The sequence below is a fragment of the Myripristis murdjan genome, chromosome 9 (genome assembly GCF_902150065.1).
Source record: "Myripristis murdjan chromosome 9, fMyrMur1.1, whole genome shotgun sequence".
NCBI lineage: Eukaryota > Metazoa > Chordata > Actinopteri > Holocentriformes > Holocentridae > Myripristis > Myripristis murdjan.
Window position 1 is genome coordinate 29060807 of NC_043988.1, and position 121896 is coordinate 29182702.

Sequence of the window (121896 nt, forward strand, 5' to 3'; positions counted from 1 at the left end):
TGATGCAGGCAAATACTGGCAAACACATGCACATTATCTATCTACCTATCTGTCTACCCTGCAAATATACACACACAGCAAGCATGCACACACACACACACACACACACAGCCCCCTCTCCCAGTAACGCTCAGTTAGAGCCAAGAACACTTTCGGCAAACCTTCAGCAAATGTCACGCTCAAATGTCCCTGAATGAAACAAACAGCACAGAGGAAAAAAATCATTTCCACGTTGATCGGTTCAATTGGGCTGTTCCAACATGAGAGAGGTGGAAACGCTCACAGCCACAAGGCAGCTGCAGCCTTGGCAATCAAACCTTTAGAAACCGGCTGTCAACGGTCTAAATATCCCACGCTAACATGTGTCGTGTCATGATGTTGTCGTGATCAAGACATGGGACGCGGCAAATGAGACTGGATCTTTAAGAAAACAATCATTCTTCATTTGGGACACACTTGTGTTCGATATATACAGCACACTCCTGTCCATGTAATTAATGAGAACGCCGGGTGCCAGAAGAGGAGAATATGAATTTACTTTCAGCCTGACAAATAAAAAAAATCCAACTTATGCACTCAACAGATGGAGCCTTTGCATCTTCATTGTTCATCATTGGCAAGCTGTCCACCCTCTTGGCACGCTCGCTGCCCACGCATTTCCTCTCCTCTCCTCCCACCCTTACAGCCCAGATAATCACACATATGATTATACTATGTATAGGCAGATTATGCATGTTAGCGTTTCATAGCTCCCCTGCGGTGGTGGTTATGAGAGCACTGCTGGACTAATGCGCAGCTTCAAGCCATGCATATAGTGTCGAGTGAATGCTCATTATAAGCCCTGAAGTCCCGTCACCACCTGCTTGCACGGACAGCGACATGACAAGCCTGTGAGCGCGTTAAAAGAGTTAACTGGCTGCAAATGTGCCGTGACGTTTTATCACACATAAGCACGGATTTGGCTAATTGGACAATGAGGTAAATTCTTTTTTTCATAAATTGAGATGGATATTATTCCATTTGGGCAGATGTGTTTATCCAACAATTTAGTGGCTAATTATTCATCAAAAGATTCCACCAAAGAGATTTGCATGTCTGGTGCGTGAGAGGATTTGCCTTTGTAAATAAAGTAAAACGCATCAAAAAAAAAACCCAAAAAAAACAATAAAACCGAAGTCTTTGAAATGTGTGTGTGATTAATTTTCTCCGCCCGTAAATTTTTAAACACTCAGCTGGCAAATGAACTCTGCAGTAGGTGATGGGGTTTGCTGTGAAATTTGTAAATTAAACATATCAGTAATTAGGTTTGGTGTAGATGTACTAACGACGTAAAGCTTTCCGACTTTCCTTTCCATGTAAGACTTACTGCGGATACCAATTTGTAAGTATTTTCATGTAGTTCTTGTACATTATTGTACATGTTTATGCAGTAAATATTGTATAAATACACCACCTTTGCACCACTGAAATTGAGGATCAGTCTTCAGTGTTTCTTGGGATTAAAGTTTTAATTTAATTTAATTTTTGACTTAAATAATGGCTAAAATGTGACACTAATACAGGACTGCCATATATCCCCAAATTGTAGCATATGATTTAATGATGAAAGGGAATGCCAAGACCACAAATGATGGATGGCCACAAGAGACATTGGGAACTGTTCGGTTTACGATGGACAATAAAGAGCTGATTGAATGGCAATGTAATGAATACTTGAGTGTGAGAGGCTGCTGCAGGGCGTAACTGATGAATGTGGAAGCTAAGGGCGGAGACACCGGGACGCTTTATCTTTGGAGTTTCACCGTAAGTCAAACTTTTTGCTTGCTCAACTACTGCTGCAACCCATCCCCAAGCAGCTGTTTGGAAAAAAAAAAAAAAAATCTTCTGCTGTCTGTTCAGCTGTTTGACATTACAAAACACCTTGGTAGTTCCTTTACTATGGTAATAAAACATTGCAATTCCATTTTAAAGCACAGTAACGCAGCTCTACTGTTTAATGTTTGAGAAAATACTAAATAATTAATATTATTCATATAATCACCTATCTGGAGACAGAGTTTACAAAGTGCATCTCGTAAAAAAATATAGTGAATGCAAATACAGTAATATAAAAGCAAATACAATGAGGGGATAAAAGAAGAGGGAAGAAGTTGTTTCATAACAGAGTGCAGGCTGGAAAGGGAGTTTTGTTGAAACCAGAAATATCAGCACCTGGTGAAGTAATGGTTGAGTCACTGATATCGATCATAAAACCCACACAGATATCCGGTCATCTCGTATTTTGGGACAGCAGAAATCTCACCAATTGCGTGTTTAAGCTGAAATTCCGCCAACCTGAGGTCGCCCCGCTACCTCGGAGGCCCGACGAAACACCTTGATCTCAAACCATCAGAGGAGTCCTGCCGGCGGCTCTGAAGCCATGTTCGCATACACCAAGATTTTTTTTTTTTTTTTTTTTTTTTTTTATCAGCTGCCACTTCTATTTTTACATGGATACAGTAGTGGCGGTTAAAAGCTCAGAAAATGTCCACTTTCAAAAAAGTTCTGGGGTTTTATTTATTTATTTATTTATTTTTAGTTGAAGCAGTTTTTAGATAAATGGTGACGTTACCTCCTTTTTTTTAAACGACTGACCAATCATGAAAATAACAAGGGATATGGAACTCTTTTGTTTGTATGTTACTATTATTATTTCTTTTTTAATATCAGCCCAAAATGAACTTAGACCTTTTACATTCAGAAAGATGGTGGCCACTGAGAAAACAAGGCAGATTACGAACACGGCTTTAGTCTGCGCTTAAGAGGTTTAACCGTCTGCAGCGTAGCTATGAGCCAAATCTAGCTGAGTTATAAAATTAGAATAGAAATTATTAATCCTAAAACAGATGCCAACCATAAAGATACTTGAACTGATGTGAAATCTGAAGGCTCACTCACGCTGGTCTTCCATGTGCAGTGTGGACTGCACATCCTGGCCTGTCCTCTGGTGTTTTCCAGAGGAAGGCTGATAATTTAATTTCCACAATCCCTGGGCTTGACCTGCATTATGTATTCAACCCAAAATGACTAAAGTAACAGTATAAATAGCCATGCTCAACCCTGCCTGTTATATTTACTGACAATTTAATTCTGCTAAGGAGTTATTTTTGAGAAAATGAGGCTGACAGGGTTATGTTCTTGTTTATTGTACGCTACATTTATTAACAAAAAAGCAGTCGGTGCAGAGCTCCGACCTCTGCCATGGTCTCAGCCCTGTTTGTGCTAAGCCCCGCCCCCATTTGGCAATACTGTTATAACAGGATATGGCTCTTTTCAGCCAATCAGCAGTGAATGTTGATCCATGCCAAGCATGCAAATGACCGCTCCAGTTTTCATGATCTTGCATGGATGGATTTGTAAACTTATATTCAGCTCTGTTTGTGCTAAGCCATGCCACTTTTCTGTAATGGTGTTGTCATAAGACACGCCCCTTTTGGCCAAACAGCAGGAAAGTTGGTCAGCGCCATCTTGACCTATGACCACCTGGTTTTAGAATATGTGGATGCGTTTAGAAACTACAGACTTTTTGTGCTAATCCCCGCCCTTTGCCACATCCCCTTGAGGCCAATTGACCCGAAAAGTAAATCACTGTTTTGCTGGCCCTTGAAAAAACTTCCCACCTAGTTGTATGCAAATCTGCCAGGTAATTTATGCTGCTGTCGGACGGACAGACAGGGGTGATCACATAACTCCCTGACGGAGGCTTCAGTATCAACAAACAGGTAGAGAGGCTTCACAGTTTTGTCACATCTCCATGCAACAACAGGTGACATGATGATGGTCAAGCCACTGATGATATTAGAAAAAGTGAATAGTCTGGTAAGATCGGTGTGTTTCCAAATTTAGGTTATGTCTGCTAAATGCATGATAATAAAAATAATAAACTTGATTTATATAGCCCTTTTGTTAGCAAAGTTGCAAGGTCCATTAAAATATAAGTAATAAAACCAGGCAAGGCAAATAAAATGAGAATAAAGCCAAAGGACATGAGCACAGAGAGAGTAAAAAACATAATAAAATGACACTATGGATGAATAAAATCAACCAAGTACGGGTAAAATCACGAATAAAAAGTCATAGTAATGATAATAAATAGAAGAATAAATGACAAAAATAACAAGTGTAATTAAACAGCTAGCCTGTAAATCCAACATGCTAAAAGCAGGACACACAGTGATAGGAAGCAGACTTGATATGAGGGTGCGAGTAGCTCACTAACGGGCTGGCGCTCCGAGAAACTGATCAGACGTATCAGCGCCAGAATGAACAGATGAAAGTCCAAACATCACAGAAATGAACCGTGTGTGCTCAGCTCTGTTAAGATAGCCATATGTTTAGAGCGAACAAGCAGCTGCTCACAGCTGTTGTGAGGCGATGGACCTCCACTAACGCTGACAGCGGCGTGTTCGTTACCTGAGAGGTTGTGCTGTTTTTTGTTTTTTTTTTCAAAGCTCTTATTGCCTCTTTGTACCTTAGTTGCCATAGAAATAAAGGCTGTATTCTGCTGAACACACACACACAGTGCCATTCAGATCAGTCCGCAAGCTTTCAGACTCAAAAATGTGGACAGTAGCGGATGTGTTACACAAGTGTAAATAAGCCGCATTGTTCTGCAGAGGCTGACATTGACTTTTGACCGAGAACCGAGGCGGTGTGGATTTACACAGGTCTAAATGGGATGATAGGAAAGCATGAACCATGACGGACCTATTTGGCTGAGGATGAAAACACGATGATTTTTTAAATATGTTTTTCAAGTGAAAGAAAGAGATCTGTATTACCTTCTTAACATCATCCTCAAAAGTCAGATGCAGAAGAGGGACCTGTGCTACGGCTATTACTGCATCTCACTCAGATGATCCTAGTGTTTTTTTTTTTTTTTTTTTCTGTGTTGACTGTAGATACACAACAAGAAACAGAAAGAGGAAGGAGTGGTGCACAAGTGCAGATAAAAGGGAGGCAAGGCGTGCATTTTTCATTCTTATTATGCAACACGCCAGTCGCTGATTGGAGGTATGAGGCACGGTTAATTTGTTGACTTTGCATCAATTCCTCATTAAGGGCTTGGCGCATTCTAAATGCAATAAAAATCTAAAATTCAATAATAAATGATACAATCGTATTTTATTAATATGATTTCAGATGTCACCTATGTTACACAATTTGTGTTTTCCACATAAAGTCGGAACTGCGGGGTCATAACAATGGTGGACAAAAATGTGCAAAAAAAAAATCAATGAAGAAGGTTTGTTCGAAAACACTTTAAAATGTCACTCACGTTCGATGCCTGACTGCGGCCTGTTGGGGGTGGAGGGTGGGAGGGATAGTAGGCGCGGTTGGATCGACATCCATTAAGTCCTGTGTATGTGTGCGGCTGTTTTTCTATCGCCATTTCATTTGTCAATCAGACTCTGTCTTGGGTGGGATGGCCACTGGTGGTGGCTGGACGTGGGTGGGTGGTACGGGTGTATGAGGTGCAGTGTGAGTGAATCAGTCAGAGATGCATGATTTACTGCTCCCAGGCTTTCTCCACTGTCTGCCACTGTCCCCCGGACCCCAGGAGCCTTTCTGCCTTGTCGCGCTCACTCTCATTAGAGAGAGAGAGAGAGGGAAAGCGGGTGTTTGTTTGAGGAAGGGAGGGAGGGAGAGGATGGAGGAGTGGGGAGAGTCGTGCACTGAAGGGGATCAAGGGAAGGAAGGGAGGGACGGGGAGACATCGAGGAGGGAGAGGAAAACACAGAGAGAGAAATGGGGGAAGAGGGATGATTATTATAATGAGGCTGGGATGATGAAAGGAAGGAAAGCAAGGAATGACCACAGGGTGAAGTCAAAGTTTTGACAGAGCACGGAAATATTGCAGTAGTGGCCAGACGCAAGCCAGTGCACGCTGATGCAAGTCTGATGGTGGTGAAGCACAAATTAGTGAGAAAAATGGCTGCGGTTTTAAAATATATAATATAATAATATATCGATTGGATTATTTCTGAGGTTTCTATATTTCACTGTCTCAATTAAAATGGCATTAGGTAGGTTTTTACTGCCCCATGGCACAAAGGGAGCAATGACTCGACAATTTCTCAGCCAGGTGCCGAGATTTCTGCCTTTCAAAACTCGCTTTGCGGCTTAGGCCCTGTTTTCTAACAAAAGCTCTTACCTACTGACATTTCAAGACAATTTCAAATGCGAGAGTGCTATGAGAGAGCAACTAGTGTCACACATTCTCTGCCTTTTTCTAAGAGATCCCATTCTCGAGGCAAATGAGGACACGCCGTCATAGCTGCAGAGCACCTTACATGGATCAGAAGTACTTTTCCTGGTTCAGTGTGTCATCTGTAAACACTGCTCTGCCTCCTAACAGCCACATTGCCAGTGGATGAGGGGTAAATTTGAAAATTTGAAACCACTGAAAGAGGATTTTTCTAACACGGCAGTCTAGCATTGCAGTGTGGACAGGTAAAATGGAGAATTTTGAAAACTCTTAGGTATGATTCTCATGTGATCACATGTTTATAGGAGTCTGGCTTGAATTTGTTGAATTTTATTTGCTGATTTTGACATCCTCCTGCTGCTTCATTCAGCTAAGTTAACGCTGCTATCCAAGAACTTTGCTTACATGGGCTAACAGGCGAACGCAGCTGACAGTGCTGCAAGTAAATGTCACTGATATGTGATATCTGATACCTTCAATGTGGACAGGAGACTTTTTAAAAAATGACCTGTGGATTGAAAGCAAAAATCCAAAATATGCAGTTTCCAGATTTTCCTGGCTCAGTGTGAACATAACCTAGAAAACAACAGTGGAGTGTTACTTACTACAATGTTTTGCATTGTTACATTACCTCTTCGGTGGACATGTTACCCATCAGGGACAATACAATAAACTTGAAGCTGAACTTTTGCTGTAACTAGATAGCTTAAAAGAAAACATGACCGAATCTCTCTGAAAAGAAAACACGACTTTATTGTTCGTATCCACTCCAGGCTTCCATAATTCAGGGGTCTGGGCTGCGCCAGAGACGTGCGTAGGAGGAGACAGCGATGGTTCAGAAACAAGATGACGCAACTCTGAGTCTTCTCCTGCATTTATGTCACACAGGTGCTACGCTTCCTTTACCTGAGTTTGGACTATGAAGAATTCCTGTGTCCCTTAGTCACTGAAGTAAATATTGGCAGGGGCGCTGTATATGGGGGACAAGTTGGGACAATTCCAAGGGCCCTTGTCTGACAGGGGCCCCAAAAAATAGGTAAAAACTAATATAAAATTATTAAACCATCATCAAGTAAATAGATATATTTTTTTTTTCATGGGACCCAAAATTCCTGGCGGCACCCCTGCATATTGGACCTGTTTTTTCATAAGCTACAGATCTTCAGAACATTCTTGTACTAAAGTGGTATTTTTTAAAGAACAAATCTGGACAAAAAAAAACCCTGCTCTGTTTCTGCTACGCATTATCTGTCGGGACTCCCTGCTGCAGGAGAATCGCTATAGGCAAGAAAAACCTTGCCGCTCCCATCTAGGGGACAGGAAGTGTAGACCACTTTCCAAACCATTAGTGCAGCTTGTAATGGGTCATCTTCCTTTATTGGAGCATCTTTGGAGGAGACACGTTCTATTGATGTTGCTGGAAGTCATGCTGGTCACCAAAGAGGTTGACAAAGTTTTTAATGCAGCATGAAATAATCTGGTGCTCAGACAAGGCTTCTGAGAGGCAGAAATGACTGCAGGCTTGACAGGAGTGCATCATCACTCCTGGCTGGCTCTTGGCCCTTGACAAACTGAAAATGCCACTAATGTGTCAAGAGCAGGCCACAGTCGAGTGGTTCGACATGAAAGTAAGGACGAAATTTGGCTCCAGGCTGCCCTGTAGGAATGGACACCAGAGGCTGCATGTTTTTTCGTATTTGTATCAGGATAACCAGAATCGATTAAGACTAGAAGGAAGGGTGGGCTGGTGTTGGGAGAAATGAGTCGGACGCTTCTCTTGGATCAACAATGATTGACTAGCTCATATGTGGCTGATTGCCTGGATGGTTAATTCATGAGCAAATTGAATAATTGATCTGTGGAGTAATTGGTTCATGCATTTATTAACGATATCTTTTTTTTTTTTTTTTTTTTTCTTTGATCAAAAGGAGTCAAGGATGTTAACCGACACTAAATGGAAACATTTGTAATGCTCACTATTCGTTCACTGCAAAAATTAGTCTTAAAAAAGTAATTTATTCTTATATTAAGTTTTAAAATCTTGTTTTTTCTTAAAGGTGCAGAAGGTGAAATCGCCAAAGGTCAGTTTAAGTGAGGACCATTTAGATTCAATTGACAAAAAGCATGTGATGACCATGGTATTTATTTAGTGAGTCGGGCAGGCAACTGAGACCATTAAAGTTTGTCCTTACTACAATTCTGCATAATGCACCTTTAAAATAAGTGGAGAAAAAATCTCTCAGGTTGCTAATGAACTTGTTTCCTGACTTTTTTTGAAATTCTGCCTTATTTCAACATATTTATACCTGTTACCCCATCAAAAAAAATCCTGAGATAAGTGAAACTGCATTGGAAACAAGTGCGATTATCTCATCCCACTGGCGTTTTTTTTTTTTTTTTTTTTTTTTAATTTCCACTTGATTTTTATGACTAAAATTGAGACTAAGTGTCAGGTTGAGGCGGATATATTTTTTTTTTGCAGTGTTGCTAACAAGGCTGAGGGAGCTGTGTGTGATGGTGGTCATTTGAAGTGCGAAGGAAAGCGGTGGTGCCTCAGGTGCAAACGCCTCTCATAGAATTTGTTAAAAGATCATCTTACCAGTTCTGTGACACGCTAACCTTTGCCACCGTGCGCCCGACCATCCACTCTGCCGAGTTGTGTGTTACATCAGAAGCGCGCCGGTTATGCGGCATACATACGAATGCTCACATTTTAGCCTCGGGCCGATAATGAGCTAGCATGCAGTGGAATTCTCAATGGGGAGAGAGAGACAGAGATGAATCCCTGAACTTCCACACGGCTGCTGGATAAACCTGGCCTTGCTGAGATTGAGAACACCCACTCACATCTGCACCATCTGCTTTGTGGCTCGGCGGAGATCAGTGGAAACCCCCCCCGCCCCATCCCACCGCCCACCCACCCACCTACCATCACCACCACCCACCCTCCTCCTCCTCCTCCTCCTCCTCCTCCTCCCACCACACTGCTCCCCTCTTCCAAGCTTGCACACCCACAAGCACGTACGCATAGATACTGTGAAATACTAAAATGTCATTCCACCTTCCACCTACCGACCGCATCCCGCTTACACAGAGGAAGTGGGTGGAATACAGATTTGCAAACACACACACACACACACACACACACTTGGAGAAACATACAGTTCCCTGCAGTGTTGGAGGATAGGGTTAATCCTTTTCTTTCTCCGTCTCCTTCAATTACGCGGCTCCCAGTTCACCCGAGTAGTGTCAATGGGTGACCTTTTAATCACGGTAACCTTTTGGCAGGTCACCCCGACATGCCACAGCCTCGGTATCCATTTCAGCCTCATTGTTATCATGTCACCAAGGCGTGACTTCAACACTGCTCCTGGCATTTTCTGTGTTTGCCGGGGATTATGGCTTTTAAACGAGCACCTGATACACGGGACTCTGTGCAATGCACTCGTAAAATCAACAATCTCGGTCTCATTCCATCACTTCAAACACATTATCGCGAGGCCTTCTTCAGTTTGCTGCAGTTTTAAATTGATTTATGTCGCTGCAGGCGGTGTCATCGTAAATTCATATTTGATCTTATGTGTGAAAAATTTGTCTGCACGCCTGTATGTATGCAGGTATGTATGGGATATGTAAGTGTACTGATACATGAATGTTTTTGTTCACTCGATGTCATTGAAAATGAAAAGCAACCCCCAGCTGATTTTGTCGACTTCAAGTGAAGGTTGAATGAATGAAAAATATTGTGCTGCATTATTAGGTCGCTTAGATGGTTCAGAAAACTTCAAGACATCTGGTATCCAAGTTATCTGCTGTATGAAGCTGTGACAGTTTGTCATGATTCTTTTTTTTTTTTTTTTTTAAAGATTTGCTTTACTGGGATTATTGCGTTTGAATAATGAGCTATACTTTTTCCCTGATATGACAGCTCTGCCCCAAATGCTCATCTATGTGAGGAAATGCAGTGCTTTCCCTACTAATTAGCAGAGGTGGTCACCTTCCTTACTGTATATGGAAGGGTTTTTTTTAGGTTTGTGATGCACCGAAAGCCATTTTTAGAAGCAATCTTCACGCATTTATCATCTGTACATCTGCACCATATACCGCTTAAATACCAGATCATTCCTTGCAACTTTCAAAAGGTGAGAAGAAAGTAAAACTTTACTGAACAAAACTTGAAAAATGTTCTCTTGGGGGTGCAACAAAGGCACTTCTGTAGTCCCTCTAGCATGCCATAAAACTGGCTACATCCATAAGATAAAGATAAGATGCAACTTTAATGAGGAAAATGGGGCATTGCATTAATCGGATACAGCGAAGAAAAAACTGAATATAAATATGAATAGAGCAAAAAAAAGACTTCTGTAAACACAAGCAGCTGACAGTTATAGCACTAAAATATGCAAAATAGGATGTATGACTGAAAACTGTGAGAAAACCATGGAGGGGTCAAAGCAAAATAGAAGCCTCATTATGAAACGGCAGCAAATATATCAAATACTGTATGAAATGAATGCAAAAGAGAAAGGCAGAAAGATATGAAAATATCAAAAGAGCAAATATGTGAATTAAATCCCACGAATTACAGCCCATTGTGTGCAGGATGTGTGAGTGTCTGTCTCACATTAACAGGGGCTGATTTCAAACATTAAAGCCACCTGTTTGTGTTTAGTAAGTAAATGGAGCTCAAATTATAATGATTTCATCACATTATAATCATTTCTCTCGTTTTTCCTCTTACCTCGTTCCCCGATTCTGTGCACACAACATCCATTGCATGTCTGTCCGTCCAAGACCCCTCCTCTGTTGCTCCCCCTGAGGTTTCCTCCTATTTTTTCTCCACAATAAAGACTTTTTTTTTTTCTTTAAGGGGGTTGGTCCTTATCTGATGCGAGGGTCTGAAGACGGAGGATGTTGTATCGCTGTAAAGCCCCTTGAGCTCCATTTGGGCTATATAAATAATAGTATAATACTGCAAAAGAGGTTGCACTCTCTGAGGTTGGAACAGTCCTGGTTGGTTAAACGTATGACGCAAATGGTGTGAAAGTATCACCCCCGCTGTTTTCTTAAATAAAGGAGCGAACGACCACAAACACAAATTATTAAAAGATCATTCAAACGAGAGATTGTTCTGCTAGCGACAGGGAGAAAAACCACACCGATCATCTCCATTTGCGCCTGCACGCCATCTCACCGTTCATCTCCATTCTTCTTTGTAAAAGCTGTTTCTTCTTTGCAGCGCTTGCTTTTCTGTTGTCTTTCTTTTTTTTTTTTTTTTTTTTTTTTATTTTGACCTCAGTGTGTCTCTTCCAAAACCAAACACACCATCACAGAAGCACAGAATAGGCCTTAATCATGAACATAATGACCTCAGCGTTTTCCATGTTTACTGTTTGCCTGTTGTCCGTCACATGCAGAATGACTAGCCTCCTTCTTTTTTGCAGAAGTTTGCTGTTTTAAAGTGCGGTGGAAATGCAAACACACAAGCGCTTATGGCACTCACTTTGACTCCAAAAATTGTTTTTCCAAGAACCAGATCCAGAAACTTTTTGGTGGCAGAGGGTCACCTGCCTGTCATGCTAATGCCCTCATTCCTCTTTTCTGTATTTTGTCTTCATGAGCGGGTCAGAAGGTGGTGTTTCCAACGTGTACAGTCATATTTACCAAATCTTTGTGTTCAGGTGCTTGGCTAACTTGCTAGGTAATAGTTTGCCTATCTATATTGTTATTTGTGCAATATTTTTGCCATTGTAAAAATCCACATAATGCAAACAATAGTGACAGAAAACAAAAACAAACGTCAATGGCCAAATCGTTAGCCAGAAGTAGTCGTGTTTAGAAAAATAAAGAGCTGCCTACCGTCGACCAATGAGATCGTCTTTTCCTCTGTCAGTATGAAATATAAGTCTTCTCAAGTCTCAAATCGCCTGAAGCTCCGACTTATTTTGAGATTATTTATGTGCTACTTTTAAGTCGGAAACTAACATTTACGCTAATACCAGTCAGAGTTAAAAAAAAAAAAAAAAAAAAAAAAAAAAAAGGCAAAATGTGCAATTATTTATAATGAGGAAAATGTCACAAATGATCGCCTCGGGGGAAATCACACACAGGTGGAGCCGGTTTGCGAGATATACCGGATGCTTTGTCTTTATTATGGTATATGTAGAGGTAAAGGTAATGTGTGTGTGTGTGTGTGTGTGTGTGTGTGTGTGTGCGGGGTGGTGGGGGGCTGAATGACAGAGAAAGCGAGACAGAGAGACACAGAGAGTGAGAGGTGGGTGGATTAGAGAGACGTGTATATGAGAGAGTGAAAGAAGGAGGTGAGAAAGATGTGCGTGTATGTGTCTGTGTGTGAGCGTGTGCATGTGTGTGTGAGAGAGAGAGAGACACAGAGGGAGAGAGAGAGAGAGAGGGTGCTGCTGCTGCTGAGGCAGACAGGCAGACAGGTCCCTGTATCTCCCTCTGAAACCATCTCAAGGTCAGGCGAGGTTGGGGCTGCTGGGACCGGAATCTGCACCCACTACATCCCCGGCAGAAGCTGCTCCGTTCCATCAGCGCTGTGTACCGCGACGCTGCGCAGTGATTAAACAACTGAAAGGAGGCGTGAATTGCAATGATGGGATAGAGAGCGAAATGAATTTATGTGAGCGTGCGTGTCAGTGAATATTTTGGGGTATGTGTGAAAAACACTGAGGCACATCCACAGACAGACAGACAGAGAGAAAGAGAAAGAGAGAGAGAGAGAGATGCGATCCGATGAACATGAACGCCTGTGTTTACATTTAGAAATAGTCTTGTTCGTCTCAGGCTCACCTCATTGCGCCTTCTCTCTGGAGCTGAGCCAGCGTCAGGAGAAATTTCTAGCATAGGTTCTCTGTCAAGGATGACTCAAAGGGGTGGGGGGGTGGGGGGTGAAAGCAGGCAGAAAACTGCTTAAACCTAATCCGTGTAGGATTGTCGCTATATGTCATTGTCAAGTGAACTGGGATAATGACCATTGCTGCTGCTTTCTGTGGACCCTTTGGGCTGCTTTCTAGTCTTCTATGTCCCTTAACACAGCATAGCAGCATTTAAAGACCCAGTTCCTGTGCTTTTTTTTTTTTTTTTTGCATTTCAAAGGAGCGTGAAATCTGATCTAAGAAATTGCCTTGCCTCACTTTTATGTCACAACATAAACAGCTTGTCGCCCTCTGGGATCGATTCCGGGATTCTGCTAAAATTCACCACAAACATCGTTCAGCCAATAAAATTAATAGTATAGCAGCAGTTAGGGTCGGCTATCCAGATGTTTTTGAGTCGACCAGTTTTTGTGACAAACTAGCATCCAAGTTGTATTTTCACATTCCATATGTGGACAAATAATTGAGCTTGCAGCAACTCAAAGCAGATACTGTTTTCAAGTTTCTGTCTTATCACTGATATACATTTAAATATATCAATGTATGTTTTGTTTAAGGGATATTTAGGTAGACAACAAGAAACATAAAGCATAAAGGTTTAAATTACTGTGGTCAAATTGACTCCAATTGATTAAAAAAATGTTAGTTAATTTGTAGGTGACAGGTGGGTCAAGATTATTTTTCGGGCATTTCTGCATTATTAGACAGGCACAGTGGAGAGAGACAGGAATGACAGGGCAGAGAGAGGGGATGACATGCAGCCCTCAACCCCCATTAAGCCCCATGACGCACAGCGGTGTTTAAACTATGACGTAAAAGTGAAGCAGGGTCATCCTGCAGTGCAGTTTGTGATTCTGTGTTGATGTTATTTAATGGATGACTGAGGGTCCATTCATGAGAACCAGTGCACTGCAGCATAAAAAAGATCATAGTTTCAAAACAGTGGACAATAGACCCATTTAAGTTCCCATGTTAAAACATACTGGCAATACATATAAACAGTCATAGTAGTTCGGTGTCATTTTTGTAAGGGTTTGCAGATCTATTGTTCTCTGGGCGTGCTGCAGATAATCAAAGTAAATGCTGTTTCAAATGCCATGATTTGCAAACCATCACTGTTTATCACTCAACATTAAAATGGAAAGGTAAGAGAACATCCCCGAATTGTAATTTCATGTCACTCATGAATAATAATATGGTTGTATTTTTAAAGACTGCATTCCAACTTGCAGTAAGAACTAGATGACAGTTTTCAGCTCTCCAAGATTGCTTTTTGACAAATAGTGAAAAAAAAATGTGAAAAGGGCTCTCATTGAAAATGGGTTGGTGCGACAAAAGCCTCGGCTTGCCACTTTGTGGCATATATTTCATGATTTCATATTTCTCCTCTCCCGTGCTTTTGATGTGTAACTTGCCAGTGTAAAATCTAATGGAAGGGATTTTTTTGGCATGGAATTGAACCCAAGAACTCTTAAACTGGACCAAATGAAAACAGGAACCAGATCACGGCTGTCACATTATTCTTGGTCATACTCAAAATTAGAGGCAGTTATGTGAGGTGCTGCCTTGCGCTGTGATCACGGTTAATCCATAATGCATTTGTTCTGCTGCAAACTATGTGCAAACTGACTCTTACACAAAACCGCTATGGCATCTGACATTTTGAGATTCAGCTGATTAGGCTCGGTTATTGATTGCACTATTGCAACATTAATGCACGTTTCAACTTTGACTCCCTGATTGAATGTTTTCATCGCAGAAACTTTCCGAGGGCAGAAATGAGATAATTCAGGTTTTACAAATGCATAAGCGAAATAGACCCAGCATCTTCACAATAATAATAACGATATAATCCAAATACAATGCAGCTTCTCTCAGAGGACAGTGCAGGAAGTGTGAACAAGGGTTAACTCTCTGGTTCTGCCCACATGAGACACAGAGAGCCGGAAAAGGAGGGTGGATCGGGGAAAAAACACAATAAACGAAATAAAAAAAAAATAATAATAATGGCACTTGTTCAAGAGACAGATGTGGAAACGTCTCTAGCAGCTTGTAAGCCCTCTCCAGTCGGACAAAACAAAAACAATAGTAGTAAATGTTTCTCTGCTCTCGAGATGTGTGCTCTCAATGGATGGATGTGTTTCAGTTACAACTAATATCTTGTAGTGCATTTCTCCTGATGCTAGCCAGCCTGCTTTATGTATCTCCCCTTCACTCTTATAGCTGCAGCCTGTGTCTCAAAGCAGTGTGGGTATTAGCGGTGAGTTACTGAGTTACCTGAGGGAGGCTGCGGGGCCGGGAAAGCTATAATGATCATCTTCACTATGAGTGATAATGAGTTCTGAGGTAATCCTAGCCTAGGACCATGCGCACACATGAGCTACCATATACAGCTAACTAACGCACACACCCAGTCAAACACGTGAAGAAAATACCAACAAGATACGCCACCTCAGAGAGGAGACACACACCCAAACGGGACAGACTCAAACCCAGGACGCTTTGTTAAGGACTTAGTGTTGATGCGAGGTACGCACTCTACCAAGAAGAGCTACCGGAGCGACCACGTAGCCATTTTTTCCTTCAAAGAAGTGAAATAAATCCCAGAAAATTCCAGAGTTTTCCAGTATTAAGTGTCATTATCCTGATTCTAAAAGGCTGCTCTGCTTTATTCTGCCTTGTTTCAACATATTTCTCCTCATTCACAGAGAGATTCTTGGAAACAAGTGGGATTATCTCTTCCCATTGGCATTTATTTTCCACTTGTTTTAAGAAAAACAAGATGTTGAGACGGAATATGAGACTAAAGGACTTGGTAGAGATTTTCTGAAGTGAAGACACAAATAAGGGGGTACCATAAATAAAAAAAATTAAAAAAAAAACACGATGAGGCTCACACATCAGACTTCACCTTATGTGCACCTTAAGCCCATCCTTCCAGCTGCACGTTTTAACATCAAGTCTTCATCAGAGCCTGGCTAAACCAATGCAGGCCAGTCTTTTTATACATGTGCAATGTTAACTAATAATCCTCTTCACCTGGAAGGCAACAAAGTACAAATAGCCAAAATACAACACTACAAAAATGAAAAAAAAAAAAAAAAAAAAAAAAACTCCATATTAACCAGTCATATAGCCTCAAATTCAATGTTAACATCTTGTTTATCTTTGAGAGAAAAATTCTGCCAGTGGGATGAGATAATCCTACTTTTTCCCACTTTCAAAACAAGGTAGAATCAGGCAGATCAGCCCACGAGTATCAAGAAAATGACACTTGATTCAAAAAAATTCGAAAATTCTGGAGACAAGTTGATCACCACTGAAAAACGAGATTATCTCATCCCACTGGCAGAATTTTTTTTCCACTTGCTTTAAGAAAAAAACAAGATTTTAAGACTGAATATGAGACCAAATGACTTACGGAGAGGGAGATTTCTGCAGTGCAGAGGAACCCCGCACTTCTCATATCATCAGCCTGTGCACGGAGCATGCAGGAGAATCAGAGGCGCTCGGTCTTACCCCCCCGGGAGCAGAGCCTGTGACCCCCAGAGGCTGTTATGATGATGCCCGCCCATGCCCTCCTCCTCTTCCCCTCCCAAACAGCTTTGCTCTTTTATCACAGAGGCAATCAGATAGATAGTGGTGCGCTTCAGCTCAGCAATGGTGACTGTAGGCCAATTGGACCTCTCTAATGCAACCCCGCAACCCCCGGGCTTGTTAGCTGGAGCCACCGCTGGAAAAGAGAAGGGAAGATAGAGGAAAAAGTCGGGGAGATGAACTGAGGCAGGGGTGGAGGGAGCTGGGGAGTGAAAGAGGAACGGAATGAGCAAAAGTGTGTAAGTGTGTGTGTGTGTGTGTGTCTGGAGGGGAGGGAGATATTACAGCATGTGGTGTGTTTTTACAACTTTGTGCCAGTGTGTGTGCTGCGTGTGTGCACTGGATCGTACGTTTGCACATAAAAAGAAGGAAAAGCGAATCTCTCGCCAATGTGTCATAAGACTGTCCCTCTGAATGAGACTTAAATCCATCAAGTCAAAGTGGAAGAGCCCTCTAACTCTCTCTCTCACTCTCTCTCTCTCTATCTCTCTCTCTCTCACACACACAGTCCCCCCTCTTCCTCTTCCGCTCTCTCTCTCTCTCTCTCTCTTTCTCACTCTCTCTCTTTCATCTGATTGTTTCTCACTCTCGCTGGACCAAATCAATCTGCCACCCACAGATAATGTCATCACGGAAAGAGGACATGGACACGTGTGTTTGAGCCGGGCCGCATGACACCAGCAAACGGCGGTTTATATATGTGTGTGTGAGTGTGTGCAAGTGTCCCTCCGCAAGCGCGACAGCAGTCTTCCTGCCATGCTTATGAATAAAGATGATATTAATCCTTAAAACATGGAGGAGGGGATTACTGTGTTTACTACAGTGCATGTCTCTGGAAATGGAGTGCTCTCACCCGGCGATGATGGCATGTTTGGACTTTCAAGAAGCATTATGACATGGCATGAAAGAAAAAAAGAGAGAGAGAGAGACACTAAGAGAGGAAAGACAGAGAGACAACAAGGGAAAATGGGTTAAATAGGGAGAAAGAGAGCAAGAGGCACTAATATCTCTGTATCCGTGTTTGCTTTAGCGGATGTGTGTGTGTGTGTGTGTGTGTGTGTGTATCTGTATCTGTATGCTGTCTGCGTGTGGCTGCTGTATGTTCTGTAGGTAATTCATGAGAGATAAAAGCAAAGCAGATACAGATGATATGAGATATTACAGCTCTATTTTTGGCGCTGGTGTTCTCGCCCAAGCCCTGGTGCCTCTGCCCCGGCATAACTGCGCTTCCTCCCCAATATTTCTAGTGTCTTCTTGAAATCCTGATCACGATAAGAGAGAATATGGTAGGGAAAAAAAAAAAAAAAAATTCAGAGAAGCCAAGCAACCCAATCTCCCAAAATAGGTCAGTTTGAAAGCACGATGAATTTTCATACAGCCTTCTAAAAGGGCTTTTTAGGACTGAGGATTGAGGAGGAGAAGATGCGGGTGGGGATCTTTCTCTCTCTCACACACACACACACACACATTGACACACACACACACACACACACACACGCACACATCTGGGTCCAGGTTCATGCATGGTGCCTGAAGATTACTACTGCCCCCTGGTGTGTGATGTCAGAAAAAACATCCTGTGTTTTCCAGTTGGGCTTGCATCCAGAGGCTCACCTCTACTGTACATCTGCCAAAGCATGAAAACGTGTGGGTTCGGTTTCCTCGTATAGGAATCGTGATCGCGGCTTGGGTGAAGATGTAGGTGCCTTTGGATGCCTTGAACGAGAGCGGATGAGGATGTCCATTCTTTTTTTTTTTTCTTCTTCTTCTTCTTCTTCATCTTCGTCTTTCCTCTCTCCCCTTCACACGCCCTCTTTTTGTATCCGAGCCCACACAGACACAAGGGAGAGCGAGAGAGAAATCAATGAAGATGTGCCAGACTTGGCTCTCTTATCCAGAAAATCAGCGCTCTTAAAGGCTTCCTCCTCATGTTCAGCCTGAGGTTGTGTAGGAACAGGGAGGCGCTCTCTGACTCATCATCCCGAAATAAAACAAGCAATTATTCATATCCTGTTTGGAGAAAGATCAAATAATTTAATACTGCTGATGTGGCCCTCTGTTCACCTCCAATTGCTCTCCTTTTCAACGTCTATGTTTTCATATCTGTTCATATCTGTTATAATACCATAATCTGTTCACAATGGGAATGCTGATCTGTGGGTAAGCTGTGCTGTGTGAGATTAATACAACTTATTGTGTCCTGGGGAGCACAGCAAATTTCTTTCATTTGGTGCTGAATGATATGGTAGAAAAGTCATATTGCAATCACAGCCACAGATATTCTGATATGATTTGCCATTTTAGTGATAAAGATATCTTTTCATTATAAGTTTAATTATCTTATTTAAAAAAAAAAAAAAAAAAAAAAAATACACAATTGAAATGACTGTGATTTTTTTTTTTTTTTTTTTTTTTTTGCCTGGGCCTGAACCAAACAAACAACTTTTCTCACATCTGTAAAATATTATTTGTAGGCCAGAGCAGCAACTTTGTGACAACACACTACTTTTATTTATACTGTTGTCATAGCTTGCCGCAGATTTTATTTTAATCCAAAAATCACAGCTCCTGCAATATGTATATTGCACTTGGCCATATTGTGATTTCAAGATATTTTCAATTATGTGTTCAGCCCTGGTTTTAATGCATTTATTTGATTTTATTTAAAGTTGCACACTGCAAAACAGTCGGTTGAAGTGTGGACACTGACAAAGAAACCACATGGAATAAGCACAAAATTTGATTGTTGACTCTACAAGGTTCTTTGATAAATTCACTGATAAATTACATGCTTATTCCACTTCTTTTTTTTTCCAGCAGAGTTTAAACAGTCCTCACTTCAATCAACCCTCAGTTTTGCAGAGTGCACCTTTAAACAAGTCTGTCCCGCTAGGCTTCATCCCAGACCAGACAGAAAGACAGCTGCACACGTCAAGATTCAGACGATGTTTGCATTCTGAAACACAGCTTAAAAAAAAAAAAAAAAAACAAGCAGCGTTGGACGGGCCCTCGCCCCCCCGTGCACGTCGGGGACGGCGCGCGTGTCGAAGCGTAGACAATTCTTCCGTTTGTGCCAGTTTTAAGGGTATTTTTCGGTGCTTTTATTTTGAAAGAGTTTTGGGCTTTTATTTTGAAAGGCCGCGGAAGTCCTACTGTGTGACCGACAGGACTACTGGCAGCTGCTGCATGATCACACCAAAATGCAGGCACACACACTCACTCACACAAACACACACACACACACACACACACACATACGCACGTGCACACACACACACACACACACACACACACACACGACGCCAACAAAAACCCACTGGTAGTACATTCGCTGCTGGTGCCCCTCTGGCCACTAGCAGCGCCCCTCCAGCAGATGGCGCCCTTAGCATGTCCTAGTGTGTGGCTGACTTGAGTACTGGCAGCTGTGGCATGATCACACCAAAATGCAGGCAGACAGAGAAATCCTCATTCAATCTAATGGAGAAATCCAGAAAACCCACCCCTGTTTGAGGTGTCACAGCTCGGTCACCGTTTGAGTGACAGACTTGATTCAAAGCTTAAACGAGTCATGAGACTCGCATCTATAAATCTCCCATTTACATGATTTTGCTATCTTTTACCGTTTTGGAGTTATGGCAGTTTTAGTTTGAGAGTGTTTTCTGCTCCCTCTGAGCTCTTACAATGGGTGTGTATTGCGCATTCCTGAGGCAGCTAGAGTGAGTCACATGTCCAGGCAGAGTGCAGAGCAGAGCACACCAGAGTCCAAAATGTTTTAAAACTCTTCAAAGCTCCCACAAACTTGGTCCAATCCACATCAAAACTACATATTTTTGTAGGAATTTTCGTCCTCTTTCCATCTGCATAGTTTTCAAAGCCGTCAGACTTTTACTTTAGACTCCAGGGGCCTAATTAGTGTCAAGTGTCAGCCTGTGTACACCAAACTCCATGGGAAAAAATGAGGTTTTGGCTCTGGCCCCTCCGACTTGGAGGTGTTATCACATCCAAACTAAACGAGTATTGACGAAATCCTTCAGAACTTTTGTTCAGCACTCTGTCCTCTGTCATCTGTGAAATTTTCAAGCCGCTGACATTTACGGCCTGGGAGGAGATAGATTTTGTTCAAAGCGGAATTTTGGGCGAGAACGTGATGTTCAAACGCAAATTGCGGACTTCCTGTTGGTTTTAGGTCGGGGGTGTCAGCGCGTGAATTGTAGGGCTCGATGAGACCTACATTTCGGCAGTGGTTTGGTCTTTCTATCACATTCCTGTGGGCCACAGCGGCTGCCTTTGTGTGCCTAGGTGGCGCTACCGAGCCCATTTTTGCACTTAGGGGGTCCGTTTGTCCATTTTATCAAATTTTTCACCAGACCTGGCCTGCGTGCCGAATTTGGTGAGTTTTGGAGCATGTTTAGGGGGTCAAATTAAGGCCTAATGACACGTAATAATAATAAGAAGAAAGAATCACTACAATAACAATAGGGCTTCGCGCTGTTCCAGCGCTCGGGCCCTAAAAAAAAAAAAAAAATGCCAAGGACATAGAGACGGATGGTGCAGTTCAGCAAGGCTTGGTTTGATTCGGCACTGTGAAACCGGGTTTGCTGGCTTCACACACACACACAAACACACACACACACACACACAAAATAAAAAAAAGAGAAATATTATTGACAAATCCACACACAGTTCTAGTCGATCCGTGTTTGTCTGCTCGCTTCAGAGCAACAAGAAAACCAACCCGGCAGCTTCTGACTCTCTCCTTTTATCTCAGCATCCCTGGTTGGGTAAATGTCCCTCCTACTGTTCTGGCATGACAATTGGATACCCATATGAAGGAGCACCACGCCGTGTTTGCCTGCTAGCATGCTGTCTTCCATAGGCAGACACACACAGAGCTTGTGCTCAATACACACACACACACACAGAACAAATGCATGGAAAGCCTCTGGTGTACATGCAAGTATAAGGAAACCAACTACAGTGCATGCATCAGTGCATGTGTATATAGATATAGATATAGATATACACACACAAACATGGACCTTTAAAGCCAACCAGGACTCAAAATACACACATGCAGACACAAACAAAGTAATCAACCAGCAACACACACCATCACAGTTTTCTTCCCCCAGCATCAGGTAGCCAATCCATCCAGCGGTGGGAATTGTTCTTTCTCTTATTAAAAGAACAGGTGGCCATGAGATAGCAGACTCATTTTTCACCGCTGCCGCACTCCATGAGTCCAAACTAATGATCAAAACATTGAGCCGCTCCAAATCATCTCTCACCCCAGACTGATAGATATGGGAACTGATGGGAGGTGGAGTGTGTGTGTGTGTGTGTATTTGTGTGTGCCCTTGCTCTCAATGCATGAGTGCAAGTGTCTGTGTGTGTGCCTGTGTGCTTCCACATCTGCGTATGCATTTTCTGTGCGTCTTCGTCTGTGTATATGGGCATACGTGTGGTCATGCTTGAGTGCTTCTTGCGTATGTGTGTGTGTTTGTGTGTGTTTGCATGCTCCTGCGTTCGTGTGGGCGCGCCGATTGTGTATTCAGTGCGAGCGGAGGGCGGAGGTGGGAAAACTAGGCCTTCAGGATAAGTGTTGGAGCGAGGTTGTTTGGCTAACGGCTGTGACGGATCACCTGCTCTGCTCTTTTTCCACACTGGTGGTATTCTCTAAGCAGTTCCCACTACAGCAACCTCACATGCACGCACACACACACACACACACACACACACACACACACACACACACACACACGTGCACACACACACACACACGCCTCGTCTTTTCTATCCAGCCGCGGCTCATTCGTGCTGCACCGTGCTTATCACTTTCAAAGGGATAACTGTGTGCATCTCAAAGAGAGGAGATGAAAGCGGTTTAATGATCTATAATACATGGGCACCATTCATTGGCACAGAACAAAAGGTTTGGGTGCGGGGGAATAAGGCTGATTGAAAGGAATTGAGACAAGATTCATTTTTATCATTCACCTTCACTTTACTAGTGACTTTTGAGGGAAAGGAGATTCGGGGAGGCCGCCTTTACGGCCATTGTGCTTCATTCTTCGTGGACGACTTCACTCGCCTCCGAATGAGATTAGCAAAAAAACACAAACCAGTCAGTAATGACAAGCTGAGTGGAAAAAAAAAAAAAAAAGACAATTAATTCCAGGGATGTGTGATGCATGTGATACGCTATTTGCATTTTATTCAGCCCTTCCTGTCAGAAGCCCCGTGATAAGTGACACGCTCTGCCACACACATCCACACTGGAGATTTGGCAGATGATTTCGCTGATTTGTGTTTGATAGCAGAGTGAGGACACTGGTGGAGGCGGCTCGCTGTGACACCCTGGCGTGTGAAATAAAAGCGTTCCCTCTCATGCCACCGCGCGCGCCGTCAAAGAGGCGCTCGCGGGCGCCGCGCACGCAGGTGAACACGCGCTCGCCGAACTTTCTCTCTGCCCTCTCCTCGCTCCCTTTCTGCCGATCCATCTCCTTCTCCCCTCAGCCTTTGATCATTTGAGTTGTGTTCTGCCTCTCTCTTCGGACCAATGGGATTAGTCATCGCCTGTCCCATCTGTTGTGTTTACGACTCATTTGATTACTCACTGGTTCACATCAGAGCGTGCTGCGGCCGGGGGAATTCCTTCGGCACAGGACTGGATCCAGGCTTTGAGGTCAACCGAACAGAGTGATTCATCACGTTGCTCACTAAGTAGCCGTGATGAACACCATAGATTTCCTGTGTTGCTAACCATGTTGTTGACTGGCACTGTAATGGATGGCACCGTGTGATCGAGTGCAAGCTGACAAATGGCAAACTGTAGACAGACTTCGGTCTTCGAGGAGTGGGGCTGCCCGGGTTAAAGAGTCGATCTATGTGCGAGGAAAAGGCGGTACCTTGTTAAAACCTGGTCTAACAAATGGGGACCAGCTTGTTGTACATGTTGAACAACAGACACAGTTTCACAAGCGGGAAGCAGATTGCTTCCATTCACCACTGATACAAGGAGATTAACGTGGTATTACCTGTTGGGTGCACTGAGGAGGCTTTAACCTGCGAAATGTTATGCAAATGAGCGCCGCGGTCGTGTAACAAGAGCCAATCACACTGAGGGAAGATGCAACTTTCAAAATAGAGTAGGAAAATGGGGACACAACTACCATAACTCAACGTTACAAGAGTGTAATCGCTCCTGAATTAGCCCATGTGATGTGTCAATATGGATTCATGAAACAGTTTTGGAAATGCATATGTTTTAAGATTTGTAATCCCAGTTGTAGTCCCTTCTCACAAAATACATATTTCTTTGAGCATCTCAAGGGTTGCTCAGATGAATCAGATGCCATGCACTCATCATGCATTTTGAGCTGTGGAAGTGGGTTTGGAGATAGCGATTAAAAAATGTTAAGACCGCTAAAAATTATCATTTAAGACAGATCATAAGAACAATATTCATTTTAATATTGCATTACAGTTGAGCCTATAATCCAGGAGTTAATGGCAAAGCACGTTCCTCCAGAAACATTTTCAAAATGAGTTTAAAAGCATGCAAATGGGTAACACGACCAGGAACATTTGCTTCTGAAATCGGTTCGATGCACACAGCTTTCCACCATATTCTCTAAACATTTAGCCTTCTTATGCAACATTATATGCAAATAGATGTAGCCATTTATTAGACATCTTGCAGAACGAAAGCATACAAAATGCAAAAAAAAAAAAAAAAAGGTCTACATGAGCTAAATTTGATGCTTAACCTCCAAAAAGTCCAAATGAAACACCCACTGGTGATGAATTTCGATTGAGCAAAGGTAAAGCAAATCGGTCCCACTTTTACATGTATGAGGCATGCACTCCTAAAAAGCAATCTCACCTCAAGCTTGATTATGCTGTAATGTTTCCATTTATCCCTGCACTGACATATAATGTGCTCTTCATTCTGGCTGTTCAAATACAGCAGCAATGATGCAATTACACGGTGATGTCAGGAATTACAGTGATAGCTGCTGTACAAGTCCCCCTTCATGCATTTATGCTGCATTTGGACCGCATCGCAGTGCTTCCCTGTATATAATAAAATAGAGGAGGATTATTATATTACAGAAAGAAGTGTCTCCCACCCAACTGGCTGACAGCTGAACAGGAACAAAACTAGATTTTCCTCTTGTGGAAGAAGTGAAAATGCAGCAATAGTTAGTTCAGCGAGCATTCAGTAAAAGGTGAAACTAGAGATAGGAAATCCAATGGTTTCTTGCTTATTCCTTATCTGTGGTTCCGAATAAAATGCTGATGGAGGGGGAAAGAACAAGCACCGGATTGGTTAAATGATGGCTGTTTGGCATTTCTCAGCAAAACGCTGTTCTGGCTGGTGAAAACTTCTGCTGCACTCTTTACAGCCGTCTGCAAGAGGAAGCCTTCTGCAAAGTCAGTCTTTGCTCTCATTATAGCCATTGGAAGTTATTAGGGGCAGTCAGTCTGCTAACCAGCTGGTTCAAAGGCACCATCTTCCTTTGACCATTTACTAATTTGCGCCTACTGTGTAATAATCAAGAAAGGATTGTCTCCATGTTAATACAGGATGGGTGCAGGACAAATGCATAAAGCCAGTATTCCACAATCAAACGCAGTAAAAGCCCCTCCAGCCCTCCTGGGGTGAAATCAAGTTTAAATATCATCTCATTACTGCGGGTGTGATTATAGCCATTGATGAAGCTCGAATGATACTGCTGAAAAATGCATGTGTTTGGGCCTGTTTTCTCTCCTTTGTGCATTGCGTGCCAGTAATCTGTTTGCTGTGGAAGAAAAAAAAAAAAAAAAATGCAATACTCCTAGGCAGTTCAAAGGCACATCTCCCCTTATTGTCACTTCATCTGTTGGCACACAAAGCCTGATTACAGATTAAGCATCTTCTGCAATCCAAGCCGTGAGCCGATCCTTCCTTTGTGTCACTGAAATCTTCTCCAAATCTAGACCGAAAAAAAAAAAAAATGCCGAGGAATTCTCTGTGTGCGTTCGCTACAGCAGCAGCTTGGCCCGGGCCTGTCTTTAGCCCCAGCAGCATCTGCTTGGAGCGGCACCGGACCGCTGTGTGGTCCCAGTGAAACCACAAACCCAAGAGCACAGCCATGCAAACAATCCAAGACATCAGACCATGTGGGACCCACCGCTGAGAAGCCTGCAGAAAGCGGTTACGTATGCCATCCTTCATGTCTTGCATAACGCAATGTCAACATTCATTACGTAAAGTAAATTAGCCCCAGCTGAATCTATTACATGCCTGTGTGCTTTAATATAGGAAAGGCGCGTGGATAAGTCCCAAGGAATATGCTGAGGCCGTGCGGATTCCGACCGGCTCGAAACTTCAGTGGAGTTTTTCAATAATGTGTCCTCTGAATTATCTTTGTAACCGAACAGCTAACCAGGAAAAATCTAACACCCTGTGAGAAAGGATTTGTTGGCAAATTGATACCCAAAGGCACATCTCCTATGAAAAGTAGACTTGACTCTTAATTAAACCAATAGAATACGGCAGAGATGACAGCGCTGCAGCGTTTTGCCTCAGTAAAAGTTAACAGCCACTAAACTTTCTTCTGAGTAATGATTAATGCATCCAATTTCTGTGATCTGTATTGAGTGCAGCATCATGGGTAATTAAATGATGGTCTATGGAGCGCTAGCTGCTCCCGCAAAATGACAAGGCCATAATTATCATGAAGCTTGATTACTTTCTGACTAAAACACTAATTGTGTATCAATAACAAGGCAAAACGTGGCCCAGAATAAGAGCCCAAAGCAACCCAAGCTGTACAAATAGCTCATGGCGACGATCTTGTAAACAATAACATTTCTCAGGCTTTCCTTCAGCGAGATGACACACTGTGTGACACAATTACGCTGTGCATACATTTTTATTTAATGAGAATTCCATGAGATCATAAAGAATCATGACAATTTTAATCACAAACTTAATTCAAAAGCAACCACAAAACTGTGACAACCCCCAGGAGAAAAAACTTCTAACATATTTACATGGATTCAAAGAGAAGACAAGACAAAACTCTTAATGTTAATCCTTCAAAAAACACTACAAATTAAAAAGCAAAAGACTCCCCTCTCATTAAATTTTCCCTTTAGCTTTATTTTGCACCATGACACTACAACCTGCCACCCTCGCAGGTGACTGTATTAACGGCAGATTCACTCACTGAGCACTGAATACTTTATGTTCTCTTGAAACAGCTCAGTGAGCAAGAACATTGTTTTCCCAAGTAAACACAATAACAGCCATAACACTCTTATAAGAAGAGGGATGTGCTGTGAGCAGCCATATATACTTTCTCATTGATTCGCAAATGGTGTCATTTGCAAACCAGCAACACAGCCTCTAAAACGCAGCACGGAAATATACAGTACAAGCCTCCTCGGGGTACAGTACAGCCGTCTTTGAGTCAAAATCATAATATAGGGAGAGGAATATCGATGCATCCTTTACTACCATTTAAATCAAGCCTGTTATTTGTGTTATTGTTGCCCCTCTCCAAGATAAATAGAGCAATAAAAAGAGACACCCGCCTCAGTCTCGTTGACATTTTAGGGAGTCCTTTTGGAGTAGTAAAGATGCCCACGTGATGGATACTGGGGCTTTCTGGATGCTGAGAGGACACGATGAGGAATGCTTATAGAGGCAGAGGCAGAGGAGGGAGGAAATACAGAGAAACATGGAGGAAAGGCAAAGGAAATGGGGGTGGTGGTGGGGGGAAAACAGAGAATATCAAAGAAGAGAAGGGGAATGAGCAATGGAGAAAAAAAGCAATAGCGAGAGTAGATAAAAAGTCAGAGAATGAGAGACAGAAATAGTCCATCAGCAAAAAAAACAAACAAACAAAAACAAAAAAAAACAACAACTACAGGACAGGGTAGAACAGGAGATGTACATCCAGGGAGAGCTGTACAAAGAGAGAGACAGACAGCAGCAGTAGGGCCAGCAGTCAACCAGAGAAGATGAAAATCTCGACACATTGACACATTCTCCTCTCTGTCTCTCCTCCATGCTCTCAGTACACCGGTCTGTAGAAAAGCTCCCCGGAGGCGAGTCTGCGTTTCAGCTCCCTCCACAGCAGCTCTCTCTCCTTTTGTGCGCCCTTCATGAAGCCGCGGTTCTCCTGCACTCGCCGAGACAGGTAAGGCATCACCTCGCTCACTGGCCCGTAGGGAACGTACTTATAGACGGGGTAGCCTGCCTGGCCTGGGGTTGAAAGGGGTCGGATTGGGGAAACACAAGAGAGGGCTTTTTGTAGTGTTGTTAAAGACTTTCAGGCAGCCTTTACAACAGAGAATTCAGTGTGGATCAAAGATGTTTCATGAAGGCCTTTTAAAAATTTGATTTGGTTTGAGTGCTTAAATTCAGAGTTGTTTTGTTTTCCATGGTGCATCTTTTTTTTTTTTTTTTTTTTTTTTTTTTTTTTTTTTATAGGCCATTTTGGACTAATTCCAGTGAAAACCTCTCAAATGGGCTACAGCTTGACAAGCCGTTAAAAAACCAGTTTTGCAGCTTACATATAGCTTTGCTTTTGTCTAACTCTTCATTACCATCATGGTTTTTGACAAGAAACATGCCTCAAGGCTAACTTCAGGAGGGCAGCTCGTACCAGTGTTTGTTAATTCATTCAAAACATGTGATTTGGTCAGCTGAGATGCCGTAGGCTGGTAGTGCCTCCTGTTGGGAGGCGTGCTACAAATAACATTTAGTGAAAACACCCACTGAAAAAAAAGCATGGATTTAAAGACTAATCTCAGGATTTTATGAATACTACATTGCTCATATAAAAACTGTGATTAATTGGAAAATGGATATCTTAAGGCATCTCTACTCACTAAACTGTTGCAAAAATCCTTGCACTGAGGCACATCTGCAGCGGTATATTTGCAGCATTTGAACTGGCACACCATATGGAAAGCCTCAACTCAGCAGGTTTACTTCAGTCAAGTTAGAAGAGTTTTTTTTTTTGTTGTTGTTGTTGCCTGCCAGTCAGGGATCAGTGCTGTGACTGTTCCTGTGACTTTATTATTAATTATTAAAATTCACCAGCCCTTCCGCGAAGAATCAGCATGAAAATGAACACAGTCACAACTTCCCTGAGGAACATATGGCTGGCGCAACGTAAACACCTGTTTTGCAGTCCATCTTTCTGTCAGGAAACAGCATCGCATCACCAACAAAGGAACATCAGAGAAAACACGAGTTCACAGCAGCAGAATTGGTTTTGCTTGAGGAAACTAATAAACACGTTCATATACTGCAAAATCGAAATGTGTTGCGCTCACAAAGAAAACACTGTGTGGATTAGCACTTTGGACAGAGTTAACGCAGTGGAAAGAACAAAACGTCAGATCACTGACATAAAGGAGAAATGACATGTCAGGCTTTTCAAAGATAATAAATAGGTGTTAAATTCAATCACTGAGTCTGTGATTAGTCCTGCTGTCAGCCTCGGTAAATCAAAATAGGTGGTTGATTACCATAATTACCTCCCATATCTGCACACTTTGAGAGGAAAACACCGATTAATTCTTGTGTGATGAGACAAAAGTGCAAAAAACGAGCTAATACCCCTTTGGTTATTATCGCACACTGAAAAAAAAATACTGACCTTAACAGTTTGTTTAATCTCACATTCAGTTTTAAAAACAAGTGGAAAAGAGTCAAGTGTCAATTTATTGATAACACTGGGCTGATCTGCCTTCTTCTGTCGAGTTTCAAAATATTTATAACTGTTGCGTGAAAAATTCCTGAAACAAGTGAATCTGAATTGGAAGCAAGTGGGATTATCTAATCCTACTGCCAGATTTGTCATTTTTTTTAATACATAGAGAAAAATCAAACAAGATTTTAAGACTTAAAACAAGACTAAAAGATGTGTTAAAATTGAGATATTTTTTCAGTGTAAGCCCAATTGAGCCATTTTGGTAAATTGTCTCTTTTTAGTGCCAAAAGAGTGTTTATGACCCGTAGTCTTCAAATGAATCCAACCAAATATTAAACCATAGCTACCTATAGCTACAGGCAGATAGAAATCATAAAGAACAGCTGCCCTGAACTTTGGCATGTACTGAAAATAAAGTAGGAAAACCTTCACTGAACTTTTAATCATGACTAGATAGATGGAGGCGAAGAGATAAACACACACTGGACCTCCACTCTGTTGTATTTTATAATAGAAATTCACTTTGTGACACGACTCAAAGGCTCCCTGCTTTGTCAGTGGAGAAAACGGCAAAGAAACACTGATGACATGTCGGTCTGCCCGTATCAATGGCGATCAACTCCATCTCAACTCGGTCAATTGAACCCTGCATTGACAGACAACTGCCTGCTGCCTCGGCGTCCGTAGCTTTGTCTGACAAACAAGCGGTGGGAGCCGGCAGCGGGGGCTTCGCTTAAGACAGCTCGTCAATACAGAGTGTCTCGGTTCATATGTCACATGCCATGGGCCGCACACTGACTTCCACATGTGCGCTCCATGCGGTCCACATGGTCGGCAGAGTACGTGTTTATAATTGTGAGGTCAGCAGAGTCGCAGCTCAGAGCAATTTGGCGAGGATGGCTGGTACTAATCCTACAGAGACCAGAGTGAAGCTGTCAAATCAACGCCCTTATGAAGGATAAAAAAGGTCAGTACAAGAGGTTGGTGGTTGTGTGTGTGTGTGTGTGTGTGTGTGTGTGTGAGTGTGTTTGTCCATGTCTGTGCTTTTCTCACCCAGTGGGAAGCTAATCTGGTCGCACATGCCCAGAAGTTGACCAAAGTACACCTTGTTCTCGGTTGGAACAAGACCCAGCTTGTTCATCCTAGATCATGGATTATGAAAGAGAGAGAGAGAGAGAGAGTGTGAGGAAGAGAGGAGGTGTGAAAGACAAGGACAGAGAAAGTAGCAATGCATGCATGAAAGAGAAAGTAGGAAGGGAGAAAAAAAAAATGTGAAAAATATTTTATCACGGTCATCTCTGTCATTTGGGAAGACCATGAAAACACGCTCGGCAACACAGAAAATAAGAAAAAGGCCAAAGTGATGCCACGGTGAATAAAGACACCAAAAAGGCATATGCAGATAACTGGACTTAAGATATGTGCAGGGCTGAATATGAAATCAATTGCCAGTGTGGAATTGAGACCCTACCTCCTCAGGGTGTATTTCACCGTGTCCTCATTATGGGAAGCCACCATAACGTTGGCATTTCTGTTGAGCGCAATCTCATCCAGCACATAGTCCAAACACCTGACACACACACACACACACAGAGACACAGAGAGAGAGAGAGAGAGAGAGAGAGAGAGAGAGAGAGAGAGCACAGGAAATTAAACTGTGCTGAGTTTTCCTGTGCATTGCCGGTGAAATAGGAATCACCAGAACAATGTTTTTTTTTTTTTTTTTTACATATTGTGTGCAAACTGATTTGTTGCTTGCGATGCTGCATAATTTACCCAAGTAAAATGCCTCAGAATAAGCAAATTCTTTTCATCAACACACAGTATATGATTCATAATGTGAAACAAGCCTATCCTTACACATCAAAACAGTAAAACTGCCCTAAAACAATGAATGTACTAAACAAAGCCAGGCAGGCAGGGAGGACATCTGCTCTGCGGCTTCCTGCTGGCTCCGTACATTAATGCGCACTTCCTGTCCCATAAATGAATGGGCTTGACTCCCACCTCATACTAAGCTGTGGCCTCCATTCATAGCCAGTTTCCTGTCTCGTTTTGCCATCTACCTCAAAAGTCTAATAAAATAACATGCCTTGCGACGGGTGGCCTGTCCACTCTCTCAAAACCCATAGGGAGACTGTCTCTGTACTCGTCCTTCTGTAAGGATGTCAGATGACTTGGCTACAAGACAGCAGCCCCGGAGCCTGTGGAGGTTCAGTGACGCGAGGACACCTCAGCAGGGTAGACGCCGTTCTGCTGCAGGGTCTTGAACCCAGGCACACCAGCTGAAGAATAACATCTTCAACCGACACGACATTTCCCTTTTAAAGCTGAAATGAGTAACTTTTCAAACACTTTCGCTCCATGTCAGTGAACTACAGCAAAGATGAGGGAGGGAGCATCTCACGTCTGGCAGAGTGAAAATGTCATCCACCTTTAAGATAATGCCAACATGAATACCGGTATGTTATTTACTGAAGGGATGAAATTTGAAAGTGAAATAGCATGGCATGATGTAAATACTCTGATGTGACATTAGGTTCACATTAACGTAAAGGCACTGCGTATTTCAGTCAAGATGTCTGAAGATTATTCTCTGTGTACTGCTGGCTAAATGTATCTGTATCTGTCTTATATTGCAACTGGAGCATCTGTGGATGATTGATCTGATTCATGGTGCAGCGGCTCTGTTTTGAACAGACTTTAATGGCACTGTCAGCAGGGACAGGTGCAGCTCGACAAGCCAATTCATACTTGTGACATTTCTCAATAGCAGAAGCAGTGCATGGAGCATAGATATTATAACAATATACCATTAAAAAAGTTGGGGAAATCTCCTTGGCGTAAATGAAGAAGATTTTCCTCTCCCTTCTCAACAAGTAACACTGGGGTGTTTTTGACCAACCTAATAAATGAACAAATAAGTTGTTCAAGAGGAGCAAAGCTAATAATGAGAAGCCAGAGAGAGGCAGAAAAAAAGAAACAAAGAAAGACAGATCAATAAGCTGCCTCATTTCCTACCTGTGGTACATCCTGTTGGTGGATTCGTAGTCGGGGTTGATTGGGTCCTCATAGCCAATCTCCTGGGCCCTCTCTCGCTCCTGGTACATGTAAGCTCCACGCACCAACTTAGCAGCAAAGCACCAACCTTCACGCCGAGACAGTTCTACATCCATGCTTACATTGTCATAGGCCTCCTGCAAAGCAATGGAGACAGTGAGCTGGACAGAGGACCCATCGAATGTGTCCTCCAGGTTGAACACTTTCCTTTCAAAAAGCCACTTTAATGGCACGGCTGCTTTCTCAGATACTTCACAGAGTAAAGAGACTGAAAAGAGGAGAGACAAATATGAACCTAGGAGATTGCGGTTACCGGGCTGGCCTCTACACACCCTGAGGTGAACATCTCTCTAAATCTTTTATGTGTTAAGGAGGTAGGAACAGCAAGTTTGAAATGAAGAGTAAATATCTGAATGTGATGCTAGACGTGCAGGCTCCACATTTTAAAATCGGTGAATGCACCAAATTTGAATCATGCATGCGCAGTAATCAGTTTTACGAAACCCTGCTTACATGGTGATTCGTTTGTTCTGTTCTGTCATAAATGCCAGTCATTATGGAGCTATGCACATATGCATGAGCCTCATGCTCAGCCATGAGTCATAAATGGATGTTGACATACCTCTCTTTAACCTGAGTGATAAATGTCAATCATCAAACTGCGCCAGAAAACATTTACAGTCTCTAAAGAGTCTGGATTAGAAATGCCTTCTGGCGGTGGAAAAGCAGCCATTATGTGCTGATGTACTTACACTGTGAGCTATCCGAGCTTATTAATTGATACCACACACTTATTGAATTTATTTTTCCTCCAGTGTGTGTTAGAGTTATTTCACAATACTCAATGATCTAGACAGCAATACGCAAACCTGAAAAAGCTTAAATAATCAATAAGGGAAAAACAATGCATAGAAAAGACTGCAGCTCCAAATGAAACGTTGTCATAATTCTTCCTTTGATATTATCCTTCAAAATGTTTGTTTATGTGTGCTTTTTTCTGTGTTGCATATGAATCATTTATACATGTGATCTCTGGTGTCTTTGCCAGCGGTTCTGACCTTGAGGTAGCACTGGTAAGTGTTGAAGATGATGGCCTTCTTTCTGTTGTAGATCCTCTGCATCTCCAGGGTCAGTCTGCTGATAGCCGGCTGGAAGTAGGTTTGCTCTGCATCCACCATCAAGCGAACGCCGTTCTCCTCGGCATGCTGGGACACAGAAGATACCATGCATTTGGTGTGCTATCACCCTATAGAGTTTATTATGCAAGGGTATACTGCAAAAAATTTCATTAATATAAGTTACATGAGCTGAAGGCATGAGTTTGCTGTTTCGGTCTACAAAACTTTAAATTTAATCTCAAATAGCCTCAATTTTTACCCATATTTTTCACGATTCACAATGATAATCTAGCTTTCTTCTTGTTTTTCTCTGACTACTCTCTACCTGCCATTACTAACTCATGGGAATCTTTAATCATGTGACAGTGACAGTCCATAACCTGGGCTGTAAAGTTATTAATAACTTTGTTTTGCTGACCCACAACTGCAAGAATCTACAGTTAGCCATGGGATCTGTGAGTTTCAGTTCAATCTGTGCATTACTAGTGCATGATGACCAAACTTTTTTCGTCATTCTGCCTCTTAGGTGAAGTGAATCTAACATTGCTCAGGTTGGAGTTACGGACAAGAAAGGCACATGATTGCTATTTTCCTGTCTTTTTTTGTTTTTGTTTCTGTTGTTGATGTTGATTGATGGTCCTGGGGGCAGGGAGGGGGGTTGGGTTATTTATTTCTATTCTTATATTGTGTTTTTTCTTTATTTTTTATTTTATCTTATTAATGCACTCTCGATCACATGACAGATGAAGATTTTTTTTTTCTTTTTTTTGGACTCATGGAACACCGTCTCTTTTTAGTTTGCTTTTTCTTTCATTTTACTTCATGTGTACATGCTTAGATATGTGTGGCGGATATGTGTTTGTGCATATGTGCATGTGTATGTATATATTTATGTGCACATGCACATATAGTAGGAGTGATAATGATGGTGGTGAGGTTAATGACAATTACTGTTACCGTTGCGACTGCATGTGTGTAGTCATGTATGTACGTATGTGTGCGTATGCATTTACATATGTGTGATTGTGAAGGTGTTCATATGTGTATGTATATATGCAAAATCTCTTTTTTTGTCTTTTCTTGTCTTTTTTGGAGAAGCAAATGTTACTGGTGTTTTATGTTGTAATTGTCTTAAAAAAGAAGAAATAAAATAAAATATTTGATCACAAAAAAAAGAAAGGGACATAATGAGATATAACATTTAAAATGCTTGTGACACATGTGAGCTTACTTTAGCCAGGACGTCCATGCGTTGTAGCATCCTCTTCATCTGCTTCTCTTCCTCTATAGTGAACTTCTCCAGCAAAGGCTCCAGCACACCTTCCTGAGCAAACAACCCCGGGAAATCACCCACTGTGAGATGCTAATGAGGCCGATATGACACAGCAAGACTCTCACTATTTTTTTTTGTTTTTTTTTTTTTTAACATTGTCCACCCTTAGGCTAAGGCTATCTTCAACAACACATGGCTCTAGCTTGACTTACAACCTTTCACACACAGACAGGGTCAAGGGATACTGCACTCTGGTTAGCCCAGGGTACAGTCATTTTTCAAGGAACAACCTGATACTTGGTGTTTTCTGTGCTCTTGAAATGGACCAAGTTACTTCAGGGTAAAAGTGGGCATAACCCACTTAAGAATTGGCCAATAACATCAAGGGGTGCTTCAGATCACATTGACAAGTTCTGCAGTGTCATCAGAGAGACAGAAACAATCCATTTTTGTGGGGTTTTTCGAGCTAATGACCTACATCAAGGTGTGGCCGAGCCAAAGGTGCTGCAAACTAAGCAAGTAATTTAAGCATTTAGCAACATGAAACTTTGCAGGCGTATGGGCAAACCACTTTGGGCTCTAGTTTCCCGGCGCAGCGCGGGGTGGCGCAGTGAGGCGAACCCCGCGCAGAGCTAGTTTCGACCGGCGAAGCGGCAGAGGCGGACAGTGTCCAAGTTTCGCAGGTGGCGCAGCGGGGGGAGGTGCCGACAGATTCGGCTTGGCGCAGTGACAGTTTCGTGCCAAAAGGCTTTGCCGAGGTGCGCCAAAAGCTCGCCATCTGAAACCACGTCTACTTTCAGCGCAAGGCGGAGCGGAGCCGGCGCAGTGGAAGTTTGGCTGCCAGGCGCACATCACCAAAACCTCATAATCAGCACAAACGGTGCCAATCTCCTTTGATCTGACATCAGCTGTGACGGGACAGTTGATATGGAGATATATGTATGTGCTGATTGTGATCGTAGCATTGAATAGTGTTTTTTTCGGTATTTATTGCATCGTTCATGTGCCTGACAATTCCGGAAGCCTGCCTGTGAGGTTTTGGTGACGTGTCCGCACTGCTCGCCGGTCTCCGCTCCGCGCCTGTCTCCTGAGCTCCGCTCCGCCTGCAGCAATAGACCTCCATGTCAGTTGTGTAAACGTTCATTACGCCTTCACGCAGCGCATTTTAAAGGCAAGGACAGGGGCTCATTTGATTGGTTACATGTGAATCGGCTGTGTCAAACCCACTCCACGCCTTCTCTCCTCCCTTGCGCCGGTAGGAGGGATGGCGGAGTACTTGCGCCACCGAGAACGGCGTGCCAAACTTGGAAAATCCGCCTGGCCGCACCCAGTTGGCGAAGCGCATCTGCGCTACGCCCCCGCCTCGCCTGGTCTGCGAAACTAGAGCCCCTAATGTCACGAACAAGTAACCGTGACCAGCTAAACAAAACTCCAGCTGATTTCACAGCTTCAACCAAAACTAATTAGTGAAATAATTAGTGAGTGAAAACCTGCAGACTTTTGGGCATTCACGACACACGGCTGCCCTCCCTAGCTGGTCTCCATATGCACAGAGGAGACTGTAGTGCAGACCATGGGACATCTTAAATGCCATTCTATAAAAATTTCCAGTGCATTGGGGCTAAGTTTTATTTGAAAATTTTAGAGTGTTCTGCTAACTGTGTTTCAGTCAGGTTTTTTCTTTCTTTGCTTTATGATACTGACCTCTACATTTGGGACGACCAACAGGTCTGATATCTTTGTTCTTTCATCAATCAGGCTGTTCCAGTCCAGCATGTCAATGGTGCTGGCGGGGCAGAGAAGAGCAAGGTTTTGTGGTAAGAAAGTGTTAATCAGACTACTGACAGTATTCGGCACAATTATCCTTGCTTGTACTGTGTAGAGATCTATTGCTTCACAGCTATGCAAAACTAGTCATGTTTGTTAATGTTGGATTCAAAATCATAACAAGGAAAATGCTGATGAAAAAAGTGTAGCCTTTCACCGATTCATGTAAAAATGCCTCAAGATAGTTTATTTGCATAAAGGAGCGCCACACATTCAAAAAGAAAAACGACTGCTCTTTGTTTGTGACAGATGCAATCATCCTGCAGTTATTTAGTAACAGGAATAATAATATATATATCCAGCAATTTTGTTATAATGCCTATGCATAAAGTTGCAAGTTTTTTGTTTCTCAAAAACAGTCCATCCATATGTCCTTATGAACATCTGAGTTCCTGCAAAGTAAATGTCAGCAGTGAAATTACAGCAAAAGCTACTATAAGTCCTTCACAAATTTGTCTTTGAACAATCATTTAAAAAATGAAAAATGACTAGGCAGGTATTTGTGTAGGAAATGCATAAATCAACAACAAAACAAAAAAAAAATCTTACAAACATGATATATTGGTATATCAGCAGCATGTCCATGTCTTAAACAAAAATAATCGTTTTCAAACTTTAATTTCAGTCCAATTTCAAGCATCTGTCGAGAGCTGATTCATCTTTCTGTAAGTGATAGCACTGATTCAGGCTGCAAAACACTGACAAACAAATGATACAATTCGTCAATTATTGCTATGGAGGAAAAAAATACAATCCACAGGGGCACTATTTATGCACAATAATTTTCAGAGACCATCATTTTCTTCCATTTGTTTAAAATAAAATTATATGTTTTCCTAATGTGCAATATAATTTATTTGCCTGGGATTCTGCACAGCAACAGACACTGTTTAGGAATCTATATGAAATGTTTTCCATTTATAAAACATGGCAACTTCTTGTAAATTGTAATATCAGTATTCATCAGTTAATGCTAATACAAAGACAGATTGATGATTGATCTGAGGCTGGCACAGTGTTAAGACGTGCAGTTTTCATCTCCCAGTGCCACGCATGCATATACAGAATTTACATTTATCCCTGCAACTGAATGGATAAATACAATAATGGATTTAAGCCAGTGTGTATACTCACCCTGAGGATTCCTGCTTCCTCTCAGTAAACCAGCCATAAAAGTCACCTTTTGCACCCAGTCTGGTCAAGAATTCCTAGATGGATAAAGAGCTAATTTGTTAGAGTGCACATAACAACATGCTCATTATCCTTGCGTGTCATATGGAGTGTGCAGATGGCCAATAATATCAACTGTAACACTGCACAAAGTGCAGTAATGAGCTAATGTTCTGTCGATAACCAAACATCCTCAAAACCACACCAGAGAGGGAAACAGTCTGACCTGAAGTTGTTCGAGCTCCAGCTTCTGCTCTAAGGCCTCCATACCATGTTTCCCCTGATGTTCTGCCAGGAAGGTGAAAAAACGCCGCCATTTCACCAGGACCTCTGAGAACTGGAGCTTTAGAGAGAGAGAAGACCAGGTGGGGGGGTAGAGGGGGAAAGGACAAACATGACATCCCACCAAAAACTCCATCAGCCAAATTGGTGCACTGACCCTTTAATCACCCCTGCGTGCCTACCAGAAACTGAGGTCGTCCCAGAGCAGTCATTTTGATGGCAGAAAAGCCGTCCATTGAACTCCCACCTAGGGGTCAGACAGACTTAGCATTTAAGTAAAACCAGAGACATTAACATGATAGTAAATGCATGCTTTACGATAGCGTAATAGGCGGAGAAAAACATTACAAATGGGTGGATTATAGAAACAGACCACAGCATGCATGAGCTGAGAGATAATATATACTGTAATATGATTTGAGCCCCAGCACTCAACTGTAAGTCAATGACAACGATTACGGGTAAAGTTACATTGAGAAATACATGTGTTGACACATTAGTTTATCAGCTTATCAGTAACGTATCAACATCAATGCAGTTAATGCACTGCGCCTGGCTTCACTATCTGCAAGAAAGCACCATATAAACAAGAAGAACAGGAGCCAGCATAGTGCAGATATATCTTGACCATAAAGTGCCACAAGGAAATAGCTTGTTTTGGCTCACCAGATGCTTTGATGCACTTGAGGAAGGTCTCCATATGCTGGTCACACTTGGCCTCATCGGCGTAGAAATACGTGCGGGCTCCGGTCACTCCCCCACGACGGTCCCCGAAACGTTTGTGCGCTTTGTACTTTTTTTCTCTGTGATCCACGCCTGGGGATCCAAACAAATTTGCATCTCTATTACTTCTAATTACATCATGAGCTACGCACACAAATGAGAGCAAAACAAGGCGACTTACCTACGCTCTCTTTCTCTGCGGCAGATACACATGAACTAAATTAGAGGGAATACAAAAGGACAAAATAAGTCAATTTGCAATGGATTTAGGTGACACTGCAATTTTAAGTTGCATCAGAATTACAGCAAATCCCTGGTATTATAGACCTCGATTTGCAAACTAGCTCTCTTCCTGTGAACATTCTTGTTTTGACAGAACGCCTAGCCAGAGGTTGTCATCGTTTTAACCCTTGGGTGACCCCAAATAAGCTGAGCTGGCCCCCTGTCAGCCATCTGACCTTTTTAAGAGAACGATTTTAACGTCACAGCACACTGTAGCAATGCCCACCTCATCAAAGGGCACCGGGGAGCTTATGTAACTGAACAGATGACAGATTTTTAAACTAAGCTTGCTGGACACTGGGAACGTCAGTAGGGCACAAAACAGTGAAGCAGGGGCCATACAGGACATACATCAAGCCATACAAGACATTCTCCATTCTCCAGCTCCCTCTATCTCCGCTCTGCTGTCAAACACTGATTAATGTTTTTGGTATCCTGACAGATCACTGGAGTGCCTTGTCAAATCTAACTGTCTAGGATCAAGCAGGCTTAAGCTGCCTTGTCCACTTGCCTTGTGGTTTGAAGGTCTGTGTTTGCAAAACAAAAGCCTTCTAGACAGAGGTTCCATATATCTTTTGATGGCTGAAAGTGGACCTCCCCGAGACAAACTAAGCTCACGCTGTGCAGCAAGATCATGGTACTACAGTGAGACAGCGTATAAAAGCGTACACCGAGGCAAAACTACAAAAGCAAAGGGTCAAAAAAGTCATTCAAAATGTCTCGCCTGGGAGCTTTATCGTCTCATGAGACCTGATAAGAAGATAAATAATAATACAGCATGTTCTGCCCGACATGAGATGACATTTCAGTCGGTTATCATTCTGAGTCAACAGACTTAAAGGCCTGAAATATATCTGCTAACAGCCTTGTCATTTCACCATGTCTGACCTCTATGTAACTAGAGACAGTGTGTGTGTGAGTGAGACAGAACAATCTGACTCTAGTTTTGCTGATTAAACCAGAGTAAACCTAGCCGACCGTTTGCAGTCGAGAAAGATTCACTTTAAGAATTTATAACCCTGGCTTGTGTTGACAGAGAACCAATCCCTAAATGGGGCAATGTGTCCGAATTTTAATTCAGACCCAATGGGATGTCCTAATTACACAAAATGTGTGGATGCCCAGAGATTAAGTAACACTGATGCTGCCCATAGAGACTGATTGCGTAAGGTTTTTCCTGTCATCTCAGTTCACATCAGCTGATGGATCAGAAGGCCTCTGTCTCATGTTACTCATGTGACAGGATGCTTTTACAGTGACAGCTCCTCCCCAGACAGCCAATCAGAGAGGGGCCTCAGAGGGGCCTTGACAAACCCAGCCAATCGGTTTTGGAGTTAGTGTTGATTTCCTGGTTGTGAGGCATATTAATATGCACCTATTTTTGGAATCAAACGAGAGGAAAGTACTCTGCATTGTAATGTACTCTGACAGTGTATCAGTTTACAAGAGGGAATAAGGAAGAGGAAGAGGTCTAGGCTGCTCAGTGGTTCATTTTTATTGTTGCTTGATTTGATAAGAACTGATTTTAAAATTATGCTGCTGGTTTACAAGGCATTCAGTGGTTTATGGCCACAATACATCTATGATATGCTCTTACAACATGACCCTTCCAGACGTCTCAGTTCATCCGAGTCTGATGTTGTAACTGTTGCCAGAGTCAGAACAAGATGTGGAGAAAAGGCATTTAGTTACTATGCAGCATATAGTCGAAACAAACTTACAGAGAATCTTAGAACGGCCCCAACTCTGTCTCTTTTTAAATCCAGACTTTTATGTATTCCACTTCATTTGTTTCAGTATGTTTTCATTTTTTTAGTTACTTTATTTTCATGCTCCTATTTCTTTGCTAAAATGCATTTGTATTTATATCCATATTTTCATTATCTGCTTTGTATAGCTATTGTATGTATTTCCTATTTGCTTTTACATATGTATTTATTACTTTGTATGTATGTGTATATATATTACTGGCAGCTGGTGACTCATAGAACTGGGGAGAACAGGAAGAAAACTAACCCACTGTTTCATATTATTTTACACTAGTTGGCTATTTCTCTCTCCTGCCTTGTATTCCCAGTGAATGATTTACTAAAATAATGGTCTGGACACAGATTTTCAAAATAAACTGAAATTACTTTTATATGTACATGAGCATAAACAATATCTGAAGCACCTGGCAATGCCATTATATGCTATATAAATTAACTTGCCTTGCCCTGCCATGGGGTAATTGATTTTACATTATTTGCACAAAGCAAATAACCCATAGCTCCTTTAAGCTTTCGAAGCAAATGTGGCTTCTGAACACATAATGTGTTGCGCAACACATCCTTACAGTGACATTATAGACTAAAAAACATTATGCACTCTAAATTTTGAGGACTATATTATTTTACAGGTAACATCTGTTGAGTTATATGGTAATAGCAGAGCTTTCTTACTCCATCTCTTTCTGCTCAGCCTCCTCCTGGCTAATGTCCTCCTCAACGCTGTAGTCCAGGACAGAGCCGACGCCGAAGGCCTGGTTCTTCTGGAGCAGCGGCCTGATGGTTCTGTGGTCCTCCCCAGCCACAAACTGGCCATAAAACGTCATCTTCATCAACTGGTCAAACGCCTTCTGGCCAATGACTTTCTTACCTAGATCCATTATCTGAAAGCACATAATGGAGGAAAACATAATTAAGTTTCTGATGAAATGCCTTGGTAGATTACAAAATCTGTCATTTTGTCCAGTTCTTTTCAACCTGTTTGGAATGCAGTGCTTCCTAAAAAATAAAGCCCTTCTTAGTCATCATAACTCACTGACGCATGTAAACAAATTTTAAAAAAGGAGCTTCTAGACCATATATTGAACTTTGCTTTCACTTTTTGTAAGTCGTTCCACTTGATTGATTATTGGGAAAAGTCAAGAGGCTGCAAGTTGTTGTTATTTCTTGAGCAAAAGCACTTTATCACCTCCAAAATCATGTTGCCATGCCCCAAGGCTGAGAACAACCATCTTGGCCTACATACAGCATACAAGGATGAAAAAGGGGACGAAAGATGAAACTCCGTAGCACCACCCAAGGCCAGGGTGATGATGAATTAGACTATTACTTCACATTTGGCATAGCAACTTATTTTCACAACCACAAACTTTCCATTGATTTTTCTGATTCTGTTAAAGGTTGTCAGTGGAGGCAGGACTTCACCAAGTGCTCCACACCAAACGTAATCCTGCGCATGAAAGAAAGGCTATAAAATAAGATTCATGAATTAAAAACGTGACTGTTTGCCTATGCATGTATGTACTTTCCGTTACACTGCTGCGTAAACAAAGTGTGGTATCGGTCTGTGAGTTCAGGAACGGTCAAACGAGAGAGGCCAGCTTGCTACATTGTGAGAAGTATTTGCATACTTGACATAACAGGTTGTAATACGAGAAGTGTGTTAGGTGAGTGCTTAGGGCGGGACTGGTGTTGTGACTGAGTACCGCACTGTCTACTGTGTGTTTACAAAGTGTTTACCTCTTTAAAAAACTCAGAGTACCTCCACCTTTCACCATGTATCTCAATAGAGCTATTTCTCCAAAGTGTTAACAGGGTTATCACTTGCAGAAGACACAGTATTACCTGTACATTAGTGGTCCTACATGGTAGTTTAATAACTAAAGTCATGGCCTCCTCAAGCAGGTCTGGGAACCACATTTCTCCTTTTGTATCAGGATTTAGACATTAGCATTGCATCGTTATTTATGAAGTTTACACATTCCTAACAATTCCTCTGGAGAGTCAGTCAGCACAGGATTTGTCTGTATCCTGTTTGCATAATACACTGTGATAATGATCATTTTGTAACAGCAGAAGTCATGACCTCCCCCCAAGCCAGTATCGAGACCATTTGTTTTGTTCTGGTCTTATGGCTATTTGGATTTGGACTGCATCTTTTCGTGTCTAGAAAAAAATAGATAAGCAACTTTTGTCTCCACCTGGGTCACCTTCACTTATTTGGACAGTACCGCAGACAGTTTCCAGCGTTACACCTTGAGTTAGGATCTATTATTCCAATAACAACACAAGTAAGAGTGATGCACACAAACAAATGGCACTCCTCCACCTCCCATGTCCAGACGGTAGCTAGTTACCTCCTTGTTCTTATCAACCAGGAAGTCATAGGAGCAGAGTTTGAAAACCACCAAACTCCTGAGCAGCTCTAGTGAGTCTTTGCTCTTGTAAGCCTCCTGGGTCTGGTCAAAATCTACGGAGCTCTCATTAGCGGCGGCGGTGCCCCCTCTGCCCGGGTCGGAGGACTCTTCCCACCGCGCCGAGTCATGCCTGGCGCCGCTGCTGCCAGCATCGTCCCGGTCCGTCTGGGGCGAGGCGGAGGCGGAGGTGGAGGTGGAGGTGGAGGTGACGGTGGAGCGGGGTCTCCGGCTGGAAAACACGCTTAGCCGACTAAAAGGGGTGTCCACCCCCGCCCGTGTCAGGGCTGGCACGGCTCTGACTGAAAACATAAGCCCGGAGCTGTGTTTCATCCGAATAGCGGTGAAGTTAAACAAACACTGACTCGACGGATGTAGCGAGTTGCGTAAGAAACACTACGTTATGTAAATGAGCCAAGTGCGCTGCATAAATAGGCAAATTAGCATCGTTTGGTTGGTGAACAGACTGTGACGCAGGTGCTCTGTTTATTTCCGTAGCCGACACAACATAGTCAGGGATTCCCAAACTTTTTTCACGTCAAGGGCGCATCAGTAGGTTGCGCAGAACTTTTTAATTCAATAGTATGGATTTATCCCACACTATCTGTTATATGTGAAGATTCTCAGTGTTCCCGTGTTTTTGGCTTCGTTTTGTTTAATTGGTCAGGCTATACATAACCAAATGTAACAGCTGATACAGTAAAATACATTATCTTAATATATTCCTCATTTTGCTGGGGGCCCACTGGAACCCCACTGATTGATGGTGGACGTCCCCTTGAGGTCCCCGGACCCTAGGCTACCTTGTTGATTGCCACTGTATTACATATCTTTCAACTGACTCTCTAAACAGGGTTAAAAAAAAAAAAAAAAAAAAAAAAAAAAAAGTCAAGGTGCAGCCATTTGAAGAGCATTACCATACTCCTAGCACACTGTGTGACTATATCGGATCAATTAAAAATCTCCCGCTGCAGGCTCCATTCTCACAACTTACTCAGTGGTTATGAAAATGGTTTGCATCACATGTCCAGTGTAATGAGTGTGCCAGTACAGAGCCGTGAGCCAGCGCCAGTTCAGTCTAGTCAACAGATGGGGGAGCTGTTGTCCCGCATCAGGTTATTTCTCCAGTCTGCTGCTGCGACCCCTTCCCACCCCCAAACCAACTCAAGTTCCAAAGTTAATGAAATTATTCTGACTTTCTAAATCAAACCTAATACAAGACAGTACCTTAGAAATAAGGATCTTGGGTTGTAATGGTGCATAGTCGACACTTCAGGCGCTACTAGGGATGATGGTGATAATGATAATGATAATGATAATGATGATGATAACTTCAATATTTTTTTTTTTTTTTTTTTTAAATGAAATAACATTTTGTCCTTAGGCTACAATAGTCACTTTTGACAGAGCGACTTAAGTGAGAATGTAATAGTTATTTTACCAGGGTCATTAAACCGGACCCCTGTTGCATACAGGCTTATGTAAATTTGGTGGCGCAGGCATGGCGCACAAAGCCAAAGATAGAGTAACAAATCAGGAATTTCCTTCTGCCACTCCTGAGGAGCGGAAGAGACCAGGCCTGCAAAGGTTACGGGTAAAGCTCTTCTCCTCAGAGAGCAAAAAGAGGAAAATCAATATTTTTAACTTTTTTTTTTTTTTTTTACCCCAACCAATCCATACCTTTCCCTGCGCGGTGAGGAGATTATTGGCAAAAAAGTTGTTCCTATTTCATCATGGACTGCTTGGAGCCATCAGCTTTGTATGATGTAGGCCTGCTCTTTCTTATTTTAGAGTTTACCATGTAATTAATGGCGTGCTAAGGCCAGTGCATCCATCGAGAATACTCTGATTTGCAAGTTGTAGTTTGGGTTTAATACCCCCCCACCCCCCTCCCTTTTTTTTTTTTTTTTTTTTTTTTTTTGGGAACCCTGCTCCTCTCGTATTGCTGTCGCTACACTTTTTCAGCTGCTGGATTCGTCGTGGCGTAGGTGGTGGCAAGACTTTTAAAATCACTTTTTTTCCGACCAGGATTTAATTTTTCATCAGAAAACCAATAGAGTTCATCTGTAACAGCAACTTCAGTCTTGGATTATATGCGTCAAACAAACCGGAGTGGCCAAAACACAGCGAAAAGTAGCACTTTTTTGAAGAGGAGAAATGCGGAGCAAAAAAGGCGTCTAGAAGGATGCTGTTGCTTGTACAATGGAATTGAAGAACTCTTTTGCTGTTGTTGCGGTGGTTTTTCTATTTATTTGCTCCAGTGTCAGCCAAGAACTCAATCCTAAAGGCCGGAATGTGTGCAAAGCGTCAGGGTAAGCAGTTTTGAGTCTCAAAAAGTATTTTTCTTAACGGAAAAACACAAGTAAAACTAATCTACCAGCTGAGAGAGATATTTGCACTGTTTTCTATGCAATTCAGTTTGTTTTGATTGTTTTTTAAAATGACGTTCGTTCGTTTATCGTCTACAGAGTGCTTGTTTTCTTATTCTTCATTCTTAAGATTGGAGAGTCACTTGTTTTTAAATAATCCTGTTAGTGAAACTGCAAAGAAAACAAGTGGGATTATCTCATTCCACTGGCAGAATGTTTTCTCTCGTTTTCACTAAAATGGGATTAATCTGAATTTGAGAATAATAGCTTGTTAAAATGGACATTTTCGCAGTGCTGGCCCGCTTCAGAGTGAGTGAATAGCGGATCTCACAAGAAAGAAGAGCCATCCATCGCGCATATAACCTCTGCTTTGAACCACCAAATTTACTCACAAAACTATTAATATGCTTTTACGTCAGGATGCCTCAGTATCACTGCTATTTTTAAAACATCTTTTTATTTTACTTTGACCACTTTCTGTCTATCCGAGGGTAACTTGTTCACAGTCCACCGTAGTGGGAGGAGGAGTCCATTGAAGAAAGCAGCCATCCAGATGTGTACATCTGGAACCTGCTGTATTTACATTGCTCTGTAGGGGGCGCTCTCATTGACCTTCAAAGCACTCGTGGCAACTGCTGATAACCCCAACCGCATTGTTCCAGGTCGAAGTGCACTTTTAAACATGCGGTAGGGCTGTTTGAGGAAGCTATTGGGTGGTTAAAGCCTGAGAAATAAAAGAAAGCATGCATTTCCAGTGTGAAATCAGAGCATTGAACTGGTTTTCCTGTACACAAATAAACCACATTTAGAAAGAAGTGGCAGATAGTTCCTGTGACCTTGAATAGACAAGGCAGCACTCAGCTGTGACAGGTTGATGTTATTGTTTTCCCACATGAGCATGAGTTTTTAATATATAAAGCTCAATTAAATGAAAAACTGTAAACAAAAAGTATATTCTAGAAATCCTCAAATCCATTCTATTCTTGTTGCCAGCAAATCAGGTCCAAAAAGACTTTCTCGATGACTTCAGAGATTATAGCCTTGTTTCTCTGGTTACGAGTGCTCAAAGACAAACCTTTGTATCCACAATTACTGATTGTGGCGTCCAAAATGTTTGAATAACGTGTTTGGATTTGCAGCGGGGCAAAACTAAACCATATATGAAGCCTAGCACTCACTCTTTTGACACGTTAAAACGCTCTCTGTTCATCGGGCCGACATGCCGTGGTAGAGTTCATGATAGAAATCATGTGTTGATTGTATGTGAAAGTATCTCTTGTTTCTTGGAGCCCACTTGACCTCACTTCCAGACTGTGGAGCAGATGTGAATGGAGGCTAAACCAGTGGAATTTGTTGTGCGGTTATTGTCCTGGAGAAAAAGTGAAAAGAGCTCGTCTTAAGAGCCGTGCGGTCAGACTGACATGTAAAACAATCGAGAGCTGCTCTTCCAAATTGAAGCTTTGCTCTCATCTCTCACACTGCAGACCCGGAGTCTTTGCTTTATTGTGCAATGCAGCATTCATCATGTACTAGAGATTTATAACCTCTATTTTAGTGCTTTGTGTAGTTTTCTCTGTGAGAAACTACCCTCTCTAAGTTTGATTTCCTCCCTCTCTTCAATATTCAGTATTCATTGCAGCAAGCCCTCTGTCAGCACTCTTTTTTTTTTCCATTGGACCACTATATTGTATCGTTTTCTCTCCTGATTCAGATGATGAATTGAAGGAAGTAGTTCAGCATCTATCATCACTAGTCAGCATTTCCCTTTTTGTGTCCTCACATTTCTAAATCAGCTACTGGTTCGAAGGCGGCTGACAATATACCCAAATTCGACTATTTTAAGAGGCCCTCAGCACCCATTGTTTGTCAGCATTCAGTGCTCCAAAAAGAGTGTCTGGGAAAGTGAGAAGCTGTTAGCCATATGATGTTTTCAGTGCTGATGTGGAAAAATGTGTTTTTGAAACACGGCACCACGAGCCGTTGAAGAATTTTGCAAAGGCAGTTGATAAAGCAGTTGTATGCAATAATGGGAGACAAATGGGAATGCAGCTTTGATTCAAAACACCAAATTAGTTGCACACAACACGAGGCGTACAATCTTTCTTCCCCGGTGCTGACAGGGATTGGCTGTGTGTTATAGGTCAAGCAGGGTCAACCCCATACATGTTCACTGGAGTTTGTCAAGATTAGAGGCAGCACTCTTGCATCCACAGAGAGAAAGAATTTCCATGTGGTTGCTATACACATGTAAATATGTGGTAATATAGTGGTAAAAGCCTTATTATCATTACAAAATCTCTCTTTCTTGTACACTGCAAAAAATATTTGAGTCAGCTCTCATATTCAGCTTTAAGAATATTGTTTGTCTTAAAGCATGTGAAAAAATCTGCCTGTGGGATGAGATAATGTGACTTGTTTTCAGGATTTTGTCAAATAAAGTGTTATTTTTCATGATACTAGTGGGCTAATATGCCTTACTCTGCCTTGTATCAACATGTTTATCCCTGAATCAAGTGAAGCTACGTGAGAAAAAAGTGGAATTGTCTCATTTTACCTGTTTTAAGGAACTTAAGATTTGAATTTGAGGCTAAATCACTTGTTCAGATGGATGTTTTCGCAGTGCATCAGGTCTTCCACCAAAGCATAACAGAGGATAGACGTGCGAGCCCCACCATGCGCCCTGCTTGGCAGGATAAAAAATGGCGTTTTGCACGCTGCTCATTGACAGAAGGCAGGCTGCCATCTTCAAACACTCCAGGGGAAGTTAACGTGTTGCAGGGGCCCGCCAGAGGTCACAGGCGTGGGAGGAAGGGGAGACGCATCCGTCCTTCCCTGACCGACTTGAAACTTGGCTGCAAAAATGTCCACTCTGAATTCTCGCTCTCCTCCTCCATTCCTCAGCGCTCATTTTCACCAGCAATACTAATCACGCCCGAAACAACTGTCTGCATGTGCCTGTTGTTCAGCCAGGCTTAATCTCTTAGGGTTAACATTTCAAAGGCTGGCCGGTCCTGGAGCTGCTGTCTGCTGACAAACTCAGCAAGGTTAGGGGGTTAAAGGGCTTTGAGTGTGTGTGAGTGGGTGGATATGGATTACCTTTACTCATATAATTATACCCGCATGTGCTAAGCATATGGGTCATGTACGGTGCCCTGCATACTTACTGTATGGAGTATGCAACATGGGTCACATCGGTGAGACCTGACATCAGAGGAGCTGTGCGTGAGTGGGGCTGGTGCTGTGAACAGTGTGTTAAGCTTTGCTGTGTGCATGTTAAGCCAGCAGCCTTACCTTTTTTCTCACAACTTGTCTTCCAGGTCATCAGGATTTGTGTGCTGCAGTGGGTGGGGGCAGCTAGGGGATGAATGCCTGACACGTATGTATCCCTGCAGAACACTGGCATTTATAAATATGTGTCATATTTCTATCCCAGTATGCAAGCGAGTTCAATAATGTGGCATGTGCTTGTTCACTCTAGCTCTCTGTGAAGGAAACTTTACCTGCAAGGAGAACGAGGTGTGTGTCAGGCCCAATGAATGCCGCTGTCGTCATGGATATTTTGGAGCTAGCTGTGACACCAGTAAGGGATTATTTTCTGTCATTTCTAACCTTTTGTAAGGACAGTCTCTTGACTATTGTTTTCTAAAGGTCAGATGAAGTAAAGAATTCAATTGCACTAAGTAAATAGCACTTTTGGAAATTTAAAGAAAAGTGACAGTCCTCTATTAAGGGTGCAATGATTTACTTATTCCGTCAATACATTCATTATAAATTCTGCCAATTCAACTGGATCCGCGAAAGACAAACAGAATGAATCACTCTGACTTCAGCTAGAATTGAAATGTCTGACATTTGTTTTGTCAGTGTTGTCAGAAAAAATAATGTTAAAGTAATTCTGTTTTATTTTCTCTCCCACATTTTAGAAGAAGAAGGATTGTTCTACAATATTGCATGCATTCATTTAATGGGTGTAAAATTTTGGCTGACAGCACCAAATTGAATCATGGATTCAAATTATGTTTTAAAAACTCAAAGCAAATTGAGTCATTCCAAAACAAAGAAACTGTTCTTAAAACAAATTGCCAACAAGTGAATCGCAAATTAAACTGAATCTTTGTTAAGACAAAGATTCACATGCTTACTAGGGATGTTTTAGGAGATGTTAGAGGCTGGAAAAAGGAATGCTTTTTTTTGCTGATCGCAGCACTGTCTTTTCTACAGAGTGCCCTGCCCAGTTCTGGGGCCCTGACTGCAAAGGGAAATGTACATGTTACCCCAATGGCCAGTGCGATGACTTGACAGGCGAGTGTACTTGCAACCACAATCGTTGGGGACCTAACTGCGAGAATGCTTGCTTGTGCCAAAAGGGCAAGTGCGACCAGGAGACCGGCAAATGCACATGCCACCCTGGGGTCTGGGGTCCTCAGTGTAACAACAACTGCTACTGCAGCATCAACTCGGTGTGCGATGCAATGACAGGGCGCTGCCTGTGCAACCCTGGTTGGACCGGGCGGAACTGTGCAATCCAATGTAACTGTAATAATTCACCATGCGATCAGTTCACGGGACGTTGCCAGTGCCGGGAGAGGCTGTGGGGCCAGCGGTGTGAACGATACTGCCAGTGCGTCCATGGCAAGTGCAACCAGGCGGATGGCTCGTGTACATGCACACCAGGGTACCGTGGAAAGTTCTGCAGGGAACCCTGTCCCGCCGGGTTCTACGGACAAAACTGCAGGAACAGGTGAGAGAAAAAAACTGTACCGAGAGCAAATGTACCATTTCAAAAACACAGGAAACTTACAGTTTTACACACGCCTGATGTTAAGTTCCCTTGTCTGATCCATATTATACTGCGGTTTTGTGGTTTTGATAGGAAATAAGATTCAATATATGCTTCAGCTGATAACCCTTAAAATATCTGAACATGTTACTCAGTGGAGCAATATTAAAGTGAGATTTGGGAATTGGTATTCACATTATCCCACAATCAGCAGCCAGCATGTTAAAGCAATTCAGGTTAAGTGCTTTTCCACAGACAACGCCTTTCTCACATGACACAGTGTTACTGGAGACTAAAGCGAACAAGGTTACATTCTGAAGTTTATCTCTATCTGTGACTATGAAAGCGGCAAACGGAGACGGAAAGTTGCTTAACTGTGTGAAAATACATACAAACATTTGTCTCATGTTTCCTGTGGTTGATCCCCAGGTGTGGGCACTGCAAGGGCCAGCAACCCTGCAAGGTGACAGAGGGACGCTGCATTACCTGCGACAGAGGCTGGAATGGGACGCGGTGCGACCAGCTTTGCTCCAAGGGCTTCTTTGGCGAAAACTGCCAGGAAGTGTGTCCCACCTGTAAGGACGGTCACCACTGCGACCCCATTCACGGCAAGTGCTCTCACTGCAACCCCGGCTGGATCGGGGACAGGTCAGTAAACACACACAGTAGCACGTAACATGTTGTTCATGTTTACCCATTCCGTCAGCCCTTTTCACACATGCTGCTTTATGATTTTCCAAAGTTAAAAAAACATAATTGAAGTGTCTTTAACTAGTAGCTGCTGTAATGCTATTCTGCACACTGGGATAATGCCCATGACTCATACTAATGACTGTAATCACCGCATTCCATCTGTGTGTGGTAGGTGCGAGGTGCGCTGCCCCAACGGCACGTATGGCGAAAACTGCGAGAATGACTGCAGTCACTGTTTTAACGGCGTCTGTCACGTTGTCACCGGAGAGTGCCTGTGCGACTCGGGGTTTTATGGGACCTAGTAAGTCACCAGACGCTTTTGCACCCAAACAGTCCATGTTTATGCCCTTGCATCAGCTCCACAATATACAGAGATAAGGCCCAGCGGCTTTCGCGTTATGTTTGCTGTTCACTCATATCTCTGGAGAATTTGCAGAGCATGTTTATGATTTGAGGTGTTTTTCGCACACACTGATAAAGAAAACTCCTAGAATAGCAAAGTCAAATTCCTACAAACAAAAAAAGGAAGAGGCTTTGATCACAGGAAATAGTTTACTTGGCTCAGCTACATTTATCCCCCCTATCCCTGTCTTTTTGTTTTTCTGTGGCCCGTTTTATGTACCCCTCACTTGGAATGAGCAGTCAACAGATGTTGTTTTTGTCTCCTCTCTCTACACAAGCTGCAATATGTCCTGTCAGCCTGGTCAGTACGGAGTCAACTGTAACCAGACCTGCTCCTGCCATGACAAGAACTGCGATCCCGTGTCCGGTGCCTGCAACCTCCGTGAGAAAAGTTTTATTCTTGAAAAACGTGCCGCTTTTTTTTTTATTACAGCTTAGCAGTTCTGTGTTTGGCCCAACAATTTAAGGGCTACCGCAATCCTTGTAGCTTTAGTGCTTCAAGGTGGTTTATCTGATGTTTCATCAGCTGTACAGCTGGCAGAAAGAGTTAGTTTTTCATAAATTATGCAAAAATAAATTTGAGACTGCACGTGTTTTCATTAGGTATGTGCCAGGCTGGTGGATTACAGGTCCTGTTAGTTAGGCTTCAGAAATACTAGCTGTTTAATCAATCAAGGGAAAGAAATAATACATCAGTGCTTTTGTTGACTCATTTTATCAATTGCACAAGACGGAACATCAGGTTCCATTTGACATTTTGAATATAAAACCAATTGGCCCACTAAAGTGCCACCAACGATGCTCAACCTTCATGCTCAATATCTCAGATACCCAGTCAAATTTAACAAAACTTAGGGACTGATGTGTTCTTACATTGATATCCCGTTCCAGTATCTACAAAATGTTAACTTATTGCCTGACCACAGCGCCACCAGTGAGCCAACAAGTCCCCAAGCTTCAGGCAGCGATGTCTCAAACACTACACATCAGGGCGCTTTGCCCCGATCATGTTGGACATCACAGTCACTGTTGACTCATTCCTCCTTTTCACATAATAAAACTTGACATTGATATAGTATAAGCCTACATTTTTCCTGACTGTCACTGTGGGGCTCCGCAATGATATTGCATCCACATCTAAAACGGCTCCACTTTTCAGTGGCGTTTCAAACAGATTTGCTTGTCGCCATGTTGGAGCAAGCCTTTCAAGTGACTAATACCGCACATAGAAGAACTTTTTTTTTTTTTTTTCCAACCACGTTAAACCATATCGGCTCAAAGATGCAGTATACAAAGTTCTTAAGGGCTGACTGAGTAGAGAACCGTTTAGACTGTCACTGCCAAAAAAAAAACGAATAAGCACAATATTATATTCATCTCATCATCACCCTGTCTCATTGCTAAATCACATGTTTATTCCACATTTTTTGTCCTCTGAACTGTCTTCACTTCCTCACAGGCACACTGCTAGTTTTCATATTACAAATATAGCAAAAAAGTAAGCGCTCATAACTGTTTGTCTCCCCAAATACCCGGTTGTCAGTGGTGATGCATGAATATCGCACAAAAAATTGTTAGTAGTTGGCTGGAGACAACCAACGCTAACAAACATACATCTATTCAGGTCAGCGTGTGTAGCTGGAGAGTCAACATAGCGGGGCCTTGATAGTGTTTCCAGACTCAGACCGGTGTCCTTTTTATGGCTGTGTTTGTTGGCTCTGTTCCTGTCCAGCCGGAGAGAGGCAGGAAGGGGAGGTTGGGAGGGGAGGTACGAGAGAGAGAGAGAGAGGGAGAGAGAGAGAGAGGAAGGAAGAAGAAAGAAAGGGACCGAAAGAGAGTAGGGAGTGGAGAAAAGGAAGGAGGAAAAGAACGTATAATGAAAAGAGACAGAAAGAGAGAGAAAAGACATGTGCTTAGAGAAAACGTGGAGGAGCAGAAAAGAGGAGGCGATAAGGGGAAACGGCTCCGTGTAGGAAACAGAGGTCACCGTGGATCTCGGCCAGTGAACCTGTTTGGCGGCAGCAGGTTGCCGGTGATATCACATCACAGGGACTCATCACATGAACCTGTGCTCGCCGTAAAATCTCTGCTCGGCCGTGAACGGAGAGCGCTGAAACCGCGCCACGCCCAGGTCGCTCAGGCATCCATCTCACTCTTAAGTGACAGCGCAAGAACCCCAAGGCCCGCTAGTATTTACCCCCCTAACTAATGGCTCGTCTCACTGATGGTGTCATCGCTCTGCACAGGCGCCAACACGCCGTATGGCTCCAATGGTGTCCATACTTTTGCAACAGAGCACTCATTTTCTTTTTGGGTGTATCCCGCTTAAAGAGGGAGGGTTAGCAATAAATCATCAATGAGTTATGGTGAGGGGAGAGTGCCAAAGAGGGGATCAGGGACGGAAGTTGCTCTCAGGAAATCACCAATGAGGGAAATAAGATTCATGGTCAATGTATAGATAATGAATTTCATACTGGTGCAGTCACATGCTTCAAATGTCAAGCACAGATCGCAGAAGCAGTTGTCCGTGCTCGGAAATTGTTCTGGAGAGTCATGGAAGTTTTAAAACTCCATTCCAGGCAGGGAAAATCAAGGAATTCAATGTTTTTTTGGGACAAGTTTTGCCAGTTTTGTCACTAATTATTCACCAAATGTAATATTTATTCTTCTTTGTGCTCTTGTTGCTTTCACTCATCCCACAGAATAAAACAGGAGTGAAAAGAAGTGAATCTTAAGTGCGTTGGTCAAGGGAAAAAAAAAAAAATAATAATAAAAAAAAAAAAAATTCAACACTGAGTCATGGAAAGTCATGGAAAAGCCAAACATTTGACATAGAGTTGTATCCCCGGGTTAAGCTGTGCCACATCTTTGTCATATGAGCTAAATAGCATAAAGATCACTATCATATACATCATATACAGACAGTATGACAGTGATTTAATATATACAGCATCTAACCCCCATATGTGACTGATTTGAGTGTAGTAATGCCGTATATTACCCTAAGAATCAATGCCAGGCCTTTAGTGTTAGCGTCCTGAAGAGAGAGAGAGAGAGAGAGAGGGCTTTGTTGAAACTGGCATTCGGAGCTTCGCTGCGCCAGTGTGGCACACCCAGAATTCTCTGCTTCTCGTCTTTCAGAGCCCAACCAGCGGATGGGTGTGATCGCAGCGGGAACCCTGGTCTCCTTTTTGCTGATTGTCCTCCTCTCGCTGCTGTGCTGCTGCTGCCTCTGTCGACATAAAGACGACCACAAGTGAGTGACAGACAGGTGACTGGCCTGCCACAGTGGCGCATGAGTGGGCTTTGCGTTCTCGGTTGGCCGCTTGCCCCGGCCGTGGAAATAGATTATGCATACGACTCCACGTTAAATGAGGGAAAATACTTTTATTTATTTTTTTCAATCTCAGAGGTACCAGGGTGCTAAAAGAATAAATGCATACAAATTGTATTTTAAGTACGCTATATATTGACATTACTGTGTGAGTGGCAATGTGAGTAGCCCCAAAGCCCACTGGATGAGGCACAGCGCCACGTTTAATATGCCTCCTCTGAATGATTCAGTTGGATTTCCATGGCGTCATCCCTTTTTCAGTCCTGACCAAGACAACTCTCCCAACAGTAAAAAAGCCAAGCGGATCCTGTGTGGACGATTCAGCCGAATCAGCACCAAACTCCCTCGTATTCCACTGAGGCGACAGAAACTGCCCAAAGTAGTCGGTAAGCCCCAAAACTCTTCTTCACATCCCGCGGCAAGCGCTGCCAGAAACTGCTGCTTTTTATGTAATCTCTCTGTCTGGTGCTTGTACGACACTTATCTGCCGCAGTTCAGCCTTCCCTAGCTTTATTGACAGGCATAGAAATGTAATTGTTTTGAAATGTTGCCATTCAACGCACGTATACATGCTACACAAAACACATACGGTGCTCAGTGCCTGTCAGTGCTTTTGAAGCGTGTTTCACTGTCACACTGTCAGCAATGAGTGTCAATTAGAAAGAGTCTTTTGCTTTGGTGCTACCTTGGTCTGCCTCTTAGATGATGAATAGGGTTGAAAAGTGTATGGTGGCTGCCAGGCGGGTATGGGGTTTCATTTGAAAGGAATGCACTGGTTTTAGAGCCCCTTATTATTCTTGGCACCCTCAAATGCCATGTGTTCATATTATTACAACCCTAAACTGGAGCTTTTTTCTTCCCCCTCTTCTTTACTCGTTTCCATCTCTTCTTCCCCAAGAAAATTTTTCTTGGGCTGAGTAGGAGGCTGTGTTATTAAAAGAAGGCCAGTGGTTGTCGGGGGCCCGGGCGGTGGTGAGTGATGCGCTATCAAAGGCCGCACTGTTTGGGTGGACGCTGAGCTCCCGCTCCACGCGGAGGTCTCGTGGTCTGTGATAGGTCTGTCTGTGACCCCAGTTTATTCATAGTAGAGGATGCGGATACCCTGAGGGCGTATTTTAAAACACCAACACACTGTAAACATGGTGGTTTTTGTGCTCGGTTCCTACAGCTACAATTTCAAAATAAGGGTCTTCATTTTTTTTTTTTTTTTTTTTTTTTTTTTTGAAAGATTTTGGTGTTCAGTATGATTTACACAGATAGTCATCAAGACAACAGACAATGTGTAGTCATAAAGTCATGTGTAAATGGGCTGTACAACAGTGTTTTTCTGTCATTTTTGTGCAATTTCCACCTTTATTATCAGACCTGTAGACATTACCAGGCTTTACTGACCACAGCAAGAATGTTGTTGCATTAGTTTGTTGCAAATACTAGTTGACAAAGAAAGCCAAAAATGTCAAATGTCAAGCTAAGCTCCATTTGTCTGAATACAGGGATGATTTCAGTCCAAATTGCAGCAGAGCCCTCAAACTGTTGTGGGGCTGAAGCATTGTGGTGTAGCATTGTAATTTGATGCTTTAAAAGCAGTTGGATGAAGTCCGTGTGGTGTGGAAAGGGTTAAAGCACGATGACCTGGTTTCGTTTCCATGTCTGAGCAGCATGTGCTTCCTCAGTTATCCAGCTGATTATTTAAGCTAGCATTTGTCTCCATTATGCTCCACAACATGGGAACAGAGTTGTCTTTGTCATCAGTTTGCGGGACATACGCTATACGCCATACTTGTGAACAGCTTGGGAGTGCCATGTAGGTCATGAACAGCATGCCGGGGGCAGACAAAGTGACATTTTTCCAGTTTCTTTCATATATTTGCAAAAAGACGCAGGCAAATGTGTGCTCTGCAAGCTAAGCATGGCGATCCAGTTTTAGGTTTTTGAAGTCATTTCTGTCTAAAGACTTCCAAAATTCACAGGCAACAGACAAGACCACCACATACCAATCAAATTTAAAAGCAGACTGCTTGACTGCTTACAATTGGTCAGTCCCTCTCTCTTCTTCCCGCTCTGTCCTCCTATCCAGATTCTAGTTACTCTGCTTTCCTCGTTGGCCTACCCACAGAAGCGTGGCCTGCCAACGTTTTGAAACTTTAACTCTGACTGGGGGCTATACACTCCTGCACACACACATTCCAGAGGGGGCCCGATGGGGCTGGAAACAGGAAGTGGTCAAATTTACCCCAGCCCGTGTCAGAGCTGTGATTTATCCACACCAGGGTCAGTGGCAACAGATGTGGCAGACAAAAGGGAAAAAAAAGAAAGAGCGAGAAAGGGAAGGATGACAACATTTAAACTTCTGTTTGCATAGCTAGTTTCAGAATGACTACACCGCCACTCGCTCCCTTCTTGGCAAAACCGAGGCTGTGCTTGCAGTTTGTCGTTTTATTCTAAGCTTAATTATTCCACACCCCCACAGTTTTATGTATGTGCTGCGTCTCGCTCGCTCCCATGAGTGCTGAAAGCGGGGCACCTGCTTTTTCAAACCTTTATTTGTCCGGGGAGACTGAGATGAACTGAGACTGCAAACTTACTCGCTACAAAACCCTGCTTCACATTTAACAGGGAGCTGTCCATTAAAGTCACAATGAAGTGAAAGATCACTTTTCTTGTTGATTTTCCATAGTAGAATATTATGGTATTTACCAAGAAATGGCAAACATTTACTGAACTGTGATTGTTGTTTCATACATTTATATCAGAAACCTTTACATGTCATGCTGAATTTCAGGCAAACGGCCTGGGGTGGTCTTGTTAGGTGTCATTAAATGTATTTATTGTATATGCATGCAGTCCTATAAAACCGAAGGCTTTGTCAGCAGTTCTCCAAAACCACACTGATACCAGGCAAGCAGGTTTTACCTTTTTTTTTCTAATCCAACTACCTAAAGGCGACTGGCGCTGTATACATTAGATTCACAAACTGAGATTTCACCCGCAGGTTAACTGGTGTTCCATCCAATTTTCCAACACAACTGAAACTCAAAAGATGGTGATTTATTTGTAATTTATCATAGGACATAGGTTAAAGCTACACTGAAGTTAGGATTGCTTACCTAAAATGTAGAGCTCTATCACCATGCTCACATGGGTTACAAATTAGCAGGGGACCCATTAACACCTCTGCTGTTTGGAGCCAAAGAAGGTAATTATCCAGGACTGCTGCAGGGTTCAGACTGAAATGGCAGGTTATCCTGTTTATACTGAGCTCACTACCGGATGGTAGTGGGATTTTAGGTCAGTGTAAAAGGGGTACAAGTGCAGCTGATGCTTTTTTCATTTGTATAAACATCCAGCACCGCTGAAGCCCCCTACTGCTGATGACTAAATAAATCCACTAGAGCATCTTGGTGTTGAGTGCCTTGCTCAAGGCACCTTGGAAGTGGGGTCAGAGGATTTGTCATTCCTTTTCCGTGCCCAGAATTTCCCAGCCAAACCAGGCATTTGAATTGGCAACCTTCTGGCCACAGCCCACCTCTCTAACCTCAAGGCTACCTCTGCCCCAGTTTTGGCAAGGCGTGTCCTCTCTGAGCAACTGTGGTGCAGCTCTGCAGCTGGGATGTGTCAATAATGTGCTGTTGTGCATTTGCCTCCATAGGGTAGGGTGAGATCTCAGTGGCATCCCGCCTGCAGAACAATCTGCTCCGCTAGACTCACAGTCTGGAGGGAGCAGCATTCAAGGGCAGCAGTTGTTCACTGTTGCACACAAGTAATGTCGCAAATTGCCCATGTGTTGGCTTGTTGACTAACTTGACTGAAGTCTTTGCATAGGTTAGCTGTTCTGCATTCCTCGGTCCCTCAGACTATGTGCCTGTTAGGCCTCTGCTGCACAGTGAGGACAAAGTACAGACAAAGCATGCACTCTGCCTTATTCATTTATTTTTCCTCTTATTGAATTTGAACACAATATTTTCATATTGAAGAAGCACACATAAAATTATTTTCTTGCACTTTTCTCATCTGCGCCTCTAGACAAATATTTGACCGGGCTGTGTGTACAGTATATTGTTTCTAGCAGTTTACACAGCCATAATCAAACTCAACCACACCAAGCTGATTTCCTCCATATAGATATTCCAACCAAAATAGCTGTACCAAATGTTTATTTTTCATACATTATTATCGGGAAATGACAAATGATTTTTCGTGGAAAAATGTAACCTTGTGGCATAATTAGATAAGATTGTGTTCTTACACTAATTTAATAACTGTATATAACTGTCTCTTGGCATAAGTAGTGCAGTCATAACGGTCCAAAACAATTACGTAAGCAGAAAATTACCGCACTCGGACATTAAATGTGAGTGTACAGGATATCCTGTGATAATCAACTTGCTTGAGATATACATGGGTGGAAGTCCCCTCCACGTAGTGCCAGCTTATCAGAACTCTTGCTGGTATTATATACAAGTTAACTTTGGTCTCCTGGACACACATCTGAAACCGCTTATTGTTGACAAACCGCATCTGTGTTGACGTTATCCACTATAACAGTGGCACACACACAATGACATACATCCCCAAACCCAAAGTCCCCATGCATTTCACTTGTTTAGATTTGCTCAACATGTGCTGGATAAATGTGTGGAGGTAATTTCAGCTTTCAGCGTATCAACAAAAGAGTAAAAAAGATCTGAGCTAAAGATTCAGTAGATAGCCTCTGTTATTTTTTACTACAAGCTGAAATTCAGCGGCATAAAGAAGGGGGGAAGGGGTGCTTGAAAATTGCTTTGTACAAACATGTCAGTACACGCAAGATTTATGGAGCACACACACCATCCCTGGCCTATTTCTGATTTCTGTGTGAGAAGATGCAAAGAAAAGCAAATGAGACGGGTGTGATATGAGGTAGACTGATGGATAAAGGAAGCAAACATGTAAACATAAGAGAGGTTCTTGTGAAGAGAAAACACAGACAAGTTATGCTTCTGTTTCAAAGTGACAGAACCCTTTGAGCTGAAAGAAGTGTTGTTTATATTTATTTCGATTATGATTATCTTGTCGAGCATTTTTAAAGTACATGTGCCATCAAGCACTAGTGTCAGTAGGTGCAGAGTGAGAATGTAAACAAAGTTGTGTGAAATTTGAGAGCTTCAGGCTTCCTTGAAATTAAATATAGCACGGCTTAAATGCGAAATAAATGAAATGAATGCATTTGGTCATATGATGAAACGATAGTGCTTTTATTGTACAAGCCACCTAAGTTAATTTTTGTTGAAAGTGGAACATAAAACCAGCCAGATTTGCACTCAACTAAAAAGTTGCTCTAAAAGGCATTCCCATCCTTGTAGATATCGTCAAATCAGCAGTGAAGGAGCGAGGATTTGTTCTCAGCCGAGGGTCTGGTACAGTTAGGGGATTCCTTCCACTCGGGGTTTATATGAGTGCTAAACGGATGGACCCGTGTGTCATCGGGCATGTAAACAGGACCGTCTGATGCGGTCGGTCATGTTGAGTTAACGCCCGTTCCAGTTAAGGCCAAAACTGCACTGCTCACGCCAGATGGGCAGATCGACCGCAAGCATCCCCCTGCAACCACAGCTGTCCTGAGACTGAGGGGGTCAGCAGAAACATGCAACATGAAAAAGAAGGGAAGCAAGAGAAGGAAAGGAGATGGAGAGAGAGAGAGAGAGAAATTACTGACCTACATATAGTTGAGGGATTCAGTGCAAGACAGACTGAGAAGAAGTCATTTGTGGTAAATTTTGTATTAATAGACTAGAAAAAGACATGACTGAACAAAGCTTAAATATTAAACAGTTTGCTTTATGGTTAGGGGAAAAATTTTTTGGTTTGCCAATATACTGAGCTAATATTGGATTATTATTATTATTGCACAGTCATTTTGTTCACCATCTTTTTTCATGGCAATTCCTCCCTGATTGCAACTGCATAAAAATTGTAAAAGCAGCAGTCATCTTGCACTTGTAATCATTCATTTAATCTATTGATAATGTGTTTTGTTCAAATATTTCTTCTTGTAAAACCCAAATGTACATCACAGTTCCCTCTATCACTGAGGCCATGTCCACATTAGGCTGGATAAATCAGAAAACACCATCTAAGGTCTTCTATCCACATTACACCACACTAGCGTTTTCGCACTGTTTTCCAAAATCCACATTAAAAAAGTCTGCTATTTGTGTCCCTGCGTAATTTCTGCTACAAGATCACATGACGATCTTACATCCTCATATTCAGACAGTTCCCGTTTTCTCCATCCACACTTACAAGTTTTGGCATTTTTGAAAAGGCGTTTTTGAAAAGCTCAATTTTTTGTGGCTATGAAACACTGGCTTAGTGTGGAGGGAAGCAAAAATGGAGCAAATTAAGATGTGTTCTCAAATTTAAACAGCTCAGTGTGGACTTGAATATGAGCAACTGCGCCTGCTAACACACTTGAAACAGTGATGTTTTTTAGGGTTTCAGTGTAGATTTTTTAGTGTCACATGATGGTCTGAATGCTGTTTTCCTGGACTATTGTCTCCTGCCAAGAATGCAATGCTGGATTAAGTATGTTGGAATGAAAATTGTTGAATTCAAAGATTTTGAAAAGTCTAAAAATATCAGTCCTAGTCTTCAATATCCCATGCTGTATAAACCCTAAATTACTTAACATGTAAAATTATTTTAAACGAACACACACCCTTCCTTTTTCCTCAGATTCACTTAATCAGACACTTTCTACAATATTGTTGTACTTGTGACTGTGAGAGAAGACTGTTGTTCTTGTAACACGGTATAATACCCTCTGGCTGACCTTTTGGCTTCTCCATTTGTTTTCTCTCTTCGGCCCCCTCCCAGTAGCCCACCACGACCCAGAGAACACCTTCAACTGCAGCTTCATCGAGCCCCCCTCAGTGGCTGAGCAGCCGTCCCCCTCCTCCTGGTCCTCCCAAGAGTCCTTCTCTTCCTTTGAGAGCGGAGACGAAGGGCCAGTTTACTGTGTGCCCCATGAAGGTGAGTCATCACAAGAGCAAATAAACAGTTTAGTCGTCTGGAATGTTGTGCATAAATGCATATTTTGTCTTGTCCATCTTGGAGCCTGTACATGTTTTCGCTCTCCTCTCCCCCTCACACACAGATACACACGCACACACATGGGCACGGCACACAGACATACACACATCTCCGTTGCCAATGTGTCTATGAAGACGTCAAGTTCCCCAGTGTGACTACACAGTGACTCACCCAGTTCTGCAAATCTCATTAGGGCGATAGTTGGCTCCTTATCATATGCCATCTAGGCCCAGGTCTTTGCTCTGAAAGGAAAGCATAAACAGGAAATGGAATGGTCAAGTCAGCATATGGCTCGTATCCAAACTATGACTCACTCCTTGAAGTTCAGTGGAAAAAACCCTTTCCATCAATTTCTGTACTGCTGTCAGTTGATGCATGTTTTTTTTTTGTTGTGCTTTTTCAAACACATTTTTTATGATGGATAGATTAGTAGTGGTCTCGCAATACTTTTGTTTAGATATTATTTTCCCCATGGATAGACAAAAAAAAATAGATTTTAAGTTACAAGCCTCTGCTGCAAAAATGATTACAGTAAATATCACACAGGCTTTAAATTACAGTTGTACTGAATCTGCCTGAATGTGTAGCACTGGAGCTGATTCAACTCCCAAGTATTCCTACGCAGATCAACAAATGAAGCTGCCCAGATTCTGATCCTTAAATGACGCTTTGGCGCAATATGAAACTTCTCTGGCAGCAGGTACAAAGGCTACAGAAAGATGAAAACACAGAAATTTTACTTTTTGTGAAGTTCATAGGCATAACACTAATTCTTTAGACGAGCAGGCTTGGATTTTCAGGCTAAATACCATTCTGGTTCGTTAGGCACAGCAATCAGCACTGTTCTGTATCTGTTACCTTAGTCTGAATAAGCTGTTTTTGAGAGTCTGTTCATAAGTTGTGTTTGAGCAGGGCAAAAGAAAAGAGAGAGAAATATACAGCTAAATACCCTCTTGAGAGCAGCCTGTGTAGTGTAGTGTGTTTCCTGTTTCATTGTCATTTGTCCTTATTTGTTTCATTTGATTTAGGATTGTAATGCAGTGGCTGGTGCTTAATTTGATCAAATGGAGAAATAAGTACAAATGATGCACTTGTTCCTGTAATTGTTTTATAAAAGCCGATACTACGTGGCATGACTGAGTTCAAGAATGTGGATCATTGCTCATATTGGCTGATCTGTTAAACTAATGAAGTACTTGGAACTTGTGTAATTACTGAAAAATTGGCATTGGGGTACTTCTTTTCCGAAATGTTCATTGGATAAATAATCACTGACTAATGCCTATTGATCTTCCATTGTCCCACAGAGTCTGTGAATGAGAACAAGGACAAGAGTAGCCCAAGCCCTGCAGCTGAGAAGACAGAAGCTGTCCCAAATGAGGAGGATGCAGGGGAATATACCTCCCTGAAAGACACCAGTGTCACAAAACCAGAAGGGACTGAGCAGCCGCTGCTCAAGTCCTCCGACAGTGAAGGCTCCACCAGTGGCTCTGAGTCTGCAATCGGGGCCCTCTATGCCCGCATTGCCCGCCTCTCCAAGCACTCCAAGGAGGATGAAGGCAGCGGCAAGGATGGGGATGGCACTCCTACACCGGAGGCCAAACGTAATGGAAAGCCACCACCTTCACCTGGCAAGCCCAAACCGCGCCCACCGGACCCATCTACGAAGCCCAAGGTGTCATGGATCCATGGAAATGCTACAGGGTCTCCACAGCTGGACCAGCAGGGGCAAGGGGTGATGAAGGCACTCACAGTGCCAAAGGAGAAAAAGAGGAGCTCTAGTGATGGCTCAGCCAAGAGTGAGGAACAGCAGAAAATGAAGGATCAAGCCAAGGAGAAGAGCCGTGAGCAGAAGAAGAATCAGGAGGCGAAGGGCACCGATGCCAATGGCTCTCCCAGCAAACACAAAGCTCAGAGAGGTAGCAAGTCTGGGGAGGAGCACAGCAGCCCCAGCCACATGGAGCACATCAATGGTGTGGTCCAAAATGCCCTCAAGAAGATTAGTAACTTCCACAGCTCCTCGTCAGACAAGAAGAGTTCAGACAGTACGAAGGAGTCCCCCAAGGAGCCACCCAAAAGCCCCAAGGTCATCCACCCTCATATGAACTCTGAGGCCGCCACACTCCTGGCTGCTCAGCTCAAGGAGAAAACCCAAAGCATCAACAGGAATGAGGGGACAGGCCTGACGAAGACCAATGGGCTATCCACGCCTAAGGCCAACCGGGAGAAGCCCACACCGCCACAGAAAGCCAAGAGGACCCCGTCCACTGGCTTGGGCCAGCAGGGCTCCACCAAGCCCTTACTACCCACCTCTAGCAGCCTCCAGAAGATGGTGGCCCCTGTCACCACCGACCCAGGGACCCCCGATGCCAAGAGCCCGGAGAAGCAGGACTTGAACGGCTCAAGGGCAGGGGACTCCACGCTGGATCCTACACCAAAGAAGACTCCCATAAAAAAGCCACCCAGAAAGAAAGGCAAGGAGGGTACGTTGGATACGTCGGAAAACAAAACACCCCAGCAAAAGACAGCCATTATGCCACCACAGATAGTGAAATAAAGATTTTTTTAAAGACAAATGGCAAAGGTATGCGATGGATTTCCAAAGGACTAAAATGACTTTGTTGGAGGGTGAACCACATAGTTTTTCAACCAAGGAATTTATACGTTTTTTGTGTGAGTGTGCTGTGGGTCCAGGACCAGTAGGAAGTGAGAAATACTTTTAAACTGAAGGCTCAGCTGAGTCGTATTGGTGAGTTGTACTATATTGACTTCTATACTACATAGTACTACATTTCATGAATCCTCTTTTGTATAACAATTATGTATCAATTTCACACCACAACCTGTGGCTAAGCCGGACACAACTGTGAGAACTTCAGCCTGAGAGTTTTAACAGTGGCAAACAGACATAATCCATAGTCCATTCATCTCTATTTCTCTGCAATATGTCCACCACTATATTTATATATGGATCCCAGTTGTTGAATTTACATAACTGTAATTTGTAATGCGAGTTTTTGATAAATCTTTTTTTTTTTTTTTTTTTTTTTTTTTAAAGTACGGTCTCCACAGGTACTGTAGGTACTAAAATTGATCCAGAATTAAGTCCTTTGAGGATTTCTAGCTAAGGTTTTGCTCAGTGTTGCTATGGACCCTAATGCAGAGCACCAATAATATTTAATCCAAATACAGCGCCAGGCCATAATCTGAGTTACACAAGGTCCGTATTCTTGATGTCAAAGCTATTCTTTGCTAAAGTATTTAATTTTCTCGATGAGCAGTTTCATTTCTACAATTTCATCAGACATAATTTGATGTAGATCAAACAGTCCTTAGTCTTTATTAAAGCATTATTTTTTTATCCTTTGGCTACTGGAGCAAGTGTTAGTTTGATTTACCACACAAGGATTTTTTTTTAATCAGCTAAATGTCACACCCAAAATTTCACAACATGCTGCATTTAGGCTTTACTCTATTTCATGCTTGTTAGTCACCTTTAATTCCCCACTTAGTCAGAGTTTTAATTCTGTTGTCAAAGTTTTTCCCACACAAAACATCGAATTTTGGCACTTACTCTCTCCTAAAACTCGGCCAGACTTGCGTTGTTAAAGACTAAATGAACTCTTTGATGCAGAAAGGCTGGTTTCATCCTCCTTTAGATACTTATGCTAGGACCAAATCACCAGAATATGCTCTTACTGTATCTTTTACTCAGTCAGCTAAACCACTAAACCAAAAATGTAAATCCCAAGCTATCCTATGTCCTCATTGTATGTCTTGCTTATAAATCACTTTAAGCTCTCGTACTCTTTAATACAACTTCCACAGTCTGTTTTTGTTTTGTTTTGTTTTGTTTTGTTTGTTTTAAAGACAACAACATAGGACAGATCAGATGCGATGGACAGCATTATTACTGTTATGTCTGTAATTTGACTTCTCTAAAGGTCAGTGAATCAGGTTAGGTAGTTAACTTGTCTGACTAACACATTTTGAAGGGTGCAATCGTGTTACACTTAGAAATGCATAAAGAGCAACTAGGTGAATACACACCACATATTTCATAAATTACGTGTTGATTTGGGTCTTGTGTGAAAAATTTGTGTCACAGATGTTTTGTCCCTGAAGGAGCACGATATCTCATAGTAATGTTACAAGATGCTTTAGTTTTATTGTGTTAAGGGTATGACTCTGCAGCACCAAATGGTACCAGTGCCTGGAGCGCTAAGATACGCTTCACCTGTGGATCAGTTTACCCAACATAAGCCATGTTGCCTTAATGGCCTTGCCAACTTGAATTTTAGACATTAGTCCTAAAAGAAATAAACCAAAATGGTGTGGGATCTGAGAAACGTAAACTAGACCTTTTCAGTTTTGTGAAGAGGAAGAAAGTCTCTCTTTCAGTAAAGTAACAGTCAAAACATGAGCTGTGAACAAAAGATGATAGCAATGCAGTCGAAACACTCACAAAGATCACAGACATAGGTCCCACACTTAATGTGTGTGCCACACACTGCTGGCACACTACGTGCTGAAGAACACAAATTTTACATCCACAGCTAATTTGACCCATTGCCTTGTGTTTTCTTTGTGTTTTTATCAAGGTACAGCCAGTGTTCTTCGTCTTTGTTTATTTTTTCAACATTTTCTACTTGTAAAGATTGTGTACTTTTTATTATCTTTGTAAGCTGTGCTTATATGACTTTTAGTTCCTCTATTTTTCTTGGTGTCAATGAACTGGCTTTCATGTTGTATTTGCTTTTTTTATGTTGCTTATTTTGGGCTCTGAAGCAAACCTATGAGTACTTCCCTCCTGTAAAGTTTACATTGGCTCTGTAATTGTTCTCTGTTGATGTTATTGTTTGTGTAACACTTAACTGCATGACGCAGAGTGTAATTATATGGCATTAATAGCTACACAGGAAATCTGTAACCTTCTCATTCCCTCCGATTGTTATCATTGCCTCCCATAGGAAAAATACGCATATGGAAAGGATTGTACAGTACTACTCTGATACCACTGTTGAAAAGAATGCATATACCTGAAAACATAACATTGTGTGACTATAAAGTGGCAATTTTAAGTGAGCAAAAAACATCTTTTCATTATCTGACTGGCCCACGCCTGTTTCTATAGGCTTGCAGTGCATATTTGTAACAGAGGGGCCTTGAGACGCTGCAAAAACATTAGCAATTGTACGGTATATTTTTTTTTTCTCTGTTGTGGTTTGTTATTAGCGACTTTGATTTCAGTTTGTGTATGGTCGTTAAATTGGTGTTTCCTCATTTACTTCTTTGAAATAAAAAAAGCAATACATGTAGCTATACTGAAACGTAAATGTAAAAATCAGTCCTCATTTAATCAGTTTACAACAGTCATAAAGTACTAATTCACTTAGATCCCACAAAGTCTGCGTTCTGCCTCGTCAGGACATGACCTCTTCCCGGCTAATCTCTCCACCTCTCCCACCATCTTATTCCAGTCTGCAATCAGCCAGAACAATGAGGCTAAAAGGGATTTCTCGAGTAATATGCAGCATAAATCTCGCAATCTGTTTTCCAAACAGGTTTATTCTAATGCTGATTGATATTTGACTCTTTCCTGTGTCTCTGGGCGACTGGCCGCTGTGAGTCCCAGGGACGAGGCAGGGGGTCCCGCAGAGTCACTGCGGCTCTTCAAAGGGCCTGGGGGAACCAGGGGACTGTTCATTTGGCTCCTTCAGGATGGGGGACAAGAGTTCCTTTCATGGGGCTAAACAGTGGAAACTCTGTGCTAAGGAGCTAATCATGCGCTGCTTATCTGTTCCTCTTTTGGAGGGTAGAAGAAGAAGGATATAGCCATAACCGGGCCACAAAGCAACGACGGAATATGGCTGGCTGGAAGGATGGATATAAGGATAGATGGATAGATCATGTGCCTTTTAATTGAAACCAGAAGGCCAAGGAGCTTTGTTTTAGACCCCACTCTGCTGACATGTTGTTGTGCCTAATGTGTGTGTGTGTGTTTGTGTGTGTATGTGTGTGTAAGAATGCTGGCTTGCATGTGTCTGGCTCACACATTTATGAATAAGTGCAGTACTTGATCTCAAAGCCACTTTTCTCTCAGACTCATGCTTATTACCCTTATTGGATGTTTACTCAGCTTTTTTATGCTTATCTACAATCATCTACAATCTAAGATATGCATATTTTTTTCTCCACTTGATCCATTTTTGTTTACTTTCTCTCCTGGGACTATAGACAATTTAATTACAGCTCTGTATATTGTGTAATGGTCATCAAATTATGCACTGACAGGCAAGGTCCTACAATGAAAAATCCAGCCTAAACACATTAACACTGTTTCAAAAACAGGAACTGGCAGTTTATGTTGCAATGCTCGTCTATCTCTCTGAGTCACTGAAAGATATTTTCAGCACGGCCATTATGACTATGAGCTATATTTAGCTCATATTAGCTACATTAAAAAAAAAAAAAAAAAAAAAAACAATCTCAGCAGTGTAAAACAGAAACATTATCAGTCCGATTTCAATGCCAAGCTCCTAAAAATAAAAGAACAAGGGCTTTTTTGTGGACCCAGTGTCTTGTAGCAATGATAAACAAACATACAGAGAAATCCACCACAGAACGGGTAGAGCTCACATTTCTCCTGCTGAGCTCCATTGCAACTATTTGCATTGTATTTGGCAAGTTTACCAGCAGACACTCAGAATTAAACCCTAAAACAACATAACGGCACCAGAAACGCAGAGTAAATTACCAGTTTACTGTTTTTTTAAACAGTGTTAATGTGTTTCAGGCTTTATCCATTTTTTTTTTTTTTTTACATATGGAAAGACACAAACATTTTTTATGGCTTGTTTTATGTTGGTCTTGAATACGGCTTGTTTTGCTCTGGTCTCAGTGTTAACTCGGTTCCGACCCCTTTGGCCTTTTCCTTGACATGAACTCGACTGAACCTAAACCTCAATCTTGGAAATCTTGGACTTTTGATTCAACTAAGGTGGTCTTGTCTCCAGCCCTAGATCTGTGTGTGTGTGTGTGTGTGTGTGTGTGGTTATGTGCACTCTTTGTCAGTGGTTCTCAAACTTGTGGTCGGGAGATAATTTTGGGGGGTTGCAAGGTGATTAAGACATAAGCGAAAAAACAAACATTGATATGCAAAGTTATGATTAGTTTTTCATATGGTACTCTTTTTTTTTTTTCCTTGTGAAATGCTGAGTAGTTTAAAAATGCGACGCCTCCTCTGATTATTAAGCAGATGAAGCAGCCTGAGTCATTCTTTAGGTGGACTGTTCACCACCACAGTCTGTGACGGGGTCATGAGTAGGCATTAGTTTGTTTTAAGGAGCCAAAAAGATTGAGAACCGCTGCCCTGTGAGCGTCACGCTGTGTAAACCAAATGAGGGAGATGCATGAGTGGAGGGACGCAGTCAAGCCTTGACCTCACTGAGGTGATCATACCCCAGTGACTTTTCCATGGCCCGTCTCCTCCGCCAATACCTGTTTACCTTTCGAGAGATTGTATCTCGACTGAGACATCTTCTTTTGCGTGCGACTGCGCCTCACAATGTGTTTCCACCGTTCAGCCTTGGCATGGCAGGGCAGAGAAGAATGTTGACACAAATGCCTCCATCTGCCCGCCTTCAACTCGCAGATGGAGAAGATTCTCAGCTGAGCATACCAACACGTGTCCTATGGCTTTTCATCCTTGACATACTGTGGGAATGACACAGCTGAGGAATGCACTCTGCGTGTCACCGCTGCACAGCTTTGGGGGATAAACTGTTTTTCGCTGGTCGTGCATGTGTACGGCACGGCTTTTGGCGGATTTCAGCGCTTGCAGCTTTTGAATGGACCTGAATGGGAGAGGCCTGCATGTGATTATGGAGCTGGGGTGTCTTCGTATCCCTGCTGTAATGACGAGTAATATTTTGTTCATTTTATTGACACGGTATTGAAAGTTGATGTGTGAATCATAAATTCACTTTGATGCAAAAAAAAGGGGAAAAAAATGCACAAAGGAGTGACTATACAGGATAACTGAAAGGGTGGTCAAAAAGTCAGAGTTAGGAGTGTGGGAAGGGGGTTCAATGACATGTCGGCTGCCAGTCTAAACATGACTTGGAGCTGGGATGCCCACGGAGTGCCAAGTCTATAGAAACAGCTAGGCTTTAAAACTCAGCCCCTTATGAGTCAGCCAAAAGCCCTGGACTCAGAAAACCTATTGCGATCCCTGCGTTGCTATGACAACGGGAACAGATTGGAGCCACATCTGGTAGCCATTTCAGCCCCTGCAAGGAGAGGAAGAGAGAAATTTATGAGTGAGGGGGAAAAAAGACAAATATTTTCTGCAACGCAAAGCAGAAAGAAAGTGGAGTAGAGTTACACTTGAAAGGGGGTTGAAAATATTAATTTAACTGTGGCCAGAGTCGAGCGCCGTTTTTTGGTGCCCTTGTAAGTTGAGGATAATAGGTTAACTTCTCTTCGTTTGGGGTGCAATTTTGTAAGATTGCGTTCAGTGTTAAAGCAGTTGATATTAGCATGCATGCACAGATATGCTCAAGAAACAAAGGCAGCAATTCATGTGGTCGCAGAGTGGCATTTTTTCCACAGCAGAATCCCCCAGGCTATATTTGTTCTGCAAGCCTGTCGCTGAAATGATCAGTTTCATCAGCTGCACAGTTTATTTCTTGAAAAACAGCTTTTCGCACGTCCAACACAACAGAGGATCTGAGCTTGTGACAGTCTCACTTGGATATTTGCTTTTTTGGTGCGGCGTTCGAAACGATCGACGATTTAACCGTCTGACACCAACGTGCGGTTGTTTCAGTATGATTTCCTAAAATGCAGTCATTTCCCTGGCTGCTGCATTGCATCAGACGCAGCCAGCGGAGATTCGAGAAAGCTGTTTTCGTCTCTTATCCCTGTCGACACGCTGTCTGCGAGAAACACTGTCTAATTGCAGTCCTCCTTACACGTTAAACGCTGTTTTTCAGCCCTGTGGAAATGCAGTAACTATGAAATGACATTTACTGGAAATGGAGCTGCTGCTTTTCTTGGGCCAAAACCGCCGAGGACTGAGGTCAGTGCGCAACCAGAAGGGGGAAATAGAGCCAGCATCAAATGTGTGTTTATAGATTTCCAGTGACATCTACTCACTCTATGATTTAAGACTGTCATTATTTAGGCCCGAAACTCCCTCGTAATGGCACCGAGCTAAAAGAGGCCCCCTCTTAATGCACTAGTTAAGGACAACCACACTATAGCCTGACCTCCCAGCAAGACGAGCTGGTGATGTGCTGTAACTGGGTCAAAAGAGCGGCTCCGCTGAAGCTAAAGGAGGCTCAGCTCTTGAATGATAAGCTGCATCAGGGCTGCGCCGGCTCAGATTTGTTGTTACTGTCAAGTTTGGCCGACTTACGTATGCGACAGACAAAGTAAGCCAGCGTTCACCTCAGATCAACCCACGTTGCCTTCATCTGCGTTGTCACCAAGTTGTTGGAGCCAGACTGAAGTGTCAGTATCGAAGCAGAAGGCGATTCAGTCCCAGTACCGCTGGAGGACCCGTGCTCACAGTCATTACGTTTCGTCTTGACTAGTCTTATAAATGTGAAAGTACGATTTGAATGTGAATCGCCAGAGATGTAATGAAGCCACAGTCACTTTCTCTGTATTCAGAGGGTTTTTTTTTTTCTTTCTTTTTTTTTTTTTTTGGAGATGAAGGGGTGTGCAAACAGTTGTCTGGGACTTAAAATTGCCCTGGATTTTTCCCCCTTTGTCAGCATAATTCTATGGAACGGGTGTATTAGGGGAGAGGATTTGGACGACTAATAGAAAGCAGATCAGTCAGCTGCAGATGCTGTCTTTTCTGTCTTTTGGCCTCCTTTTTCTGTCTTTCTTTCTTTCTTTCCTTCATTCTTTCTTTAGTTCTTTAGTTTTTTCCTCTCTCTTTCTAAGATTATGGCTTACTAAATCTTTTCTCTTTCTCTCTCACTTGTTTTTTTTTTTCTACAGCCCTCACTTTTGGTCTCTTTCCCTCATTCACTCCTTCTTCCTCTTCTCCCTTCCCCCAGCCCTTACTTCCCTCACACACCCATCCATCCGCTATCTGTGCAGTAAACTGGGACTTCAGACTTCATAGTGTGGCTCGAGGTTTCAATTTTCACATAATTCCAGAGGCTGACCCAAAGTTTTTTTTTTCCTCCCTCTCTCTCTCTCTCTTTCACTCTCTCTCCAACCTGGAGCGGCGGAGAGAAAACTGCGGCGTTATTCCAGATATTGGGATGGAAAATGATCACAAGACTGAATGCATCTGTCCAAACCCAAGGAAAATAAGCAGAGCGCTTATGTTTTTGTGCACTGAACCCCAACTGTCCCCACAATCAGTCCTGTCTGTGACCGACCTAGCTTACAACAGCTTTGTTGTTTGAGACGCAAACTTTCACTCCCCGTCCGTGCCAAGATCGGTCACAGAAACACATGTCGGTGCAGAGTTGCTCGCCTTTGGCCTGTGGGTTTTCCCCTGTTTTTCAGACCACATCAGACTTGCGTTATCGCATCGTTGTGACTACGGGGCAAGGTCATGATTATTCACACCCTCCTTATCTGCAGATAACTCTGTGAGACGTTACGCTTTCTCTCCCCTCCACAGACCCCGGCCTCTGATAGTGACCTCGCAGCAAGGTGAAGGAACTGCTGTGGATGTCTGGACTGCATGTGCATTAGGCCTGCATGGTTACTGTATACCCATGCAATACAATATGTATCATAATACATGTGTCAAGATACAATTTGCATCACAATACACCGGAATAGTCAGTATACAGAACTCGCTTTGAAAATGTATTAATAGCTAAAAATACAAATTATTATTATTAAGGTAATTTACAGCATATTATATGATCGATTGGTTGACTCAAAACAATTAAATTCAAATTTCACATTCCAGTTTATTAAAACAGACACAATGCAGCCAAACACAATCAGCTAAAATTAATACAAGGGCAAACCATGAAATGTGTCAAAACAAGTCAATAGAGTTGGATATTAGCACCTAGATTAAAGTTTTTTGGGATGTGTGTGCTCTGTATTTGTTGTACATGGAGAGACCAACCATGAAAGACATAATCATAAAATCATGCCCGTCAAGGTCCTTGTTGTATTAGTTAACTCCCTGGACAACAACATTCCCTTAAATTTATGTTAAAGTAGGGTCAAAGTCATAAAAAAAATTCATATGTGATAATGCATATTCTCTATCTGTGAGTTGCAACACTTCACTGAAGCCACAGCACACTTACACTGAGTGAAATATTCATACCTTAAAATTATACAGTTTCTTTATTCCCAGTGTCCCCTGCCACCACTTTTATGAATAAAAATCACAGCTCTCATCAAAGATTAAATAACCGTCTAAAATTATGCCAGGATATTTAAAACTGCTTCCATTTTAAACAGTTTCTCCATGCATTACTTCTAGTGGCAGCGTAATAAAAGCGAGCCTTCTGTTTGATAGTCATCGCCTTGCTTTTCCCAACATTGATTTTTAAAGCACTTCCACTCACACCAGTTTCGGCGGTTATTAACTACTTTAAAATACTGTGACTTAAAATACTCCGCATAGTCAGCCAGATCATTCGGCAGTGCAAGGAGCCCCACAGCATCTGCATATTTTAATTAATAAAAATCAGCCTCAGAGGTTCATCTGCAAAAACAAGAGAAATCCCAGAATCCCAAATTTTGACCCCAAACGACTGGAGATATGTGTGTTTGCAAATGAACCTCAGTATGCCCATGCAAAGCTTTGGCATGCATGTGTCGGTTCGCTGTGCAAACATATATCACCAGCCACTGCATGTGTGCCGGGGTGTGCATGACCCTCGCAGCTCTGTTCTGCTGCACAGGACAACACTGGAGCCATTATGGGGAGCCATGTGTTTCTGATTATCCAGGCTGAGATTAGAGGGAGGGGAGCGGTGGTTGCCGTCTGCTTGCCCCCCGGCTCCTCTGATGTGGTCAGCAACTGGACATCCATCACTGCAAACCCCCTACACTCCACACAGCACCCCCACCCCACCCACCTCCATGCCAGCCCTCTCCCACATCCGCCATGATGTCACCACCAAGCCTACCTACCACCTTATCCCGCTCGCCATTTAAATATGTAAACACTGAACTCCGCACCAGTGAAATTGTTCCTACTTGACCTACATTTCGTGCAGATGCAGCAAAGTGCCAAGTTGTCGCTGCTGTAGTCTTGCAAGGGTGTTCTTGTTGCTAAATCATAAACACTGACGCAGTTCTGGCGTGGGTACACGGAGGACATGAGTGTGGTGTTTGTTGCTGTGCGAACAACGCGATACTTTTTTCACCTCCGTGGGGAAATTCTCCTTTGACCCCCGCCCCCCTCCAGGGAGGACAGAGGGCAGGGTCAGCGGCAGAGCAGCAGTCCACAGCCTGTTAGGAAACCGTGACTTGCTCAAAGACACTTCAGCAGGGTGGATGCGTGCCAACACAGGGCTTGAATCCACATTTGTGTGGTTGAGGGATAGTCGACTCAACCGCTTGGCCACAAGAGAATGAGCGCAGTGCATTCATCATTTATCACCGCTGTCCCAGATTTGTCATAGCGAAGCAAAACTTATTAATGTATTTTTTAAAACACCTTCATCCACATATGTTAATGTGATAGTCCATGAAATCCTGCTTTTTTTTTTTTTTTTCCACTTTCAATTTGCAGTCATCGCCGTGGTGTTTTTGCACTGCAATTCCCAGAGATCGCCTGTCAATCAAACATTCTGGCGAGTTCAGTGACATCTTTTTTCCTTGGAATTTCTGTCGAAGGAGTTTGAGTTTCACTGCTCATGCTGACTACCCAATTCTTTTTCTATTTATTCCAAACAAACCACATGACTTCCTGTGTGTTAGGGTATTTTTCTCAGGAAAGACCAGACACAGGGTTTTTTAGAAGAGCAAATGTACGAGCAAGAGCAGTGTGAAGGACCTTCCTTTTTTTTTTTTTTTTTTAACACAGAAGAGCAGCTGTAAAAGTTGTCATGAACTGGGTTTAGGCTGAATCACTCTTCTTACAGAAACTGCTAATGAAGAAACAAAAGAGGAAATACTGGGTACTGTTTAAATAAAATGTTATTGATTATCTTTATCTTTATTTGGATCTCCATTAGCTTTGGCTAAGGCCATTGCTATTCTTCCTGGAGTCCACACCCAACACAATTATCTTTACATTACAGTATATTACAAAAAAAACACACCACACAACAAGACACAAACAACAACCAAAAACAACTCACACCAATCTGCAAAATAAAAACAAAAACATATAACATATAACATATATACAGTACATGACCTAGTTCACATTAATTGTACCTTCGAAATGTAGCTATTAACCTAATTCATAAATGGTCAGATGGTCAGGTATATATCAACATACGTTAGATGTGATTCCAGTATATTGCATTTACAGAAACATCATTTAACATTATGAACATTAAATGCTGCTAAAGTAAAGCTAAAGTGTCATAGCTGCTAAACCTATACTATTGCACAGTTTTGTGAAATTCAACACGAGCTGCTGAATGGAGAGATTACACTCTGTTGACCATGAAATGACAATGCATTTTAACACTCAGATCTCAAAGATGCAATATCTAAAATTGCAAAGGGCTGGTTAAAGTGAGAACCTTCAGACCCAGCTGTCAAAAAATGTGAAATAAGCATATAATTTATCAGTGAATCAGGCCAATGATGAGACCCATGAAGGCTTTAACCATCAGATTACTTTTTTTTTTTTTTTTTTTGTCAGATGAGCGTATGGGCTCCTCACTAAATAAAAAACCTTTGGCAATTTTGTTTGTGGTGCAACCTTCAATATAACATCTCCTCATGTAGGTGTTCATGTACTCAGATATGCAGAATTCAATGCTCATCTTTGGGAAAAGCCAACATCACTGTGATCTACAGCCTCTAAAATATTTTTAGCATTGCAAACAAGATCACTTGCACTCAGCAAACATTTCTCTTTGATACAATACAAGGCAGTTCCTCAGCCAAGCCCTTATGCAAGTGTAATACACACTGCACGAGCGTGTGTGGGGAAGTTTTTAGCCACTTCAGGACTTTAGGTCAATGGTTCAAGCAGCCGCAAGCTAAATCAAACAGATTAAAGTTCTCATTTACTCGATGTGCTGTAAACTTGCCTACACTAACTGTTACAAGTAGACTTTCCACTTCATTCCCCTTTCCATCACTTTATTTATTGTGCTTTTTTGTTTTTTGACCTGATCTGTCCCACTCGGATTAAGAATAGCTTTTTCAAGGCTGACTTCGCCAAGAGAGCAGCACCATGACAAACATTAAAAGCTGCAGAAGTCGAAATACAAAGTTGAATTCACAAAAGGACAGAACAAAGTAAAACTTCACATCGAAGCACTTCAAAAGACAGTTTCTCACCATTAAACCAGCAAGTTCACAGGCCGTACCTGTTTTATTTATGATGTTTTTATCCTGGTTAAGGCTATTTTATGTGCTGTGTTGGACACTCCGCACACCGATTGTCCCACTGGGGATGATACAGACTTAAGCCTTGAACCTAAACCTTTAGGCAGGTTATATCCATTCAGTATACAGTACACAGGTCAAACACACTCATCAGCATTATATTGTTGTTGGTTGAACCCTCCACATGGCCTTCTTTTCCCTCCACACTGCCTCTTTTCTTTATGGGCAGACTTAACTACAGCAGGCAGACAGGCAGCAGGCTTCCCTCCAGTAGCCCTGAGGGTCCAGACAGATAGAGTTGAGCACACACACACACACACACACACACACACACACACACACACATGCATGCACGCACACACACAAATGAGTGTGTATACATTAGAGCCTCACACAGTCTCACCCTCTCCTTAGTCCTCTAACCCACACTGAAATACACAAATGAACGCACACACTCATGAGAGCACAGACAAATAGATGCACACATCATACACACACACACACGCACACACACACACATAGCGTACTCACACACTCACACAAAGAGTCGTGTTTGCCAGTCACACTTAAAACCATGTTCACACACAGACAAACATGCACAGTGTACACGCACACATTTACACACACACACACACACACACACACGTACACATACATCCAAAGCAATGTGCACAGTCACACACTGTCACATGGGAGTAGATACAAAAACAAAGAGGAACATACACACTCACACAGAAATGTTTAGACTCACACAGTGTGTATTCAGTGCACAGACATGCACAAACACACGAGCGCGCACACACACACACACACACACACACACGGCACCCTGGTTAAGAAGCTGCATCCGCTCCTTTTGGAGGAGCAGGAAGTGTGCGTGTCTTTATAATAAGCTCTCTGAAGGAGGCAGGATTACACCGAGGTGTGTTAACGTTTGATCTTTTGCCAGCTGCAAGCGTTGCAATTTGTGTAAAATCCTACTGGAAACAGTTGCTCAATATGAATTGTATAAATCCATATTATGTTCATCAGCCACGTCTCTATTCTGCAGTGCTCCAGTTTAACATCACTGTGTATTTTCCCCTTGGTCAGCAGAATATTAATAAGAACATCTCCTCTTGGCAAGGAACATGTGATATAAGCTGGAACACACACCATAATTGCACACAAATATGGTATGCATCCACACATACAGGAGCCTGCAGACCATACCGAGATCACCCCACCCCCATTTCTCACTGTGTTTTCGCCTCTCTCTCTCTGTCTCTCTGTTTCTCTATTTCTGTCTCTCTGAGTTTTACTCTCTCCATCCCCTTCCACAAACCTGTGATTTGAAACAAATCAACAAATGAAGCGTGAATCTGCTCCTTCAGACCTCTGGCAAGGCCCAACCGTACATTGTGAGAAACACGGCCGGGACTTTAAAACACAAATAAAGACGCAAAAATAAAGCTCCTATCCAAAAGGGAGAAGTGTACAGGGCCGCAGATTTACGACGGCTGCCAAGGGGAGGAAACCCTGTTAAAATGGGGACTGCTTTACTGCCATTTGACACATCATCTCGAGCTGCACATGCCGAGCGCGAGAGTCTGGGCTTCAGGGCTCCGTGTCTGGAAAAGATAGAAAGAGAAAGATGGTTTTGCTTCAGCATTCCAGTCAGGAATGGTTTATTTTTGTTGGAAACATAATTGTCTGTGGCTGGGATTTGGAAGTACATTTTACCCGCCAATCTGCCAGGAAACGTACATGTGGGTGTCACCGCCCTCTTGTGGTGACCTAATATATTTGCTTTGCAGAATACATGAGTTTATTAGACTTGGAGAACAGAGATGTTTTCCTCTTGCAGGGTGTAAACACAGAGCAAATGTGTTGAGTCGTCATAAGGTCTAACTTTTTTCATACACAATGGATTTGCACCTTCATTCTCATGCATTAACTAAGTATTTATTTATTTATGAGGGGAACTTGAACTGTATTTTTTGTTTTTAAATTAGTATTAGTATTAGTAGCAGCAGCAGTAGTAGCAGCAGTAGTATTTCCCATAGAAGTCTATCATACTAAGCCCAGTAAGGGTGATATTTGGCATTTAGCAGGTCTGAAAATGTGGCTGACTCTTACTGGCCGGCGAGCACCTCCTCTCTTATGGGAAAAAGTGATAAGGGCACAGATGCTCAGAGGTTTGCGTGGACCTTTACATTAACATCTGATGTGGAAGAAACTATGAAGTTACACAGGTGTGTGGGGGTTTCGAAAAAACAAAATCAGCCCTGCATTCAAGATCAAATTAAAAAGAGCAGACTTACAACAAATGTCTACAAAGAAACCCATTGCAGTGATTATCAAGCATGATTTAAAAGCCAAAACAAAGAAGAAATGGTGTCAAATATAATACAGGTGGGTGCTGCCTCCCCCCCCTGCTGGAGTGTCTCATGGGCTTGTCCAGCCTGAGAAATTGTCCAGATGGATTAAAGGGTACATGCTCTTGGTAATAACGCTGGAGAAAGGACACGACAGACAAAAGGACACTAATTTATCATAAAATGTGGGCCTTCTTGGTGCTCACGCTCACGCTCTGTGCCAGGGCGTCGGAAAATGTCAACGACACAGCGGCTGAACAGAAGCCAGTTATAGCCAGGGGAAAACTGATGGTGAGTATGAAATGGGCGACATACATCAGCATAAAACCAAAATCCCTTTAATCACCGTGTATATATAAAATATGACACACTGACAAAGGGTTATGGAGTGAATACAGTCATACAAGGGCAGCAGAACCTCACCAACAGTTTATAGGGCCAAATTAATATAATACAAGCGTACTAGAATTAATTAAAATGAGGAATAGACGCTGTGTTGTAAGGTCTGAGTTTGCTCACTTGTAAAACTTGAAACCTATTTCTGGTACCTTTGATCACACGAAAAATGAACCATAGAGAATGCCTTTTGTCATGCTGTTTTAACAACTGTCTGCTGTTGTCCCCATAGGCTCCCAGTGTGGCTGGATGAGGCATAAAGAAAATGCCCGAGCTCCAACATTTTCTCATGGAGCGATGGGCATTATAGTATCCTTATGCTGTTCCATTCTCCTCAGTGTTTTGTTAAGCCGTGACCCATTCAAAAACGCCTTGGATTTTCTCATGACCTCCAGATAAAAAAAAAAAAAAAAAAAAATGGAGAGAGAGAGAGAGAAAAAAGCAACATTGTTCCTAGCAAGTTGCCAAATCCAGTGCCAGCTCATTCAGCGCCTCAAAGCACCAAAAAGTTTCCAAACCGCTGCTCCTCCAAGCTGCACGTCTGTGTTGAAATCAACTTGAATGACGTTTGTTTAAAAATAGGGAAAGATATGGATGTGGCTTATTCTCTGCAACACTGCCGAGCTGTTGTTCCCCTTGATCCTCCTTTCCTCTGCAGCCACAACTTGGAATATGATTCATCGGAGGAGAAGAAACCCCGTCTGATACTCTATAATGAAAAGGATGAGGTCGTTCAGGTGAGATGTGAAAGCAAGTTTTTTTTTTCTTTTTTTTCCCCCACTTTTTTGACATCTTTTACCCAGCTGCTTAGAGACAGGCTTATCTAGGGAACACGATGTCAAGATAGGTAGGAAGTTTAAAGATTGCTGTATCTGATATCAGATCCTCTGGCAGACGCCAAGTTACACACAGACAGAGTGTGTTTGAAATAGTGTGACTAAAGAAAAGCGAGCACGTGTTTGATTTGGGGCTTGATCAATATGGATTTTTGAAGCCTTGTTACTATACTTTTGTAATTAATCCAGTTTTTATTATTTTTACTCTCCACATTTGCAAGTATTTGATATATGTCCGCCAGAGTTATTCTTGGCAGAGTGGAAAAGTCCCTGAACCAGCATTTAGACCATCACATGTCACCAAAACTCCCCACTGAAACCCAGACTAATGAAATTATTTTGGGGTTAGAGTGACCCATCATACCGACTGAATGGTAAACTCATCCTGCCACAAAAGGTTTTTACCCTTTTCCCTATAATGAGATTTTCTTGGGAGTTTTTCCTTGCTCTTGCTGAGACTCTTAACTTAGGGAGGTGTTGTTTTCACTCAGCGTTTCATAATGTGGGCGCTGAGAAGCCCTTTGAGACTCCAAGTCTGATTAAGCACTATGCAAATAAACTTCACTTTAAATGGAAAATTCATTTACAAAAAAAAAAAAAAAACATTACTGTACAAGTAAATGAAAAAAGTATGCAAAGAAAACAAAATTTCAGGGCAAACTTTGCAGACTGTTTTTATAAGTTGTAATTGAGCTAATCCCAAGTTAAATCAGTGCATTGCATCTGTCTGTGTATAGGCTAAAGTAATGTGTTAATGTCTTTGTCTATGTGTCTAAATGCGCATGCATGTTTGTGTGTGTGTTTGTGTGTGTGTGTGTGTGTGTCCTCCCCACATGTCAGACCATCCCTGTGAAGAAAATGACAGCAGACGGGATCAGTAGCCTGCTGGACTCACTGGGTTTCTACAAGAGGTCCCAGAAAGGGGAGGAGGTGCCCGAGGAGTTCCAGCATTATCCCCTGCGTGCCCCCAGGGACGAGCTGTGAGGACACCTGGTGGACACACTCCGCCACTGCACCCCGGTCACATTAATGACGAGTGGGGCCCCAAGGCCAGAGCCATGAGCCCGGCCCCAGTCTGAGGACTTGCTGGCTGGCTGCAGTGTGCAGAGTTTCAACCACTACTGTGTCTCTCTGGTGAAAAGTGGAATTGAAGATGCAGAGCTTGTAATACTGCCTAATAAATATTTGAGTGAACTGATGCATGCAGTGTGCCTGATTTTCTTCACCCGCTATTCACCTTGAATGTTAAATTATGTCAGACAGATAGTGCTGGAATGATGATTTAGAGTTATGAACATACAGTATTTGTGCACACAGAGACAACATGCATTATGCTTGAATTTATATGATCTGTATGAGGGAACATTTAGTCTTGGCAAAAAAAAATGGGCAAAATTTTCTCTTTTTAATGGAATGCATTGTTCTGTTTTTTTTAAGCCCCTTTATGACTTCAGTGCATCTTGAATTACTTTGTTTTCCTTATTAGCTGAAAAAGTACCAACAATTTGCTGAGCTTTATAAATGGCCACTAACTGCCATGCCTCTTGCAGTCTAATCCTCAGCCTGCCTCCTTCCCTATAATCTGATTATCACTAGTGTCTGCCAGAGTGTGTGTGTGTGTGTGTACTGTCTGTGCATGTATGTGTGTTTGTGTCAGCGCATGTCTATCTGTATGTGCATGCATTTGTGCATTTCTGTGTCTGCAGACAACAAGGATTAGTGGAAGACACTGAAACAGAAACACAGACTCGGACTGAAGCGGTCCCTGGCACCGTTCTGTGGTCATGGTCAGCAGCTTTACCCACAATGCCTGTCTTTTACTCCCCTGTTCCCCAGAACCTGCGGATGGGCCTGGCCTATGTGGGAGGCTCTGTCTTCACCAACAACCGGACGGCGGATTCTGACTTCACCAGGGAGCAGGATGACAGATCCGGTGTGTTATCGACTCCACACACACTGTCGAGTCTCTGTTCTACCTTCTCTAGTTATGCGGTACCAAATATTTTGACTCAATTTTCAACAAGACTGCTTTCAAAACACTGTTACTGACTATAGCAATACATATTTACTATACTTACAATGTATGTCACCATAGAACTATATATGGCTATAATTATGTTATAACTATATGCTATTCCATGTAGTATAATATAGTAGTATAATATAGTTTAGAATTGTATAGTATTCTATAGTGTAGGATAGAATATACAATATACCATAGATATCACACTACACTATACTTTATGTAGCATATACAATATATACACATAATATAAGTATGTTTACATAATAACTAAGCAAATTGTAATACATAACTATGCCTATATAGTATGTAACTAAATATGTGAGTTGTTATATTCTGAGCAAATTGAAATGTATTATATGATTTATATCGCCTACATTGCACCGAAGCAACATAGACCTGAAAAGTAAACTGGAAATATTACATTGCACCAAAACGTAGCCATACTTTTTTGTCACTCACCGGCTGACTTTACCATCTACTAACATGAATACACAAGAATGTGACAAAAGTGATTTGGTTTTCTTGTTAAAATCCTTGTTCTCATAACTTTGTAATAGTTTTTTTTTTTTTTTTTTTAAGCTTGAGAATAATGTAGGTACAATAAAGCTCAACTGAACTGACTTGAATTGATTTGTCTTAAAATGAACTGAACTTCTTTGACTTGACTTGAATTTAACTGAACTGAAGTCAGTAATGAGTGTTTGCTCTCCTCTTGGTTCCCCTCCAGCGGTCAACGAGCTCGTATCTCACCTTCCCCTGCAGATGCTGCTGTACTTCAACATGTTTTACTTTCCCTGCTGGTGGTTCTCTGCTGTCTTCATGTTGGAATTAAAGGTTGGTTTGGTTTGGTTTGGTTGCTAATTAACTTTTTTGAAGACTTCCATTCCAAAAACAAGATTTAATTTGAACAAAATGGCACATAGTCTCACAAAAAACAACACCTACAGTACACAATACAATTCACCAACAATAAATCACCTAAATCCCTGCTTGTTTTACAGTACTTTGGATCTCTTATGTTTTAGACATATTGAATAATGCATCTTCATGTGGTGATATTTTTCCAAATGATATATAACCAGTTGTCAAAATTTCTATGAAAAGGATATAATGTATAATACATAGCCAAGCCTGCAGCTTCACTTATGATGGCAACTGCACTTTGGGGAGAACTACCACCGAAGGTATATTTTTAAAGAAGCAAACAAAAGTGTTGGAAAGACAGAGTTCAGGAAGGGGCATAGGTTTCCCAAAGAGGCAAAAACCAGGAAAAGATGGAAAGGCTAACCACTCGGAAAACAAAAGAAGCACTATTTATTCAAGCCCACTGTTGCAAATAATGAAAATGTATGCATGGGTCATGCAACAGTGCAGATGGCTATGCAATACAAGCACACTTTAGGCAACTTGTTTTTCAGTGGGTACACTTCACCAGACAGCAGTGTATTTTTTTAAATGTACATTTTAAATTGTTTTCATATCCCGCTGTGTACTGCATGTCTGACGGTGTACTTTATTTCCAGTTCTATTATCTGGCTGGATATTACCAGGCTCTGCTCGTAGCTGGGATGATCCTCCTCACCATCATTGAAGTGGCCCGACTTTATTTGGGTTACATTGGCAACCTTAGAGAAAAGGTAATTCAAACCAACATCCTCTCTGAACCGCGAGACAGATCTCATTTGTGTGCTTGTCTCCTGAATAACGCAGCGGAGGAAGTCGCTGCTTAAGCATTCCGTCTGCGTGTGTAAACAATCAGTTCTTGGCTACAACTGTCCGCTAAATGTGTGTGTTGCTGAGTAGGTGTGCGAGGGTAGGTGTGTGAGTGTGTGTGCATTCATGTGGATACAAGTAAACCATTTTGTGCTTGACTGTTCAATCTTTGCATCCTCTCTCTAACTCTCTCCCTCTCTCTCTCTCTCTCTCTCTCCCTCCCTCCTTCACTCCCTCTCTCTCTCTGTCATCAGGTGCCAGAGCTGGCGGCCTTCTGGCTGCTGTCCTTCATGTTCCAGCTGCCAGTGTTGCTGTTCTTCCTGACCGATGAGGGAATTATTATCCTGCCCCTGGAGAGAGCCGTCCACTCCCTCTACCTCCTCTTCCTGCTTGCCCAGATCCTGGCTGCCTTCCTAGCTCTCAGGACCATGACCCGAAAGCTCATCCTCCTCTTCCATCTGCGCCAGTTTGGTGAGTTGGAGAGCTTCCGACCTGCAGGCATGAGTCCGGTCTACGGGCTGCCCCACCACCGAAGCGTCCTGCCTATGTCGCCCCCGGGTAATGTGTACCATTAAAAAGAGAAGCAAAAGTAAGCATATGCACTTACTCTAAACCTGCCTCATCTACTTTTACTTCAGTTATTGATTTCCTGTGCTCCCCAGAGTGACTTTCAACAACCTCCAGAGCACAGAGGTGAATGTGATGCTTTCAATCAAAGGTGGACATATGGGCCTATAAATAAAGCCATTCAGCCAGCCAGCCAGTTCATTAACACTGGCCCATGTTCACAGCCATGCCCTGTACTCACAACACTTTTTATGACTGTGTCTCTGCGTCTGCGATGCTTTTCTCCCTGTATGACAGTTCAATATTGCAGCACAATACCAAATCTAAAAAGAAGTCCTTCCTCTGCTATTTCTGAGAGGGTAACATCAAAACCTGAAGGTCGCCATTGATGTTATAAAGGACAGTGCAGTTTTCTGCTGTCAGACTTTATCGTAGCCGCAACAAAGATGCAACACCAAACAACAAAGTGCACCCAGAAATACGGGTTATACTGCCAATGACGGTTCAGTTTTAATGTATTCAAGTTGGACTTTTTCTTTGATGGTGGTTGTTCTCATGGCAAGACGGAGACCATCAAATCATGATTAAAGCAAGCTTTCCGCAAGCCAATGTGGAATGATGTGAAATGCAGATATAATTTTGCTAATTCATTTTTTATAATGCCTCTGTATTGTGTTGCATCACAGATTTTGTAAGAAGTTGGATGCGTGAATCAAACCTAACCCCAGCCCGTTGTTTGTGAAGTGAAGGAGTTTAGATGGAACTGCAGCAGAATTGTGTTAAATATTTATGACCACACAGTGGCAGTCAGCGACCAAAAGAGGCTGGAGACGATTTGGCAGTGCTGCAAAGTCCAATGAAAACAGATTATCATGCAGCACATGTCCTCATCAAAAAGCCCTCTGGCAAAGGAAGAAAGGTTAGACCTGTCCACAGTTATAGATGAGGCATTGTGTCATTTGATAATCAATAACTATGGTCTGGCAAACCTATTTCCAATTGTGATGTCTGTGTGTGTTTATCTGCTCTTTTGATATGTTCTCAATAAAAATGTTGCCACTGTAGGAGTCTTTTTTTTTCTTTTACAGCAGTCTTTCTGCACTATATGCACAATGTTTAATGCTCTCCTATTTCTTTGTTGTCAAGAAATTATTTGTAATGTGGTGCATGGAACAGTCAAGAGGCTGACTGTTTGATTGATGCAATTTCCATAGTACATTATGCCTATTTTGTTCTACTTTACATTCAAGAAACAACAAGCTGCAGTGGCTGCTGCGGTATTAATATAAAATAGATGCAAACAGATGCATGGAGAGGGACTTAAAGGATGTTTACCCCTGCATGAAATACAGGCTGCTCAGATGCTATTATGCCAAACTTCTGGTGTAGCAATGCTGCAAGGAGGAACAAGAACTGAACAAACTGAAAGAACTGATTGGCATCTTTTAAATGACCAAAGGAACTGGACACTGGGACACAATAGCTTTGCATCAGTATGCAGTAAGGCAGGTAGACTAAAAAAACTAGAACTAGTACATCACTGGACACAACAAGCAAAGGAACATCAAAAAACACAGAGAAAACGTGTCTTTCAAGGTATAGCATCTTTATATCAATAAATAATTGATTTTACTACTGAGAGGAATGGCTACATGTATTGTTCTCCACACAGTATTTTACTTCATGTGGGTCTTACTCAGCAGGAAATCAGTTATATTTACTTTATGGCACAAAGTGGCATTGCTTTGTGGCACAAAACAGGAAGAATTCTTCTACCGCAAACAGAGCCGAAGCTTTCTTACAACGCCAGATGGTGGAACAAGTGAAAGGCAGATGGAAAATCATATCCAACATGTTCATTCTCACCCAGAAAAACAAACAGGCAAGCAACGATGGCAGAAAATGGGGAAGGGGGACTAGAGGCAACATCCATTTTATGACAGGAGGCAATGAGGCTCCTGGAAAATGTTGTTTTAATTTTGAGAAGCACCAGCACAACCATACGACTGGTTACCATTCATTTCACTGATGAAGGCTGTGGAGCCGAAAACGTTTTGTGTTGCCCAAATGTGAGGAAAGGGTGTGACTCTTTTTTTTAAGTAAAGAATTCACAATTTGCCTCACCCACAGTCTCATTTGTTTACAATGACAATTTGACAGAGATATATTTGGTTTCGTTTTGTAATATGAAACATATATGACATAGAGAAAGTTGTAATTCATGTCTCCCCTTTAAGCAACAACATTGGCTACAGTCTTCAAAGTAATACAGAATTCATATTGCTGAGCAGAAATAAAGAATACAGGGTCAGACTTTCGAAAAGTGATACACGGGTGTATGAAATATAGTCTGTGTAATATCATTGCCCTTGCAGCAACCATTCTCTTGAGATTAGTGTATACTCACCAGGAAACTCCGGCCTGTTCAGCCGCTCCTGTATTCTGTTTTAATAACTATGAACTCCATTGGTGACTGGAGAAGGAGAAGATTAGCCAGGTGGAGGAAAAAGGAAAGGAAGCAATTCCCTCTGAAGACTCAGTGGTCACATCTCAGGCAGCTTCTTACACCTTTCGCCTCATCAAATTGCCTTTCATTGGCGGAGTACGGTGAATAATAGCCTGGGAGTGTCTGGGGAGGTAAAGCTCCCTATCTTAGCAAACATATTGTTTCCCACATACTTTTTACCATCCTTTGAAAATTACCTGCAATTTCTGAGCAGGGTTTTTTTTTTTTTTTTTTTTGGTCCCTCTTCCTCAGCCCTTTTTCCCAACGCCACAGCGCAGCATCATCAGCGGGGGCTTTGGGTGGGTCTGTCATCACCTTAATTATGATTGGGCGCAGCTCAGAGGTAATCACAAAATATGACTGACGAGACTGTGCTAAGCGCCAGTGGGTAACAACATCCAGAACATCACAACGACATCCTCATCTCTTATTTCAGTAATCCCCCATGGTGGGGAGCTCGCTGGCCCTGCCAAGATGCCTGGAAACGTTCCCATCTCCTTAATCCCAAGTGGCTAAAATGAGCTTTACCCCACACAAACATTACTGTTATAGTTCGGCATTGCGCGTTCCCTGAAATGATGAATCACTAACACATGCATCACTCACTGAGCTATTTGAAACGGTTAAGCTGTCGAAGAATGTGATATTAATTTAAAAAATAATATGCCCTTAAATGACCCGTGGACCCTCAACCACTCCCGTAACCTGTTTCCATTAGCAACAGGAGCGAGATACTTTCAGGAATATATTGCGAGCCTTGGATGCGCAGGCCTGCGGGGAGTTTCAGGCTGCAAGCCCTCCTCTCGTCCCTTGAGATACGTTTCAATCTTTCATACTCATTTCCCCAGACATGACTCATACAATAGGGCCTGGTCTGAAAGAAATGGCAATATGTTAGCTGATGGGAACATGTGTGGCTCCATATTTGATGCCACACACCTATGACATTGGTGCTTTCCCACTCAAATAAGTATGAATTGCCCTCCCTTTTAGAGCTGCAGAATACATATTGCCCAATTACTGACCCTAAATGATATTGGGCCATGAAATTCAAATCACTTCCATAAGCCACTTACATCACTTCCACCTTATCTGTCGGGCTTCTTAGAAAATGTGACACCATACTGGGAGGGAGCGAATATTGAGACGAGGACAGAAATTGGCGGCAGCGGGACATTTTCAATTTAAGTCTGATTACCTAGGTTAGGGGAATGGCAGGGCAATTCACTTCTCCCAGTGGTTTAAATGGCCACTCACCATACGGATGAATATTTTAGCAGGTAGTAGCTGTATTAAATCTTCAGATCACGATGACACAATGGAATGCAGTGCCTTCGGTGCAAATCATACAAACAGCGTTGTATTCAGTTTATGAGGTTTTTATTTTGCAATAATTTGAGAGGTTTTTCAGCAGAGGGATTTTCATGTTGTCTGAATTTTGCCTTTCACCTGAGAAGGATTGGTTTCATTCTGAGCACTGGAATTCAATGGATATTTTTAATGTTAACGTACCCATTTTGTGGGGGACAAGGGCTCTTCAGGGGGTGATAATAAGTCAACAGTAGATCCCATATAGAAAGAGTATACATCACATGACAGCTGCAAGATTCATTTGAGATGAGCGTCTATTTATTTATTTATGTATTGAGAGTGTATAAGGGTTAGGACATTATGATGGAAGCATATGATGGCCATTCCCATGCTAATTATGTCTCATAAGTTGTTGCAGCAATTTCTGGGTTGTACTGTTTGATTTGATGCAACATGAGGAACAACACAGAAAAACACATGCTTTGATTTGGCATCAAAAACATTTCACATTTGAAGATTACTGTTAGAACTGGATTTTTGGATGCCGTGCATTCTGTTATGGAAATTACTCAGAAACGCACTCTTATTGTTAATATACCCGGGAAGCCATACGTCCTCTGAATGTCCTTACTCTCCGGTCTGTGGTTGTAAAGTTTCATGAGGCTGTGATTATCCTAGAGGTCACTATAGGTCATTTTATACAGTGACTTCAGATTTTGAAGTGAAATGGCTACTATGGGGGCTAAATACAGTTGGGGCATGCTGGATCCACAAGAGTCTCAGCTTTCCAGTAAAACCCAGTTCATGCAGCTCCAAGACTGTTTAGGCCCCAGTCTGCACAAATACACCATTTTACAACAGGCCAAAATAATACATTTCTTCCTGATACAATAACCTGCTTGGTTTTTGCCTCAAACTGCATGGGGTTGGCATAAGGTGGGCATGTCTGTGAAGGGGAGACCCAGATTGCTCGAGGTCAGAGGTCAACTTGTTGCAGTGTAAGCGACGCGGTGATTTTGAACTTTTGGCCCATTTACCACAATTTACCTAAAATGTACATGTCAACAAACCACATTGCAAATCATATGGTGATCCTAATGATTTCACAACATATAAACAAAATTCCTCGATGTTTAAATATGAATTTTTGAAATACCCACCTTATACTGCACTGCTTCTGGAGCTAACAAAGTCATCACCATTCATAAACCACATAACTGATAGCTGGCTGTGTAAATCAAATGTTTCCCCAGGGACTACTTTCCAGTGAAGAGACTGTTTCACTTAGCCCAATTTGGATTACTGGTGTGAATAAAGTTGGAAGTCCCTGAAAGTTAATTTTCATATGGTAGTTGAATTAATGGCTGGAGGAAAGATGGGGAAAAAATTATATCAAAGTTCTAAAATATAATTGCTTGCTTTGGAAAAAGATTAGCGGAAACATCAAGTATATACACTTTGTGGGTATTACACTAAACACATAGTATAATCACTGCTGCAGTCCTTTAAGGCTGGATTTATTGCTGCAACTAAGTGAGATCCATCTTTCATGCACACTTATTATTTTCTGGATATATTTTCACCTAGAAGGTTGTTATAAACTGCATGCCAAATGATATATAAATCATATAAAAAATAAAAAAGACAAGGTATTTTTGTTGTTATTGATACTATTGAAGGCACAGGGATTTTTGACTGTGGAGGTTGAATACCCGAATGCATCAGTAACACAATAATATACACTAAACAACTCTTGCAAATCATCTGCCCTTTCAATAAACACAGGAATATTGCACATAACATCTACTCTATTCATACCTGCCCTCACTCAGACATCGAATGAATACAATAGATACTCAAAAGCTAAATCATACATCAACATGAACCAAATTTGTCCAGGCAAACTGGTGCGAGATAGAATGACCATGGTCAATTGCTGTCAAAGTATATCTGAATAGAGAATATTTTTAGATGTAATGGATTTCAAGAAGTTTTTCTATGTTCCTATGAGACAATAATATGTTGAGGTTAGACAGAAAACCCGGCTTCAGAGTCCAGCCCGGTTATAGCTAGGAGAGGATCTCTCTTTGCTTAACAGATCCAGACAAGATTTTTGTCAGAAAACAATAGTCGTTTCAACATTCAGCATTCATAATTGTAAAATCTCTGTAATTACGGATCTGTTTTAATTGCACCATCATAGCAATCCATCTGTCTGCCAGTTCTCTTGTCTTTTGTGTTGTTCAACAGGTAGCAATTACAGTTTAGACTGTGACACTGTTAAATGAGTGAAAGTGCTAAAACAGGCAAGTTAGTGACACAGGTCAAGGGCATTACAATGGAAACCTGAAATATTCATAGCAATTTTTGCATAATTTACCAGGTATTTTCCTTGCAGTGTAACTTGCACTTAATGAGAAAGTGGCTTCAGCGTTTTTTCTCAAGGAAGATATTTGATAGACAAATACTGGCTGTTGGGGAAATCAAATGCCTCACATCTCAATTACAGTTACAATGACTCTAATTGCTGAATTTAAAGAGGTACAGACCAAGACTTTTTATTTAAAAATGCATTGCATCTTACCGTCCTAAGTCATGATGTGTTAAAAGCGTCCCTCTTCTAATTTAGACTTTACAGATTGTCCCTATTTGCACAGGTAAGATTTTAGATCAGTCTATGATTATGGCAGAAAACCATCTCCATCCACAGAGCGAGGTGAATTAAAACTTAAAGTTGCAATAATAAAATTGTTTGGGTCGATTTAAGTGAGGACGCTTCAAATTCACCTTACAAATAATGTGGAATCAGTGTGTAATTGGATGATTGAATCTATATGGTTGGGAAAAAGGAAACATTTATGGTCCCGAATGCTTTTTAATGCAACATTTTGACCACAACTAACATCTTTCTCTAGTTTTACCTAACACCCTGGTTATGCTCAAAGCGCTGTGTTAAATAACCTTTGGGAGCATAAATTTAGTGCAGATATTGTTCCTTTTTCATTGCTAAATTACATTCTCCTGCACCTATTTTTCTACAATTTACGGTTGTCATCACCAACCAGATTCAGTGATAAATTTATTCCATGGTTTTTGGCAGTTGAGTGTAAACAGTCTCATTTCAAAATTTCAATTATTGCAGCTTTAAAAGCAAATTAGAAACTGTCTGGCAAACAGCGGCGAGCGAGCGCTCTGTCCAGAGAAAGCTGGACCCAACCACGTTAACTCCCTTTGGTATCAAGTGATAAAAGAACAGCCAAGTTGGAAAATACGAGTGTCCAGTGTGCAGTTTAACGACATCATGTTTCAGGATCAAACCGTTTTCAAACAGTCACCTTTCATTGCTATTTTTGAGCTGCCAATGTGTAAAATTTCCCAGTGCAGCTTTAAAAAAAAAACAAAAAACAATCGGTCGCTATACTAAGAACACCGATTAAGAGACATGGCAAAAATCCAAGGTTTCTGTGATGATAGCTGCTCTGCCAAGTCGTCAGCAGGCTGTGGTTCACATTTTAGAAGAGCAGGTGACAAAAGCACATGAGTGTAAGTGTGAATTATGGTTTAACCTTTTAGCTGAGGATCAGAAAGATGGCCGTGGAGAGAGCAGGTAGGGGTTAGCTGTCTCTCTCAAGGACACTTCAGTATGACACATGACGCTGATGGATACAGCCTTGGTTCTTGCAGGGATTGAACACATGGACCGTCTTCCTTTTATCACCGCGGAAAAATTGCAAAGGTGTAGCCGCTTCTATCCCGGGCTGATACAGAGACAGTGACGCCTGTTTTTTATTACGAGGAGGCTGCGCTGCTGTAATGCAGTCTTTTTCTAGTCAAGAAGCCTTTAGGTAAACAACAGATGCAGCAGCACACATGTTGAGTCACACCAGAAATAGAATACTTGTCACCAATACTACACATTACTCTCAATTTTTTTCAATTATTGCTTTCATCACGACAATGTTAAGCACTTTGGATTGCATATAAAGCTTGTTTGTGTGCTGCTTGATTGATTGATTGATTCTGGTCATGGGACAGTTTCCCAGTTTGCCAGGCCACCCTGGTATCCTGAAACCATTCAGATATTTCTAACAAATTGGCGTTCATGAATTTCCTGCCTTTTGTAGCTTCCGATGCTAACTTGGCACTTAAAAGTTTTTTTTTTTGTTTTTTTTTTTCTGTTGCCACTCACAAAATGAGGACTCATTCGGTCTTCTCTAATACACAGCAGAGGAGCAGAGTACCACTTCCAAGCTGAGCTGAGGCAAACGCAGGCCTGCCAGACGTTTGATTCTGGCCTGGTTATTATATCTGTTTGAGGTGTGTTCTGAGGAAACTATTAAAGCACGGATGTCTGTGAAGTGTGAGAATCCAGGAAGATAAGAGCAGTCATACGTTAATTGTTTGGTGGGATAAAAGAAAATGGTGCATGAGCAAATCACACATACACACGCACCAAAAAAAAAAAAGAGAGAGAAAATTTGTGAATAAATAATTCATTCAAGAAAACTGGGTTATGTGCTGATCCTTTACCCCCTCCTCAGAAAACAGTGAACCGTCGTCTTTTCTGCATGTTTTTGTGCGCCTGTGTGTTTTTGTTGAGGGCAGCAAGAGAAGAAGTGTTAGCATTTGATATGCAAGCCACTGGGCTTCTGAGAATTCTCCACTGGCACTTTGGGGAAAACATGCTTTAACTGTGATAGTTAGTCAGATGATCTGCCTCTGAGCTGACAAGCAGTTGGGGGGGAAACATGGCAGAGTGTGATGCCAGCCTTTTGAAAGCTCAAAACTCCCTTCCTGACTGTCAATTCCCAACGCAAAGCCCAGGATATCAAAGAGAAATCTGAAGTGGAAAACATTTGACAGACATGACGGATAGATACATTTTTCTGATCATAACTGACTGCTTCTATAGATTTGTATTTAGCATTACAACTATATGTCATGATATAAACACTTACTCAGCGTGTGGTTCTCCTGTCAGTCGGAAACAAAGGCACATAGCTTCCGACTATGAGCGCGGATAGCAGATACAGATATGCTGTCACGGATAAGACTTGATTTATCGACTTTCACTGGCTATTAAACTCCTCTTAAACCCTCCAGTTAATGTCCCTTAACGTTCTAATGCATAATCTTAATTCTCTGATTAGTATTTTCCACCCATAGACCACTGGGAGACTCCTGGGGAGAGAGCAACCTCAATTCAATTAAAACTGGAAGTTCGGTGACTCTTGATCCAATCAAGTTCTTGGCTCCAGTCCATGACTACGCCGTGAATGATAATGCCACCGCCGACATTCCCAGAGACAGACAAAAGCATGACACGCTGGAATCTGGCAGAGGGCTAATGAAAATTTATAGCAGTGGAGATAAATTAAAAGCAGCGAGACCAGGGAATATGTCCATAACTCACGGAGGCTTGATGGCCAGATGCCTAAAGATTGTAATGATGATGCTGTCTTAGTCTGGGTGCGAGTGGGATTTAAGGACTGAAAAAAAAAAGACTTCCCTTATGAGCATCTGTTATACTTTATACTGTAAATAATATGATGCAAACACATAGCAATTCGAATCCTAGGACTGTGCGGCTCTATACACATGTCGTGCAAGTGAAAATAGCAATTTTGATGTTTTGTGGGAACAACCTTTTATGATAATGTGAACAGATTTTTTGTGATTTGTGATTCACTGACAAATACTGTATGTAATAAAGTCCAGACTTACTCCAGAATCTGACAGAAATCATTCATAATCCCGTTAAGATTTATGGGACAAATTAAGTAATACATTAAGTATATTGTGCCCAGATTGCTTTGAAATCACTGAATTACAATGCACCAGTTCTCCTGGAATACTAACTCTGTCCAGACAGGTCGGATCTTTCCGGTCAGTCTGAACCACAGATAGATACGAGGGAGACTCCTTTATTGCTCCAAGGCCCGAAGTTGCCTCCATGCAGCTAATTTCCAACCAACTTTGGAGGTAAAACCCGGTTAACCTTTTTAACTTATCTACAAATTGAGGTTCCTTTTCCACTTCTGAAGCAATTTATTTAACAAAAGAAAGCATGTAACTTTCATCTCTCCGGCGCTTGGGGGTTGGTCAGTTTTAGGGCCAGCTCCAGTCGGGGACAAAACTTCCAATCCTGGGACTGTCCCCGGAAAACAGAGGTGTCTCACCCCGGTCTCTGAAGTGCATACAGGGCTTTCAGGTGCCATAACACACCCTCTGGCAGCCATCGTGGACATGTGAATAGCCGATTACAATTCTAAATGTACAACTTGGCTGCCTCAGTTTGATTTCTGTGCTATTTTCTGGCTGGAAAATGAATCATTTCACCGTTGACGGATCTAATGGATCTTGAGTTTAGCTAATTATTTGCTGATCTTTATTATTCTTGTTGTAAACACATCTGATTTGCACACTAGCTGACATATCAAGTAGAAGTTATCCACCGATGATAACTCGCCAGATGAAAACCAGCCTTTTTGTCTAACTGGGAGATTTGTGACCCAACTGCCAAGCCTCTATTATGGGCTTTTCACATTAAATTAGTTAATCTCCCAATAATTCTGCTTCTTCATACCACACAGTCCTCTTCCTCCTGCAAAAAACAACACATGTTCCCAAAAAAAAAAAAAAAAAAAAAAAAAAAAAAAATCAAACTGAAACCTCTGGCAGCTGCAGCTGGCCCAACATTGACAGCACCCTGCCTGCTTCCACTGAATCCCACACCACTTTTTCATCTGATCACATCAAATAGGTCCCCACCCCCCCACCCATAAAAGCGAATTGGCCATCACCTCAGGGTCGACTTGAGTGACATTTCCCCCTGGCAGGAAATAAAACATTCCTTGGTTTCCTGGAAGCCGCTGATTACTCGTTATCCTCTGAGCCATGAAACTGGGGAAAGGGGCACGGGTGAGAGCGAGTGGCATCAGGCTCAGCGAGTCAGAGGTTGGAGCCGTGTGAGGGGGAACTTGGTCGGAGGCGGACTTGTTTTGAGGTGCAGCTGCGTGGAAGTCTGCTTTAGGCGGTGAGGCGAGTTTGTTAGCATTCAGTTGAGGTTGACACTGATTGGCTTTGCCTGCGATGCATCATGTTGCCAGAACTCCTCCCCGAGTCGAGGAATCCGTTATAGTGTTAGAATGCAGTCTTAAATGTCAATGTGCATGTGTGTGTGTGTGTGTGTGTGTGTGTGTGTGTGTGTGTGTGTGTGTGTGTGTGTGTGTGTGTGTGTGTGTGTGTGTTTGCTCGTAGACTTGGAAAGGGCAGTGTATTTTATAGTTCATGAAATAAAATGTGACCTGCACTAAAGTATGTGTGTGTGTGTGTGTGTGTGTTTGTGAGACAGAGAGAGAGAGAGAGGGAGAGGGAGGAGGTGGGGGGTGTGACAGAGGGTAGCACATCAAGAGGCTGACATGAAAATTATAGCCAACTCCAACAACAACTTTTGAACACCTGCTACACCACCTGTGCACGTATTGATTATTGCCTATATAATTTTCCTCCGTGTGAACTTATACAAAATTATGACGTGCTCTCTCCTCAGCTGCTGCATGTTAAAGGGACTCATCTATTAACCACTTGGTTGACAGACATTAGAGGTTTGTGATATGCTCATTTTTGACCCACAATAAATTTTGGTCCATGCAAGCCTCCCTAAATGTCTTTAGCTTGTTGCACCTTTGTTTGGTATTGATTACTGCAAAACAATATAACGATGTATAATGAAAAGCTCATTTACACAATTCTAATTCTGTCCTCACTCAAACTTGAAACTGGCAGAATAAATCATTAATAAGCTCCGATCCCTGGTTTCATTTATGGAGGCCAAACAGGCTCATCACTAATGGATAAGATATGTCTCCATTTTTCTGGTGCTGCTGTGAGAACCAGTCTTTTTAATCACTCTGCTCTCCATGGGATTTCAAAGTGCCGCCTGATGTGACTATTAATGTCCCCATTGAAAACAATGTGATCCGATGCTGCAGTGTGCGCCGACACAAAATACAGTACTTCATTTCTTGCTGCATATCATATAAAATGCAAAACAGTCATCTGCATGCAGCCTGGGCAGTCCAAATGACTGGTGATTTGCAAATACTACAGACGATCCCTTGATGATGAACTTAGTTAGATAGTGCAAATGTGTTTAGCACCTTATTGGGAAATGATAATGATCTGTTGTGTTCAGAAGCCCAGGAGAGTGAAAGCAATTGAAAGGGCCGGCTAAAACAAGACTACACACACACTTGGAATGCTGAAAATGAGTTTCAAGCAAGCCATTACATTGCAGACATCCACATGCACACACAACAAACACCCATACAGTACGCTCACATGTACTATCACACACATACCCATTACACACCTGAGCGGCAAGCAAGCAATTAGCAATTTAGTTTTCAGAGTTTTCCTACATGAATATTGCTGGCCTCCCAGTTGGATATTTGCTTAGCCATCTAAATATGGCTCTTATGGAGTTGGAGATCCCAAAACAAACTTTTATTCCCTTTCTGCTGTGCTGCCATCCATAAATATTTTTGATTACCATCAGTGCTGCACCACATCGGCTTAGTTCTAGTGATTATTTAGGTATGACAGAGAGGATACATGCTCAATTGCCCATGCTGTATGCAGCTGTGATGAGATTAACATAACTACCTCTAAGGGTGTGCACAGCTCTAAGGAATTATCTGGAGGATTTTTGAAACATATTCTCGTGTCGCTTCTAGGGGCCAAGACGAAAGCAACGGTGCTGCTCACACCACCCGCTGGACCAGCGCCATCCCTGGGTTTCGAGTCATATGGAGAACCACATCAAACCCCGGCTTGTTGTTTTGAAACGGCATCAAGATTTTTTTTATTTATTTATTTATTTATTTATTTTTCATTGAAAAGCTCTTTAAGCCGTGCCAGGAAGGGAGATGTTCTCAGGATCCACCAAAGGCGATGCTGATACGCAGAACTTCAGTAAAAGACCTGAGCTGACTGATGCAACCGAGCTCTTTCTGAATCCAGGGGTTGAGTGATAAAGTCACCGTGAGTCACTGAGCCTGCAGAGATATCTGGGATATATCTGGCTTTGGCTCGTCTTCTGAAAAGCAGGCTTTGGACTACCACACCGGCAATCCTGCTATATTCCTCCATTATGATTAATGTGGCCATGTGGAACTTAATTTTCAGACCCCCATTGATCATCGGGTCCTCGTAATGGTTTGCGGTCATTGGCGGCTGCTTGCTGGTTTTCTGTCTCCGAGGTTTTTTACGCTGCACACAAAAAGATGAATGCTATGTCGGTTATTTCCTTTTGATTACTAGTGTTCACCTTGAGGCATTCAGGACCTGATTAATGTTGAAACAAAAGAAATGAAATAGTTTTCCTATTTCCTCTCACATGAGGAATGACAAAACCGTTATTCACTCTGGCATGGGCCTATATTGCCATTTGAAAGCCTGTAGAGCATATCGAGTAGTAAAATGGGATAAAAGACACAAAAAATAGTTGTCATTAGTGACCTCCTGTCTGCCAGTGACAATCTGACAATTGAACAATGCAGGGAGAAAAAAAACCTTGTCTTGAAACCATTGTTCTGTTCCCACTCAAGAGGGAATCTTTACAACAGCAATTTTGCAAATACCTCTCCATGTTGGATGCTTTTCACTTTTAATTTGGTCATTTAGTTAATTCTACATACATTAATTCAAACATGAATCCATTCTGTTATATTTAGTCATGTGGAAATGCCTAAGGGCGACAAAGATCTATTCAGCTGCAGCTATTGCAAAGTGGATAGTCGCACATTATTTCTAAATTTAAGAACATGTTTCAGAACTGATTAGACATGGTGTTTTATTTTTTTTTTTTTAGCTGTTTCTATATGAGGCATCAATATATGATGCAACATTAGTCATTACACTGCTGTCCAAGAAATTCAAGGGGAATGCTGCAGACGCGGTAATTCCCTTTTTTTGATTCACCATGCAGCTCAGACATTTGAAAGATCTGAATGCCTTGCGTGATGAAAATAGAGAAACGCCCGGTGCTGCGAAATGAACACAGACTGGTCTTTCTGCAATTTAGTGGATTAGAAAAGAGCACAGATCAAGAGTTGCATGCACACAAGAGTTTTAACCTGCAAGGAACGCCAAACACATCTTTGCAATCATGATCCCCCTTCAAGTGTCTTAATACTTAATAGAGGAACAGTTTTTTTCTCTCTTTCTCTCTCTCTCTCTATGCACCACTATGCACCACACCCTATCTATCTATTTATCTATATTTTTTTTACAGATCAACATGCTGTCATAAATGTTAAATGCAACTAGCTATGTATTTTTACTGCTATTAATGTTATTGTCTGTGTTTCTATGTTTTGGTGGTTTGGTTGTGGTTGAAGACAAATTTCCACTGTGGTGGACAGTAAAGTTTTGCAGTGTATAAGACTGTTCCCATGGCACAAAAAGACCAAATTACAAGTGCTGGGGGTTGACAGAATTATTTATCACTATCACTGACACAGTTCGCTTGATTTAGGATTCAAAACTCACTCCTAAAACTCACTGTACTCGATTTTGGAACCAAATCAAGTACAGGCATTTCAAGTTGTTCCCAATCCTTTCTCCACCTACTCACATTTTCAAGGCACATTTTCTGGTTTGATTCTCACGCCAGAGAGGCAAATGAACATGGATGATTATTATTACAGTACTTTGGGTTATGCTGAATGATATTTGTGTCTATATGGTGATATACTACCTCCTCAGTTGACGTTTCTGCTGGATCTCGCCTCTGATTAGTGAAGTTACTCATTGGTATGGTGAAAATGTGACATTGTTAGTTGTGTCAAATAAAGGCCAGGGAAAAAAACAACAGAGACTTTTCAGTGTTGTTGCAATTCTTACTAGTTGCCAACAGTGGGGCAATAAAGGTAATAGATTGCTTAATTCCACTGTAAGATACAATTACAATATGCGCAGGGACTGAGGCCTGCTCTGTCTGGGCAGCCTTTCCAGCCCATTTCATATAGTCTGAAATGTGCTGGGCTTGCATTGCATTACTGTTTGAAATTATCTGTCCCAGGCTGCGTCACACTGCCAGAATAGACCAGCCTGACTATCACCAATGGACATCGGAGATAAAAAAGGCGATTCTGCTGGTGTGAATGTGACAGATGGGACCCAGAACACTCAAGCCAGCCAAAAGGCATCTCACAATGGAGTAAAGCAATACACAGATTCACTGAACCTTGAAAAATCCATCAGTTTAAATGGATTTCTATCTGGAATGTACAGTACGGATGTCAATCAATATTTTGAAATTGATACCCTGTGTTTCATAGAGACGCCTCAAGGCCCGCCGACTGCGGATTTCGCAAATGGAAAATTATTCCACGGATAAGTAACATGGTTGTTATATGCTTTTATTCATGTGAAATATCATTCCACAGACATAGAAGAACATCGGGTGAAATCAATGAACAGATGTCACATGATCAATAAACATTTTTGCAAGATCCAAAGACAAGTATCAAAGTACAGTACGATGGAAATAGAACATTCAATAGACTATCAACATATTCATACATTTTTTCATCTGTAAAAAGAAAATAAATATTGGTTTGTACATTTTGCTCTGGCAATAAATGTTATGCCCATAGTAGATTTTTTTATGTAAATGAGCAATGCCGAAATGTCTTGAAGAATAAGGCAACAAATCAAATTATTGTTAAAACTATTGTTTTCTCCCATGACAATGTTCCCTCCATGGTGATATCATACAAAAGAGATGAGACAGTATCATTTGTCAGTCAGGTTATATTCTATTCCATCACAATCTTATCAGAAAAATAGATAAATCTATGTTAAAGTAACTCTTTATGCCAAAACTATGTCTTGAAATGGATGAACAATCATGGCGGTGAGTTGCTGTTGTGCGCTGCAGCACATCTTAAAGTGCAAAATGGAAACAAAGGTATTTGTTAATAGATGGGCAAGATTTTTTTTTTTTTACGTGTTCCCCACAGACTTGACACCTTTGACAAATTGCCCAGGTGCATCAGATAATCGTTATCCCGCCTGGCTCCGGGCGATAGGATAGTCTAATTTCGTCGCCTCTGTGAGGTGCTGGCTCTTGTGCGAGATCCAAGTTCTGGAAAGCTGCCAATACCAATCCTAAGAAGGGATATTCACAAGGTATGAATTATTTGGATCTCTATATTGCAGTGTTTTATTTTGCGGAGGGCATTTTTAAGGGCATATATCCTGTCTGTTTTCCAAAAAAAAAAAAAAAGTCTTGACCATTTAATTTATTCAAAGTAAAGAAATAAACCCAACTGGCAGATGTTAACTCTTATCAGCTGTTTGTTAAGCTTGCCCGTGTTAGGTGGCCTAATTCTCTTATCACAGATCTGTGTCCTCTCAAAGCTTTGGTTGAAGTTGGTATAATATGTATGATACAGATTGCAAATGACAGACCCGAATGCATGCACAACACTCTAAACTACACCCAGTTGGTAATCTCATATGATGGTCCACATATATTAATGTTTTATTGCAAAAGGTTCACACTATTTGGCCCCTACCTGTCTCTCCTGTAACAAATGTTTGTAAACTGGGCAGCCGCATCTGTCTGGTCTTTGTTTCTCACTGCATAAGTAGGTTTTGTCCTTTTTTTAAAATGAAAATATAAGCCAATTTTTCTGTGGTATTGCCATAGCCTTATTTATGTCTTTGGGTGATTTGAAAAGTGCTATAGACATTGTTGTTTTCTTAAAGACCGCAGCGGTTAGTAGGTCCACTGGTCATAACATTTTTCAGTTAATCATATCTGTTCAAAACACTGCGAGATGTCTATTTTACACATTTATTGCTCTATAGCAACGCGTCCAGTCGACAAGTGTAAAGACCAAAATGCATTCTGTTACATTTTCATCTTCATTATCTAATCAGTCAGTTTTAATGCATATTCTTTAAAAGGTTGGGTGGCACATTATGATACAAATGCAACGTCTTTGCTCTTCAGTGGCAGTGAGAGATGGGTCAATGGGTGCCCAGGGAGGCAAAAGGTCCATAGCTTAGCAATCATTTTTCCCGAAAGTAATTTTTTTTTTTTACGAGCATGTACTAAAGCAGCCCTTCTTGTTCATGCAGTTGAATGATTTACTTTTGCTGTGATTGGTGATACCCCGCACCACACATAATTGGTCACAGTTGTCAATAAGTAATTGAAACAGCTCTGTTACACAGTCATAATGGACAATACATTGATAAGAACTTTTACAAATGTGTCAAGACGACTGTTTATATCCATGCACTTCATGCATAGATGATGGTCATCCTCTGAGGCCTGCAAAGCTCCGCTGTGGAGTCACTTCAGAGAGAGAGTACAGTGTTTTCTGGATGTCCAGCTTGTCCATTCAGGCCTCACCACCTTCCTCCCAAAGCGCTGCTATCCTGCTTCATGACTTCATGACATCCTCTAAGCCTTCAAATTATTTTCATTTCCTTCCAAGCTGTTATTTTAACCAAGTGTTGTTTTTTTATTATTATTATTATTTGTTTGTTTTTTGAACAATGTTGCACTACTTACAATATGTCAGACCTCGCACATTATAACACTTTTCAGCCTAAAGAATGCATGTTCTCCAATAATCCTGAAATATTTTCACAAATTCTTTCTATTCAGACTCTATTTTTTTTAACCTCATGGTACACTGGACAAATACACGACTGGACAGTCACTACACATCTCTCTACAGCTGCCACCATACTGTATGCAACACTGCTCAAATGCACATAGCTATTGAATACTGATGTTGTATTATGCAGAGTGATATGTATAGTCAGCTGTCCACTTTACACCTTCCGCTGTCTCTTTGAATGTGAGGTCTTGTTTTCATTGTCCTTGAAACTGTGTAAGCTGTCAATATTTCTCGGCAGCAATATCAAATTCCTGCACGTTTAGCGTCCTTGGCGATCTCTGATTCAGACCATGCCAGTCTCAGTGTCAGCCTGTTTTATTGTTGTGTGATTGTCTTTTGTTTTTTTGTTTGTTGAGCTCTATCCTCTCGGTCTCAAGTTCGCAAGGCAGCCTTTAGATGGAAATCAAGGCCGAGAATGCTGCCACTCCTACTTCATGCCGCTTCGCAGCACCTGATTGGCTGCAATGAGCATGACGCTTATGATGAAAGCAATGGCGAAGGCGCATATCAGGCTTTTGCGCACACAAGTTTGCTTGACTTGCTGTGTTGGGCTGGAGCCTGTTGGGGGGAAAAGGCACAAAGTGGGGGCAGGGGGTAGAGAGAGAGAGGGAGAGAGAGAGAGAGAGAGAAAGAGAGAGAGAGAGAGAGAGAGAGAAAGGAACACTACCTGTGAGTCCATTGAATCAGATCTTATTTAATGCATGAAAGACATCTGATTGTCATTTCCGAATGAGAGAGCTCATCACAAAAACGTACAACTTCGTGAACACAATTATAAGGGATGAACACCTCCAGGAAAATCTGCCTTCACACCTGTATGGTACGTAACTGCATTAAGATAGAAATGTTGATTGGAATTTCCTCCAAATGAAACAACAAACAAATGGATCTGGGCCTGATCTGCATACCAAAAGTGCAAATGCAGTGCTCTGCAAAACATTTGCACTCCTTCAAAAGGTGTGGCATTAAAGGAAAAATCTCTAAAGTGAGGATATGAGTCCAAAAAAAAAAAAAAAAAAATCCTGCAGAAGCCATTTCTATCCTCAGGGGGAAAAAAGAGAGAAAGAAAAAAAAAAAACAGTCCATGCGTCTCAATTAAATGAATTTCTTTATCTGTATTTTTAAATCATACAGAGAATTGCACGGCCCCAACAAGCCTGAAACTCACATCATACCTTATTGGCCATATATGCTTCCTAAAATAATAAATAAATAAATAAAATGTAAGAAAAGAAAACACCCAGAGCTGCAGTCCTTTCTGCTATTAACTTGCAGCTCTGCTGTGCTGCAAATAACTCAGATGTCATCTTGACATCATGTCATCATCATGTTTGGCCAGTTTTCTGAATAAGAAGAAAAACACCATCAAACATCACCGAACAAAAACAAAAATGGTTCTACAAAGGTAAGGTGGTTGTCAGCAGTGTTTTAAGATGGATTTTTCTCTCTTTTTTTGTATAAGTGATGGATCTGTTCTACAAAGTATAGGAGGAGGGGATCTTCCTTACTGTCTATATCCACCTGGCAGTCTTCAGGGTTCTCTATGTGGTTCTCCTCGGTCATGATGATGTTCTCGATGTCCTTCATGGACAGGTGGTCGCAGAACGTGTCGTACAGGAGCCTCTTGAGCTCCTCCACCGTCAGCTTCTGCATATCACACTGGAGATAACACACACAGACGCACACTGCACATTAACATGAGCACAGGGATGCATGCTGTGATGGAAAATGAGCGAGGTTCTGGTCAGCTCTCAGGGCATCAGTCTGCCTGGCCTTGCTTCCTTCTGTCTGACATGCCCCAGACTTCTGTTTTTTTGGGCATGGAGACAGTATGTCTTATCAGTGCAGCTCAAAAGTAGCTCAAATGTGACCTACAGCTAGAGAGAAAATTCCCTCACACATGCGTGAAGGCACAAACGTAGCCTATATGCAAACACATACATTTGCAAAGTAAACAGATGCAGAAACACACACAAACAGCTCATGAAAAAGTTGGAAGATTTGGTTTAATGCCAGTGCATGACCTGTGCCTGTGGGGAAATCTCTTAGCTGCACTCAGCTCCTCCACTGATTTCCAACACAGCTTTCATGGAGCTCGCTGAAATGACCAGAGGCTTTGTTTGATCAGCTCAGCTGCACATGGTCAGTACCAGTTCTAGTTCTCTTTTATATAATGTTATATTAGGCTGTGCAGTTTTTGTAAGAATCTCTTCAACAGTTCAACAGTCTCTTGGGTTGCCAGGCTCCTCCGGCAGGTATTTATCTTCTGTTGTGGTTCTTTTTTTTTCTTTCTTTCTTTCTTCACTGAATGTAAGAAATCCCATAAATCCCCTATCTTTTGCTCTTGACTTTGAGCCTCAGTTTTTGACAGGCACTCTGGACTCATTATCTCGTAATCACAACAAAGGCAACTTTTGACATGAGTTATATTCCATTAATTTCTATTACACTGTCAATTTGGACAGCTGATTATCTAAAGAAGTGTCTGGAAATAAATTAATTTCTGTTTACATAAGAACCGACGTTAACACTTTAAATAATAAGACTGCCACACGCAGGCAGGAGGAGATATTAATTGAAAGCCCTGATGAAGGACACAGTTCTGTCAGAAGGGAATCCCAATCCCCTCCAAGATAAGCTCTAAACAGCCTTGTGGGTGGCAACTCCCCATTAACGATCCGGCGAATGCGGCAATTAAATTTGTTTTCCTTTAAACTTCTGGAGCTGTGGTGCGTAAATGTTTCTGCGCCTGGCAGTTTGCTGCAGAGGCATGTCTGCCTGCCTGCTTCCTCTCTAATAACTGAGTAACTGGCTAATGAGTACCTTCCAGAAGACGGAGTCAAAATCGGTGCCGTTGAACTTATCTGGCAACCCGGCCGCCGTCAGCTTCGGGCCCAGGAGAGTGACAAACTCCTCAAAGTCCACCTGGCCGTCTCCTGCGGGAGACGGGAGCAGTTGGTTTCAGTGTTTGTTATTGTTGCTTTTACTGTTTATTATAGTTGGTTTTATTATTTTTTATGGCTGGTTTTACTGCAGACTGCAGACTAGATGTGTAAGTGAATCTAAACCTCTGTACTTTGTGACTTGTGAAATAGACTGGTAGCTGCAGTAAAGTTTGTGCATGTGTGTGTGTGCATGTGTGTGTGTGTGTGTGTGTGTATGAGATAGGCAGCATACATTTGTGTGTGTGAACAAGTCTGTGTGTGCATGTGGGTGTGAATTCACATATGATACCATCATATGGATGCATATGAATGCTTGTGCACGTATAGGAGTGCATGGTGTGTATGTAGGGCACCCCGTGTGTGTGTATGTGTGTGTGCATGTGTGAGAGAGAGCACATGCGAGTGTGCATGAGAGTGTGTGCATGTATTACTGCATGTGTGTTTGTGAGCTTCCATTTCTCTGGTGGGTATATATGTAAAAGAGCATCTGTTTTAGTTTGTCAGAGTAGTGTGTGCATGTGTGTGTGTGTGTGTGTGTGTGTGTGTGTGCGTTTGTGTTTCTTACCGTCCATGTCCAGTCTCTGGATGATGACCTCCAGCTCAACCTCATTTGGCATGTAGCCCAGAGAGCGCATGGCCATGCCCAGCTCCTGCTTCGAGATGAACCCGTTCCCATCACGGTCAAACACTTTGAAGGCCTCGCGGATCTCTACAGAAAACACACACACACACAGACACACACACACAAACACACACACAAATACACACAAGCTTAAGTCTTTCAACAGAGCAGGATATGAAAGTGGGAAATGTTCCACGCACCAAAGACACATTTGTTATGCCGCATCAATGCTTGAGTCATAGTTATATGGGGGTTGGCAGGCCAGGAGAACAAATGCTACCAGTAAAATGACATATAGCTGCCAAAATAAAATTAATACCCTGCAAAAATGTGGGCAAAGATGAAACAAGGGTGCCGAGACCGGGACAAGCTGTGAACATTTTTAGGTCAGTCCTCTGAATACCACACATTCAAAATTTTATGGGGTTGAATCAGACCCATGAACATATCCACCTCATATGTGGCTCAGTTTCTTTCTCCTTCTCGCACGGGCTCTCCCCACGAAACACGTAAAAAGCATTAAAGCCATAAAATAACCTTGGAGGAGCGGGTTCTGCTGTCATAACACGCGTGATGACAATAAAGGACACACCGAGGCCTCTTGTGGGCTGATAGTGGAAGTGATGTGAATGCATTTCCTGGCGTTGCATCAGTCCAACAGGCTCTTAGAGGCCAAAAACAATTAATCATGAAAAGGTTGAATCTCTTGAATCTCGGTTATTTGAGAAAAACAAAAATACCACTTACCACCTCATGACTGGTGGCACATGGTGAAGTTCTCAATAGCCAGTAATGAGTAAATCTCCATTACTCTCTATTGCTGATTGATTTAATACAAGAGAGAGTCGGCTTACATTTGCTGTTCCAAAAAAAAAAAAAAAAAAAGATATCTGCTAACTTTTCATCAACGTTGTTCAATATTGAAATTACAAAATGAGGGCTGTGATTGTGTGAAAATGCAATTAATTTACCGTTTCTAATCACAACGTTGGTGAATACAAAGAGGTAACGTCTGAATATCCTTCTTCCAGCAAAAAGCAAATGCATAGACTATAACATCCAATCCAATTTTAGCCGTGCAGGCATGCCTTGTTTTTGTATATCTGCAGACAATGTGGGTCAGCAAAGCCGCTGGGGGAACACATCTCAGCACAGCACCATCAAGGCTAGCCCTGATAATACCAGCTGGAGTGGGACGGCAAGGAGCCGCTGTCTCCACGCAGCCTGGATAACCTCCATTCATTTAGCGGTGCTCCCTGCGGCTCTGAGCGCGGTTTCTAACTGGTCAAATCAATCAAATCAATGCAAACTTGGCCCCAGCAAACATTTGTGCATTTGTCATGTACAGATTTGTGATTTGTTTTGCTGCTTTGACTATGCTTTAAAATAAAAACACTGAAAACTTAATTCATGTTATACTGTAAAACGTTTAATAATCCTATTGGCAGTAATTAGTGTTATGAGGTTTATACAGCCTGGCTTTAAACATTCTTAACTCTTTTTAGTTTTAGTGCCTGGTATAGAACATCTTCTTAAAATAGTTACATTACTTATTACATTTTTGAAGCGGCAACTAGTAATCTGCAATCGATTGCTTTTCAAAAGTTACTATTATTACCTTTATTTACACCCTTTATTTATAATCATGAAGGCTGGCTTTCATTTACAATATCTTATGCGTCTTCAGATCACATGGTTAGTGATAATGACCATGGCTTAACAAGGAAAAGAGCGCCACCTAGAAAACTATAGGCAGAAAATCCAACAAAAAAAGAAGGAAACTGGACCCAGTGACTGACTGACAGCTGAACTCTGGGAAGTGAAAATATCACGGCAGCGAGCGCTGAGCACCACAGACCTTGGCAGCCTAAAAAATAATGATCTCGCATCTTACCAATTCAAGACCTTTACCTATAAATGAGTTATGTTTTGGAGGAGAGAACTATCTCTAATAAAAATAAAAAAAAAAATAAAAAAATGACTGAGAATTTCAGGTAGCAGAATTTTTCCAAAATAAATGTATGGTGGCATTTCGAAATGATCCCTTGCAATTTTAACCAGCAGACACAAAATAACTCCGGGACATGAATCCAATACGAAACCAAGAAGATGATGCAGCCCCCACACTCTAACAAAGTCACCGCCGTTAGAGGGAATCTTTAAGCTGTCATTTCCATTATTTCTCATACGCTGTATATATCCCTGTTTTTCGACAAAAACCTTAAACCCCCCATCCCATTGTTCCCCTCATGAATCCCTTCATTTATATGCAATAACTTTTGCCGTGAGTCACCTGCAATTTGTCACTTGTCACATCCTAATGTCAAATGCCTGATTAGCGCACAAAGGAACAGAGCAGGAGATGAATCTTAAGATACAGTTGACGCATAAAGCACAGAATCAATCTCCAGATAATCTTGTGTAATATCTTTAATCTGGATAATCTAGCATTTGTCAGAATCAGCTACTTTAAATGCATTATCATGGAGTCTAAAATAATAATGTAATGATAATTTATGCTCAGCCTGTATGTAAGGTTTAGGGAGGTGGAAAATAGTTTGCAAAAGTCCAAGCTAAAGCATTATTCATTCAGTGGATAGTGCAGCACCCCAGGTACAAAGAAATATAGTTTTGCAAATGACAAAAATATAAGAGAAGTGTGGAATGAATAATAATAATGATAATAAACACAAGTGAATGCTGAGTAATGCATAACTTCCACTAAACAATCGCCTGACAACAACAAACCTTTATGTGGGCCCAATAAAAATTCAAATGTGAATTGAAATGACTCTTTCGTTTCATGGTTTAAAACAAATTAGCTGTTGTTAAGCTACTGAACTGGAATATTAAAAGAAAAAAAAAAAAGAAACTTTTCAGCAAATCACAGCAAGTCCAAAGTCTTGTAAATGGGAATTGCTGCTCCGCTGATTTATTGGAGTGTCGGCGTAGCGATGAATGACCGAGCCTCCGGCCAAAACTCCACAGTTGACATTCTATGACAAATATTTCGTTCAAAAAAAAAAAAAAAACTAAACTAAACACAACAAACAACAACGATGGCAGGGAGATGTGTGTGTTATTGTATATGTAATGTTGTCGGAGGGCTTCAGGAAATAGTTTGCTGTAACCAAGCGCACGGCCACAGAATGGAAACCGTGCCACGAGGACAGGCCTACTTGGCGATCATGTATTACAATGGATTACAGCCGGGCATCCAATTCATAAAAGTGAGCAGAGTGACATTCACAGCAGCTATTTTTCACAGCGCTTTTCCCTCTAAAATATCTGACTGGGTGTGTAGTTGGAGTCATTGAGAGCCTGCAGATATATATTTTTTTTCTTCCCGGGGTGTGATCCTATTGTTTATAGAATAACAATACCTCAGTATCCACCTGAGGTCCCAGCTCCATCTGTTTACTTTAGGAACAGGGACTTTCCAGCAGACACTCATTGAAACAAAAAAAAAAAAAAACAACAACAACAACGGTGCTGCCTCGCGGGAGGCAAACACACGCTTAAATAAGGTGCCAGAACAATTTTAGCGAATACTCTGTCTCCCCTGAAAGCTTTATTTATTGATCAAAGGCCAGGGTGAGCAAAACAGCCACACTGGTTGGTGGTGTGCAAAGTGTGCTTTTATGTAAAATGTTTGCATTGTGTAATAAAATGCATTTCCTCCAACGTGGCACATTTGCCTAAACACGTTGTGAGAGAACTTTATTCTCCGTCACAAGCCATTAGCTGAGGAGGAAACTGCAAATGTCCTCATGCTGCACTGAAAATAAAATGTGTGGGTTACCGAGCTGAATACCCTACCCTATATAGTCATAGTTATAAATATAGCCATTACAAATGTAATATCTAAAACCCTTTAATGGCTCCATCTGAAATCAAATATAACTTGGAATAATATTAGAATGAACCCACAGCGCTCTAAAGGAGAGCAGGCTATAGCTCCAACTTGAGCAATTTATCAAAGGAGGCTGATTAATCACCTTCATTTCTCTTTTTGACCAAATGCTACAGAGATAAACCCTCAAAGAGATAACACTTTATCTTTATTATCCCCAAGAGAGACAACAATTTTCTCCTTTTCTTTTTTTTTTTTTTTTTTTTTTACTCTCTCATGATCCTCTGGGAGCCCAAATGAGCCCAATTCGCATCTCTAGAGTGAATCTGTTATAATTGAGAAATTGTGTCTGTCAAAGTTACAATTTCTCCCTCTTTGAGTACAGGCAAATGCATTGCCCAGAGCTGAGTTTCCCTCATCTGGGTCTATTGTATGTCTGCACAAATGACCTGAATTATCATGTTAAATCAAAAAAAGAGGCAATTATCAAAGTTTAACTGCCACTTAGTCATGTAGCCTTGGTGCAAACACATCCAAACTGAGGCACAGAGAATTCAGCCAACGGCGGGTCCACCTACACGCTTACAGACCAAATCACTCCTGATAAAAAAAATAACAAAGTGGATAGAGATGTTCACAGTTTTTTCAGTGCATCTTCAAAGTCATGTGATCTTTGCATCTTGTTTTGCTACATCACAAGCAGGGAGGCAGAATAAAAATCCCAAACCAGCGACGTCTTCACAGATCTTTGAGCAAATCTCCCTCCTGTCCTCCCATTCTATAAAACTTGCCGACTTTCAAAGTGGAACAAGGGGTCACACGTGCTACAGCGACGCATTTTGGGGTGTCTTCCTCCCAAAAATCCTGTTTTCTTTTTGCATGACATCATGGTTAAATCCAGGTGCTAGGAATTTACGCATTCAAACGATCTGCAATTTGTGACACCTGAGGATTATGCGCAAGGTACTGGGTTGCTTTCCATGTTTCTTAAACTAGGGATGCGCTCAGCCAACTTCCAAGAAAAAAGACCTAACTGAGAGGAAATATCTGTCCACTCCAGGAGGGGGCAGCAGTCTCAAAAATGCAAACTGGGAAGCTTCAGGATCGCGGAAAGATAAAGGGAAAAAATACCATTCGGGCTCATTTTCATGCCACTCTGAATCTGTTTAAACAATTTTGTCATGAAAATCGGAAATATGCTATATAATGTACGTGATGTAACTAGCTTGCTATCTAGTTTGCACAATGTCAACATGTCCCCCTTTCCATCTTTCTTCTCATGCCGTGATTCACTGAAAGGCTGAGCAGCTAATGAGAAAACTCTCTCTCTCTCTTGCCGACAGCCTCCAGTTGTGAGCCACACATAATCAGCTTGGCGTGTCAGGGGCTTCACCGTGTACTCTTCCCAATTTTGAACCGTCCCTCACCGTTCCTGTTTCGTGTTTCAGTTCAAAATTCATCAAAACTACATATGCAGTAAAAAATGTCAAAATGGCTTCTTTGTGACTCCAAGTATCACTGTCTCTAGCATTTCTTCCTTGTTGCTTCAGATGCATTTATTGCTTCTGGGCTCTTTCAACTGTAACTAAATCCACTCTCGGCTCAAGTTACATTTAATTCAACTTAAAGTTTACTTTTTTGGTCTGTTTTAGTAGTTCTAGTTGCAGTAAGCTTCAGAGCTGCATCCTCCTCTACATCCCTGGGACGCAGTTCCTCCACTGAGGTCCCACATGCTTTTGTTGAAAGCACGTGGTATTTGCTTTGATGTAGAAAGGTGCTTGTTGGGCTTCAAAGATATAATGCCATGCAGTCCCCTGTGGTGTGATCTGATAGAGGATGAAAAGCCCAAGTTAAGATCTGGAGCTTTGAGAGTGAAGCATCTAAGGCTGAACTCCCACAAGAGAGAAGTGCAGTGTACTCCCAGTGTACTGCTTTCTCCGTACGTTCTCTGTATCAATGAAGTGCACCGTGTCCTTCCTGCAGCTCAGAAGCACTGAATTATCGGAGAACTGTGCACACAATACTGAACTGGGCCATCATTTCAAAATACGGCTGATTCACAAAGACAAACAGAAAGTGCTTGGATCATGACTGAGGCTGAAACAGATGCACATTGTCTGGGTCGTGTTTGACATGAGATTGTGGACGAATTAGTCGAGTTTAAGCTTTTAAGATCGTGATAATCTCCGGGTGTATACATTACATAAAAGAAGAATACAATGAAACAAGCGGTCAAAAAAAAAAAAAAAAATGGGTGAAACTAACTATCTTTGTCCTCGCAGAATAGAGACACATCACATGGGAAATATTTACATGAATTTTCCAGGCACGCCTGCAGCAAAGCGTTACCCCCTTTCAGGTTAAATTTAGCATCAGTGAAAACTTTTGCTAATTACAAGCGGTGCACTTTCTAGCGAACGAGCTAATGCCGGGGCTTTTTGTAGCTGTGAAGTGTCCGTGAATGTAATCCTGGGCATGCTTCAGAGCCAGAGATCCTCTTCGCCTCAGTCAGACCTCCATCTGCTTAGGGCTCCTTTGGATCGGTAATTGCTGCACACCCACTCTTTATGTAAGACCTTAAAAAAAGAAAAAAAAAATCGATGTGTGGAAAACACCGCTTTGCCCCGTGCGCGTGTCTATGTGTGTGTGAGTGCCTGTGCATGAACCCTGGGCAACTATTTTTAAACACCCGTAGCAACCTTAATCCATCCTCAGCTGGAAAGGGGCCGACTTGGGCACCCGGAAGATTTGAATATTACCATAAAGGGCTCCTAACAAGGCTCTAGAGTATTCAAAAGGGGGTACAGCAGAGCCTAAGCCGTCTGTGTCTCAAGGAAAAGTCCCATCTTGGGGTTTGGATAGAAAAACAACCCCCCCAACACCTCCTCCAACCCCACCACCCCCCCCACCATGGTGAAACCACTTATATTGTGAAACCTGAAGAGCTCTGACCCTAGCAAGTGCCACACTGGTGTGGCAGCAAGGAGAAATTGGTGGAGAAAAGTCAGATGAAAAAAAAGGTCAAGGTGCTTTATCGTCAGTGAGGAAAAATCCCCCGCGCTAAGTTCTCAAACCCCATTTGACCTTGAGCGATTGAAGTCCGGGGAAAGGCCGTGAAATTTTCGCCTGTCTGTGTTGCGCTCGGTTCTTTTTTTTTTTTTCAGCGGGATAAAGAGTCATTGATCTGGCAGTATTTTTCTCCCTTCCTCTTATGTTTTCAAAGCGGCGAGTTTTCATCATCACAGCCGATATCAAGCTGAGCCGGGCCAATATCTTCAAGGCAAAAACCGTGAGAGCACCTCAAATAAAGGTCAGATGTGAAAAATCAAAAGTCTCCACTATGCATTACAGGCGATTCAATGCTCACTCATCAGTTCCACCAGATTACCAGCGTGCTGTCAATACTGTATACAGACCTGAGCTACTGATGCTGTTTTTCTATCAGTGTATTTTTATAGTCTGGCGTAGACTTTGCAGTATTGTTCATCAAAGTGAGAAAATATTACCCCGGAGAAACCACACAGTGCCTTGTTTGATTGAAAAGCACTTCACCTTCCAAAACTCATCACAGTTCATTTCACAGGTAATAAAGTCTGCTAGATCCACTCCTTCATGGCAATCGATCAAAATGGAAATAAATGACTTAACTCTAACCTATCCGACAGCCGTAATCGCAGGCCCTCATGCAATTCTCGGCTAATCTGCACCACATGCTTTTCCATCAAAACCCAATTCAGCAAGGTGAGGTGTCAGGTGAGATTACACAAACTGATTTATTGAGAAATTTTATGAGATGGTGGCCCTTGGCTTAATCAGGGGGACGTCAGGTTGAGAATGTCCAATATGATGAAGTTGTCGCTATCTTGAAGTCTCAATGAAATGAAAAATGACTTTTTCATATGGTTAGCTAACTGTCCAAATCACAACGTATGCCTGTTGCACAAAAGATTGCCATTTTAATTTATTTTCTTTGTATTATTGTATCAAAGTGTGATTGCTTTTACTTCCTGCGTATGTTTAGTGCATGCCAGACATTACTACCATACACAGACTTTCAGTGTCAATATTTTCACGGCAGCTCAAGTTGATTCGCAAAGGATATTTGACCACTTTTGAACGGTGTGACATCCTGCTCTGTCCTGCCTGAGCATTGTATTTCATATAAAGAGAAACAGGCGAAACTGGAAAATCAAGACACCAAATGAATGCTGTATCCTTGTGACGTTAAATCCTCCCAAAGCAGTAATGCTAGATAGCCCATGGCATCTTGACTTTGCTTTCTATTGCTCTGTCACTACACCTCCAAGGAACGGCCCATTACTGTTCACAGCTTTATCGCCATCTATGTCAAGTAGAGCCTTTTTTATGGCACGCGTATCATCCGGACAGGTTATATATTTGAGAGAGACATTTTGAAATCCATCCCCGTCTGATGGGTTGTGTAAGCAGGCCCTCCATCACACAGGTAGAGCGGGAACTGCTGAGGATTAAGCGGAGTGATGGGAAAACCTATCTGTGATTTATTATTCCCAGTCTGATTAGATACAGGGGAGATGCTGTTTCCATGGGCGTCACAGCGCCAAACATCTGTAATGTCAAGAGCCATGTAAGCTCGGTTTCTTTTTCCAAAACGATTAAACTTAATCTTCCTGTCTTGCCTGTGTATCTTTTCTCCACCCAGGGGGAACACTGCTCTTTTTCGGGTATTTTTGTTGTTAATCGCCAATGGCTCCGAGGCTTTTTCAGGCAGTTGGATAAACACGGAAAATTCTTTCAGGACAAAGACAAACATATTTCATAGCAGAGGCAACAACTTTCCATTCACTTTGTCACCGGTGAAACGTTATCTATGCATTTAGCGTCTTTGTTTTGCGGAATGAAACAACCGAGAGCCACCAAAGTCAAACATTACCAAAGTCCCATCCTGACACAGTGAATCCTGCAGAGAGCAAGGGCATTATATTCGTTTTACTTTGGAGTAATTATATAATGACAGCAGTCAGGGTGCTGCCGATGGCGCATGTCTGTCTTCTTTGTTAAATGCTGACAAAAGACGGCTGGGTTATAAACAGATGTTTGCCAGGCACTTCATATTGTCAGAAGGGTTTGACAGGCAAAAAGAGGAAATGTAATAGCCTTGGAAATGGAAATACGGCTCATTTCTTTGTTGTACTCACCTCCATATCCCCCTCTTCTCATCAATTTAATTCCTGTTGCAGGGTTTGACTCATAAACCTTTTGCTGCTTTGCTTTAATGAATAAGTCAGTATGTATGTTTTCTCATCAGGGGTCAATAACTACTGTATAAGCAAAGGAAAAGCTGTTTAGTATGCAAGTGGAAGTAAACAGTTTGTTCTGGGTGTTCAATTTAGATACATAATGAAGTGTTTTTTTTTTTTTTTTTCCTGAATGAGAACATAAATTGAACTAATTCTCACTTCCGAGTAGAGCAAAACACACTAATAGCACTCGGTAGCTGAAATAAACAGCAGAGACAAGTGTTTGTTTTTTTTTATTTAGCAAATTTGGACCTTTTCCACATGCTGCAATTCTGAAAATGAGCCAGCACGTCCTTTTCCCATCGTGATTGGTCATTTTGTTGTATGTTGCTGTTGTTGATGTCCAAGTCTTCATAGCAGTGTTATGCTTTAAAATGGTTGCAGTTGACCCCTTGAAAGCACGCCCCCACAACACCCACTAATTCTGCACAAGCAGTATGCTATGTGCATAATTTCAGTCTTGCCAAGCAGATGCCGGTATCTTTAAATATCTTCATTTGTATTCATGTAAGTATTTCCAGAGAAATGGAAGTCAACTCTCCACCTCAGGGTGAAAGAATGAGTCATGTGCTGCAGCTACAGTAGGAGTCGAGCAGAGACACCAAGATAGCCTTACAGGCTGTTTATGCCATTAGAAAAATAGTGGTGTCAGTGTTTTTCTGAGCAACTGTCAGTCAAAGTGATTTGCTAAAGGCCGACAAACTTTGCCGAGGGAATAAAGCTGAAACCTTGAAAAAGGAGCCCGAAAAACATGTGTCATTCGGCTTTACTGCTGAATGCAACCCGCTTTCAAAAGCAAACCAAGGAGTGGAAGTCGGAATCTCTTAAGAATAACATCCTTAAAGATTAGCAAGTATTCATGACTCATTGAGGCAAATACAGAATCATTCCCCAAGTCCTATTATTCTGATCACTTCCTGTTTGCAATGTGTCAGTTTCCTGTCTCTGGGGGGGGTGACAGCCCAATCTGTTTTTGATCTTGAGACGAGGAAAGCCCCCTCACTGCGCCTCAAGCGTGAGCAAATGGAGGAGATACTTTGTAGACTGTGTTGATTTCAATTACTCCAGACAGTTACTTGGTGAGTGTAAAACGCTCCTTGAGAGGTTTGTCCCCAATGGGCCTCTGTGACAGGTTTGGCTCCGAAAAAACACTTGCATGTTCCTTTTGACAGCGATTAAGAGAAGGCTTTCATGCCTCTACCAAACGCCCAAAGCTGGAACTGGAACTGAGTGGGGGGGGAAAAAAGCGTAAAAGTAGAATTTAAAATGTTAGTAGATATCAAAGGATAATTTCGGTTGTACATTTCATACCTTTTTTTTAATCTAAAGACTGTAGTTTCTTCTGATTCCATCTGTTCTGCTGTCCTCAGGGTAGGCTTCCCACCTCAAATATGACATAAATTAAATGCAAGTGCCATATCAATGAAGCAAATTCTCCTGGCTCATCTTCTCCCCATATTTGCATATCAGTACATTTTATATTCATATAAAATGTTACAAAATAAAATGGAAGCTTTTCGCCTTGTGTATAATTTGTATAAGGGATATGGCTTGTCATTTTGCAAAACAGATTAACATTGCAGATTACCACGGCAATGCAAAGTTTAGTTTTTTGCTATAAATGAACAGAAATTAAATGGCTGCTGTAGACTTTTTTGGGCATAAAGAACGATCATACTAATGCCTTATGCTGGATGTAAGAACCCTCTTACACATTAATACAGTTTTATCTTTCATTTTTTCAGTATTTTAAACGGTTAAAAAGCCCACTTTTATACGCTCGGTCTGTTATCCCATTGTTCACCTCGTGCTAGCAGCTCATTCATGTATGTCAATTGGATTGGCTTAGCTTAATGAGATAATTTATTGATTACTGAAGGAGAAATTCTGTTTTCACTCCACTCCCATAAGAATTAATGACTGTTTGGAACAACATGGGGTAAGTGGGTACACTCCGAGCACAGCGAGCGAGGTGTGTCTGACTGGGAAAGCTCTCTGGAGGATTCAGCCACAAAAAAATAGTGGAATTTGGGTCCATTTTTTTTCCTTTTTGCAGTGAATACTAATATCCAACTTCCCTTGAACCGCTCAGATAGCATACGCTGAGAGTGACAAGAGACGTGTGAATGAATGGCAGACAGATATGACAATGAGAATATGTATTTCTGTCCATTTGAACTGCTGTGATAAAGCTTTTGCTGTGCAATTTTGAGAGTAGGAAAAAAACACAATGAAAGGAAAGTTAGCACAAATCTGAACTCAAATGATAAAATGTGTTGTTCTACCGAGCATAATCCCATTGAAAAGAACCAAGCATTCTGCTCCTGTCTCATCTTAGTTGTGTATTTACCGAAAACTACTGGCATCATTTTACATGATCCTCAGTCTGGGACCCGTACAAATGCTTTAAGCTCAGCCTTGGGACTATTTTGAATGTGCTTCCAATATGGATGTTGTAAGGCAGTGTGGAAATGGCCAACCCACTTAATTCCACCTGCAGTGATACTGACACTGAGCTCTGCATGTGTATATGTGTGTGTGTGTATTTGTGCATGTGTGTGTTAGTGGTGGAGGTGGCCTAAATATATTGTGCTGCCATAATATGACCAGCCCTTTTTTTCTGCCCTCTTATGTGGGTGGAGGCACGGAGAATAGAGTCCAATTCAATTTGCGCCCGTATCAGTGTACATTAAGGCACTTGATCTCACCTTGCACCCTCTGCTCCACACACACACATAGACACACACTCTTATCGTGCATCAAAAAAAAGGGGGAAAAAAGCATTTTGTTCCGATTATAGCTTTGACAGCCTTCTCCACAGCTGAGTATGGTGACAGTGGTCCATTCCCTAATGTGTCCACACCGGTAATTGAAAATCAAGTCCTTGGCTGTATGTGCTATTAGGGCTTGCACCAAGATCCCTTTACATGCACATGCACACACATATACACACACACGCACATGCACGCACAAAAACACTAATGTGTAATTTCAGTGTGTGACAAAGCTCTCGCTCCCAGATGGCCTGATGGCTGATGTATGTGACATCTCAATTCTCGTCCATCTCTCAGAAGATCTGAGCGATCACATGACACGGAGAATATCCCTCGAGTGTTAAGTCTCTCATCAATTAAACATTTCCAAAAAATTCACCTCTCTCATACTATGACAGACAGGCTCTCAAATTGTTCAACACATATTAAAGAGGCGTTACATAATTTAGTATTTTTATCAGCATCTATCGAACAAGGAATCGCAACACTGACAGGTCTCTGGCACAGCTTACACTGAACTACAAACGACAAAAATGATAAAGTCACATTTTCACAAAAGAAGGAATAAGAAAGCTAATTGGATCTGACGTGTAGTGAAAGGTTAATATATCACAACATAATATAAAGCGACATAATATTGTTCTCTCATTTCTTTTTTTGGCACAACACCAAAATGTGTCGTGACGCCAGACACTCGCCTGTGGCATCGTCCTCCAATCTTTGACCAGGTGACAAAAGAATCGCAGGTGCAAAAGTGAGTTTTGAAAGCCCCAAATCTCACAACTAAAATAACTATTCAGTTATTGGTTCTGATCAGCAAACCTATCATCCCCCTGCACTCATAGTCATTTTGTGGTATAGCTTAGTATAAATCTTAATGCGCTTTTACTAGAAATCTGTGTAGTGGCTGAACACCAAAAAGCTGAAGATTCTCAGTGGATAAATCTAACAACATCCTGTCTCAGCGGTGACACTGCCTGTTTCACAACCTGTAGGCGTCCACTGAAATAAAGATGGCCCTCGCATGGGAACACTAATGCTCTACAACAGCTGGAAAAGGCTCTGTCACTGTTGTTAACAGTGCAGAGTCCCCCTCTCTCTCTCCTACTCTCTCCCTGAAGCAGCCTATTGTTTAGCCAGCCAAGCTGCCACTGACTTGGGCTGTGTAGCTCCAACGGCTCACTTCATTGTGTGTCTCTGTAACTGCCGCAAGTGGTTTTGACTCGTTGGACAAGGTCAAAATGAAATGTTGTCTAGTCAACACAGCCCAGGCCCACTGTATATTAAAGAGGGATCTCCCAACCCAAAACCAGCACCTCCCCCAACCCCACCGCCATCCTGCAATCAGAACAGATGAGTAGGACTGAAATATGAGACGCCAATCTTTTTACTGTGCAAAATAGATTTCTTTGATGGCAAGGCCCCTTTACACTGGAAGTCGTGTTTGACAATAAAGCTCTGAGCTGTACGTGTTTGACAGTGCTGACTGATGCAATGTTGTAATCATCCGGATGACATCATGAGATGATCGAGTTTGGAGCTGACATGTTGAGCCTATACTTTTATCACTTGGTCTGTCTGCTGGAAATCAAGGCGAGAAAAGGCAATGGAGCATAATATAGGTGGAATGGCGCCTCAAATCAGCCCAGCTCCTCCTTGTCATTTTGGTATATTACGAGTGTTTTGACTACTGTGGAGTGGGGGGTTTGTAAAAGGTATTTAGGGTGTTCGTATTATACCACATAAACCATCAACTGGGAGTTGGAGCTGATTCATATTTGCCCCCCTCCAGCCAGGTTTTCCAATTAAAATCAAGATTGAGCAGCATCACACAGTATTTCCCTGCCTATATTGTTGTGTACACGCATGTGCATATGGATGTGCATGTGTGTCTTTGCATGTACTCTGGATGCATGCCTCTACATGAATGAGAGACAGAAGGAAGACAGAGTGAAGGACAGAGAGAAAGAGATAAAGAGACAGAGAGAGAAAGAGACAAAGAGACAGAGAGAGAGAGAGAGAGAGAAAGAGAGAGAGAAGGAAAGTGTGCATTTACATCAGTGCATTGTGTGTGACTGTATTCCGCATGTGTTTGCGCAGTGTGTGTGTGTGTGTGTGTGTGTGTGTGTGTGTGTGTGTGTGTGTTGAGTAAAAAAAAATTGCAAATCCAGGTTCAATTAATGGTTCATTTCTGGTCTCTCCCCAGGAATTTCTGCACCATTGCGCGCTGACAAGACTTCTTGCAAAACCCAGCCTGTCGCACACGCTGTCATTCACACATATGCATTATTTCAATCATGGCCTAATCAGAAGCGCTTCAGCTCTGTAATGTACTTCTGCCATGACACCTTACATCCATCTAAAGACATCCTCTGGGACCTGAGCACTGGCTTCACTGAATCAGCCCTGCAAAGCAATCCAGTCAGTCTAATCTAGCCATTTAAAACAACAAAACAGCTCTTATGCATGGATAGAGGGCTTGGCTTGTAGTCACAGCTGTGCTTTGTTTTCTAGACAGTGTAAATAAAGTTGAAGCATATTAATATGGGGACTATAATGAGTCGTGCAGAAAACAATTCAGTCAACAAGGATGCGTCAGCTACCTTACAGCATCACCACACCGAAAACATGGCCGCAACTCAACAACTCCCAGTGCCATCACACAGGCTTGGGGACTTCAGCAATTTCCCTGCGGTTCCTGTATGGTAATGTGCAGATGATGAAGGTTCATGCCACAAATGCCCCTCACATGAATATTCTAGCAAAATTGGAAGGCAACTTGTTTGGAACAGTTTGTCCATGTGTTTTCCCTTGTTTATCAAAGATGTTACTTTTGCCATAGGGCAATATCTCAATTTACCATTAGCATTTATAATTATGAAGGATGATGTGGTGGAAATAAATTTTATTCAGGCAGTTAAAATGTGATTTACTTTGGATGCTGAAAGTCATTCAAACAGCAGTGATCCTGAGATTTCAGGGTCCCCTGAAAATATGTAAGATCACAAACTTATAGACCATAAAACCACAAGAAAGCACTACTAAGTCAGACATTTGGGGCCCTTTAGCTCAGGGCCCCATGAAGCACTACCATATTTCCACCCAGCTGCTTGTGTTCCTGCTACTTAGACCCAGAAACATCACAGCTGTCCACAAGAAGCAATGTTTTCAGCAACATTTCATGGCAGGGAAGGTGCATGAATGCTGAAATTTTAAACAAATCATTTCCACACAGAGGGATATGTGACCACTCACTACAGAATGAGCGTCAAGGGTCTCATCTAATGGAATCAGTCCTTGTATATAAAGGCACAAAATTGGAAAAAAAAAAAAAAAAAAAAAAAAAAAAAAGAGAGAGAGAGAGAGAAAGAGAGAGAAATCATTCTGTGCTGCTGATAACAAGAGGGCTTCTTTACAATCTGTAACACTGGTTATCTTTGCTCATTTTGCTTCCAGCAGATATAAACCAAAATCAGAGAGGGGGAAAAAAGGATGAGTGGAAATAAATATATGAATCCAAAAGGCCTACAATATACCTTTTTTATATGAATCCATAATTTGATATCTGTATTGGCAGACTAGATGAGGTCTCTGAAAGCCTGGCAAGCGCTGTCCAAGGTCCTGACCGCGCGTCTGTTTGAATGAGCTCCTATCGCGGGCGCTGACCACAAAGTGAGCTCAATGCATGGCAATGACACCCTAACATTTACCATTACAGCATAAGCCTTTAATGAATAAAGAACCTCTGGAGGCGTGGAGTTACTCAGTGCCATAAATCGCCTTATTAACTGCCCCGTAAGCTGTTCATCAAGAGGTAACATCTCACCTTCAACTTCGTCTTCAGGCAGGTTAACAGGGGCGCTGTAGGAGAGAATGTCAGGGATGGTGCAAATTCCCCGGTACATCAAAGTGGATGTGACTGGATGCATCGGCATGACTGCGACCTTTGGGTGCCACTTGCGCCCTCCTCATATAGAAATGCCTAAAGAGAGGCTCCCAACTTCCCCCCACTGTCAACGAGGGAAGGGAGAAGTGTGTCCATGGATGGAGGCAGGGGGATGCGATGGGAAACGGTGAATTCCGCAGGGTGTCCTGACCGCTGAAATCTTCTTTTTGGTCAACGAATAGCAGAGCTGAGAAGAGCAGAGGCAAACAAAAAATAAAAAAAAAACTGAGTGGAATGTCTTACCTCATTGCAATTTGTGCATTTGTATGAAATTCGATTTGCTGATCAATGCAAGTCACTAGATGCACTAGATAGCAAACTACCTCAGACGCAGACAATGCGCACATAATATATTAACATCAAGCCAGACAAGCTCTACATCTTCAGCAAAACAAAGTAGCACAGCCTCGCGTTTTCTCTCACTGAGGTGAAACCGATCAACCGAGAGAAAGCCGTAGCTCATCAATCCACTGCTTTTAGTCCCACCGTTTGTCTGATGCAGGCAAATTCATGCAT

At 42.0% G+C, this 121896-nt stretch overlaps 5 protein-coding genes across 6 annotated transcripts; 3 read left to right on the forward strand and 2 right to left on the reverse strand.

Annotated features, from left to right (window-relative positions):
• Positions 1-26644: 26644 nt before the first annotated feature.
• prodhb (proline dehydrogenase (oxidase) 1b) lies at positions 26645-43742 on the reverse strand. Its single transcript, XM_030060173.1, has 14 exons — positions 43318-43742; positions 41636-41844; positions 39094-39128; positions 38856-39005; positions 38372-38436; positions 38134-38250; positions 37872-37945; positions 36615-36696; positions 34869-34961; positions 33578-33724; positions 32481-32656; positions 30931-31029; positions 30513-30601; positions 26645-28000 (listed from the first exon to the last, which is right to left on the reverse strand). The coding sequence occupies exons 1-14, from the start codon at positions 43705-43707 to the stop codon at positions 27810-27812; spliced, it is 1917 nt and encodes a 638-aa protein (XP_029916033.1). The 5' UTR covers positions 43708-43742; the 3' UTR covers positions 26645-27809.
• Positions 43743-45306: 1564 nt separating this feature from the next.
• On the forward strand, positions 45307-64704 carry scarf2 (scavenger receptor class F, member 2). 2 transcript variants are annotated; one of them, XM_030060162.1, is made up of 11 exons: positions 45307-45686; positions 49061-49119; positions 49222-49323; positions 49965-50484; positions 50953-51171; positions 51389-51517; positions 51897-52000; positions 54760-54874; positions 55241-55338; positions 61808-61963; positions 63331-64704. In XM_030060162.1, exons 1-11 carry the CDS (start codon positions 45577-45579, stop codon positions 64578-64580), a joined length of 2862 nt encoding a protein of 953 aa, XP_029916022.1. In that variant the 5' UTR covers positions 45307-45576; the 3' UTR covers positions 64581-64704. The 2 variants fall into 2 exon arrangements, with proteins under 2 accessions (XP_029916022.1, XP_029916023.1); XM_030060163.1 differs by having other exon boundaries at positions 61811-61963.
• A 14379-nt stretch (positions 64705-79083) lies between these two features.
• selenoe (selenoprotein e) lies at positions 79084-81295 on the forward strand. The gene is made up of 4 exons (XM_030060198.1): positions 79084-79191; positions 79529-79605; positions 79955-80033; positions 80973-81295. Exons 1-4 carry the CDS (start codon positions 79084-79086, stop codon positions 81114-81116), a joined length of 408 nt encoding a protein of 135 aa, XP_029916058.1. The 3' UTR covers positions 81117-81295.
• Positions 81296-81756: 461 nt separating this feature from the next.
• On the forward strand, positions 81757-85521 carry LOC115365272 (transmembrane protein 17A). Its single transcript, XM_030060192.1, has 4 exons — positions 81757-82065; positions 82886-82992; positions 83682-83795; positions 84126-85521. The coding sequence occupies exons 1-4, from the start codon at positions 81939-81941 to the stop codon at positions 84444-84446; spliced, it is 669 nt and encodes a 222-aa protein (XP_029916052.1). The 5' UTR covers positions 81757-81938; the 3' UTR covers positions 84447-85521.
• A 16867-nt stretch (positions 85522-102388) lies between these two features.
• Positions 102389-121369, reverse strand: cabp7a (calcium binding protein 7a). Its single transcript, XM_030060195.1, has 5 exons — positions 121261-121369; positions 105472-105615; positions 104785-104897; positions 103470-103620; positions 102389-102519 (listed from the first exon to the last, which is right to left on the reverse strand). The coding sequence occupies exons 1-5, from the start codon at positions 121367-121369 to the stop codon at positions 102389-102391; spliced, it is 648 nt and encodes a 215-aa protein (XP_029916055.1).
• Positions 121370-121896: the final 527 nt, after the last annotated feature.

Coding starts and splice junctions, on each gene's coding strand:
- prodhb (XM_030060173.1), bottom strand. CDS start 43,707: ATGAAACACAGCTCCGGGCTTATGTTTTCAGTCAGAGCCGTGCCAGCC. Junction 41,845..43,317: donor TGGTTGATAAGAACAAGGAG/GTAACTAGCTAC, acceptor ATGTGCTTTCAG/ATAATGGATCTAGGTAAGAA. Junction 32,657..33,577: donor CTTACCAGTGCTACCTCAAG/GTCAGAACCGCT, acceptor ATTGCTTTGCAG/GAGGCCTATGACAATGTAAG.
- cabp7a (XM_030060195.1), bottom strand. CDS start 121,369: ATGCCGATGCATCCAGTCACATCCACTTTGATGTACCGGGGAATTTGC. Junction 105,616..121,260: donor GCCTGAAGACGAAGTTGAAG/GTGAGATGTTAC, acceptor TGTTTTCTGTAG/AGATCCGCGAGGCCTTCAAA. Junction 103,621..104,784: donor TTGACTCCGTCTTCTGGAAG/GTACTCATTAGC, acceptor TGTTATCTCCAG/TGTGATATGCAGAAGCTGAC.
- LOC115365272 (XM_030060192.1), top strand. CDS start 81,939: ATGCCTGTCTTTTACTCCCCTGTTCCCCAGAACCTGCGGATGGGCCTG. Junction 82,993..83,681: donor TCTTCATGTTGGAATTAAAG/GTTGGTTTGGTT, acceptor CTTTATTTCCAG/TTCTATTATCTGGCTGGATA. Junction 83,796..84,125: donor TTGGCAACCTTAGAGAAAAG/GTAATTCAAACC, acceptor CTCTGTCATCAG/GTGCCAGAGCTGGCGGCCTT.
- scarf2 (XM_030060162.1), top strand. CDS start 45,577: ATGGAATTGAAGAACTCTTTTGCTGTTGTTGCGGTGGTTTTTCTATTT. Junction 49,120..49,221: donor AGGGGATGAATGCCTGACAC/GTATGTATCCCT, acceptor TGTTCACTCTAG/CTCTCTGTGAAGGAAACTTT. Junction 61,964..63,330: donor TTACTGTGTGCCCCATGAAG/GTGAGTCATCAC, acceptor ATTGTCCCACAG/AGTCTGTGAATGAGAACAAG.